This window comes from Melopsittacus undulatus, chromosome 21, assembly GCF_012275295.1.
Source record: "Melopsittacus undulatus isolate bMelUnd1 chromosome 21, bMelUnd1.mat.Z, whole genome shotgun sequence".
Classification (NCBI taxonomy): Eukaryota; Metazoa; Chordata; class Aves; order Psittaciformes; family Psittaculidae; genus Melopsittacus; species Melopsittacus undulatus.
The window spans coordinates 1,041,642-1,170,827 of NC_047547.1; the positions used below are offsets into that span (position 1 = coordinate 1,041,642).

General features: G+C 51.0%; 7 protein-coding genes across 10 annotated transcripts; 3 read left to right on the top strand and 4 right to left on the bottom strand.

The window, feature by feature from the left end:
- Nucleotides 1-2,419: 2,419 nt before the first annotated feature.
- Nucleotides 2,420-27,951, top strand: LIMA1 (LIM domain and actin binding 1). 3 transcript variants are annotated; one of them, XM_034071447.1, is made up of 11 exons: nt 2,420-2,484; nt 5,369-5,504; nt 8,041-8,086; nt 10,049-10,489; nt 15,569-15,677; nt 17,163-17,323; nt 19,926-20,033; nt 22,081-22,132; nt 22,409-22,524; nt 25,205-25,338; nt 25,712-27,951. In XM_034071447.1, the coding sequence occupies exons 2-11, from the start codon at nt 5,386-5,388 to the stop codon at nt 26,718-26,720; spliced, it is 2,295 nt and encodes a 764-aa protein (XP_033927338.1). In that variant the 5' UTR covers nt 2,420-2,484; nt 5,369-5,385; the 3' UTR covers nt 26,721-27,951. The 3 variants fall into 3 exon arrangements, with proteins under 3 accessions (XP_033927338.1, XP_033927340.1, XP_033927339.1); XM_034071448.1 differs by having other exon boundaries at nt 2,449-2,463; XM_034071449.1 differs by lacking the exon at nt 19,926-20,033.
- Nucleotides 27,952-30,363: 2,412 nt separating this feature from the next.
- Nucleotides 30,364-47,217, top strand: CERS5 (ceramide synthase 5). The gene is made up of 10 exons (XM_034071613.1): nt 30,364-30,618; nt 36,379-36,484; nt 38,515-38,645; nt 39,793-39,850; nt 40,452-40,502; nt 41,204-41,296; nt 42,024-42,152; nt 42,439-42,545; nt 44,311-44,467; nt 45,518-47,217. The coding sequence occupies exons 1-10, from the start codon at nt 30,428-30,430 to the stop codon at nt 45,656-45,658; spliced, it is 1,164 nt and encodes a 387-aa protein (XP_033927504.1). The 5' UTR covers nt 30,364-30,427; the 3' UTR covers nt 45,659-47,217.
- Nucleotides 47,218-49,083: 1,866 nt separating this feature from the next.
- Nucleotides 49,084-49,582, bottom strand: COX14 (cytochrome c oxidase assembly factor COX14). The gene is made up of 2 exons (XM_005141814.3): nt 49,486-49,582; nt 49,084-49,398 (listed from the first exon to the last, which is right to left on the bottom strand). The coding sequence occupies exon 2, from the start codon at nt 49,388-49,390 to the stop codon at nt 49,232-49,234; it is 159 nt and encodes a 52-aa protein (XP_005141871.1). The 5' UTR covers nt 49,391-49,398; nt 49,486-49,582; the 3' UTR covers nt 49,084-49,231.
- A 1,425-nt stretch (nt 49,583-51,007) lies between these two features.
- On the bottom strand, nt 51,008-55,852 carry GPD1 (glycerol-3-phosphate dehydrogenase 1). The gene is made up of 8 exons (XM_034071407.1): nt 55,811-55,852; nt 55,543-55,720; nt 54,908-55,048; nt 54,444-54,582; nt 53,428-53,540; nt 52,879-53,112; nt 52,601-52,707; nt 51,008-52,344 (listed from the first exon to the last, which is right to left on the bottom strand). Exons 1-8 carry the CDS (start codon nt 55,849-55,851, stop codon nt 52,248-52,250), a joined length of 1,050 nt encoding a protein of 349 aa, XP_033927298.1. The 5' UTR covers nt 55,852; the 3' UTR covers nt 51,008-52,247.
- Nucleotides 55,853-56,787: 935 nt separating this feature from the next.
- SMARCD1 (SWI/SNF related BAF chromatin remodeling complex subunit D1) lies at nt 56,788-64,384 on the bottom strand. Its single transcript, XM_034071406.1, has 13 exons — nt 64,217-64,384; nt 63,906-64,093; nt 62,509-62,551; nt 62,291-62,413; nt 61,880-62,002; nt 61,299-61,415; nt 60,875-60,976; nt 60,633-60,794; nt 60,432-60,529; nt 59,430-59,565; nt 59,077-59,199; nt 58,738-58,839; nt 56,788-58,508 (listed from the first exon to the last, which is right to left on the bottom strand). The coding sequence occupies exons 1-13, from the start codon at nt 64,382-64,384 to the stop codon at nt 58,455-58,457; spliced, it is 1,539 nt and encodes a 512-aa protein (XP_033927297.1). The 3' UTR covers nt 56,788-58,454.
- Nucleotides 64,385-69,474: 5,090 nt separating this feature from the next.
- On the bottom strand, nt 69,475-87,058 carry ASIC1 (acid sensing ion channel subunit 1). 2 transcript variants are annotated; one of them, XM_034071404.1, is made up of 12 exons: nt 86,622-87,058; nt 85,808-86,202; nt 84,737-84,932; nt 72,666-72,816; nt 72,154-72,281; nt 71,800-71,950; nt 71,652-71,708; nt 71,418-71,571; nt 71,243-71,334; nt 70,970-71,049; nt 70,740-70,844; nt 69,475-70,551 (listed from the first exon to the last, which is right to left on the bottom strand). In XM_034071404.1, exons 2-12 carry the CDS (start codon nt 86,170-86,172, stop codon nt 70,447-70,449), a joined length of 1,584 nt encoding a protein of 527 aa, XP_033927295.1. In that variant the 5' UTR covers nt 86,173-86,202; nt 86,622-87,058; the 3' UTR covers nt 69,475-70,446. The 2 variants fall into 2 exon arrangements, with proteins under 2 accessions (XP_033927295.1, XP_033927296.1); XM_034071405.1 differs by lacking the exons at nt 84,737-84,932; nt 85,808-86,202; nt 86,622-87,058 and adding an exon at nt 73,569-74,228.
- A 13,699-nt stretch (nt 87,059-100,757) lies between these two features.
- Nucleotides 100,758-109,728, top strand: RACGAP1 (Rac GTPase activating protein 1). The gene is made up of 17 exons (XM_034071636.1): nt 100,758-100,805; nt 102,012-102,106; nt 102,929-103,131; nt 103,457-103,593; nt 103,819-103,888; nt 104,109-104,162; nt 104,887-104,964; nt 105,099-105,216; nt 105,361-105,491; nt 106,127-106,291; nt 106,630-106,725; nt 106,963-107,161; nt 107,513-107,618; nt 107,788-107,920; nt 108,601-108,736; nt 108,990-109,098; nt 109,394-109,728. The coding sequence occupies exons 2-17, from the start codon at nt 102,016-102,018 to the stop codon at nt 109,467-109,469; spliced, it is 1,902 nt and encodes a 633-aa protein (XP_033927527.1). The 5' UTR covers nt 100,758-100,805; nt 102,012-102,015; the 3' UTR covers nt 109,470-109,728.
- Nucleotides 109,729-129,186: the final 19,458 nt, after the last annotated feature.

A 129,186-nucleotide genomic window follows, 5' to 3' on the forward strand; every position in this document is an offset into this window, starting at 1 on the left:
TGAGGTGAGGCCAAAGCCCTCGGTTTGCTCTGACAGAAATGACCCAGTGCAGTTCTGGTGTTACATGCTCAGGAAGAATGTGATGGAGTTACACGGGGTCCAGAGGAGGGAAGGGAAGAGCTGCCTTAATAAGGAGCAACCAAGGAGGCTGGGACACTCAATTCAGAGAGAAGGAGGTTTACAAAGTCATGAAGGAGGTAGAACAAGTGAATGCAGACTTGATACTGGTGGGATTCTGCTAGAGAAGAACAAGGAGGCACACTCTGAAACAATGAGGTCAGTTTAAAACAGGAAGTAGTTTTTGACACAAGTCTGGAACCTCACAGGAGACTGAAGACAGTATCAACAAGTTTTAAAGGAATTACCTAAATTCACAAGCAACAGGTTCATAAACAGCTGCTAAAGCAGCACCCTCCCTACTATATCCAGAATGCTGGAGACAGGAATGGACAGCCACAAATACATGGCTCACATGCTTGCCCAAAGAGCATCTCTTTTTGCCACCTCTGCATCCAGGAGACAGGGCTGTGGCCCAGGAGGATCTACATCCTAAATGAAAGCCTGAAAACCTTACACACAATGAAGGAAGGCAGCATGACACCTCCTAACCACAGCTCTCATCTGCCTCTCAGCCCATCCTCACTGTGCTGTGCAATGCCTCATGTTACAGCCTGGCCTCATTTAGACACTAATCCTGCAGGCACATCCTTTTGCCACCCAGATGCTGCTGGGACAGGAAGCTGCACATGTGGCCCAAGCACAGGGGCTGAGGTTTTAGACTCTCATGAATCCAGTTTGGCTTTTTCTTTATGTCATTATTCATCCCTGGTTTTGATTAGCAACCTGTGAGCTGCAGTCATGTACAGTAGTGAGATGCTTCATTTTATCTTTGCTAGGTGGGTAATTAAACTTACAGCACTACTGTGGTGTAACTTTGTACTCCCAACACTTCAAAAGAACCACTCCATCATGTGTAACCCTTCAAATGATCACTTCTGTAAGGAGGTATTCATAGAGGAGGATGATTTCTCACTCTATTTAAGGTTTTCCCCTCTAACCCTTAGCCAAACCAGATCACTACAGCGTGTGGATGGATGAGCCTGCACATTGGTACAGTGGGAATGACATGCTAAAAGTACCTAAGCATCAGCAGCTGGTGTCATTTGGGATGCACAGTGGTGCTCCCATCCCCAGGAATAGCAGAAACCCAGCCCAGAGGGGTGCTGTGTTGCCCTGTGCTGTGCCACCAACCCCATTCGGACGTGTCAGGCAGTCGAGGGTGCCTCAAACAGCAACAGATACCTCTGTGCAGGCAACTGAATCAAGCCCGAAGTGCCCTGCTCACATCATCTAGATAAACAGGCAATTTCCTGTACAAGTCATGCCCTTAATGACAGCACATGTAGGTTTACCTGACCTGCTGTCACATCTGCTCCACCAGGACATGCCTCTGTCCCAGCAGCACACACACTCGATGCCAGCTCAACTCCAAAGCCTGTAACTTACACAGGGAACGCATCTTTTGGGCCATCATTCAGGGTTTTTTACTGGAAGGCCTTAATTTGACATCAGTGCTGCAACAGCCATAAAATGGATTCATTTTAACCACTCACTTCCCATCTCACTGCTCCGGGGATCCGGTGGAGGCTCCACAGGCACAGAGTGAGGATGCTGGGATGGCTCAAAGCAGACGGGAGCTGTGGGTGTGAAAAAGGCCACGTTAAACTCGTGTCCTCATTAACAGCAGCAGCTGGGGCTGGGTGAGTGGAAGGTCCTTTCCAACCCAAACTACTGCATGAGTCCATGACTGTCTGCAGTTACTTTAACTCAGGAGTTCAGTACCTCACACATTATGAGGAATAACACGGAATGCACAAGCTAAAGCTATTCCTGAGAGCACATTGCTCACATAACCCCCTCGAGAGCACTCCATACTAGCGAAGGCACAGGAGCTTCCCGGTACCTCAGGAATGCTGCTTATCTCCTTGGGCTGCGGAAAACCCTCCCTTCTCCTTGTACAACAACAAACGGAGCCCACGGGGGCTCCTTGCCCTCAGCCCCTTCTCACAACCTAACACCTTCTGACTCACACAGTGTGGGGCCGCCTGTGTAACCGGTGCCAGGCCGCGGGACCCTTCACCCCCAGCGGGCCCATGGAGGCCCCGACCCACCCGTGAGGTGCTCAGCGCTGGGCACACGGGCAGCGGTCAGAGGGGGGACCCGGGACACACGAACACCCCCCGGTTCTTCCATAGCGGAGCAGCCCCGAGCGCAGCCACCTCAGCTCTGCCACCACAGAGCCTGGAAGACCCCAGGCAACACCGCCGTGAAGGCGCAGTACGCATGCGCTGGGGAAGCCCCCCGCCAGGGGCGGGGCTGTGGGCGGGGCTGTGGGCGGGGCTTCCGCGGGTGCCCGGCGCCGCCGCCGGCTCGGAGGTGCATTCGCCGGCTCAGCCGTGACAGGTGCGGGCGGGCCCGGTGCAGGTGCGTGGAGCGGGATGGGACCGATGTGGTGGGATGGGGGGGTCGTTACCGGCCTCGGAGCCGGTACCGGGGCTCCGTTGGCCGGGCCGGGCCGTGCTCAGAGCCCGGTGCTGCCCCGCCGGGATGAGGTGTTCGGGGGGTGCGGCCGGGAGGGGAGCGCAGCGCTCGGCCAGGCCTTTTCCTTCGTGTCCTGCTCCTCCTGGCACCTCATGGGGTGCCCGTGCCCCGCGCAGGGGCGAGTGTTGCTCAGCTTTCCGTTCGGGGCCTTCCCGGGTTTGTTCTCCCGTTAAAACGCTCGGTTACGGTTATTGGAGGTTGATTTGGTGCTTTCCAATCACACCTCGCTCAGCTCTGGGTCCTGCTCCACCTCCTGCGGGCTCTGCGCTGCATCCGCACCATCGGTGTGTGTGCAGTGCACAGGATCCTCACCATCCCGTTTAAACTTTAACACATACCATAAAGGGCTGCTTCCTGGAATGACTTTTTTATTAAGCAGGAGCAGCAAAGAAGGTGAGGAGATGGTTGAAGAGCTCTGGATGTATGGGAATGTGCTGGGAATGTGGTGTTAAAGGTGTGGAGCACAAGTTTTGGGGCATCCCAGAGATCTGGTTTCTGTCTCTTGCAGTGATTGAGATCCCAGATACTCTGCTTCACTTGGCCTCTGAATGGCCTCGCAGCAGGTACTGCCTTTAGAAAGAGATTGTTGCCAAACTAGGCCTCCTTGTTTTAAGGTACCTGAGGCTTTCATGGGGAAAATAGCAGGAAAACGGGATGAAACATGGCAGGGGAGAAGCAGCATCTGTGGGAGCAGCACAGGCTGCAGTGGAGTGGATGCTTGGGCATCACTACTTGGGCTTCTGTTCTGAACAGTTAAACTGGGCTTTGCTTTCTCATGACAGGCAGCTTAAACTGCAGAGTGTGGCTTCAGGTGAGCTCCCTGTGGCTCAAGGTTAACCATAAACCAAAGGTTAAACTGTGGCTTTACCTGGCTGCCTCGGAATTCATCCTTTTTAACATGGACATGGTTCTGTACGAAGAGCTGTAAGTTCTGTGTGTAATCCCTGCAGATGTATGCTGTGGCTTTATTAAAGCCATAAGCTAAATGTTTGCTACTGGGCATCAACATCCTGTAATCACAGAAATGCTCCTTTATTTGCATGTATAATATGCCTTTTGCAAAGGGAGAAAATGGACCACTCCTCTTATATTAGATCCTTTTCCTTTGTGGGTTGTGATTTGTGCTGTCGGTAACTACTTTCAGCCAGTCAAGTGGAGGGTGACCTGCTCTTAGTCCAGTCTGGACAGGAGAGGTGATGTGAAATGGTTGGAGAAAGCAGGAATTCCAGCAAGTAGCTCTGCAGTCTGAGTGTCTTCGGCCAGCTGGAAGGGGCCATGTGAGTGTTTCAGAGGCTGCTGTGAGCTGGAAGCTGGAAATGTACCATGGAGAAGTCATCTTCAGGGTGTTTCAACTGTTCTTGCTTGCTGTGATAGTTCCATCTGTACATCTAAAAGCAGCCTCTAAATGACTGTCTTGATTAACCCATGTACTGCCATGGGGTGTCAGTCTCTTCACTGCATCAGGTGCATTCAGGGATGCTGGAGAAGTCCCATCCTTCCTGCCCTTATCGGCCAAGACAGCAGCATGTTCATCTGCAGCCTGTTTTCTCTCCGTGCAGCAGCAGGGAGCAGCACTTGAGGAGGGTTCCTCTGGCTGGAGCACGGGCTGGGCACCTCGCAGGCCCGGAGCTCCCATCTCTGCACTGGAATTCCCTGAGACTCCCAGCATACACCGCCAGTTCTTCTGGGCAGAGGCACTACAGGATCCCAAGTCTTGCATGCCTACAAGGATTCCAGAAGTGTGGCATTTCCTACCTTCGATTCACTGTTCTATCAAAGTTGGCTTAAGATGCTTCCCTTTAGGACGTGACTCGTGCTCAGGCAGCCCTGTACTCACACCCCCAGAGTTCTAATGGTGCAAATCAAGTAAAGAATTTGACGGCAAATAGGAGAAGGAGCTCAGCCTGCCTTGTGTTAGCTTTGTAGGATGAGGCAAGGCACTTGCTGCAGGCATTGTGTGACATGAGGGCAGGGATAAAAGAAAAGAGGAAAAAAGGAAAGGCGTTGGCCCACAGCTTTATTTTTGTCTTATCAGCAAACTCTAAATTAATCTCCCCTCCTTTCCTCCTCCACAAAAGAAAACCAAGTGTGCAAAGAAAGAAAATCTGATACAGTCTTGTTGCCTTCTGTGCTGAAAAGCTGAACAAAATCTCTTGCCATTTACAGCAGGACAAGGCAGTGAAAGCTATTGCTTTAGGTAAGTGATAGCCACTGCAACAGGAGGCTTACAGCTGCCTCCATGAACAGGAGACTTGTTTCAGCTCACAGAGGAAGCGGCTGCTGCCTTCAGAATGAGCACCACAAGAGTGAATGAGAAATGTCTGTGTAGGAATTACATCCTCTTAGGTTTCATAACTCCAGCCTTTTCTTACATAAATGCCAGCACATTTGGTTCAGAAACCAGACAAGAGAGGGCACATTAGGGCTTCGTGGAGCCTGTGTGTATGTGTGGGGAACCTAGAGTTCACATCCACATCCTCCTCAGCCACAGTTTGCTTCCCACTCCTGGCTTGTGGCTTCTCTCTCACCCCTTTTGTTGTGGCTGGTGTTTTTATCAAGGGCCTCATCTTAATGTTGTCTGAAGAGGAAATGATAGTTTTAATCTGATGTCTTCTTTCTAAGTCCATTGCCAGATAAAGTCCTGAAATGATTAGGGCTTAGTACATCGGGAGCACCTGAATGGTGGCTTGGTATGGAATCACTTGATTAAACTACTCTTGTGCTCACATAATTCCTGTTGCTGACACTGTGCTCTCCTCCTGCGCAGGTATTTGTGGTGCTAAGATGGAGCCTTCCCCGTTTAATAGAAGACAATGGACTTCACAGTCCTTGAAAATCACTGCAAAAGAGCTTTCTCTCGTCAACAGGAACAAGTCGTCAGCTCTCATGGAGAGGTTCTCCAAGTAAGTGCTGTGAGGCTGCTGACCACAAGCTGTGTGTGCAGGTTGACAGCTGGTACCTTGAGCAATGCTTCACTGGCAGTTGCTGTGCTTCTTTAATATGGGTCTGTAAGGCATTTCAGCTCTGGTTTAATGTGTGCTGGGTGAAGGTTTCTCCAGTTGCTGATGTTCTGTTGTTTCAGTGGTCAGAATAGCTTCTTTCTGTTCTCAGAAAATCAGATATAATGTTCTCTGTTGAGCTACAAATGGCAGTTTGGTTTTGAGGGCAGAGTGTGGGAATGTAGGTGGCTATTGCCATTAGGGCTTTACTTCAGCAGAAACAATCTTGAACTGCTAAAGCCATAAAGTACGTAGGTTTCTCTGTTACCATGGCATTTCATGCCTGGTACCCCATGAAGTAGCAGTAATACATTACTGGTTAATCTGAGACCAGTTAGAAACTGGTGGTGACAAAATGAAACCCTCTAGTAAGAGTTCCATCAGACTGTGTCACAGTAGCTGTGTTCTTCACATGCCCCCTTCCCTTTTCTCTGAGAGATGGATGATGGGTTACAGTCAAATCACAATCATTTTATACACTGAGAAAGCTGAGAGGTAGTGGCCTATAGGAAAAGCTTTTAATTCCTTAAGGAATTATATAGACTACAGCTTGGATTTTCAATGGGATTTGGGCAACCAAGTCCTTGGTTATTGCATTAATAGTGTAGCAAGGTTTTGGAGTGTTTAAATGTTGAGGGTGGGAGAAACTTTCTGGAGTCTGTTAGATGGATAATTGGCAACCTGGACTTCACACAAACACAGCTCTTTAAGTTACTTTAAGTACTGTGTCCTGGGCAGAAGCTGCTTGCTTTGACTGCTCTCGTTAAGGTGATTTATTCACTCACTGAAGCTTGATTACAGAACCTGGTCATCTTGCTGCATGTGGCTAATCCTTTGCAAAGGGCTTACTGGAAGTAATCCAAACTGCTGTTCCCTGATCAAGTAGGGTCCCTCTACATAAGCAGCATCAGTTCCTTGGAAAAACACAGTCCTGCTTATGGGCTTTGCCAACACTGACACTCACAGTGAGGAGCATAATTTTTCTAAATTGCTTTTACCTAAATATTTGTACACGAAACCATTTTTTTTGTTCCATAAAGTGTTTAGATTATTGGTTTTGTCAGGTCAGAGACATGCAAGTTGCAGCAGCAGAGACTTGAGCAGTGTGCTATGGTGGGGGAACTTACAGTGTGTGCTGTCTGGGTCTCTTCAGTCCTTGTTTGTTCTCCAGTATGGTACTTAACTTTCATTCCCATGGCCCTCTGTGGCTGTTTCCAGTAGTGAGCTATCTTCCTCCAGAATCCTCCTTTCTCAGCATGCTTCATTCAATATTGGGAACCTTTGGGGTACAGAGACATAGGTTAATATGTTTGCATTGATTAAAGAGGGGCAGCTACACTCCTTTCAGTCTGTACAATGAATGCAGCTTGGTGGAGCAGGAGTGAGGGTGCAGTTTGTCTACTCTCTAGGGTAACAAGAGGAGGAACCTACATGAGAGTATGCTATTTACAGCAGGAAAAAATCAAATGTGATAAAGGAAAACTTGTAATAGAGCAGGTTATCTGCACATGAGATTGTTTCTCTTGGAAGGAACTATGATACACATAAGTTATGGGTTTGACCGCAGCCATTATGTGAAGGCTGAAGCTGGTGGCTGTAATATTAGTGCCTTGTTTACTGCATGTAACACAGTCACAGTTGTATCAAAAGTAGAATTCCACAGATAAGAAAGGTAAAAACACCATTTGCCCCAGCAGCTGTTGGGTGACATTTCTTCCCTTCAGAAGGCAAAGCTCTGCTTACAAATGGCAAAATGTGTCACATCTGACTAATCTGTGCATCTCAAAAGCAGAGTGGGCTCACCCTGTGCAGTGCAGGGGCTGTGGGTGTGCTACTGCCCAGTGAAGTGGTATGCAGATTGCTGGGAGTTTCCTTTAGCTTCTTAAAGGACTTTGATTCATGATCCAGGGTGGCTTATCTTCAGAGGGCTGTGATTACTGGTTCCACTGCTGGGATGGTTCAGCTGCTCTTGAAGCAACTGCTGAACTGGTACAGTTTACAACCCAGCATAGTAGAATGAACTGGCACTTCTGTAGATGTCCTGCTTATGCCAAGCTGTGATTTGTCGCAGTTCAGCAGCTGCTGGATCAATAGCTGAGTTATTCCTGCACAGCAGACAGCTGCCTGGTGGAAACAATACAGCTATTCCAAGGTAAACTGTCTCGATTTGAGATTCAGAGTGCTTAGGGAATGAAAACAATAGTCATGTGTGTTATTATGGTAAACTGAATGACTTAAAAATGTCTGATCACTTTGCATTGCTCTGGTGCTGTTTGCTGCTATTTTTCAAGTCTCTGGTTTAATTTGATAAGTCCAGGAAGTGCAGGGAATCCTTGGGGGGGAGGGGGGAACCCAATCTCAGCTGTCTTAAAGAGCATTCAGTATTCTGATTGAAAAACTGTTGTGTTGGGTTTGTCTCTCTCTTTCTTCTATCTCAAAGGTATCAGAAGGCAGCTGAAGAAGCCACTGCTGAGAAAAAAAGAAGTGTAAGTACTTGCTTCCTGGGCAATAAGCCAGAGCCTGCAGTAAGAATCTACCCTAATGCTGCTGTGACAGTTGATTTTTGGAATATCAAAGTTGCTGCCATATGTCCTACAGAAAACTTGGTTTAGACATAGTGTTTGCTTTGACTCATTCCCCCTACCCATTCCCAATGTGAATGAAAGGAAAGCAAATGAAGTTCCTTGCCCCAAGCAATCTGTTGAGTCACCAATTCGCTCCTCAGCAAAAGGCAAAATGAGTTAACCACAACACATGAATATCCACCTCTTTGTTCTTAGCTGTAGGCAGTGGGGTGGTACCTCTTCCTTTCTTAACTAGATTTATAAGTCTGCTTACAAGAAGCCACCAGCCTCTCTTAAATGTAACGTGTGTGCATCTTTAATAGCTGTAGCATCCCTTAAGGGGGATCTTCTCTGAGGAGCCTTATGGGGTTCAGACCCCTGGATGAGGGAGAGCATCCTTTTTGGCTGTGTTACAGTGTCACATTTCATTGCACTTACTGTTCTGGGGTCAGAGGACCTTGGCTGAAGTACCAGGCACTAAGATTGATGGTCTTTGTTCACACACATCCTCAGGTTCATTTCTGTTTAAATCTTTTCATGATACATGGGTAAGTCTGTGGTAGAGCATGCTGCCTTCATCTCTTTAATGCTTGGGAGTCACGCTTTTGTCTATGCAGGATATAGGTGTGATAAATAGAGCATCCCAGAAATTATTCTCTGGTCTTAAATTTTCATTGCTTGTGATCAGGGAATAGGCAAGTTCCAAGCAAGAACAAGTGTGCTGGGTCCAGAGCTGCTCCTGTGAAACCTGCTGTGCCATTTTCAGTCCTTCTGCTACATTACATTTGCATTATAACTTTAGTCCTTTCTTTCCAATGCAGTCAGCACAAGCTGATTGTTTTTGGAAGAGTATGTGGATTCAAGTTAATTTGCAAAGCAGTGTTCAAAATGTGACCAGAAGAGTAATAGGGTGAGAGATTTAAATCCTAATATAGCTGCTAATCCTGTTTAATTCCTGTAAGCCGAGCAAACCTGTTCCATTTGCAGTGAGTCTGAGACATAGTGGTCTCCATAAGGGAGAGACAGCAAAAATGCAATGATGATATTGATGTGAATGAATCAAACATAGGCTCTGTTACTCAGGGGAGATGTAACTACTTGTAAGTACAACCAGTTTGAGAAGCACTTGAATGTGAGGGTTAACTGCTGCCCCATCTAATTCCCAGTGGTAAGGCAGCACTTGCAAGCTTGTGTGTGTGTTTCCTGGCAAGAGCTTTCAATGTGTTGAGTGAAATAGAAGAAAAAAAGCCAGTAAATGGTCTGGTATTTATAAATGGGAGCCAAAAGGTGTTTGTTGTCAGTGTTTAGCTTGAGCCTTACACTGGGTGGCATGAAATACTGCTGGTGGATCTCTTGTAACTCAAACACTGCTGTTAACTGGTAGTAGAAATACATAGCTCCAAAAGTGGTGGTTTCTGAAAGCTAATCCTAAGCTTTTTGGAAGGTCTGCACTGATTGCTGTCTTCTGAAGCAGCTGGAAGACATTGCAGCATTTGGCACACTACCCACCCCTCATATGGCTGCTTGTGCTATTGTTTGCTCCTTCTAGGACCCGAGACCCTTGGGTGGTGTTGGGTCCCTTTCCTTCATGTGTGGATTGAAGCCTTTTGTGTCATTTAACTCATCAGGGCCTGACTCCCTTTTCCCTTATAAGGCCATCCTGTTTGCTCACTTCCTGCTTTAGCTCCTGACTTTTCTCCCCCCCTCCTTCCTTTCCTATCCTGGATGCTTTCTCCATGTGGCACAGTTGTAACTATTCACAGCTGTCTGAAAAAGCAGAGAGCTGAGCTCAGTGCTGAGCCTTCAGCTTCCTTTCACATAGAAAGGAAGTGCTTTAATGCTTCACCAGGCATAAAACTGGAATTAACTTCTTGTTCTTCGTAGAACACAGAAAATCTTCCCCCTCATTTTAAAAGGGGGAATCTGAGTGTGCTAAAGAAGAAGTGGGAGAATCCAGTGCTGGGAACGGAGTCTCAGACGGAAAGGCTACGAAGCAGCTGTGCTGTGCACAAGGTTACAAACCCCGGGCTTGGATTCGGGAGCAGCCCCATTTCTTCCCCAGAGGAAGAGCAGAGCCTGGGTGCTGGTGCTCCATCCGCTGAGCGCATCCCTGGCCAGCTCCAGTGGTCTGGTGGTGACAGCAGGAAGCCCAAAAGCCACTCAGCAGAGAGTGGCAGGATGGAAAACTGCCTGAGAGAGCCCAGAGAGGTGGAGAAGCCGGATGCCAGCGAAAACACGGACTCGTCGGGGAAGATCGAGAAGTACAGCGTCCCTCTGACCAAACTCAAGATGATGTTTGAGAAGGGTGAAGCCACCCAGCCCAAGGTAAGGATCTGTCCCCTGCAATCATGAGAGAAGCTAAAGCTCTGCTGCCTCCTGGGCATCAGGAAAAGTCCCTGGAGGGAGTGGTTCTTATCTGTTGACTCTGCAAATAATTGTACTCATTGTTTTAGTTGAAACTTAACGTTGTGGGTGTTAATAACTTACTTCAGCTGCACGGATCCCGGCGGAGCGCTTGGAGTTGGGGCTGTTGGGGATTGCTCAGTGGAGATGCGAATTTGCTTGTGAAAGGGGTGCAATTTAAGAGAGAAAAGTATGGAATTCATGAAGTGTGAGGTTTTTAAGCAAGTTGGGTTTGTTTGTATGGTGTCTGAGCATTAAGATGAGCTATGTGAGTGTGTATGGTGTAAAACAATGTATGTGTTAAAAGAAGTAACTGAAGTGAGCTCAACAACCTCGGGTGGTTGCAGTGGAGGTGGAGGTACTGCCAGAGTTGAGGGGCTTTTATGTATGTATCAGTGAGTGGCACAGAGGCACATGCAGAGAGATGTATGTGCTGTGAAATGCTCCCATCTTTTCCTTGCTGTTCTCTCATCTTTCTATCTTAAATGTTTCTTATGGGGGGGGAGAGGGAGGAATCAGCAGAGATAGGCAGACAGGCTCCTGCCTTCACTAGTTTTGACTTGCAAATGCACAGGGCTTGCATTTTTCCTACAACTGCTCATGAAATGTGATCCTGCATGTGGACTGCAGACTCTGTGTCCCCGGGGAGAATTGCTTAACTAGAAAATGAGTTGCATATGCGAGTGACTTGCAACATAGTCCTGAGGCCTTGATGCTCGTGGATTTTCCAGTTTTCTCATAGTTTCCTTTACTTCTGGCCTTTGTTTGACTGCGGGTGGTTTTCTTGCACTATTGAGCAAACCAAGCGATTTTGGTGCAAAAGTTGTTTAAATATGCACCAATTCAGGGCTTTGGAGGAGCATCTCAGTGTTCAAGTGAGGTTTGGGTCTGTATGGAGGAATTTCACAACTTGGATTTTTGTAGGCTTTTGTCATTGTGTGAGAGCTGCCTATACTGTCACGTCCACTGAAGGGGTGGGCTGTGGAGGATGAGCTGATAGCGCTGCTCTCAACTCTTCCTGTAGGATTACTCAGTCAGGATTCCACAGGAAAAGTACCGGTTTGCAGATGGGCTTCAAGTAACTTTAGCTTAGCCTGGGGAATAAATTGTTTCGGAGCTCTGGAAGTGATATTTCTGTCAAGTTTAGTAATTCCAAGATCGTTGAAAACAGCCTGAGCCCAGTCAATACTGTACAGGAGGTATGAAACTCTTCAGGTTAGGATCAAAGTACGTTCCTATTCCAAGTACATCTGGTTACTTTTTAGTTTTCGAAGAGAAAAGGCACAAAGTGCTCTGAAGTTTGATTGTATGGGGGAGAGAGGGGGTGTCTTTGCAATTAGAAAGCACTATTGTGAGATTCCTGGTTCTGGGAACTTATCTGAGGCCTGGAGGATGATGTCATGCAGTCCCATACAATAAAGATACTGAAGCACTATGGGGACACAGCTCTTTTTCACTAAGGTAGGAAGCAACTATGGCAGTGGTGTAAATTTGCCTAACTGCAAGCTCTGCCATTGCCTCTTCCATTTACGCTTTTTGCCTGAACTCTGTGAATTGCTAAAGCTCTGGTTTAAGTGCATTCAAGACCTCAGAGAATCATTTAGATTCGAAAAGACCTTTATGAACATCAAGTCCAACTGTAAATTCAGCTGGGATGGCGATTTTCCATGGCATTTATGTAAGTCTTAAGGTAAAAGTGCTGTCAGAGCTTTGCTGATAAAACATCTGTAGAAGCCAAATAGCAAAATGGCTGTAACTTCATGGCAGCTTTTAAAGATAAAACAACTTTCCTGGTTGCTGGGCAAGCCTGTGGCAAGAATCCAGATTAGAGCCTGGATTTCCTGACTCAGACACCCACTCTAAACAAACCTATTCTCATTTCCAGGGTTTGCTTATGCAAAACTTTCTAGTTTCTTCATTTATTCATTCAGATCTTGCTCCATCTTCTGCAACTTAGATAAAAGGCAGATCTTTTTTATTGCATCTTCTTGGAGAAAGCTGCTGTAACCATGCTAGAGGCAGGCATATCAGTCTGGATTGATTCAGCACTAAGCAAAGCCTGAACATCAGCCCTTTTATCAACTACAAAGGATTCTTCCTGTGATAGCAAAAGAGTACACAAGGAAGAGCAGAAAGAAAGAAAGAGCAAAGTAGATCTGCAGTATTCCTTACAAAGCTGTCTCCAAGTTGGTTTGTGTTTTTCCCTTAAGGCAGAAAACTGTCTCCTGTAACAAACCTCATGTACAGGGTCACATTTGATACACTTGGCATATAATGAAATAGGTGTAACTTGAGTTGGTCTTTTGCCCAACAGCTCTTTGTGCCCCACGGAAAATGCTTTTAACTCTGTTTTAGGTACCTCTGCACTCACCTCTTTTGTCATAGAACCTTGGGGCTTTCCACACAGGAGGAATGCAAGTAGCAATCTTTTTGCAAGTGGCAGAAGCTGTGGCATGGGAATTGTGGCCCAGCCAGCCTGTGGAGGGAACAGAGTGCCATAGGCATAAGGCTGGAAGTCAGGGATTCCTTCATGCAAAAGGTGTTCCCTTCCATGAGCCAGAATCACCCTAATGACTTCAGTTGGTTAGTCTATTGATTGTAATGGGGAAAGACCCTCATCTTCCCTTTGTTAAGCCATGATTATTATCATTATTATTCTGTTTTTTCCCCGTACAACATAAAACTGCCAATATAAAATCCATATAACGTTGACTTTATATATATATATAGGTTTTAGAATGAAGACCTATACAGAAATATCTCTGAACTCTAAAGCGTTTGTATTTTGGTGGTTTGAGTTTCTCCTCTCAAGACCTAATTGTGTTATACTTACCTACAGAGAAGTTCTTCAGGTGAAATTGTTACCTGCAGATGTCTGAGGTGGCAAAGAAGACAGGAGGAGAGGAGCTGGCAGGACTGGGACACTTGGAGTACTCATTAACTCAGTCTGTTTTAGCTGGTCATGAGATGGCTGCCTCTGAGACTTGACCTTTTCCTGCTGCAGTGGAGTCCACAGTGAGGTGGTGTGATGGGGAGAAGCTCTTTGCTCCCAGGTCAGGACTCAGCAACCTTCAGGAACATCCTGCAGAGTCAAGCAGAGGAAAGTGTGATGGGTATTGAATCCTTTACTGCTGATAAAAATACAGAGGTTTTGGTTGTCCTCTCAACATGAGGGCATCATGTTGCTGGAGAAAGACTACAGGGAGAATAAATAGAGGTGTGATTCTGAAATAGAATGAGAAGAGGTTTCCTGAACAAGTTACCTGTTTCATTTCTTTTTCTCTTGGAGAGTGCTGATGGTTTCCTTCAGTGAGGTTGGAAGCCCAAATGCTGGATGTAAATTACTTAAGACCTTTGTTTCCTGGGAGTGAGAGCTTCCCTATGCACTCTGCTACCAGTTAAACTTTGTGTGTTAATATTGTAAACTTGGGCTTTGCTCTGTAGCTTTGTCACTCCTGCTGTGTGCCAGAAAACATGTGTGGTGCCATATGATGAAAACACAAACCCCAAAGCCAGGGCAGTGTAAACCAGGGGTTTCAGGTGGGCTTTTGTCTTCTGCATCTTCAAAGGATCATGTATTCTGCCTGCAAGGATGATCTTTGGATACTAGTCAAGAGTTAGACCCTTTGAATGAGGAAATTGAATTTTAAGAGCTTCAGAGTTGTGGGTTCAAGGTGACATTAAAGCTGCCATAAGCTGAATAAGAATCACCTAGTTTATCCAGAATGAGGAATCTGCAAGTCCTTGCAAGTGTGCAGACACTCCCCAGCTGAACCTATCGACACTCGATGGAAGGAAAAGACTTGTCATAGCTGAGCTCTTTGCCAGCAAGAGAAGTTACCAAAGCCTTAAAACCACAAAAATAGAAAATATTTCCCATGCTAATGGAAAAAGAGGGGTTCCAGCTGCATTTTGCTCTCCTGGTGAGGTTGCTGCTCTGTGTGCCAAAGCAGCCTGATTTGTCACAGTGATTATCTTACACTGCAGTTCTGTGAAAAAAGAACTGGAATTTCCTTCACTTTGGTGACCAGCAAATAAGAAACTTGTTGGAAGCCAGGGATGGGGGGGAATGTGTGGTTGGAGCATCTTGCCAAACCTGCCTCTTTCCTTACATTAGCCTCAGTCTTCATTTCCAACCAGCTCTGTGATTTAACTCTTCCTAGGGAGGGAATGGTATTTTATAGATTGACTTTCAGGTGTGAACACTTCCTACCTTGATGCAATTGAATTAAACTCTGCACTGCATGAGCATTTCTCAGAGGTGCTGGCATCTCTTCTCACAATTCCTTTCATTGAGCATCAGATTTTGGGGGGCTGGACTCAACAAATGAGTATCATTGTGACTGAGCCAGCCAGAGCATCTGTGTGGCAGTGCTGCAAAGCACCCTGCCCAGCACTGCAGCTTGCCAGAGAGTGCTTATCCTGGATATCTGAGAATATTTATCTCTGGCTCTCTCTTGCTAAAGCTTCAGCCTTATCAGACCTAATTAGGGAATTATTTGGTACCCAATGCATAAGCTGTTCAAATCAAAACAACTTCAGATAACTTTCATTACAATAGTATTTATTCTTCTTTCTATTGCTGAATATCAGTGCAGATTATTAATAGCTCATTCCTTTCATCTGTTTTCTGGTTTTAAGTATTCATAAAATGACCTTGAACATAAGCTTCAAACGAAACTGTATGAAATGTAGGAATAGAGGCTGGAGTTTCATATTTGCAGTGATAAATGCCTAAAAATCTGATTTTTGTGATTCTGGGACTCTCCAACAAAGACAACTGCTCAAAGGGCATGTGCTGACCTCTTCAGGAGGGGGTTTTCCAGGTGGGAGAGGGTCAGGTATTCTGTGACCAAACTTGATAGTGGGTAAATAAGATGTCCCTTGCTCTACTTGTTTCTGCCTGCAAAGCAGATTTGCTACTGACACCTGTGCAGCTTAAAGGCTTATAGGGGACAGTGTTTGTGCAGGCAGCTGATGGGTGGCTCTTGTCTCTCACAGGTCCCCAGAGAACAAAGGAAGACAGCAGTTGGGAGAAGGATCTCTGAAAACAGCCTCTCTTCAGAGGACTTTGATGTTGGCCAAGGAGAGAAGAGCCTCAGCACATCAGGTCAGTAAACCTCCTGCCTGTGGTTTGTGCTTTAGTTCAGGAAATAACCAACACAGTGGAAATAACTTTTGCCTGTCAGAAATGCATCTTCCGAAGTACATCTTCCATCTGTAAAGTCCATGTGAGTGTTGCATTTGATTAATGTCTTGAATTTTAAACCCTTATACCCTTAAGCATGGGAAGCCAAGGCACTGGAGATAAGCTCTTCCCTGTGAGGGTGATGGGACACTGGCACAGGCTGCCCGGAGAAGCTGCCCCATTCCTGGTAGTGTTCAAATCCAGGTTGGATGGGGCTTGGAGCAACCTGGGGTAGTGGAAAGTGTCCCTGCCCATGGCTGGGGGGTTGGGACTAGATGATCTTATGGTCCTTTCCAACCCAAACCATTCTATAAGTTAAGGAATGAAACCCATTTTCCCCTGTGTCTTAATCCTAGAACTACTTTTAATAGTCAAACTAATGCAGGAAGCAGTGAACAGACACAACATGCTTTCTTCCTTCTTGCTTTAATTCTCATCCTCATACTTGTCCAGCCTTATGCCTTGAGCAGAATTATGTTTGGGGACTCTTTTCTAACAAAGCATTTACAATGTTCTGTGCTTTCAGCCTATGGCCAATGCAACTTACTACTTAGTGAAGCACATTGTGTTCTTATTTGAGCAACTCTGGAGAGAATGGCAAGAACTGCTTATATTAGTTTATTGTTCCCAAGAGGGACCTTAATGATTCATGCAACCTTTTAGTCCACTAACTAGTGAAAGGTCTTTCTTTAATCATTCTTTATTGAATTAAATTACTTCTGAAGACCTGGCCATTACACAGGGAAGTTACATAGCTGAGCAGGCACAGGAGCTGGCTTTTTAACCCTCTTTGGCTAACATCTGGCAGCAGAAATGAAAGATGAATGGCAAGTATGGGGCACAGCTCTGGGAGTCAGGAGATCTGTACCTCTGCAAAGCCTTAGGCTCCTCTGGAGATAAAATGAGATGCTCCAAATGATCCTGTGAGACTAAACTGAATTATTTCATAATGTGTTTGTTCTTGATATCCTCATCTGTAACATGTCATGTGCTAAATGATTCTCATGGAGAAGGTGGCAATGGCAGGGGAGACTTCCTTCCTTGCTTCCCAAAAGACTTTGACAACTATTCCACTGTAGGAATAATGCATACTTCCATTTAGCCGCTCTAGCAGCTGCTTGGATTTGATAGTAACAGTAAACCAATCTTCAGCATTAAAACTGTTTGCTTTCATTACTTCTGAGACCACTGGCTGCTACATCTGGTGAATATGCTCCTTCTGAAACCAGCTGCATTAACTATGAGGCTTGGAGCAGAAATCTTGGACTGAAGCATTTCCATGCTCTTCAGATGTGGAATTTCTGTGGTCCTGGGAGTGGTGAAGGGCTGGGGTTTGTAAATCCTTCTGTAGACAGATCTGTTGGTGTTCCTCAAAGTTCCCCTTTATTCACATGCTGCTTTTTGCAGGGCATCTTGTAGATTCTAGTCCAGCGCTGAGCCCAGAGAAGGCAGAGACCAAGAAAAGCCTGGAGATGCCTCGCTTAACAGAGACTTCCATAAAGGATAGGCTGGCAAAGTACCAGGCAGCTGTGTCCAAGCAGGGCACATCCACGGGCATCATCACCACGGTAAGTCTGTTCTTTGGCTTAAAGTAGTGAATTTATGTCCCAGCCTGAGACTGGAAAGAAGATCTTATGGATACCAGGCTTTCTGAAGATGATGCTGTCTTTTGAAACTAACTTTGTGCCCACAGGAGTCATGTCTAATGAAGAGCTGCAGCTAGCTATATACTGCAGGAAGAAATAAGTATTTGCATCTTCCTGGAATACCCTTGAAAGTTTTCCAAGGATTTAATTCCTGACACCCTGACTGAGGTCCTTCTGGGACACAGAATCATAGAATGACAGACTGGTTTGGGCTGGGAAGGACCTTAAGCTCCTCCAGTTCCAGCCCCCTGACATGGGCAGGGGCACTCCCACTGGAGCAGCTGCTCCAAGCCTCCTCCAGCCTGGCCTTGAGCACTGCCAGGGATGGGGCAGCCACAGCTTCTCTGGGCACCCTGTGCCAGTGCCTCAGCACCCTCCCAGGGAAGAACTTCCTCCTTATACCTAACCTGAACATCCCCTGTTTCAGTTTAAACCCATTACCCCTTGTTCTATAGCTGGCATTCTTTTTCTTTGTGCATTTCTCTAGCTCTCTGCATGTTTGTTTTAAAACCAGCTCAGTTCTGTATTGTACATCAGCTATAGGCTAGGGGAAACTGAGGCACAATAAGATGAAGTGACTTTCAGTGTCATACAGTGCATGGAACCTGCATCTCTTGGCCTGCAGCTTTGGGATCTCCAGCCAGTTTTCCTCCCTTCTGCTTTTCACCTCCCTTTAGGTCTTCCCACCCATTATCTGAGTCCAGTTAGACTCTTGTGAATGAACCTGTGCCCGTTTTGCAGCTATTTGGTGAGGAAATGAGCAGTTAATGAATCATGGTGAAGTGTTTGCAGCTGAAGGGATGGCAAGAACCTAAGTTTTGTTAAAAAGTGCTTTAATACACTGCTGGAACTGCCTGATATTTTGTCTAATGATGGGAACTTTTATTGCTAAAGTATTGTTTTTATTAAGCAGAGTAATAGATTTTAAAAAGAGGATTGGCCTTTAAAAGTTAGGAAACTTGCCTTGGAAATGAAAGCTGAAAAGAATGGTTCTAAGCTTTGGAGGAATGTGTGTTTCCTGGGTATCTTTTTAGAGAGGCAAAAGCTGAAATGATTTCTGAATTTCATATGCACTGTGGGCCTAATTCTGCAACCCCTGGGAGGAAAGTTGAGTAAACTTCACTGTGTGAATGGAAAGGGATTGCAGCCAGTGCAGCAAATGTGATTAACTGCTGATTGCAGCATCCTGTTTCTCACCTGGATCCAGTTTGTTAGATTGCCCTTTCCAGTTTGTGACTCAGATTGGTGGTTGATCCACTAAATGAGGGCCTCCAGGCAAGAGATTTACCATCGATGTCTCTTGATGCAGATCCCCAGCGATCTCAGCTGGGGAGTGCGGCTTCGGCCTGATGCTTGTAGGATGTCCCATTTGGCAGAATCTCTTTTGATTCTGGCCTGGCACATCGACAAGGGCAGCACATAAAATGGAGCAAATAACGGTTTCTGAGGCCAGTGTTTGCAGTACCTCTGTGTTCCAGTAGCAGCCGTTAACTCTTGGATGTTCCCCTTCCCTGCTGACAAAGCAACCAGGGCTCTTTTGATATGGTAGTGTGGTATTTGTACTTCCCTTCTCTTCAAATGTGTCGCATCTGTGCTACAAAGGAAAGCTGTAATCTCTTGGGAACAGCTATTTTGAGGGCATTGTGGTGTAATTAGGCCTGCATTAAAACTGATAGACACTTACAGTTGGTTAGAGTAAGGGTGAGAAGCGATCTTTCCCATGCACTGCAAATGGTAAAGGAAGGGGGGGGGGGAGGAGTAAAGATGATGGACAGCACATTTAGAGATCAGATATTAAAATTCAGTCCCAAACCTATTAGACATGGTTGGGTTTGTGCAGACTTGTTTACAAAATCCAGTAGGATGCTGGTGCTGGCATTTGGCTGTTTCTCTTTCATGTCACAGAGAAGATGCCTTGTGAAAGGCACGAGGCTTTCTGCAGTTATCTCATCTCCTGGGGCAATGAAAGAACCAAGAGGTTTCACTGGAGTTAATTTTTCTAAAGTGTGAAAGATGCTTTTGTGCAAATCTGAAGCAAGTCAGTTTGTTAAGAGCACAAATCTCTGTAAATAACAGCATTAGGGTTTTGACAAGTATTGAAGCAAGGGTAGGGTTTGCTTTCATCTCCTACAGTTTGCAGTCGCACAGTGCTTGAGTTAGAGCTTGTCTTGACGTACTTGTAATTTGAAATGAAAAGTTGCCATTTCTGGCTGAAAAGGAAGATGTGGATGGAGCAGGGGAAATGAGAGTTGGGTTTTAAACAGCAAGCCAGAAGAAAAAAGGGGTTGTTGAGAAAAATGCTGACATTCCTTCCGCAGAGTATAGTAAAATTCTACAGCCCAATCTTTTCTCTTCATTAGAATGTATCACTGACCGAGAATGTATGGCTTTTGCTGCCCTTGCCTTTTAAATATCACTGTATATACTAGGGAAACAGCTGAAAAAAAGATGTTAAGAAACCCAGAAAGTAAATACTGTCCTAGGGGAAAAGAACCTGTCAACTTTTAAGTGCTTTATCCTATAGAATGAGATTCAAGCCAGTGAAAGTGAACTCAAGAATTACAAATCTGAGCAGAAGGAGAATATGCCACCAAGTCTTGAGGACTCCATTTCCTATCAGGATGGGGAGAAGGTAAGATGCTCATGCTGTGAAGGTCAAGGGCTTCCCTTTCAGTGGAAGTGGTTGTAGAAGCACAGCTGATGTACTTGTTCCACAAGCCATGTAGGAATGGAATGTGAGCAACTGGTACAGAGTGTGTGCATGCTGCACAATTCCTGGTTTAAGTTATGTTTTTAGACTGTGAATTGGAAGCAAGAAAGTCTCCGTGGAAGACTTGAAGCAGTTGTAGGGAATACCTAGACATGAATGCTCAGGTTTCTTGGAGGGTTCCCCTGTCTCAGTCATGGCATGTCTGTAGTGTGGCAGAATCCTTCAGTGTCATGGTTATGTATTTCCTGGTAGCTTCAGAAGCTGACAAGGGCTGAAACCTCTGATGGTTTTGTGGGGTTTTTTGTGTTCTGTTTGGTTTTACTCTGCCACTGATTTTTGATGCTTATAGTGAAGCTACCCTAAACATTTGTGTCTCGTGTTCCCTAACTGTAGAAAGGGGATTCACAGCTCTGGAGTTGGTTTGTTTATGGGGTTTGGTGTTGGGTTTTTTGTTCGAACTACACTAGGTAAAAAGAGCAGCTTTGTGTGACACAAGTAAAAGGAGTTTGTCACTGTTTCTTCTGCACTTAGTGCCTAAGTTTTGATTAAGGTAACAGAATGCCAGTTTGGGTTTGTTCCTGGGTTTGAGCTTCAGCTGGAAGTTGAGACAAAATTACCCTGCGAATGTGAGACAATAAAGCTCAAGCTCAGGCTTGTGTGGACTAAACTGGGGACAGCAGAGGGGATAAAAGTAGCTGAATAATAATTGGGGTACTGTGTATTCCAGCCACTGGGAACACGTGGCAGCCTAATGCCGGGAGGGCTTTTAGAGCTTTCCAGCCTGCCTTGGGCAGGGGGCCAGGTTGTTGCTCTCAGCTGTTCCTCACTGACAGCTGAACAGCTTTGGGTTCTGCTGCTTTCTGCTCAAAGGTGAGTTAAAGAACATTGGTTAAATCAGAATTCCCCCATTTTTTGAATGGAAGAGTTGAATAAAACCTCTTGTGTTCAGCTAGATTTGGGAAGTGACTTGTTGAGGTGTCCAGGTGCAATAAGGAACCTGAACAGGACATTGTTTGAGAGCCAGGCTTGTCCTTTTGAAATGACATTATGGACTTTGGAAATAAGCCTAATGAAAACTATTAGTACTAAATGTCAGGAACTGACAGAAAGGAAACAAAAGGAACTTGCTAACCTTCTCTGTCATTTTTCACACTGAATCTGGGATTTAGTAGCCAGACATGTGTGACTCTTAACAGCCACAGAACACGCTGGTGCACTTCCCATATGCTAGTGTTAGTTATTCCTTCACTAAATCAAAATATGTTAATATATGTAACTCACTTCCTCATGAATTTGCAGGCTTCAGCTGCTTGCAGTGGACCTTTCAATCACTAAAATGAATTAGTGATGATTTGCAGTTAATCTTGTTACAGTGCTTTAGTTTCTCAGTGTAGCTACTTACAACTGTTTGATTTAATAGTGCCAAGTTTAATAAAGAAATACACATCAAGAGCTTTATCTGTAATGTGTTTAGTAGCTGAAACTGGTTTTTATATCCAGCTCTACACAGGGTAGGTCCAGGCATGTTTGTCCCAACGTTGCCAAATGTTGGAGGGAGCCTTGAGCTTTCCAGTAAATATATACTACTTGGGGATTTCTAAGTAAGAAAACCTGGCAGGTACATCATCAAAATCCACAAGGATTTCTGAAGACTGATAAAGATGTACAAGCTACAGGTGTTTGGGGAAAAAAATAGGAGTTTGTGTGTGTGTGAACACTGTGGCAAATGATCTTAATATTGTAAGAGCTGTAAAATTATGAGGGTATCTACTAAAGGACTACCATTCTTGCAGTCAGCTGGACTCCGCCTTGTGCCTGCCAAAACAAAGAGGGGCTTCGTGTACACTTCAGTATGGCCAGTCTCTTTCTGTTTCAGTGCTTACAGTGTCAAACTGCCTGTTTTACTCAGCTCCTGATTATTCAGGCTTGAGAAGGTCCAAGGTGCTCATTGTCTAATGTTCTCTTGCAGGTAGGTGAGAACAATTTGTCTTTCCACGCCGGTCTCCTAGAGGATGGCAATGGTAAGCACTTAGTTCAGTGCCCACAGTGAGCACTTTGCAGGGATGAAGAACAGTTCATGGAGGTTCACCCCCATGTATTAGTTTCCTTTTCATATCAACTTTCCTGGTAACTCAGAAAAGTAGAACTATCATGGTATCTAGATCCAAAGGTTTAATGGCAGATGAATGTTCAAGGAAAAATGTGCTGGCTCTTAGCTGGCTGGGTCTTATGAACATAAACTTTCCCTGGTTTTAAAGCTATTGTAATTGCCTTTTCTTCCTTCTCTATTCCCTTAGTTGGACAAAACTTGGAGAGGGAGACAGACATTCAGAAGCCTGTCAGCACAAAGCAGCAGAACTTTGGTTCTAAACCAGGTGGCCAGACAGATGCATCTCTGCCAAAAGCAGTGAAGGTAAAGCAGCTGTTTAGTCTCTAACATTGGTGACTGTTAAAACCAACTGACTTCTCTATTTAATATTGAAAAGCCTTAATGCAACTGATGTGGTCACAAAGGATCTGGCAGTAACTGTATCACTATTTGATCTGTGTTCATTAGGGAACTTTAATTCAGGATGGAAGAGCATCTCAAAACTCAGTTCTTCTTCAAAGACTCAGTTTGAGTTGCTGTTAGAGCTGTGTGTGCCTGTGACAGAGGCAGTCTCTTCCTCTTCACTGTGGGGAAAAGGGATTTGAGCTGGAGCTCTTGGAAAGTCAGTGCTCCCAGAGAGTGGCACTGAGGTCCTGATACTGAGTTTCAGAGCCTTTAGTAGGCCGGGACTTGGCTTTCCACCCTGCTCTTCCAGCTGTTCCCAAGGTAACTGCAGTTGGTGGTAACTTTATATTAAGGGCCCTGTGGTGACTGACTCCACAAAGATTGAGTTTGACATTCTGAGTAACAAGTCTTGAATGTTCCATTGTCTTTAGTGGGAGCTACAAAGCATAAAGCAGATGGAGAACTTCTTGGGTAGGAATGTATTTGCTAATCGTTTCAGACACAAATGGCAGTGCTGAAGGTTTTGTTCCCACTGTACTTTCTCATCACGTGTGATGTCTGGAGTTAGGATGCCTGTTCCCTGGGCTGCTACAGACTTCCTGGCTCACTCCTGAGGAAACAACTGTGCTTTTGTTGTTTTCCCCATCTTTGAGAGGAACAGCACTGATCTCATGAAAACCAGTGAGATGTGGCTGCCCAGTGTTAGTGTTCTGGAGTATAAATGTCAGTATGTGAAATGAGAGCTGCCTGTAACATTTTAATCTCAGACTCTTACAGCATGCAACCTGTGGGTTTTGGTCCTCTGTGCTGTCTCTTTACATTATTAGAATCATTTTAGCTCTCTACTTTGTTACTGCTTTACATGCTGCACTGCCTAGATAGAAACCCAGATGCTGTTTATTCATGTAAGGTTCCTATTTGTCTCTTCCAGCTTCTGTTTCCTGTTCTTGGTTCCTAACCTCTACTCCTGCCTTCTGCTTCCCTCCTAATGTGAGCTCAACTCTCAGCTTTCTCTCAAGCTTTTTATATTTACTGGGCCTCACCTTCCTCCTGTAGCTCCTATCTGTAGTATGCCTGGAAAGGAGTTGCTTTCTCTTCACACCCCAAAACGCCTCTCCACCAGACATAGGGCTCATTGTTATACAAGTAAGTTCCTCCTCTTAGACGGGGATGTGCATTGCAGAAGCACATGCCAGCACTGTCAAGTCATGTATTTTGTTGGTCAAGATGCCATCATAATTACAACTTTAATCTACTGTAAGCTCAAGCAATGCTTTTAAAGAAATGAAATACCTATTAAACTGGAATTAAATGGGCAGCAAACTGTATGGCTGTGACAAACTGACTTTGGCTGGCTCTGTCTTCAGCAACCTGTCCCTCAGACTGTAACTTTTATTGCCTAACCATTGTTTCCAGCCTGTTATAAATAAATTGCTCAGATTATGTCTTCCTGTGACCTTCCTGTTTTTCTTTAGCCATCATATTTTTCCTTAAAGCTTTTTAGTATGTTTGTAGCAGGTAATTCTTTCTCAGTCAAAGAAAAGTTCCAGCAGCAGTGTGTCCGTGCAGACCCATGGTATGGAGCCAGGCATTCTCTTGCCTTGCTGCTAGTTGTAATCAACACACAGCCTGAAATTGTCAATTTTTCAACTGTTATTTATTTTTCCTTTAAAGTCTCTTCCCTATCAGCAAGCCTTAATAGATTCCAAGCAGTGAATGGCATCAAGTGACCTTTTTTCATGGACAATCTACTTGTTTCCTTGATGCTGCCAGAAACAGAATCTGAAGTCGTTGCCATGCAGCACAGCAGCAACACTTGACTCCTTAGTGTTACAGTTCACCCTTGCACTAAACCCCCAGGAAGCTCTCTTAGTGAGCACATGAACAGTTTTAGCTGTTTAACCTCAAAGCCCTCCTCACTTTAAGTCTTGAGCAAGTTTGAGGGCTGCGTGTCCTGAAACCTGAGTAGTTTCTTTGTGATAGAACTGGAATTGTGGACAAATGGAGTCAGAAGTGTTTCCTGCTGCCTGTATCTGCACTGAGACAATTTGCTTCTCTTTAAGAGAGGAGAACATTGAGCTAAAGTGGGTGATTTCTAACTGTGAGCAGCCTGCTCCATTCCTCTTCCCTCCCACCCTCTACCTTTTATTTTGAGGGTATTTCAGCTCTTTTTCTGCACTTTTTTTTTCCTCATTTTGGTAAGTCTTGTACTGACTGTATCTACCTCAATGTTTCTTTGTCATTTTCCTGTCAAGAAAAATGGAGGTTGCAGAACTCGATTAGACAGCTTTTTGGGAACTAGCTCAGTCAAGAGAACTGAATTCTGGTAGCTTCATTGTTCCTTCTCAACCACTTGGGATGCTTCAGCTGTGGAATTCACTGGGGTGAAATCTTGGCTCAGTGTCAAGCCACAGCAATCCTATGGGCCTGTCATTGCCTCTTCCTACTCCTTGCCCACCAGAGCCCACTCTACCATAATTAGCACTGAGTTGCAGAAAGGGAATAGCTGCAATGTTTCTGAGAGCTCTGGAAGCTGTGCATGAAGCCAAGTCTCCAGCAGCTGATTCATTTCCCAGTTAACTTTCTGTTCTTCCTGTAGAAGTTTCAGTTGCCAATGAAGGAAACGTGTGTTGGGTGTCAGAAGACCGTGTACCCCATGGAAAGGCTCTTTGCCAACCAGCAGGTGTTTCACACGAGCTGCTTCCGCTGTTCCTATTGCAACAGTAAACTCAGGTAAACACACTGCTCCGCATGGGAAGTGCAGCTTTCCTCTGCTAAAGCTTAGCTGAGCTGAAGGCAGCCATAATCCAGTGAATTGGAGAGGAGTGTAGGAGTGTTAATACACTCCTGGTTCTGACAGTGGCTTTTGCACTTGATGAAGTCTATTTTTAAGCTCTTAATGGAATTTTAAGTGGGGAAATGTCCAACTTTGTAAAGAACTCCTGACACTTGAAAAGAAGGTCATGCAAACTCATGAAGGGTGGTAAGGCTGTCTTTTCTAAACATGTTGGAGGACTGAAATTGAATCTCTTTGGTAACATAACTAAAATATACAATTATCTGAGGCTCAGAATGTTAACATTTGACTTTGTATTTTCCTGAACAGTCTTGGGACATATGCGTCTCTGCGTGGGAATATTTACTGCAAGCCTCACTTCAATCAGCTCTTCAAGTCTAAAGGCAACTATGATGAAGGCTTTGGACACAAGCAGCATAAAGAATTATGGGCAGGCAAAACTGAATGTGAAGAATCCCTGGAGAAAACTGTCCATGTTGTAAATGCAACAGAAAGTCCACAAAGCCCTGGAGTAGAGGATGCTCCAATTGCAAAAGTAGGAGTTCTTGCAGCAAGTATGGAAGCAAAAGCTTCAGCTTTGCCTGAAAGAGAAGAGAGACCAGCAGAAACTAAAAAGCTCAGGATTGCCTGGCCGCCTCCATCTGACCAAAGCAGTCAAGGAAGTGCCTTAGATGAGGGCATCAAAGTACTCAAACCCAAGTGGCCCCCAGAGGAAGAGAGTTCCAAGCCAGATGTGCTGGAGGAGGTAGATCTGGATCTCAAGAAGTTAAGAAGGTCTTCCTCACTGAAGGAGAGAAGTCGTCCCTTTACAGTTGCAGCCTCATTTAGAACAGTATCTGTTAAAGGCCATAAACCAGAGAATTCATCATCTCCTCCCAAGGCAGAGAGAGACATGTTGAAAAGAAGTGAGGAATTGGAGAGAGAGGTTGTGGTAGACAACAAGCAAAAGGAAAAGAAGGTTGAGAATAGGAAGATCCAGAGTGCAGAAGAAAAAAATGAGGAAGAACAGGAATTGTCTGGTATCAAAAGAGTAGAGCATAACTTTGTAGAAAATGGCCAGGTGAATGCAGAGACAGATGAGGAAGAACACGGTATGGAAGAGCAGGACATTCCAAATGAAGAATTCCTTGAACCAAATTCTCCTAAACATTCCAGCTTAGCCAATGTCATGACTGCTAAGGAATCCTCTCCTAACCAGAATCGCAAATCCCAAGATGTTGGGTTCTGGGAGGGTGAAGATGTGGAAGATCTATCAGTGGAAGAACAGATCAAAAGGAATCGTTACTATGAAGATGATGATGATGATGATGATGAATAAATTGGCCTTTACTAGAAATCTTACTGCAAGGTGCTGGGCCTTTTTAAATGGGTGGTTTTAGCTTTAACAAAGAGCTGTCCTCCAAGAAAGCAATGCTGTACTGCACATCGACATCAAGGGAATTCTGTGTGCAAAGTATCTCAAATATCTAGGAAAATACTCTGGAAGCCTGCAAAGAGTATATTTAGGTGCATGGAAGCAAGTATCCAGCTGTGGGATAGCTTCAACAGGTAATCTGTGTCCACAGCGTGGGAACAGAGTTGTTCTGTACGCCCACTGTCTTACCCCTTTTGAGCTTCACTACGTATTTCATTAACAATTTATGGAATTTCACTGTGCTCACAGTGCTGTTGTGAAACAGGCTTTCTATAATACACTACTTCTACCACTACAAATGCTACTGCAGTGCTTAGGGACCAATTTCAAAGGGACTTTCTGGCCTGCTTTAAAAATGGTAACTTAATGCACTTTAAATACAGTTAAAGGGCACAACTGAGCTGTTTTTTTGACAATTAAAACATTTCTGTGCTTAGTATCAATCAACTAAACCATCTCCAACTGAGTGCAATGTGATTTTTCATTCTCAAAACTGCCTTTGAACAATTGAAGACTCCTCCTTCTCCTTGTTTTTCTCTGTGCAACTGGAATGGTGTGCCCATTGCTGGAACACATGTATTTTAGTGCTTATCCAGAAGCTGTGCTGACTGACAGATCTCTTTGAGGACAACTCAACCCTTTTGCAGTAGCCTGCAGGGCATTACTTTTGCATTTCATGTGCATTTGAAGTGGGGTTTTTGTTTTTGTGCTCTTTGTTGGTTTTTTTTTTTACTTGGAGTTCATCATCATTCATTTTAAACTGCAGATAATATTTTAAGGCCTTTTGGCAACTTTGAAATCCTACTTGTATCAAGCTGCCATAAATCTTTTCATTACAGCTGTGAAATTATGCTGCATTGGGAAAATCTCTGGAATAAACCCATCTGAACAGTGCAACTTTGATTGCTGGCATTGAAGCTTAGTACATTTTTAAACTTGACTTCATTTATTTTAAAAATAATGAAATCTTGAACAGTGGAAGGAGGATGCCCTTTTATATTAGCTTATATTTGTACTGTATTCTCCTGAGATTTAGCTCCTCACTACACTCGAGGTGTAAAATATTCTGCTTTCTTAACAGTCCTGCTAACTACAAAACCTTCAATAAAGTTTGGTCATTTCCATGAACATTTAAGCCTGAAGACTGGATTCATACTCGATTCACTTAGAGCTGGCATTTAAAAAACCCATGGGAGAAGCTGGGTGAAATCCCGGTGTTGTAACTGGAAGCTGGAGACCAGGCAGTGGTTTTTGTGGTGCCACTAGGTGACACTGTGTGTTCGCTTTTTGCCTGTTCGCAGCCAAACGGGCAGACCGTGTTCTCATATGCAGCAGCCTGGGGAAGAGGGATTAGAACAGGATGGGCAAAAGAAATAAGGTGCATGTATTTTACACTTCCACTTCTGGGTTTAGGTGGTTCTCTGACATGGTAGCTGAGGACAACTGAGAGGTTTTTTCTTCTTCCTTCCTATAAGCTGTTTTGTATTGCAGTCATCTTCACTTAAGCTTGAGGTAGGTTTGGCTGGGAGAGACAGAGACTAAGACCTAGAAGTGTCCTGCAGCAGCATGAGAAAACGGATGTGTGTATGACATCTACATAGGGGAAGGAGGGAGAGAGAAGGGAGAAGCAGCCTGCTATCTAGCTGGACCACAGCAGCAATTTTACATCATAAAGTGTACAACAGACCGCTATTTTCCCTTTCTTCTTAAGGGAGAAGACAGACTTGATTTGTACAGATGGAGGTATTGCAAAACTGAGAAAGCTGCTGTGCAAGCATATGCTGCTTTCTGTAATCTTTTATCTCTTCCTAACAAAATGCATTTGGTATCAGGTTTCTTCCAATTACTAAGCAATAGGAGATCTTTCTGGCTGGATATTGTGCTAAGTGTATTTGAAAAGGAAGGGAAGAATATTTATGGGCTTGGATTTATTGGATATGTTCCTAAGAAACTACTTGTTTCTTAGGAAACGCAATTGAATTTTACAATGCATCCCCAGCTGCATAATGCTAAAGCAACACTGGCTGTCATTACCAGAGACTTTAATGGTGTAAATCATTAGTCCTGGTTAAATCTGATGCAGCTGCGAGTCTGAGATACAAGGACCTGTGCTCATCACTCACTGGCTGAACATGGTCCAGGAGAAATTAGCACAAGTGGTACTTTTAAATAAAGTCCTTGATTAAAGAAAAGTGAATCATGAAGGAGCCTGTCCCCAAATCTATTAGTTATCATAGTATTTGAGTGCTTAATGGGCCATTTAATTTGCTCTCAACTGGACTGATGCCAGAAGAGCTATTATATGAAGGATGGATCATTTGCTATAGTGCACAAGGAAGTTGATGCTGGCCACCTTTATGGAGCTTGACAGCCTAATTGAAAAGCTTGCCCAATTGTTACTCAATAACCCTCATCGCAAGACTGGCAAGCTAAACCACAGTGTTTTGAACGCTATAAGGATTATCCTAAACTTTGCCAGCCAGCATGCCTCTTGTGCTTAAATTTGGTTAAACCACACTGCTATTGTAAAGCTAATCCTTGCTGGCTTACCATTCACTCTTCCCATGAGAAACTGCACTGTCCTGCTGGCAGCACTGGGAGCTTCCAGAGCTGGTTTGAGTCCGCCTGAGGCATCGGAGGTGCGGGAGGTGATTTATCTGTGCTCGGCGCCTGCCTCAGCCGGGGCCTCCCCTCGGGGTTTAGGCCGCATTAAGCCCCGTCTTGAGGGCTGGTTTCAGTCCGAACAACTCGTGTCTGGCCGCAGGAACCCCTCTCCAGGGGTTCGGAAGCGCTTTTCGAGCCGCTTTAACGCGGCCTCCCCTCAGTGAGCACTGAGGCAGCACCGGGAGCGCGCACACAGCCCCGGGGTCCCCTCAGCACTGAGGCAGCACCGGGAGCGCGCACACAACCCCGGGGTCCTCTCAGTGAGCACCGAGGCAGCGCCGGGAGCGCGCACACAACCCCGGGGTCCCCTCAGCACTGAGGCAGCGCCGGGAGCGCGCACACAACCCCGGGGTCCTCTCAGTGAGCACTGAGGCAGCGCCGGGAGCGCGCACACGACCCCGGGGTCCCCTCAGCACAGAGGCAGCACCGGGAGCGCGCACACAACCCCGGGGTCCTCTCAGCACAGAGGCAGCACCGGGAGCGCGCACACAACCCCGGGGTCCCCTCAGTGAGCACTGAGGCAGCGCCGGGAGCGCGCACACAACCCCGGGGTCCCCTCAGTGAGCACCGAGGCAGCGCCGGGAGCGCGCACACAACCCCGGGGTCCCCTCAGTGAGCACCGAGGCAGCACCGGGAGCGCGCACACAACCCCGGGGTCCTCTCAGCGAGCACCGAGGCAGCACCGGGAGCGCGCACACAACCCCGGGGTCCCCTCAGCACTGAGGCAGCGCCGGGAGCGCGCACACGCCCCCACCGTCCCCCCACCGCGCCTGCTCTGGACTAACGGTCCACCGCGGGGGGCGTGGCCGGGTGAAGCCGCTCCCGCCCTGCGCATGCGCGCTGTCCGCAGGGACGGCCGGGGCGGGGCCTGCGGGTAGCCCCGCCCCTCTGTGGGCTGCGGTGGCCGCCTCAGCTGCGGCCGCCGGGAGGGAGGCAGGCGGCGGAAGATGGCGGCGGCCGCGCTGCGGGCCTGGTTCTGGAACGAACGGTTCTGGCTGCCGCACAACGTGACGTGGGCGGACCTGGCCGGGGAGCCGGGCCCGCCGGGCAGCGGGCTGCAGTACCCGCGGGCGGGACACGTCCTCTCCGCCTTCCCGCTGGCGCTCGGCATCTTCGCGGTGCGGTTGCTCTTCGAGAGGTGAGCCGGGGACCGCGTCCGGTGCGGGATACCGCGGGGCTCGGAGGTGGCCGGGGCGCTGCTCGCTCCCGGCTCGGGGCCGAGCCCGCCCGGGTCTCTTAGCAACGGGCGGCGGAGCGGCCGTGGGTCGGCCCCGTGGCGAGCGGGGCCCTGCTCGCCCCTCAGGCAGCGCGGAGGCCGTGGTGGGGTCTCCGGACGTGGGGTCTCTCTGTATGGATATTGTGTAAGGCAGGAAAACCTGTCCCGACAGCCGCTGTCGCGACAGACGGAGCCCGCCAGGCTCCTCGCTTCCTTGGCTTTGCATCCTTCGAGGCTCCCCCAGTGCTCGGGGTACCTTATGCTGAGGTAGTGCAAGGAAAATCTCTGGAATTCACTTTTCTTCCTTCTCCTGGGGGAGCGAACCAGCGGCTGCTGCTCTGCTGCTCGTTGCTTTTGTTGTATCCTTGGGAGTTCCTGGATGAGGAAATAGGACTTGTTCCCATGGCCTAGTATATTATTAAACAGTCTGTGGATCCCCTGCATCTCGGGCATGATGGAGGTGTAGCACATCAGTATGTCGGCCCATAAACAGGTGTAGTTCCCTATCGTGTTTGAGTATCCATAAACATGGTATTAACTCTTCCCTGGGGCAGAGGTTTATCCTCCCTGCGATGTGTATCTCTCCCAGCCACACACAGGGCAGACTCTGTGGGTTGCAGAGATGCTAATTAGTGAAGCAGCTTATTGAGGGGAACCGTTAGGTGAAGCAGACCAAGCCACCTTGTTCAGGCACTTCATTAAAGATTGATTTCTACGTTGAAAGCACTGAAGTACATGAAATCAAAGTGTCCTCAACAGCAAAAGGACCTGGAGCTGTTGGAACAAGTCCAGATGAGGCCACGAGGATGCTCAGGGGCTGGAGCAGCTCCTGTATGGAGCCAGGCTGGGAACACTGGGGCTGTTCAGCCTGGAGCAGAGAAGCTGCATGGAGACCTCAGAGCAGCTTCCAGTGTCTGAAGGGGGCTATAGGGATGCTGGGGATGGACTCTTCATTAGGAACTGCAGTGACAGGACAAGGGGTAACGGGTTCAAAGTGAAACAGGGGAGGTTTAGATTGGATCTAAGGAGGAAGTTCTTTCCTGTGAGGGTGCTGAGGCACTGGAATGGGTTGCCCAGGGAGGTAGTGAATGCTCCATCCCTGGCAGTGTTCAAGGCCAGGTTGGACAGAGCCTTGGGTGCCCTGGTTTAGTGTGAGGTGTCCCTGCCCATGGCAGGGGATTGGAACTGGATGAGCTTCAGGTCCTTTCCAACCCTAACTATTCTATGATTCTCTTTCAAAGCATGAAAAGGATTGCTGGGCTAAAGTGAGTAGGAATTGGGTTGGTTTGGGTTTGTGGGGTTTCTATAAGAAGTGTGAATTGTCTTGAGCTCTCAGAAGTTAGATGAGCAGAGGAGAGTGTTGTGCAGTAGAAAGGTAGGTGAACTGTAAGGAAAACGAAGCAGGTCAGCAGAGCAAGAGGGAAATGTGAGAGGCCTGTTTTTCTCCCTCCATCTTATCTTTCTGTCCTCCAAAAACCACCCAAACAACTTCAGAAAACCACTGGCAGCCCAAACCAATGCAGAGGCTCCAGGCACACGTGTGGCAGTGCCAAAATCTCATCTCGGCTTGGTGTGCTACTGCTGGTCTTGGCCAAATGTTCGTGCTTGTCAGCAGACAAGGAGAGGAAGTTGTGAGACAGAATGATACCCCTGAAAGGGATAGAGTAGGAAGGCCTCCTCACTTCCTAAGCTCTGCTTAGTTCAGGTGTCTTAAACTGGGGAGGATGTGCAGAAGATTCTCCTTTCTCTAGGTCTGAGGTGTTAGGAGAGATCCAGTGCATCCTACCACACCTAGTAACACGGTCCTCCTGGGAGCAGTTAATTTATCCTGATGATCCTCCTTTGTGAAATGTGTTAATTTAGGGATGAGTCAAAATGACAAAGGAAGTTCTCTACTACCCAGTAAAACCTGGAGACCATGGCCCGGTTCCTGCCAGGGTTGTTCCTTTGTCTCAGCTCTCTGCTCTGGTGTCTCCACAGTGGTACCCTGAAGTGAGAGCAGCAGCTAGGCCAGTTTTTAGTATATTCAGTTTAAAAGACAGTATTCTCTAAGAAATGCTTCTCTCTTTCCTCCTGCTGCTCTGAACATGTTAGTTCAAATTGATCTTAATGAAATCCTGTTGTGCATCTATCCCGATTGAGGCTTTCAGCGTGATTGTGTCAAATGTTTTCCTGGACACACATTTGACAGTGGGACTTGATGACTCAGAACTTGAATTCTGTACTTGTGCAGCTCTTTTGTTTTAGCTTCACTTCTTTCTTTCTCCTTTTGCTGTAGATCTTCAGTGGGAGGAAGTCGGTGCTTTTGTGACGCTGACACTTGTGACACTGACACCTATTTCTCTTAGTGAATGCTCCTATGAAGTAACTTGTACATCATGATGTTGGTAAAATATTAATTAGGCTGACTCTCTGTGGGCAGTATATGGCTATAAGAGATGAGGCAAGACTTGTAGAGGAAGGTAAAGTCCTGACTTAGTGGTAGGGGGATGGATTTCTGTGCAGGCAAGATAAAGAAGAGCTTCTCACTGGTTCCTTTTTTCATTTGCTTTTTCATGCTTTTACTCATGGTTATTTCTCCTGATGCATCTTGTTCCACTGCAAGCACAGCCCCCCCCCCCCCAAACAATTCCCAGGTATCTGTACAAACCTGGAGCCTGGTATTGATCTGATGTGTTTGTAATGACACTGGAATGCCCATCAGTAACAGATATACGTGTTACTTGACAGGTCTGAGGAAGGATCTGCAGTCTGTGCTCAAGCTGGGGGGGGGGGAAGGTGATTTTTAGATGTTACTTCATTAGTACTGCTTGGAAAATTAGGGGCAGTTGTGGAATGAGGTGGTTTAGTCTTAGCACAGTGAAGCTGAGAGATTATGGCCAGATGAACTCTTACTTTAAGCACATACTTTATAAAACTTACTATTTCACAGATTGTTCTTCCTTTTCAGAGCTGTAACAGGGAGTTGAATGCTCCCTAATGAAGGGTTCTGCCCTTGGGTTTGTGAAGTACAACATGCCTGAGATGCATTCCTTATGAGTACTTGAAAAGTGTTGGTTTCTTTCAAACTCAGTCTGTCTTAATAACTAGCATGAAAAAGATGGCTTGGTAGGAGCAACATAAGCCAGTGAGCAGGTACCTGTTCAGAGAAGTGTAATGTGAGTGTATAAGTGATGATGATTCCTTGCAGGGAAGGTGTGGCACTGCCACATAGATTGACCTTGGGTATAGTTGCTGCAGTTACAATTTTAGTGGAATCATAAAGTCATTTAGATTAAAAGGGACCTCTGGAGGTCACCTTGTTCAGTCCTCTCCTCAAAGCAAGGCCGGTGTTAGTCAAGGCAGGTTGCTCCTGGTCTTGTGCTCTTCAGGTTTGACTATCCTCCAGAATGGAAGTCCTTTGGTTTGGTGCTTTAACTGTTCTTGCTATGCACATCTGCAAGCCCATTCTGCAGCCAAACATACAAGATGCCACAGAGGTTTTGAGTGTGATTTTTCCTTAATGGACACCTAAAGGAACTGGCATGTAATTGTGATGCTTTTCTGACTGACAACAGGATTCACTTCATATTACACAGGCAGGGTAGTAACTGGTCAAAGCAATTGGATGGTGGCTGTTCAGGGGACTCCCGAGTGTGAGCCATGCCCAGTCCAGGTGAAAGCACCTTGTGTGGCATTTGCAGTTCCATTGCATGAAGCCTTTGCTTGTGGACTTGGAGAAGCTACACTGTGGCGTTTAGACTTCCTTAAAAGTAGTGAAATCCAGTGCTGCCATCCTTTTTCCTTCCTGTTTCTGGGACTGAGGCTACCTCCCTTTGCTTCCATTGTTGTGACTTCTCCCTTTGCTTGTGTTGATGTCTGGCTGCTGCTGTGTACAACAGTTCGCAGGGGTGGTTTTGGTTTGCTCTTTGGTCACCCATATGCTTCACTGAGTAATGTGAGTCCTTGGCTGTATCTGTAGCATGTGGCTTACTCTTGATTCATGTATTTTTTCCCTTAAACCTGCTAGTGAAGGAAGCTTCTACTCAGGAAGAGTTTAATGCTAAATTTTGAGGTTTTGGTGGTTCCCCCAGTCTTTGATCCCCAAACTGAATTATTCCTTCATTATTTTTCCTGAGGAGATGCTGTTTCTTCTTCCCTTGATGCTTCAGGTTTTGAATTCTAGGATAGTGCCAAAACTTTGTCTGGATCTCTATGAGCTTTCTTAACCATCCTTTCTCTTCTTTGCTTGTTCTTAAAACTCTCCTGAGTAAGGTTCTCTTTTATGTGAGGAAACTGTCCCAAACTGAGCATCTTCAGGCCAGTCTTGGGGTTTGTTAAAGAGCTGTGTCACAGTGAATGAAGTAAAAATACTTGGCATCCTGCAATAGCACATGTGTACTTCATTGTTGTTGTGGTATATCCTGTAGGAAAGAAGAGTATAAAGATATCTGCTTTTATGGGGTCTAGCCAAATGTTTCATAACATCAGAGCATGATTTCTGACTGGTGGTCCAGGTTATAGAGGAAGCAGTGAGCCTTCTGAGCCAAGCTAAAAGGAAATTACTCTTTCCTTTTTGTTTTATATAGATATATGGGGGCTTTTTTAAAGCTATGACTGTTGAAATGAACAGGACATAGGGAGAAACGGGGCAGGAGAGTGTCTGTTAGCACTGGGGCCGCAGTGGCTGTTACTTGTTCAGTGCTTTCTGAGAGCAGGGGGTGTTCCTTTAGGATTAGTCATGAGCTGCTTGTAATTTCTCAAGGGGGAAAACCCCACAACCTGTGTCTGTTCTTGGCTGTTTGTTACCCAAGTACCAACAATGTACTCCCAGGAATGACTGCTGTTGGAACACGTAGTTGTGATCCCCCTAAATTTGAGAATCATAGAATCATTTAATCTCTCTTAAACACAAGGAGAAATGGTGGCAAATGTAATGGTTGGGAACAGCAGCGTTTTCCATGTGTTCAGGTAACACATTCCTTAGAATCCTGTGCCCCTTCTGACACAAGGTATAGCAAATACTGCCAGGGTTTTGATGTATGTATCAATTCTAGTTGCAAACCCCAGGCTTGTTTTTAGAGTCTGTGCTATAAAATTCAGAGAGTGTTAGATCAGCTTTTGGAGTACGTGGTGCACACAGGACTGAGATCTTGGGTCTTTCAGGCTGACTCTTTAGGTCTTCCTCACTCTTCCAAAGGAAACAACCACTTTATTTTTCCCAAAGGAAAAACAAAAGCAAAACCAACCAAAAACCTGGGTCTTTCAGGAGCTGTGCCACTTGGAACTTCCCTTTTCCTCTGAGCTGTGTTGACTCCAAGGCACGTTCTAGAAATAAGGCATTTTGTTCCTGGTGCTACAAGGCTCCAGCATTTATGTTTGCTGAGGATGCCTATTAGTGATCTATTCTTATATCTCTGAGTAACGAGAATCACCCTAGGGAACACATTTTGGTCCTTGCAAGCCAAGGACATTAAGGTTTAATTCTCCTTTTGGATGTGTGTACTGTCTGCAGTTACCATTTGGACTAATGAAAGGTCATACTTCACCTCCACAGTTTCTTTAAGCAAAGTGAGTGGAGCTTTTCAAAAGCTTTTAGGATGGGTTTTGCAGTGGGTCACAAGTCAGGGTCCCTGTGACTGAGGCAGAGGATGGAAATGGATGCCTGGGTTTAATCTAGCTCTTTCTTTGGAACTCTTTCAGGTTTATTGCCAAGCCATGTGCCATAAACCTTGGCATTCAAGACAGTGGACCTCACAGAGCCCAGCCCAATGCAATTTTAGAGAAAGTGTTTACATCCATCACTAAGGTGAGTCATGCTTCAAATTGTGCTAGAAATGGGGCCCTGTAAATAAGGGAGGGGGGGAAGCTTTTTGCTTCCACTTTTCTAATGAGAGAGAAATGCATTTCACACTGTGCATGCACAATGAGGCTGCTCTTCCTTATTTTACTTTGCCTTTAGCATGTCCTTGGAGCTACATAAATCTCTTTCTAGCTGACCTCTGCTTTTGTGCACAGAAGAATATCTTTTGAATATAGAAATGTTCTCCTTTTTAGAAAGCTGTGAGGCTCCTTCCTTTGGTTCATGTTTTTTGGCCAAATGGTAATTTCTGTAACAAGTGGTAATTCTCAGTTTCACAAAAAATTTCCCAATATCTTTCACTTTCTGTTAGAAAAGTGCAACTCCCTCCCTCGAGATCTGCTCATTTGCTGGTTTTATTGGCCACTTTTGTGAATGCTTGCCTCTTATTTTTTGCCATCTACTATGGAATTGGACAATAGCTGTCACAGTGGAAGGCAGTTATGGAAAGTGTTCAGTCAATGGGAATGTGCTGTGATAAAGGGTAGGACATTTAATGTTGACAGTAGGTGTTTCTTTTGATTGTTTCGTGGCCTTTTGCTTAAGCTGACAGTGCTCCTTCACTTCAGAATTCCACAGTTCCACACTTCTGTACTCTGTTGAATGCTGACAGCAAAATCCATGCAGGCCGCATAAGAGATTTTCATTAAAGATAGTGAAATGGAAGGGGTTATGTTCTGATTTGGGGATGCTAAACTTCCTCCTGAGTGGAGTAGATAAAGTGAATGGAAGGAAAATTCTATGGAAACCTTTCTGAAACTCACCTCATTGAAGTTTTGAGGTGTTTGGGTTGATGTGTGAACTGAAAAGTCCCTATGATCTGATGCCTTTTGGGGGGAGGACTTTTTCTGTCCTTGAATGTTTAGAGAACCCATGAGGACACACACTGCAGAATTTATCTGGCTTAATGAAAACAGACCCGTGTTTGACTGTACCAGTATACACAATCAGAATGTAGGGTAGCATTGATGCAGGGGAAAGGTTCCATTGCTGCTCTGAAACTGGAGCTCTGTAAATTCTCTTCTGAGGGAGGTTCAGTTGCATTGTGGAAGTGTCAGGTAGCCCAAACTGTTAAAACCAAGTGAAGTGCAGAGAGATCTGGTTGTGATGGAATTACAGGAAAGTCATGGTCTCAGTACTGAAAATCCAGTGATTTTGCTCTCCAGTTGAACAGTCTGGTGACTGTTGCATCAGCATTCTGCATACTTTTTGGATTTGTGTGTAATGCAAGTAGTCAAATGTGTTTATCATCTTTCAGTTGTAAGAGCTCCCTGGCAGAGCTTGTTAAAAGGACACTGGTCTGACATTAACATGGCTTATCTCACCACTGGCCCGGTTCAGAGGTAGTTATCAGGTTTTGTTCACTTTATCTCTTATAAATCCATTTATGTCATTATTCAAACCACTAAACTGCCAGTAGTTTCCAGCCAGAGAACACTGATACATCTTTTTTTTACTGTACAGATATTTCAGTATTCAGATTTAATTTTATTTGTGAACTTTGATAGTGGAAATAACATCATCTCTATGATGTGCCTTTGGAATATAGAAAAAACTAGTGTGCTAGACCAGCTCTTCCTTTGTGTATCCCTAAACTTGCAGTGAGTAGCAACCCTTAAATGTAGTCCTGAGTTCTGAACTGTTTGAATTGATAGGCAGGTTTTAACAGGTAGGACAGGACATTTTAGAAGCTCCTCCCCCCAAATGAGGAAGCAGAACAATTGCATTCTTTGTTGTGATGTGCTGTCAGATGATGAACTATTAAACCAAAAGCATTCTGAATAATTAAGTAATTAGTGGCTTATGGAGGTTAAACTTGAATGAACATATGTGGCAACTGGTTCTTACTTCTAGTCCATACTAGTGCTTCTTACTGTGTGTGTTCTATGTGTTTCGTTTCTGTCATAGCACAGAGGGGATCTTGGGCTGAAAGGAGATTAAGAAGTAGGAGAAATGACGCTTGTTCCATTTTCCTTCAGTCTCCAGATGGAAGGAGGTTAGAAGGCCTGTCAAAGCAGCTGGACTGGGATGTTCGGAAGATCCAGCGCTGGTTTCGTCACCGGAGGAACCAAGACAAACCCACCACCCTCACGAAATTTTGTGAGAGCATGTATGTTTGTGCAGAGGCCAAGATGTGGCTTCAGCGTAAAGCTCCAGCCGTATGTTCTCTTTTCTCACTGGAACCGTGGTCAGCCGCTCTCTTTAACTGGGGTTGGCTGCTGGAAGATAAATTCTTGTATAAGCAAATGAAAGAAGTTAGGAGGGCTTTTTAGGATTCGGTACTCTCAAATGCTTTGTGTATGTGCACGAGGGACCAGAACACATATACAGGAGTTACTCCTGTCAATGGTGAGCAGCTTTAGATAGTGGGAACAGGTTGCCCAAAGAAGTGGTAAATGCTCCATTCGTGGGAGTGTTCAAGGCCAGGTTGGATGGGGCTTGGAGCCACCTGCTCTAGTGGAAGGTGTCCCTGCCCATGCAGGAGGGTTGGAACTGGATGAACTTAAGGTCCTTTCCACCCCAAACCATTCTGTGATTCTATGATGAGCCCCTTAATACACTGTAGTGCACATGTGTGCATGCGTGCACAGCTTGAGGAATTACACTGGAAATAAACCTGCTGTCTGCACAGTTTTGTTGTAGACCAGTGTTTGCTCCCAGACAGAATGACCTTATGGCTTCCCCAAGGATGTATATACTTTTATAGAGACACTTCTTGGATTCCTGTTCTTTTCATTTCAGTTCATTCTTTTGTTCTGTGTTTCTTTCTGAATGCTTGCTGTGACCTCTGTTAGTGTAGTAGCATCTGAATATTTTTTTCCTGACTTATTTCTTCTGTGCTGGTTTCTTTCCTTTCCAGTAACTTCCTTCATATTAATTCTTCCCCCAGTATGGTTTTGTCTGCTTAAAGCCACAAGGTAAGAGGGACAAATACGTGTATTAGGATACCTTCTGGATAATAATGACTTACCTTGTTGTTATCTTGTTATTGCATATGAAAGATATGAATGATGCATGTTCACTCTGAGCTTTATTTCAAGCTTGGCTGTTGATACAAACTCATGCGGTGTGAAAGCTCTTAAATAGGTTTATCCTTACATGAAGTGTTGACAAATGGAGCATTACCATTTGGTGGGTAAAAGCTTTTCAGATGTCAGAAGTGGGGGTGTTTTTTCACAATTGTTCCAGTTTTTGTTCTAAATGTTAACCAGGAGCTAGTTCCATTTCATAAATGTGATTTTTGCTTCTTTTTCCAGGTGGAGATTTACATTTTATTTATGTATATTTTTTTATGGAATCAGATTTCTCTGGACGGTGAGTTGCTCTCTCATCCCCCCATTGTTGTCTTGTGTGACATGCAGCTGGTCTATGCCTGCCCTGCTGAAGTTGAGGGGTTTTACTACCTGGGTGTCATCATTTGTCACTTCTGTGCTTGTACCTAGCTTTAAACAAGGGGGAATTAGTGGTGATTGTCATCGTTCTGTCATCATTTGAGATCTGGGGTTTCTGTTTAAGGACCTTATTTACAGGAAAGCTTCTATACAGCTCTGTCATTATGGAAATGTTGACAAAATGTCCTGCTACCCCAATATGGGATAGAACTAGGTAGGTATTTTTGCTATGGAGAGCTGCTTTTGTATTTCCTCATCTCCCTCCTGAAGGGAAACAGTTTCATCATTTTGGGTCTTTATTGTTATTAGAGCTGTATGCTTATTCTTTGAATTTCCACTGCAGTTTAACTTGCCTTTGACTGCAGAAAGAGTATTTTACATCCCTAGGGTGTTCTGGAATAAATCTAAGCCTGAATGGTAAAATCAAGATTAAAATTCAGTGAAACGATACTGCAGTGGTCAGCTGCCATGGATAATAAGACAGAAAAGCCCAGTAGAGTAGTAATGTATCTTTCTCCCTTTAGGCACCCTGGTTTTGGGACACACGACAGTGCTGGTACAACTACCCTTTCCAGGTAGGAGAGAAACACTGAGTAGATCCCAAATTGCTGCACAATCACAGGGTTTTTTTCTTTAATGATGGAATTGAAGCTCCACTAAAAGCAGATTAAAACTCAGTAGGTTGAAGTGCTGCTCCTTATTCTGTGGGGTGGAGGCTGCAATCTAGTCAGCTTTCTAGTGAGTGAATGGCCATCCCTTTGAAAGGTGCAGAGATGGCATTTACTTGTTATGTCTTCAGATCCTGGTTAGCTTTGTCAACAGCAGTGTTTCCTCAGCTACAACTGACTCAGTTCAGATTCGGTTTATGTTTCCCTGGTGCTGAGATAATTAAAAGTGGAAGAATAAAAGGCATTAAAATTACACTGGTAACTTACGTACAGTGTTGTTTTCATGATGCAGCAAATATGATTGTGTAGAGGTCAGCGAGTCTGTTTCAGTGCTCTGTTTGCCTAATCCAGGAAGCTGGAGTATGAGTGGTAAATATTGACAAGGGAATCTTGCTCCATTTGAGCAAAGCTCAAACACACAAGTATCTTGGTGTGACTAAGCCTAGAGTAAGCGTGCTTAAGTTGGTTTTCACCGACCCTTAATTCTGGATCTTTTAAGTTATGCCTCAGCATTCTGAAGGAACAGAGTGGGATGGGAAGGAAAAAGTCAATTTTAATGTAAATTTTGAAGTACTTTTTCTTCTAACTGTGCTATCTTTGTTTTCCAGCCTCTAACATCCAGGCTTTATTACTACTATATCTTGGAGCTGGCCTTCTATTGGTCTCTCATGTTTTCTCAGTTTACAGACATTAAACGGAAGGTGAGATTAAGCAGAATTGCACTAACCTCTTTGCTAAGTAGGCAGGACTAACAAAAGAGTAAAGTTAAAGCACAGTAGCAGCTGTATTTTCTTCTTTATTTACATCTTTGGGTACCCTCCCTCCTTCTGTAATCACTAGCCAGGCCTGGGAAAAAGGGAGGAGCAAGGCTGCTATGCAACCTGGTATAGCCTTGAGAGTCCCTTTCACCTTCCAGGGGAAAGAACAGAATCCCTCAGGAGTTCCCAATCAAAAGTTACCAGATCATTGCAGAAAGATAGATTTAATTGGAAGGCTGGCAAGAAAGCATGAAAATGAGATGCTCGAAGCATACCTTGTTGAGCTGGGCGAGGAAATGGCAAACACTAAAGCAGTAATAAATGTGTGTAGTAGAATGGTGACTGGTTGTGATTGCTGGAATCAAATTGACTGTGAAGCCAAAAATAAGGGCTGTATGTTGTCCTGTCACTCTTTTCAGTGGGGTCTGCAGGCATTTTTATCCTTGTGCCTGTGCCTGCAAAGTTCTGGCTTCAAAGGAGCACACATACTGTGAGAGTCCTTTCTGGAACCTTTAGAGATGATGATTGATATTGAGTGATGAGCTGTGTTGTGTATCGAGTGGAGTGAGTCTGACCTAAAGTAATCCTCTGACCCCAGTTAGTTTTGTGGCTCTGTTCCAAACATTTGTATTTGTTTGTCAGCCCAACTCATTTTTTCTTCCCTTTCCAGGACTTCCTGATCATGTTTGTCCATCATTTGGCCACAATTGGACTTATTACATTCTCTTATATGAATAACATGGTGCGGGTTGGAACTCTGGTGCTGTGTCTCCATGATGCATCAGATTTCCTTTTAGAGGTGAGTTGCCTTTCGGCTCTTTGCATACCTGATGCCAGCGTGCTCTCAGGGGAGTAAGCTGACTTTGCCATTCTTGATAAGCTGCATTAAATATGGCATAAAACTTGTGCTGCTGATCCTGCCTTGTCAGCTTTACCTCCTAACTGTTTTAGTGCTGAGAATAATCCCTAAATATTCCAAACCCCTGACAAATGGGATAGCTTGAAGGACTTTGAAGCTCTACAGCCTGGTAATTACATGCCTTGTACAAAGGGAATCATATTCTCCTGTTTCTTGTGTCTTTTAGGCTGCAAAGCTAGCCAATTATGCCAAGTACCAACGTCTGTGTGATGCTTTCTTCATGCTCTTTGGTGTCGTGTTCATTGTTACACGGTTGGGCATTTATCCTTTCTGGTAAGCATGTGGAGCTGGAAGGTCTTGTTTGTTCTTCCAGTCCTTCAAGCACAGCCTTTGTATTTAGACTTGTTGCAAACATTCTGCCTGTCCCTTAAGGCAGCCTGAAGGTGCAGACAACCCAGGTACTGTTTGGAGCAGTATGTTCAGCTTAGGAGTGTGAAGAAGCCTCTCAACTGAGGGAGTGTGAAAACCAGCTAGAATCCTAATCATAGAATGGTTTGGGTTGAAAAGCTTAAAATCATCCAGTTCCAACCCCTCTGCCATGAGCAGGGACACCTCACACTAAACCAGGTCACCCAGGACTCCGATTCTTACAACACTCCTGTCCTATCCTTGTGCCATGACTGTGCAGAACCTGAAATAGGTCTTAGGTTTCTTGGGAGGTAAAACCCTGGCTAAATGGCTTAGGACAAATCATCCTGTAATGAGATGCCCTTTCATCACGCTGGGTTAGGCTTGGTGAGGTGGTTCTGCTGCTGAGTTCTTACTCATTTCTTGATTCTGTTGAAAGAGTGTGGTGAAAAATTGGTTATACCTGATTATTACTCAGTTTCTTTCAGGTTTACTGCATATACTTCTTTCCTAGGCACTGGGCAGCTTGCATTCCCATTCTTTTTGGGTGCCTTGATGGTAGGCAGAAACAATACACTTTGGTATCAGGGTTGCAATAAAAGCTCTTGCTTGTTTTCCAGTAAGTGCACCAAAGGAGTCAGGATAAGGAGGAGCTTTAATGCTTCCATCTTCATAAGCTCCCTCCAGTGACAGATGAGATATTGCCATTGTTTTTATAGCTGTTGTCTGTCATGAGGTGATGCTTTTGCATCATGCTATTGCTCAGCAGTCCTGTAAATCTTTAATGTATTTTCCACTGGCTGCAATGTAATCCCTCAGCTTTGCAGAGGAACCTGTCAGGGTTGCAGCAGTGCTGCAGACCCTATGCTATTCCACTTCAGGATATTCCCTTCCCTGATTAGTAGTACAAAACTTTGACAGTTCTCTGGAATTGCATTTAAGTCATCCATAAACTGGCTACGAGTTAGAAGCTTCAATAGCAGCATTTTGGGGACGTGGGTTCTTCTCTGCAAGGTTTGTTTTTCTTGTGAGATGTTAAAAGCAATGTGAAATGAATGACATCTTTAGAGGTTTCTCCATACCCCTCTACTTCATAAAATCCAAAGTGTTTAAGTTGCTTAAGTACTGGCAGTAACTCCCAGCTACAAGAAGAGCACAACAGTCATGAAAGAAAGCACAAAGCTGTGGCCATAAAGCAGTTTCTAGTTCTCCAGCTTGGCAGGAGAAACCTATAAATGTCTGAGGGAAGAGAACAGCACACAGGGAGGGAGGGAGGCCTACTGGGAGCTAAATTCCTTCCTGATCTTTAAATATGGGTGAAGACTGCCTAGGTATGAATGTGTTAACAGCTGTTTTGATGACCAGTGCAGCTTGACATCACTTCCTGTAAGGTTATTATAAATGCTGATGCTTTGGAGAAGGAAATTGGCAGCAGGTCTGGATGTGTGACCAGACTGCAGAACACTCACATCTCCCGTGGTTGTTGCTCAGTTCAACTGTTTCTAATTAGCTTTAGTCTGTCTCCTAACTCTGGCAAGAGACAAGCTGCATCACTGCACTGACAGGAGCAAAAGCAAAGCAACAGATGCTTAAATGAGCTACAAACTGGTGTGCATCTGGTCAGGCATCTTTATGTAGAGCCGTATTCCCAGCACAGCCCATGTGTAATGCGTTTCTGGATCTCTTTTAGGATTTTGAATACAACCCTATTTGAAAGCTGGGAGTTGATTGGTCCATACCCTTCGTGGTGGCTCTTCAATGGGCTCTTGGTGACCTTGCAGGTCCTGCATGTCATCTGGTCTTATCTCATCGTTCGCACTGCCTACAAGGCCCTCATGCGGGGAAAGGTAAGATTGCTGGCCACTGGCTTGGGACCTCTTTCCCTCTTAAAGCAGTCATGAGGAGCTGGGCCTTTCAGTGAGGGCTGGTGCTGGTTCTAGAGGGGCTTGCATCAGGAATGCTTGGTAGAGCAGCAGGGTTTTACCTTGGGTGCTCTGCAGACTTGAATTGCCAGGTGTATACCAAGAGGATGTGTTCCTCTGTTCTGGTTGTGCAGGGAAACAACACCATTTTCTAGCATGTTCAGATGTTGTAATGATGGTGAAGTTTTAAAGGTGATCGTGCTCTTTGTTTGAACAACCATACAGGATGCTTTCCAACTTCAGCTGGTTCTTGGGATATAATGGGAGTTCTGCATCTTCCCCTTCTTAGCCAGAACCTGCCTTAGTGCTGTCAGGGCAGGCATTGAGCTGCAGCATGCAGAGGAGAAAGGGTTATCAGAAATGCTGTGGTTTGTTGGTTGCCAGTGGGCTGATGTGGTGCAGTCTGGCTCCAGTCCTGAGTATTCCAATTCTAAGTTGGTTTGGGAGTTTTAGGGAGAGGGAGGGTGAAATGACAGCAGCTGGTTCACAACACACATTGCCCCAGGAGTGAACAATGCTGACTTTCAGCAGCAACCTCAGTTGCCAGGCAAAAAGGTGACTTCTGCTGAAGTAACATGAAAAGGAGCAAGCCAGACTGGAAACTAATTTCATACCCAGCCTAAACATCAAGAGAAGCCACTTCCTTTGCAGCTACTAGAGAGCAACAGCCAATCTCCTAGCACAAATGCTTTTGCTTTTAGTTTAATCAGATCCTTGGTAGTTTGATCTGAGTTTCTCTGATGACTCTGCTTGGTTTCACTTCTTAGCTCCCCCTACACAAGGAATGTAAGCTTGAAAAATATATGGTAGTTGGGGCAGTATATACATAATCTGAGGCAGTATATAAATCTTTGTATCTGCTCCCCATAGCTGCTACTGCAAATGTCTTATTTTCTGCCTGTTTCTGTAGCCTGAGGTCTACATCTGTTTTCCTTCCTTGGTTCTCTCCTGTCCAGGTGACCTAGCCAGTGAAAGGACTCTAAGCTCTGTCTTCTTCATTCTTTCCTCCTTTTCTCTGTGCCAGATTGGAGCTGGACAGTTTCATCCTTTGCATGTAAGTGTGATCTGTGCTTCTGGTTGTTTGCTGAAATGCACCTGTGGCTGTTTCCAGGCTAAGACAAAAGCAAAGACGTGGTCCTGGGGCTTTAAATGGCTGGTACCTTCCCTTAAAATGCTTCTCTCCCTGGCTGATACAGTGCTGGTGCTCACAGTTATGCTAAAATGCAGCTTTTTCCAAAGGTCAAAGCAGTGTTCTGGGGTTTGTTCTTATCTGCCTTCAGCAGGTTGCATGACCTTCACCTTTCTGCTTTTCTGACGCCCACAGAGACTCTGGTACCTGTCTTGTGAACACTGAGCTGAGTGGAAGGGCACAGGAGAAATGCTTTTTGCTAAAAGGAGTAAAGCAGGCACTTGTCCCCCAAATAATGGGGAAGGTTTCCAGGGATTTCAGCTTCCTTCCAGTGACCCTTTGAACTTCCAGCCTAGCAGGAGAACAGGGAAGGATAGCCGAAGTTCTGGCAAGGGGCAGAAGCCAGGACATCCAACAGGGCTGTCAGAACCAATCCTGGAGATCATTGACTTACCTGGCTTTCCTCCAGATCTTTCCTTGAGTTCAAAAACTTCCTGGCTGCTGCTGTTCAAAAGCCCTAGCCCTGATTTAGGGCAGAGCAGAGTGAAACCCTTGGAAAGGACTGAGTGCTTCAGTATTAAGTAAATGAGGGCTATTAGCTGCAAAAGTGTGAAGAACTTGCCTTGGGGTATGCAAAGCACAGGCTGCTCACTGCTGAGCACTGGTGAGTTTATGGCCCTGGCTCCCTGCCACCAACCAAAGTGCTTGTTTGCAGTTAGGGCCGGGCTTATGATCTCTTCCTTCTCCTTCTGGTGTGTTGGCTCCGTGCTGGTGCAGTGCCCTCCTGCGGCATCCGCAGCGGCTGACACCGGAGCGTGCCTGGGTCTGCTTCCGAAGGTTCAGAACCCCACATGAAAGGCAATTCAGCTGGCTTTGAGGTCAAGTTTTTAACTGAAGGCATAACTCTGCAAAGCTGCTCTAGATCTCAGGGCTGAGATGCTCCTTTTGTTTCTGAGAGGCTGTTTGGTGGAAGGGAGAGTTGTCTTTCTTTGGACAGTGGGCTACAGAACAGGCTTCTGCTTGTAAATGAGTTCTGTATGAACCACAAGCTGTGAGAATGGGAGGCACTTTGTGCAAACAGTGATGTGATAAATACAGCTGGTTAATTTTTAAAGTCTCCAAGGCACTCCCTCTAGGACAGAATGTTCTCTCTCAAACTGTTCTATAGATCCATGGGCTTTGGGCATCACAGAACTCGTTATGCTGCGAGGAGTGATTCAAAGCAAGTGTGTTGGTTGGAAAAGTGGCCTTTAGCCCATCTAGAATGACCAAGAACAGACAAATAGTGTCCTCTGTTCTGGAAAGTGCTTCCACAGATGTAGAGTATTTGGAATATGGGAATCCTGTTTCCAAGTTGTCCCTTTCTGTGTGTGTGTCTTGCGTTCTGTATGTGATTCCCTCTTGTGAGCTTGAAGTGATTCAGGATCAAATGTTCAGTGTAACTGAAGCTGGTTCCTCACATGGATGCAAGCCTCTAACTACTGTTTCCTGTGAATTTTTCAACCTCCCTTTCCCCCTGTGCTGCTGCCCAATTCCCTTTTGAAATGCTCAGGTATCCAAAGATGACCGCAGTGATGTGGAGAGCAGCTCTGAAGAGGAGGAGGTGACTTCCAACAGCACAAAAGGAGTTTTCAGCACTTCAAGTAATGGCTCCAACTGCATTAATGGCCATGTGGCTGGTGGGCAGTGGACAGAAGATGAGTAAGGCTGTGGGTTGGCCTAGAGCAAACACGAACTTGTCTTTAAATACTTAGATGTGTTGAGCTCCACATTCCCAAGTGATCTTTAATCAAGATACCCCTTCCCCAGAAACCTCCAGCAAATCTGAAATGGGCACAATCCAGACCAGTCAGAGGCTTTGCACAACCAAAAGGATAAAGCCAATGGCTTAGGGCAAAAATGAACCTGCAGATTTCACCTCAAGCCATTTTGTACTTAAATCCCATCGATATCTGCAGAGGTGTCTTTGTGACAAACTGGTTTTTACTAGGATCAACTCAAGGTGGAATGAGTTTGGACTCGGCTGGCTGCTGACCACAGGGGTCTGCTGCCATTCCAGTGACGGTTTGCTCCAGCACAGGCTCTGCATTATCTCCCTGATGCACTCCAGAAGCCACTTCAGAGCATGGAGAACGCGGGGTCCTGTGGTTCAATGTCCAAGCTACCCTGACTGGGGCTTGGGTACATTCATTCTCAGCCCTGCTGTGAGCACTCTGGACTCCAGCCCAGCTTTGAACTGGACCAAGCTACACCAGAAACGTTCTAACTTGCCATCAGGGTGCTCTGTGTGAAGGTTGTCCCTGAGCTCCCTGTTGTCATGAGGGACCAGGCCAGCGTTTGCTGCCTACTTTGGTGCTGCAAGCCCCTCTGAAGTCTTGACTACAGCCTTCAGAGATGGGGAGGGGGGTTGTTCATTGCCTCTGAGACAACTATCACAATACATGCCTTTTAAATTCATGTCTTTTCTGTTGCAACTGGTGGTTTTGAAGACTTTCCTAGACCTACTGGACACGGTTGGCTAAGCTGGGACTTGAGGCTGGACCAGTACTGGTGGGCTGCGTTTCCCCCAATAAGATGGTTTGGACCAGCTTGGCTGTATTCTTGAGACAGAAGTCAATGTTGCTGCTCTGGTTTTGCAACTGTTGTGGAGGAATCCCTGGGCTGGAAAGGCAGCTTTGCTTTTTGGTCTTTGTTGTTTTTTTACTTAATGGTACTTGGGGGCAATGGAAGACGTGTGTCAGTCATGAGCAGAAGTTTGGAAACTTCTTGAGTTGTTACCATTTTATACCATTGTTTACTCTTATCTCTGATTAAAAGATGCTTCAGAAACGTCACTGCTGTGAGACCTAAAATCAAGGACGGGGTTTGTCCTTTAGCTGGGATGCTGAGCAGCTGTGCTGCTGCCTGAGCCTGGGAAGCAGCGTTTTAAGACTCACAGGTACCTGGTTTAAGGTGTCACTGTACTATTTTGAGTACGTAGCACTGTTTTGGGGTGTCACAATCCCATTTTGGGCACACAGAGCACTGTTTTGGGGTGTCACCACACGATTTTAGGCACACAGAGCACCATTTTGGGGTGTTGCCACCCCGTTTTGGGCACACACATCACTGTTTTGGGGTGTCACCATGCCATTTTGGGTACATAGCACTGTTTTGGGGTGTCACCACCCCGTTTTAGGCACACACAGCACCATTTTGGGGTGTCACCATGCCGTTTTGGGTACATAGCACTGTTTTGGGGTGTCACAACCCCGTTTTAGGCACACACAGCACCATTTTGGGGTGTCACCATGCCGTTTTGGGTACATAGCACTGTTTTGGGGTGTCACCACCCCGTTTTGGGCACACACAGCACCATTTTGGGGTGTCACCACCCCGCTTTGGGCACAGAGCACACGGCACCACCCTTGGCTGTTTTCAGTGTATTTTATTACACATATCTAGAACGGGTTTTACTGCGCTCCGCCTCTCTCCGCCAGCCGGGCAGGCCCTCGCCTGGGACGGGGGGGGGGGGGGGTGGTTCATTGCTTGCCCCCCCCAGCCGGTAAACGCTGCCCCCCTCAGCTCTCGGGGCCGGCCGCTGCCTGCCGCTCCCGCCGCCGCTCCATCAGCCGGTAGGCACGGACGCTGCACAGGTACCCGGCGTACACCGTCAGCAGCATCATGGACCCGGAGAAGGCCTTGTAGCCGAAGTCCGCCAGCTGCTTGCCGGACACCATGGCCGCTCCTGCAGCGCAACGTGAGGCTCAGCGGCGCCGGGAGCGCGCCCCCGCCCGCCGGGAGCGCGCCCGGTACCCGCTCCCCAGGCCCGTACCTGTGCCCTCCGGCTCCGGTCCCACCGCGCTGCGCTTCCGCCCTCCGCCTGTCACGTGGGGCCGGCGCCGCCGCGCTGCCTGCTGGGATGTGTAGTCCGTCGGGAGTCGCAGCGCCCCCTTCCGGCCGGAGGCGGAGCTGGTTTACCTCAGGCGCCCGGCTCGGGTCATGGCGGCCGCGGCCGATGGATCCCCCGTCGGCCGGTTCTCCTCAGCGTTACCCTTGTGCATGAGGCACCCACGGGCACCCTCCCAGCGCCCCAGGAACGCGGCTGTGTCCTCGCTGCGCTGCTCCGGGGGCTCTGTGGAGCACTGCGGCTGCAGGAGCCAGGCCTCCCCCCGCTCCCTCATCCCGTCCCCGCAGCGGCCTGGATGTGCTGAGCCTGCAGAACATAACCCCAAATGGCAAAGGGAAGGCTTTTTATAGCTGCTGGAGTCCAGCTCCAGTGCAAGGCGAACAGCAAGGGCCTGGCTTAGTGGCCATGGGCCCTTCAGCAGACACTGAGGAGCTGCAGGGCACCAGTGCTAAAGGAGCCCACAGCAGGAGGGAGGCACAAAGCACTTCCACAGCAGAGGAGCCATGAGGTAAATGCAGGTCCCAGCCCCATTTCCAGGCCAGCTGCAGCTCCAGGCAGGTGCTGGCAAGAGGTTACAGAGCCAAGGTGAGGGACTGCAATGCCCTGAAGGAGGAGAGCTCCGAGCCTCACATCCAAACACTTGAAGTGGGATGCCTGAAGCCCCTGAAGGCAAAGGGAAGGAGGAGTTGTGCCAGCCCTGCAGGCCCGTGCTGGGCTTCATTTATCCTCCTTCCAACCTCAACAAAGCTCCTGGTGAGGGGAAGCTGATGCTGGCTGCGTCCTGCAGGATAGCTCCGTTTTCATTAAAGGTCGTAGGGTACCCAGTGGGGAAGTGTGTCTAATAATAAAGACACAGAAACGACTGCAATGCCAGCAGATTGAATTCCCCTCGCAAGAGGCTGAGCAGAGGGCAGGCAGCCCTGGAAAGGTCACTCAGTATGAGATGCATTTCAAAGAAAGACAGGGACAAGGCTGGGAAAAGCACTTGGGAAGAGATGAATAAAGCAACGTGTTCCAAGGAGCCAGGACATCAGAGGAGGGGTGGCCTGGGGTACATGGGGCACAGCAGGGCCTTGGCGCAGCTCCTGCAGGCCCCAGGTAGAAGAGCTTGGGCTCTGTACCCAGTTCCACCATTGCAGCCTCAATCCTCTTCACTCCTACAGGCAACACTGCTGAGAAAAGGCAAGTGGGACACTGTGTTGTGGTGTGACTGAGCAAGGACCTGCAGGGGCATTCTTGCTGTTTCTGGGCCAGCACACAAGGGTGCAGAGCCAGGAGGAAACCAACTGTGCCCTTCTCTGCACTCTCAGCAAGTCCAGCAGGCACCAACCCAAAGGCAAGGATGCACCGGAGCCACAGAGCAAAGAGCGCGTCTCCCATCGCCTCTCCAGGTTTATTATTGCTTTAAACATTCCTAAGGTACAGGGCTAGGCAGAGAGCCAGCAGCTCTAGGACCTGCAATAGGGGGGGAGAGCAAGCCCTGGGACAGCTCCAGCCTGCAGGATCACTGAACTGGCCACGCTGGCCTGAGCAGACAGGAGCAGCTTCAGAGGACTGGGAAGCACGTGGCGCCCGGCTGGACATGGGGCAAGTGTCAGAGGTACAGCATGAGGCATGAGACCTCTGTCCTCGCCTGTGATGCTGGAGGTCTCCTCGCACCTCTTTGTGGATCACATATCCTTTGCTGCCCCATGTGCCAGTGCACTTTCCAGCACCCTCACACTGGGGGCAGCAGGGAAAGGAAGCGTGGAACCTGCTTTCTCAGCTCCAGAAAGCCACATATAGAAGCAAAGACTGGGCTAAGGCACAGAGGGGAGCAAGCCAGAGAGAATGCAAAAAGCTGCTGTGGCTCATCCATCTAAAGGCAACGTGACCCAACTGCTCTGTCAGGTCCACAGGCAAGGGTTGCACTTGGCACTTGTTACAGCTGCTCACAAAGACTTTGGGGCAGTTGGTCCCTGCATTGCCAAAGCCAAGAGAACAAAACAGGGAGGGAGAAAGGCTGTCCAGGGATGGGCATGGGATCAGCACAGGCAAATCTGTGACAACAGAGGAGGTTTGAGTGCAAGAGCCAATTAACAAGTGCCCTCACACACAAAGCATTGGCCAGAGCAGCTGGGGGTGGCTGGGGCAGCAGCACATGGCAACGTGGCAAAGAATGCTGGGTTCTGTGCTGGGCTGCTTAGAAAGAAGAGTGATTCTCAGCCCCTCACCAGTCCTTCATTCACCCTGGTGGAGCCTGGCAGGGAACTGTGTCCTCTGCATGAGACAGTTAAGCCAAAGGCAAAGAGCAGGGAGAAGGAGAGAGCTGGTGTCATGCAGAGTGGCTCCATGGGGCTAATAGCAAAGCTTGTCCTCCACACAGTGCCTCCTTAAGATGACCTGGCAGCGTCCCTCTGAGAACTGAGTTCATCACGGCAGGAGAAAGTGGAAGGAGGAAGATGCTCAGCCCTGCTCAGGGCAGAGCCCAGACAGCAGCAGAAGCGAAATGAGCCCTTAGAAGTGAAAGGGAGATCAACAGGTACCTCTGTGCAGATGCCAGGCTCAGGCTGGCAGTGTCCAAGGCTGAGAAAGGGACCCTCTGCCCTTCCAGCACCCTGCAAAGGCTTCCAGGAGGCCTGGACTCCTTACAAAGCTGCAGCTCTCTGCTCATCTTGGCAGGATGAGGTCTTGTAGGCAGAGCCCCCTTACTTGTGCTCAGGGTGGTTCTGAAGGCACTTGATGACATCAGTAACGGGTTTGCCCTCATAGCAGATCTGATACACCGCTGTGAAGAGGGGGAACCTGTGGGCAGATGACCAGAGTCACCCCTTGCCCTGTCACCACAGCTGGCAGGGTCAAAGCACCTCCTGCAGTGACACACAGGACCACTGGGCAGGAGCAGACAGGACAGTGTCTTGCTGCCTCATCCAACAGGCCAGTCCTGGCCAGCTGGTTTGATGTGGGCAATGCAGAGACTGACCTGAAGAGCAGGGACACTAAGGCTGAGGTTCCCCTTCTGCCCCCCAAAAGAGCAGACAGGGGAGATGGCATCACTCACTTCTCTACTGCATTCTTGCTTTTCAGGATGCGATGGAGCTCAGCAGACGTCTGGGGACCCTGCAGCTTCTGCCCATTCAACATCTCCTTCTCCAACTGCTCAAGAGACTGAAACAACCCAACAAGTGAGGGAACTGGACCCTGCAACCCCATCTGCCACCCCACATCCCTTCCCTGGAGCCAGGCTGTGGCACTGGGCGAGTGAAGGCAGGAGGTACCATGGTGCTAACTGGGTTTACCTCAGCATGGGGATGCAGGTACCAGGCTTGCTCCTCTTACCTTCCCAGTCTTGGCAAAAGCCTCGGCCACCTTTCGGTTGCGGCCACCGTAGCAGGTAGTGATGAGATCAGCAACCCCACAGCTCTGCAGGAATGTGGAGGAGGTGACAGGGCCCTTGCAGAAGAGTTTGGCAAAGCCAATCATCTCCATCAGCCCCAGACGGATCACGGCAGCCTTCGTGTTGTCTCCATAGCCGAGCCCATCACAGAACCCTGCTCCTACAGCCACAACGTTCTGGAAAACAGCAGCATTATGGAAGGATCTGGTCCCAGTGGAGCTCAGGGCTTTGCTGTGTCCATGAGCTGCCAGTGTGATCCCAAGCACAGGCTCCTGCCTGCTCCTGGTGATTCAGTGATCATCATCCCTCCAAGCAGCTGAACAGAACACATCCAAAGGGCCTTTGACCCAAAGGTCTCAGTGAGCCACAGTGCAGTACCCAAAGGGATTCATTCCACTGTCAGCCTCTTCCCCAGAGCTGCCTGCAGGGCCATAGGGAGTAACAGGCTCCGCTAACCAAGACCTGCAAAGCCCAATGAGCAGCTCACCCACCTTGAGGGCCCCACAGATCTCCACAGTGTCAGCTTCCTGCACCACTGTCACCCGGAAATTTGGTGTCTGCATCAGCTCCTTCAGTATCTGCCCATGCTGCAGGTCCTTGCAGCCTGATGAGACAACAGGGGAAGGAGGAAGATGATGGGGGAAGGCCCTAAGGTAGGACTGTGCTGTTCTGCCCAGTGGAGTGTTCCTGAAGCAAAAGCCCTTGCAGCTAGTGGAGCGAGAGGAACCTATTGCCCAACTGATGGGCATTGCTAAACATTTGCAGGTCCAGATTGTGGGGCAGATAAGCAAGGTTCAGCCTTGGAATTCCCAGAACACAGGGACAGTCCCTACTGCTGTGTCAAGAAATTACATGTCCAGTAAAGGAAAGGCATCTTCAAAGGCTGCAGATTTGGTTTGGAGACTGTTCTCCCTGTTCCTGCAGTGCAAGAGCATCTCTGTGCTCGGAGTGGTAACATGCTCTGTTGCTACCTCTCCAGTCTCTGCCCCCTCCTGCACAGCATGTTTGCTTTTGTTTCAAATACAGACACTTTGAATCCTGGAACTTCTAACCCAACAGCAAACTGGCCTGTTGGTTTTGGCTGCTGTGCCTGATCCACAAACAGTGTGGAGGATGTTAGGAACAGCCACAAGATGAGCTCTCAAGCAGCCCTGCCTGGCAACAACACTGGATCCAGGTGAGCATCCCTTGAAGCGCAAGGAAATGAAGGTAGGAACTCTGTTTCTAAAGGGTGTCCACTCCTTTGGTTTGTGCCAGGCACGCTGCCTGATGCTGAGTCTGTGCTGGCAGGAGCTTTGAGACACACAACTCTGGTTTTAATGAAGCAAGCAATCACATTGTAAACCCTGTGAATGAGCTCATCCGGCTCCTATGGAGCATCGCTGCCTCTACTGGGGTCAGCTCACCAGAGGCAGCAGCGGTTTGAGCTGCACCAGCCTCAACCCTTTGCCTCTTCCCACTCCTCTGGAGTGAAGGCTGCTGCGGAGGGGGGTTCTTGGCTCCTTACCGATGGTTGTTTCACAGAACTTCTCTTCTGCCACTTCATTTGCAATATTGGCCCCCATGAGGACACTCATCTCTATTCCCAGTTTCTCATGGATAATGTCTGAGATCAGCCTCAGCCCATCTGGGCCTTCATCCACCCCCTGGGAGACAACCAGGGACGGAGATGAGGACCTGCCCCCATCCCATCATTCCCTGTGCTGCAATGCTCTTGCTCAGCCCCACAGCCCCCCCAGTGCTCAGCTGCACCCCACTCCTCACAATGCTTGATATCCCCCACATGCCCTCACTCTTCTCCACCAATGCACCTCCACATCCCCACCTCCCACATTCCCCCATAACCCCAGAGCCCAGTTTCTCCCTCAGAATCCTAGGATTCCTTTGCCACTCCTCCGAGCCCAGCTGCTCTCAGTTAAACCCCTTTAGCCCAGCACCCCAGTGGCCTGCCTGGGCTCCCCCTGCTCACACCTTGATGAGTGACATCCCAACAGCATCTTTCTTCACATGGCCCTTGAGCTGGTCACAGACTTTGCCAATAAACTGGTGGGGCACCACAAAGAGGAGGATGTCAGCCCCAGCACAGGCTTTCAGCAGGTCTGGCTCTGCTACCTGAAGAGAGGAGGGCTGTTGTAAGGGACTTGTGCCTGTAGTTGTATGTCCTGAATCCAAAGGGAGCAGGGGCTTGAGAGTAACTCATGGGGGCTTCCCTGTGAGGGAAGGAAGGGCACAAGTCACTGCCCTGATGTCCCCTTCCAGGGCTGGCAGAGCAGTGGGGCAGAGCTGGTCCCACAAGAGTGCCGAGGGGCCGATTGTCTTGGCATGGGGCAGCATGTGTTGCTGCAAATGGCCTCAAGCCCAGGCTGGAGGATACCGGAGCAGGGGCAAAGGTGGGCAGCAGGAGTAGCCAGGGCTGCAGCTCGTCCAAGCACAGATCAAGGTCACTGGGAACGCGTTAACTGAGTCTGTGCAGCCCATGGCATCCCCTGCCTTCACCGCACAGTGCCCAGGGCTCTGCCAGGGCTGTTCATTACCTCTCACCTCAGCCTGGCTGCCAGCACCGGCCCTGGCGCTCGCTGGGGAGCCCACCAAGGTGCCACACTCACCACGTTGGGGGGCAGCTTGTGCCCTGGCAGGTACTTGACGTTCTCGTGCTCTGTGTTGATGATGTCCGTGAGCCGCCGGCCCCCCACCTCCTCCTGCAGCACCCACATGTTCACCTGCTTCTCGAAGGTGCTCAGCCGCGCCGCGTTGCTGCCGGCGATCTTGGCGATGGCCGAGCCCCTGCAGGGGCAGAGCAGAGCCGGGGGCAGTGGGCACGGGGACAGCTCGCACCGGGGACGCCGTGCCCAGTGCCCCGCACCAGTTGCTCACCAGTTGCCAGAGCCCACGATGCAGACCCTTTTGCCACCCATGGTGCCGGGAGCTGGGGCACTGCGCAGAGCGGAGCCGCCGTTGCTATTTCAAGGCCGGCAGCGGGGACGGCCCCGTCCCTCCTCTGGCTCCGCCTCACCCCGGGGAACCGGGCACCAGAGCCCCGGGGCGGCCGCAGCGGTGCTCGGTAACGCGGGGCTGCACCGCAGGTGCACGTTGCTTCCCTGGAGCAAAGGGGAAAGGGCTGATCCCAAATCTGTGCTGAGCTGCGAGGCGGAGCTGCCAAATCTCCCCTTTCCTGTAAGAAAGTGTTTTATTCTCCCTGTCTTCCAAAGTCCCATTCCCCCCCCCCGAAGTAAGGACAAACCACGGGGCTGCAGAGCCAGGCCACAGCTCCCTCCTCTCACTGCCTGAAGCAGCAGCACCAACAGCCTGACCTCAGGCAAACCGCTCTTTCTTCTGTAGAGCATCTCTTGACACTCCAACAAGGGCTCGGAGGTTTTCTGCACAGCATTATCACATTGCTGTTTATGAACAAGGGCTGAGCAGAGGAATTCCCTTTTCCACAGTTTTAAACCTTAGTATGGAAACTTTAATACAGGTTCCTCAAAATGCCACCTGATGCCCACAGGCCATGTAACAGGCTGCCACGTTCTGCAAGGCAGCAGAGGGTGGAAACGGGGCCGAGTGGATTTTATCAGCAGGTTGGTGGCTGCATTTCCAGTTTCACTCAAGTGACTTTGCTTGTTTACCACCAAAGCAGCTTGCAAAGGCTCAACAGACTCTGCAAGCCAAGAGATCCCTACACCAAAGGCGCTCTATAAAAGGCCAAAGTATGAAGAACCTTTCTGCTCCAGTCTCTTAACCCAGTTGGCTTTAAGAGAAGTAGAGATAATCCTGTCCCTCTGTCCCTCCCCAGGCAAGCAAATGAAGCATCATCCCCCAAGCTGAGAGGAAGGGTGCTGGCAGCACAGGAGGAGGAGGACAGCTTCCTTCACAGGAGGCTTTTATTAAAACTGGGTGACGTCTACAAGGATACAGTACAAAAAAAATTTGGTCCATGGAAAAAAACCCCATAATAGTCAGTTAAGAAAATCAGTTACTCTGCAACAGCTACATTTGCCTACACAGGACTCAGCATCCTTCACATGTGATTCCCCTGAGGAGTCAGTGGGCTGCTTCATCAGCACCAAGACCTTCACCCCAGTACCACAGAGGAGCCATTGCCTAAGGGGGCAGAGGAGAAGGGAAGTCGAGAGTCTATTACTCACAGACATGTATAACACAGACACAAGGAGTAGGGCCACCCAAATTCATAGCAACCTTCCCAACCACACCAAAGGTGGATGGGGGGAGGGGGGGTCATCAGTAATGTGACTTTGCAGCTATTCCAAGAGAATCCAACCAACTTTCAAGTCCATTTGCATTACAGTTCTGAGCAGAAATACCAAGCTCCAGGGCAAGAGAAGGCATTCTCTTCCACCTCACCACTAGTAATTCATTCCATGAAGAGGCATCTGGGCTGCTACTCCCCAGAGTAGAGAAAAATCTACTTGTACATTCCTGAAACCATGCTGGGCCTTATGGCAGCCCCAGAAGCTACAACTCGACTAAAACCCATAGGAGCTTCAGCATGGAAACACACCTGTTAACTCTTACACACTTGGAGATACATCCATTCCCAAGGACTGTCCTGTTCCACTCTCAGACCCACATGAAGGAGCATCTGGTCCCCACAGCAAGTGACACAGGATAACTGTCCCAAAGGAGTAAGCCTACAACACTGTGTCCCTGCACAATTCCACCAGGCAGTTGCTGCATCCCCTCTCCCTGCTACAGGGAGAAGCAGCAGCCAGATGGTTTGATGCAACAGCAAGTGGAGGTCTTTTGAAGTGCAGAGAGGTCTCACCACTCCAGTGCTCCCACATCCCTGCAATAAGCCAACACCTCCTGCCCTGTGATCCCAGCCCAGGAGAGTCTGTCAAAGAACACAAAAGGAACAGGGCAGGAAAAAAGGGGCAGGGGAAGAAGCGATTCTCTACAGAGTCCAGGAACTCCCTCAAGGAGGAGAGTGACCTATGAGGCAGCCCAGTGCAGCAGCACCCTCCACACGAGGGAGTGAGGGCAGGGAGGTATGTCAGCTCATGGCATCCTGCCCACTACATCTCCTGGTAGCTTGCTAGAACACGAGGCAGGGAAGAGACTAGCCAAAGAACTCCCCTTTTACAGCAGCTCCAGGCTTCCCAGAGCCAGGTCCCGTGTGCCACAACTAGATGCTAGTTGGGGGAAGAACAGGTTGTGGTTTCTGAACTCGAGAAAGGCTCCAAGTCAGCAGTTGCAACTGGCTATGGGGCACACTGCAGGCAGTGCAGAGTGAAGGGGAGGCTCTCGGAAGCCTTGGGACTGGGCAAGGCAACAGTCAGGAAGAAAACCAGGTAGAAATGTGTGTTCACTGGAGCCCATCTGCTTGCCACAGCCCAGCAGATTGCAGGGGTCCTGGAGCTGCCCCAAGAGGGACAATGCCAGGATGAATAATGAGGCGGCCTCGCTGCCGGAGTGGGATTATGTGAGCTTTAACAGCGTACTCTGCAGCTCTGGCTCCACAAAGAGCTGGGATGCCTTCTGGTGGGGAGGAGCAGAGCATCTATGTGTTCCGGATTCCCAGGGCCTGCTCCAATTCCTGCCGTCTCTGTTGTACCTGCAAGAGAAGCCAGAAGGGAGCATTAATGTACGCGGATGGTGCAGCACTACAGCATCCCAGTAACACAGGGCCCAGCTGGAAATGGGGCAAGCTCAAACTGGGAGCAAGACGCATCAGCAGTGTCTACAAGTGGAGCCACTCTCCACGAGTAGCATCTGCCCCCAAGTCGTGACAGGTACTCAGAACCACTGAGTACAGAGGAGGACCCCTGCTTGGGGACACTCACCTTGGAGTAGAAGTATCTGCACACAGCTTCCTGAGCCCACGGCTGGAAGTAGAACTCAGCTCTGCGCTCCTCTTCTGGATTCCCAACAACATCAGTCATTGTCTGGAGAGCACAAAGGATGAAACAGTTCAGGGAGTGCAAAAGCTCTGGCTGAGCAAACCCACAGCCCTCCCTTTTCCTCAAAGGCATTCCAGTAGAGTCAGGTCAGGTTCTTCCACTTGACTCCAATTCTAGTCTTGCTTTCTGAGCAGGAAATTGCCTCTCTCTCTCAGTGGGAGCTGGTTATAATGAGGGAAGAGTGTGACTGGATCCACCTTCCACACAAGTCAAAGCTTTTACCTTTAAATCCCGGCACTGCGACTGGAGCCAGTCGTTGATGAAGCCCTGAGGATCTCGGGCAAAGCTCAGCATGAACTCCCGCTGGGTCTTCAGCTGGTTAATTGTCTCTATTGTTTCATGAATCTGAAGGAGATAAGCACAGAACTAAACTGCTGAATAGGGGAAAAAGTCAGACTGAAACATCAAGAGATGGCATCTCATGAAGGCAAATCCTTAGACTCCCTGGTTGACTTACACCTGTCCAAAAGGGTTTTTCAGCTCCCTGAACAACTGTCCTGTGCAGGGCTCACCTGCTCCAGAGACACATTCCCACTCAGCAAGGAGAGGGGCAGACCTGAAGGAGCTCTCCCTACCTTGTTATCCAGAGCAGCAATTTCCTGTTGACTGGCTGTGGATAGCAGAAAGGAATTCATCTGAGTTTTCAAGGTATCGTCCACCTCCACATCAATGTCATAGCAAGCTGTTTTCTTCTGGTCATTTGGGTCAACACTAGGGGCAGCCACAAGAAAGAAGCTAAAATAAGTGAGTAGCTTAAGAAAGCACCAAATCGTAGCTCCTGTAGGATGATGCAGCAGATGGATTGCAGGCAGGGACAAGCCACGTTAGTGTTAAGAGCTGAAGCTAACACCAAGCAGCAAAGCTCCACTGATGTCTTTGCAACACAAGGACCAAGGGATTGCTCCAAGCAGATTTCTATCTACAGAAGTGGAACGCAAAGGACAGCATGAACGTGGGAGTGCCTTGTGGAACAGAGGGACGTGGTAAACCAAAGAGGCGGCTGTTCTCGTACAAAGAAACAATGACAGGCAACAAGAGAACTGCTGCTGAAAACCAGAACATAGCACATCGCCTTCCTGTGCCAGCCCCATCCATCCCCTCCTCAACTCCTTCTAGAAATATAAAGAAAGAAATGAAGACAGGCTGAGAAAGTTGGGGCTGTTCAGCTTGGAGAAGAGAAGCTGCATGGAGACCTCAGAGCAGCCTTCAAATATCTGAAGGGGGGCTACAGGGATGCTGCAGAGGGACCTTCAACAGGGACTGGAGCAATAGGACAAGGGGTGATGGGTATAAACAGAAACGGGAAGTTCAGGTTGGACCTAGGGCAGAAGCTCTTCCCTGTGAGGGTGCTGAGGTGCTGGCACAGGGTGCCCAGAGAAGCTGTGGCTGCCCCATCCCTGGCAGTGTTCAAGGCCAGGCTGGACAGAGCCTTGGGTAACATGGTCTAGTGTGAGGCATCCCTGCCTATGGCAGAGGGGTTGGAACTGGATGATCTTAAGGTCCTTTCCCACCCAAACCATTCCATGATTCTAGGAATATGAACAGAAATATGAGATCAAGCAGAGCAGGGACCTCACCTGATCACATGGTTGATGATGATCGGCTCTGGGGGCATAAGCAATGCATGAAGCCTTTGTGGGATTTCCGAGAACTTCATCCGCTGGGATTCAAATATCTGTGACAGAAACACAGGGCTAAGGGACGGGGGCTCAGTGCCAGTGATCACTGGCTGCTGACAAAGCAAAGCTCACACAGTCGCTTATTCCAGCCCCAGTTACCTGCTGGAGGTACTTGTCACAGATGACATATTCCCTCTCATGGGGGTCCTGCAGCTTGTGGGTCTTGATGTACTGCCACAATGCCTGGATGATCACTGGCCGGGTCTGGGTGTGAATCCCCAAGAGACGAGCCAGGCGAGGATCCAGTTTGAACTGGGGAGGCTGAAACACAAAGCACAGCAAGGTGAGATGAACCCAGACAGAGTTGGCTGTGCCCAGCCCTGTTACTCCCAGCACCTTACCTGGTAATCCAGCATCAGGAGGACGGTACAGCGCACATTTACATCTCCCGGCCTCTTCACCTGGAAGCCATCTGTCTCCTGAGTTGTAGCAGTCCTGTGCCACTGCAACAGGAAGGGGCATTAAAAGCATGCCCACACTTGGTTCCCTTTGCTCCCGCTGCTTGACACCCAATGAGCTTGCCAGTACATCCCACCCACCTGGAGCTCACCATCCCCATGTACAGCTCGAAACAGGAGTTAACACATTTGTTCAGACCCCAGCAAGTCAGAGGAAAAGTTAAGATGAGAATTCAAGAGCTCCTGGCTCCCAGCCACTTGTTCAAGCCTGAAGTGTCCCCACCTCTTGAGTTACAAGAGATATACAAACCCTGTGTGCTGAAACACCAACCCATTTGTAGAGGTAACACAGCGAAAAGAAGCTCACCTCTACTAGGTGATTGTCAGGGCCATACAGGTCTTTATCAAGTTCAATGACCAGAGATTTAAAGAAGGATGAGAACTTTCTTTTCTGCTTGGTGGCATCATATTTGGACAAAGCAGACTGCAAGCAACACAGGAAGGAAAAGCATTAGGACAGCAAGTCTCAGCACTCAAGCACAGCCACCGTGCATGACAGCGTTCCTTTAAGTTCTGAACACCTAAATTCACCAACGTGTGCTTGAAAATCAAGTTCCAAGTCAGAAAGTGAAAGACTGGAGTTAAAGATGAGCTTGCAGGAATTAAATCACTCAGCAATTACATACAATTGCCCCCATTCTCAGAGCCAGGGTACACCAGTGCCACTGATCTGCTCTCACCAGTCATTCTTAGAGCTATAACAACTTTGTATAACTCATGTCCTTGGACCCATCGGTCTCCAAGTTGGGCTCTCGGTCTCGTCACCATCAGACTCCTTGGAAAACAGAGATGAAGGAGGATATCAAGCCCCTAGCTCTGCTCTCAGACACTATGAAACTGCTTTCATTGCCAATTCCAGAACCACACAGTTGGGTATTTCACACTTACATCCTCCAGCAGCCGCCCTTCCACCCGGAGCTCCCAGGAGGCAACTGTTCCTTCACCATCCTCTGCGTCTGACTTGGCTGGATTGAAGGTATTGGAGATAAAAATACGCAGCTTTCGTTTTTGCTAAAGGGAAGAACATTGGCACAGTGTTCATTCTGAAATAGAGGGTTATCTTGCTTTTATTCTCCTAAAATAAACTTGATGGGTTTAGCTGCCTTATATTCCCCCTCTCCTGGGGCAGACAACAATGGAAGAGGCATTTCTGGTCCCATTCCTATATCTGGAGAATTAAGATTCCTAATACCCCAGGCTTACAGGGACATAACAGCTTCAGTGCCCTCCTGCTGTCTTAAGTGAAGCAAGAGCCTCCAAACCTTGCTTCTGGTAACCACAAACACTTCCCTCCCCTACCTTAATGGGTCTCTTCAAAGCCTCCTGGATATCCAAGCGCTTCCTCATGATGGTCTGGTCCAGTTTCCTTTCAAAGGCCAGAAGGTCCATGTAGGCCTGAGACTCGGGGACAAGCTCACGAATCTACAGCCAAGCAAGAACGCAAATCCCGGTCAGGTCCCTGTCCCTCTCCAGCCATCCCCACACCACCACAGGCTGCAGCCACAGGTGCCACTCACCCTCTGAGGTAGAATTTTATCAGCCATCTTCTTCTTTTTAGCGCTGTTAAGGAAGAAGATGCAGAGGCATTAAATGAGCAAGCACTTTCTGCAGGTTAAGTGTAGCATTCACAAAGGGAGCCACACGACGGCTCCTTCTCTGGTTGCTGCTGGGGCTTTAGCAGTGCTCTCATCTGTCCCAGCCTCAGGGTTTCATTTGCAGGGACATTCAGGATTACACATCAAGCTTTTGATTCCCCTGCCGCAGTGGGACTGATTCCCTGACACTTCACATCCCACACGAGAGCTGAGCGCAGAGCTCCAGTGAGCACGAACACAATGACCTCAATCCATTCCTGATGGACTTTGCTAGGAGATGCATGTGAAATCAAGGCACGAATCATTGAGGCCTCACGTTGTACTGCTAAAAACACCACAGAAACCTGCTCCTGCCTTGCAGCTGCACGTTATTCCTTCATGCTGGAAGCCACCCACTCCCAGAGGAGCTCACAAGGGAGCTGATGGCTTCTGAGCCCTCAAGAACCAGCCATGAAAGCCCGAGCACAGCACAAAGGTCAAACACCCAGACACAACCCAACAGAGCAGCTTTGTGCTGCTCACCCCATGCCAGTGACTGATGCTTCCCCCTGCCCATACCCGAATCAGTCCCTGCTTTGCGCTTCTGGGGGTGCCCGTCTGCACCCCAAACCTGGCCTGTCCCAGTGGGGGCTTTGGGGAGGGAGGCAACACATCTGTAACCCTGCTTAGGGATGCACCGGGATACCCGCACTGCCTGGGGATACCCCCATTGCCTGGCGATGCACTGGGATGTCCCTGCTGCCCAGGGATGCACTGGAATGCCATGGGATATACCAGGATACCCGCGCTGCACAGGGATGCACTGGAATGCCCCAGGATGAGCCAGGATACCCATTGCTCGGGAATGCCCCATTGCCTGGCGATGCACTGGGATGCCACTGCTGCCCAGGGATGCACTGGAGATGCCCCGGGATGCACCAGGATACCCGAGCTGGGCAGGCATACCCAGGGATGCATGAGGATGTACCAGGATACCCGAGCTGTGCAGGCATACCCAGGGATGCACGAGGATGCACCAGGATACCCGAGCTGTGCAGGGATGCACTGGAGATGCCCCGGGATGCACCAGGATACCCGAGGATGCCCCAGGATACCCGCACTGCCCAGGGATGCCCTGGGATGCACCAGGATACCCGAGCTGCGCAGGGATGCACCGGAATGCCCCGGGATGCACCAGGATACCCGAGGATGCCCCAGGATACCCGCACTGCCCAGGGATGCCCAGGGATGCCCCAGGATACCCGCACTGCCCAGGGATGCCCCAGGATACCCCAGGATACCCGCACTGCCCCGGGATGCCCGGGGATACCGGCCCTTACTTGTGGTTGCGGTTGGGCACGGCCTGCGGCTGCACCTGCTGGAGCTGCTGCGGCGCGGGCCTCTTGCGGGCCTGGTCCAGGCTGGCCTGCGCCATCCCGGGCCGCACGGCCGGGCTCCCCCCGTAGCCGGGCGGCCCCATGGAGGGGCCCTGCGGGGCCAAGCGGCTGCCCGGTAACATCCCGGGGCGCTGCGGAGAGAAGAGAACCGCTCCAGTGCCCACCGGGAGCCACCGGTCCAGGCCCCGGCCCCGGAGCCTCCGCTCCCACCCGCCCCGCCCCGCGCGTCCCCGCCGGCCCCTCCCCCGCCTCACCGGGTAGGCGGCTCCCGGCAGCGGCGAGCGGTACAGGCCCTGTCCCGGAGCCGGGCCCATGCGCACCGGCCCGCCCGGGGTGCCCGGGCCCAGCGCACCGGCCCCGGCAGCGGCCCCACCGCCGCCGCCGCTGGGAGTCACCGACTGGAAGCCCGCCCGCGCCGCCATCTTCTCCAGCACAAAGGGGAGCGGGCCGGAACCGGACGTTGGCCATAGAGAGAGGGAGAGGGGGCGGGGCTAGAGCGGCGCAGCCTGCGGCTGGCGCCCTCTGCTGGCTGGAGGCCGCGCTAGGAGGCGGGGGGCAAGGTCAATGATGGGGTGCGGGGTCCGTGATGGTTGTTCTTGGGGTACAGGGTCTGTGATGGTTGTTCTTGGGGTGCAGGGTCCGTGATGGTTGTTCTTGGGGTGCAGCATCCGGGATGGTTGTTCTTGGGGTACAGGGTCCGTGATGGTTGTTCTTGGGGTGCAGCATCCGGGATGGTTGTTTTTGGGGTGCAGGACCTGTGATGGTTGTTCTTGGGGTGCAGCATCCGTGATGGTTGTTCTTGGGGTACAGGGTCCGTGATGGTTGTTCTTGGGGTGCAGGATCTGTGATGGTTGTTCTTGGGGTGCAGGACCTGTGATGGTTGTTCTTGGGGTGCAGGATCTGTGATGGTTGTTCTTGGGGTGCAGCATCCGTGATGGTTGTTCTTGGGGTGCAGGATCTGTGATGGTTGTTCCTGGGGTACAGGGTCCCTGAGGGTTATTCTTGGGGTGCAGGGTCCTGAGAGCAATGCTTATAGGGAGCCTGAGAGGGATGCAAAGGCCATGTTGGGGGAGGGAGGGGGGGTACGAGTGGGGTGGGAGATGCAGCGGCTGTGCCAGGGGCTCCCATTTCCATGCAAAGCAGAAGGTGGATTCATCTCCTTGAATCCCGAGGCTGGCAGCCATCGAGCTGCCTTCACGTGTGCTCAGGGACTCATCCACCTCCCTCAGCTGACACCGCACTCGTTTTGATCTCTCCTGTCCCAATTTAGCCTGGCTGATTTCCACTGCAGCCATAGGAGTTACTGCATGGGAGCTGAGGAGGGTTGGGGTGTCAGTCCCACACTTGCCAGGCCATAACTGCAGCACTCAGTGCTATAAATACATGCCTATTGCAGGAGATGCTGGTCCTGAAGCCTCCCTTGCTCTGGGATGCGCTCACCATGTCCTTAGCGTCTTAAGAAGTAACCTTAGGGGGGCATAAAAGGACTGAATGGAGTCAGGTTTGGGCTGAGCACCCAGAAAAGGTTTTGGGCTCCCTTGACAGCAACTTGGTTTGCATGCTGTTCAAATTAAAGGCCACTTTCTGCAAGTATTAACATTAAGTTCCCTATTCCCCGGAGCACTTAACCCTCGTGTTTGCTCAGAGAGAAAAGGGACACAAACCCTGCCAGCGGGCATCTGTGTATGGGAAGCCATGCGAGCGCTCACCCCACAGGTGTCAAGCAGTTCATGATGCTCATGGGTCATTTCCAACGTGTCCTGCACAGGGCATAGGCATTGGTGAGGGAGCAAAGCGGGGACGTGTTGGCACCTTTCCTGCCTTCTATCCTTGGTGGAAAAGATGAAGCTTTGAGCACAGCCATTAACTGTTGTCTCAGCATCCGTGTGTCTGCAGTTAATTTAATGCCACCTCCGACAGGCTCTGGCGCCCGGCGGCCTGATGAAATATTCATGGCGAGGAAAAGCACTGGAACTTATCTGCCCTGTATTGTTCAGCTGCAACTTTGAGACTTCGAGCCTGGCCGGAGCCTTTCGGGCAGGCTGCGGAGCTGCTGGGCTCTGCTGGGAGGGACACACGGGCTGAGAGGGGGAGCAAGCAGGAGCTCACCTGGCAGGTGGAGAGAGGGAAGTGGGATTCAGCTGCTGAGCTGGGCAGACCCCACATTGCATGAGCTGAGCTGGGGGAGACGCCAGCCCTCAGCCCCTTCTGCCCGTCCCCTTCATGCCCTGCTTCCAACTGTGATTTGTGAGAGGCACAAGCAGGAACCAAGCCGGCTTCCTTCGCTCAGTGTCTCCTTACCCTTGTCCTTTCTCCTGCCCTGAGGCTTTGCTTGGTTCCCTTGTCCCAGTCAAAACGCTTCCTCGTGCGCCTTCATTTCCCTGCTCCCGCTGGTGCAAGGCAGCTCCTCTGAAACCTCCTTCCCCAACCAGTAAAGCTCTGGCTCCAGGCAGCCGAGCAGCATCCAGGGCTGTGTAATTATATCTCAGTGCCGGTTTCTGCTGGCAGCTTTAGCAGTGAGCAAGTGGGAACCAGGAATTATTGCCAGGGAGGAGAAGAGGTGATGCTATCTCTGCCACGGTTATGTGCATGTTGCATGATTAATCCTGGCTCTGAAGGGTTTCAGCAGCCACACAATCCACGAGATAAACACAGTAGTGTGCAAAAAAGGTGCTTCACAGGCTTTAGTGTGAAGAGAAGGCTCAGGGGGGACCTTATCGCTCTGTCCAAGTGCCTGACAGGAGGATGGAGCCAGGAGGGGCTCTGCTCCCAAGGGATGGGACAAGAGGAACCGGCCTCAAGCTGCACCAGGGCAGGTTTAGATGGAGCTGAGGAACAATTCCTGCCCCAGAGGGTGCTCAGGCATTGGAACAGGCTGCCCAGGGCAGGGCTGGCATCACCATCCCTGCAAGTGTTCACACACCGTGTAACCCTCAGTGCCATGGGGTAGTGGTGGCCTTGGCAGTGCTGGGAATGGTTGGACTGGATGAGCTTAAAGCCCTTTTCCAACCTGGTTGGTTCTGTGGTTCTGTGCTCTCAGGCCTGAGTGTGTCCCAGCCCCTCCATGGATCATCAGAGCTGCTTCCTGTGAAATGTAATTAACTCCTTGTCTTGTGCCCAGCGTGAGCCTCCCACCACCGAGTGACAGACGCGGATGCACACACACTGCCTGCACCACACACCTTGCAGAGTGCCAGCCCTGCGCAGCCTACACCTGATGCTCCCATGGAAGCATGGAATGGTTTGAGTCGGAAAGGAGCTTAAAGCTCATCCAGCTCCAACCCCTGCCATGGGCAGGGACCCCTTCCACTGGAGCAGCTGCTCCAAGCCCCTGTGTCCAACCTGGCCTTGAGCACTGCCAGGGATGGGGCAGCCACAGCTTCTCTGGGCACCCTGTGCCAGCGCCTTAGCACCCTAACCCACATAGGGCTGTGCCTGTGCAACGCGAGGGGGTGATGGATGGATGGGGTGACCTCTCCCAGCACTGCCCAATAGGTTAATGGGGAGCTGAGGAAGAGATTACAGCTTGCAGAGACAGGGTCACTGCCTGCCCCGTGCAACAGGAGCTGCTGTGAGCACTGCTGCACAGGGAGCAGGCATCTGGCTCTGGCTGCTCACAGTGCCTGCCTGCAATTACTTGAGCTTCATTAACTCCCTTCTGGCCTTTGCTATATTATCTTGCTCCTATTCAAAGCCCACCCTATGGCCTTTGCAGCACTGGCTCTGGCAGAGAAGGAGCAGAATAGGAGGAAAACTGTTCCAGTTTAAATGCAAACCACCCGGCTGCCATTTCCAGGAGCAGCAGGGCCATGGCTGGAGCCAAGGGACCAGGGGGGAGTCTGGCATTTCACTGTTCCCTGCCCACTGCCCACTCACTATTACTCAGTCTCCATGGGGTCCCAAGGGCTTTTTTGGATGCCCAGTGCTGGAGCTGGCACATTGCTTTGTTGCTGGGAATTTTTAGGGGGAAAAGTGCATTTACCTATAGCTTGTGCTGTGATGGCCATAAACTCGGTTTGGTTAAAACCAGGTGATATTCCAGCTAGTGACTCATTCCTGCTGGATCTCAGGTGCCTGTTCCAAAGCACAGGAGTGTCAAAGCTGTCAGACATGAGCTGCTCTGTGTGTGTGTGTTAACTCCTCCTGCAGTCAAGGGGAAAAGCCAGTTCCCACCTTCCAGTCCTCAGTGTCCCTTAGGATGTGTTCACGCTGTGGCATGGGACTGGGTAGTGATGCTGGAGCTCACTGAGGTTCCCAGGGCTGTCACCACATTAGCACAGCCCTTGGCAAAGGGAACCTTTAATGTGATGCTGTTCAGCATCAGCTCTGATGTTGCTTGTGTTCATGTGTGCATTTAAGGAAGGCTGGACCAAAGCTTTATCCTCCCCCTTCTTTTGGTGATGGTGCTGGGATTCCAGTGCTTCAGGAGCATCCTGGGATGATGCCATCCCCATTTGCCTCCTTAGGGAGCATTTCCAGCAGCTCAGCAAGAGAGAAAGGCTCAGTGTTCATGAGTTATATCATTCTTTATATCATCGTTAAGAGTAGCAGGTATTGATGTACAATGCATCTGTCATCTTATTGTGCTTCCTATGAAAATGTGTGTACATAGTACAGATACCAGAGAGAATTCAACACTTTATACACTTGAAGGCATTCAGAGATCAGTAACAGAAAAGAAAATGGCACAAGACCAAGGCCTAAATGCTACTAGATGGATATCTACACTGATATGATGCATATATAGAGATATATATATATATGTACACATATATATATAGTCATATATATTCTATATAAGAAATATAAAATGCAGATGATAGAATAGAAACAAACAAAAAACCTGGATGCTTCAACAAGTGAGCGTCAAGGTCAAATCCCAGCCCCATCTTTAAAAGCTTTAATGGGAAAGAGAAAGGAAGGAAATAAATAAATGAAATGCAATGAAACATTAGGAAAAATCCATAAGAAAATTTATGGATGTGGCCAACCCATCATCTTTGGGCGATCGCTGGATACAAAGGACTGACCCCCAGTTCCTAATTTTGGTCAGGAAGCAAATAATAATTAATAATTAATAATAATAATATTCCTAATGACATCAATAACAAACCCAAAACTGCAGTTTGGAAATAATACTTACTAAAAAGACTTATTGCAAAAGCTCTTAAAGATAAGTAGCACTTCAGCCCTGGCAGGGCTCTTGCCTGGTGTGTGGGGCCTGGGGGCTGGCAGGGGCTGGGGGAGGCCAATTTCCACTGGCCCGACAGGGGGATGAAGATGCACTTGTGGAGCTGGGGAGCAGAGGCAGAGCCCAGCCTGGGGCAGGTCCCTGCATGCCAGGGCAAGGGCAGTGACAGGAGGAGCAGCAGTGGCCCCAGGGCAGCGAGCTCAGGGATGCCCCGATGATGCCCAGGGCTGGCGGTGCCTGGGGGCAGCTGCTGCTGGGGGGGGGGGGGGTTCAGTGGGGTCCCGTGGACCAGAGCACCCTGTGCCATGGGGTGTCCCTCAACCTGGGAACCCCTTTGGTGGTGGGGCTCCAACGCATGGCTAAAGTGGTGCCAAAGGAGCATCCGTTGTGGTACCCCTGGCTGAGCCGGGTCAGTGGCTGCAGCTGAAATGGGGTTCAGTTTTCCTGCTGCCTTTCTGCCCCAAGGATGGCTGTTTTGGGGGCCGCACGGGGTAGCCCCAGGTTCCCCAGGGAAAGGAGGGACTGTGGGGCAGGGCTGGTGCTGGCCAGGCTGTATGGAACCCAGGGGAGACAGGCAGGGAGACTACACCATCATGAGCGTCTGGGCAGCGGGGTCTTCAGTGCCAAAGTGGCACCCCATGGCCGTGTCCCCTGTGGTGCTTGTGTCCAGCCAGCAAGCTGGGTGGCTGAGCACCGCCGTCCCTGGGGCAGGATGCCGAGGAAGACGTTTTGGAGAGGTGGAGGTGCCCCATCTTCATGCACATGGAGTGGCTGGGAGCGCCCAGGCAAGGGCTGACTGCGGGGCACTGCGATCCCAGTGCACAGCATGGCATGGGGGTCCCAGCAAGCACCGGCCGAGGCGTTGGAGCAGGATGAGCATGGAGGCGATGGGCGGACGGACAGACAGGGCTGTGGATGGAGACTGCGGCCAAACGGCTGCTTCTTCTTGGCTTCTGGGTTCTAGTTAAAAAGGCCGAGGGGAGCCGAGGGGAGGGACCGGTCCAGGCCCGTGCCCCAGCCCCCTGTGCGTGTCACTGCCCGCACCATGAGGGTGGCCGGGCTGGAGCATCCTCGAGTCTCTGAAGGAGCGGGGCAGGCACGGAGCAGCTGCCACAGGGGCTGCATGACCCGACCCGGCTGCCTGCCCCCAAATCCGAGGCTGTCGCTCTCGTCCGTGTCCCACCGTGCCGAGGAGCAAGGTCCCCTTAGATGTGTCTCTCTGCTGGCGCTCGCAGGGAGGAGGGCAGCTCTCCGGAGGGCTTTGGTAGCTCAGGTTGTACATCCAGACGTCGGTTAGCAGGTGAAGTCCTCAAAGGTGCCCCGGGCCGGGTGATGAGGTAGGATGTTGGCTGCGTACGTCATGCCTGCCGGGTGGCCCCGTATGCTTTCACAGGGGTTCTGCAGGGCAGAGGATGGGTGAAACACTGGGGGGATTGGTTGCACCCAGCTCCATGCAGAGACCAAGTCCTGTTCTCCCCCCCTCCCCAGCATCACTGCCTGGTGCCTGTGTGTTCCCTAAAGCAGTAGCACCCCCTGACACACCCGGGGCAGCCTCTGAGGGGACCAGCATCTCCCATGGCACTTACATGGCGTTTCACATCGTCCATGCTCAGCGCGACACCCTTGTCCGTGTTGCTCCTCTTGTGGTTCTTGCGGCACTTGCCCCGCCGGCACAGCCGATGCTTTATCACCTGTGAGAACCACATCTCAGTACCATGGGGGCTCATGGGTGGCTCTTCCCCATGTCCCACATGAGTAGTTCAGTGCTTCACAATAGCCTTGCCCCCCTGGTAGCTGTAGGATGGCAGAGACCCACCTCATAGGCGTAGTCGAACAGCTCCAGTACTGTGAGGATACTGGCCCCAATGAACAGCCCCATCTGCCCTCCAATGTCACCTGCAGAGGAGAGGGAAGCCATCAGGGTGGGGTGAATCCAGTGCCTGGTGGCAGAGGGAGCAGAGAAGGGGCAGAACTCATCACTGCTGTGGCCATGGCAGTGGGTGCCCCTCTCTGCATCCATGCTGTCAGCACATCCTTGGGAACAGGGCTGTGATGCTGCAGGGCCCCCCGCACAGCCACCAACACTCACCCAGCAAACCAGCCACCTCGTATGCTTTCTTCTGCTCAATAGTCTCATAGTTCAGGGCTTCAAAGAAGATATCCAGCACCAGGATGTTCTCCCTGTGCAGGACATAAGATAAGGCTGAGATGTGGGATGGAGGGACAAAAGATGCCGCCCCGTCACTGTGGACACAGCACATTACCCGATGTACTGCTCCGACTTGTTGTACTTCTTGGCCAGGTACTTGGCAGAGGCTTTGCTGGGGATCTTCACCATGGAGAGCTCTTTGCCATAGCGGGTCACATTGCAGGGCATCTCACAGACACAGTACTCATTATCCTTCTCCACCAGGAAATCTGGGCAGGGACACAGGGAGATGGGGAGATGGAGAAACCCAACACACACAGCTCGGTCCCGCAGGGCCACGCAGCCTCACCTAAGGCCGGATCCGCGCACTCCTTGTACTGCTCTGGGGTGCAGTAAGGGGCATCGCCTGGAGGAGAGAGAAAGCAGGTGTTCCTGGTGGGCCCATGGCAGTGGGATGAGGCCGGTGGGGTCCGGGCCCTGCCGTGCCCAGGGCTCACCTGGCATGTGCACCATGCGGCAGTTGCAGTTCTCCACCAGGTAACGTGTCTCGCAGTCGATGCGGCAGGCGGTGATGCTGTAGGTGTCATAGAACTCCGAGTCGCCTGCCACAGCCTTGCAGTCGCCCCAGGGAGGGGGCAGGTAGATGAGCTGGGATGGGGCAGAAGCCAGGAGTGAGGAGAGAAGCCCAGCGGCCCCCAGGATGGAGCCCTACAGCAGACAGCCTTGCTGTAGGGGCCCCTCTGACATAGGGGCAGGCAACAGGGCCAGAGGGAGCAGGCTCAGTGCCCCACAGCAGGTCTAGCTCACAGTGCAGGGCTAAGGGGAGCATCCCAGACCCCCCCAGTCCCTACCCGCTGCTCCTGGCAGGACACGAAGGTCTGGAAGCCGGGAGCCACCCCGAAGCCCAGCTGGTCAATCAGTGGGGGCTCATCCTGGCTGTGGATCTGCACCTTGATCCCAGCTTCAAATGAGGTCTCATCTGTGGCAGAGAGAAGTAGGGTAAGCATGGTGCTGGACCCCACTCTGCAGGCCTGTGCTGCATGTCCTTCCATCCATCCATCCACTCATCCATCCACCCATCCATGCCTTTGCTACACTATGTCCTTGTCCCCTCTGCCTCTGACCCTCCTGCTCCAGCACCCAGGATTGCCTCTATTTATAAACAAGCGATGGCTGCTTGTCTAAACTGAGGGGGAGTTGCCATGGCAAAGAGCAAAGATAAGGAGGAAAAAGGGAAGAAAAGGACCCAAAGTGATGAGAAATGGAAGGAGGGAAGAGGAAGGAGACTGAGGGACATGAAGGAGCTGGGAAGCATCCCGGGAGCTGCTGGTGACCGAGCAGACCTGCTGGGGCAGTGGGTTACCTGTTTCCCCCCACACCGGCAGGTACTCGTCCTGCTGAATGTCCAGCATGATCTCCAGGCCATTGCCAGTGCCCCCCTTCATGGTGATGAGCCGGGGCTTCCCGTCCTGCCCCGCGTTGAAGGTGTAGCACTTCCCATAGCGGGTGAAGACCTGCAGGAGAGGATACAGGGCTGAGGCTGGGGCCCCTCTGCCAGCATCAAACTGCTGCCAACACCACAGCGTGGAGCCAGGAGGGTATTGCCAGCCCCAAATCACAGTCATCCCCAGCCTGGGGTATGATCCGGCTCAGGCTCCTGCTCTATGGGGTGTCTCTCACCATTGGAATGGGCCTGATGGAGGAGATGTTCCCCACCATGGCCCAGACTCAGAGGAGACATTTACAGAGTTAACACACCTCGACCCCACATACCCCATGGCAGCCCCAGATCCCTGAGACGGCGGCACTGAGCCCTACTCCTGCACCAGCATCTCCTCCAAGCCCTCCTCCATCCCTGCAGAGGACAGGGCTGGATGGGATCCCCATCCCTCCTGTCCCTCCTCGACCATTCCAGCTGACACCTCCAGCATGTCTCCATAGAATCACAGAACAGTTAGGGTTGGAAAGGACCTTGAGATCATCTTAAGATCCATGCCACAGAGTTGCTGCCAGCCCAGGCAAGGGGCATGTGAGGCCAATGGCCTGCAGACCCCATGGTGATGCCAGGACAGAGATGCCAGACAAACACAAGCCTGGCACTGCTCTCCATGTCCCAGTCTCTGCAGCCAGTGCTATCCCCAGCTCCAATGAGACAGGACAGGAGCGTGTTGCTGAGCTGGCGATGACAGTGTCACCCGCAGTGCCTGATCCCACATGGTGCCGGCCGGAGCTGCTCCCTGCTCCCAGCCACCCTGGGGCTACTCACCACGGCGAAGTCACTGGGGCCACACTGCTCGCCCCGGTAGCTGCAGCTCAGCAGCATGTCCTCCAGCTGGTGGCAAGTGCGGTTAAAGAACACATACAGATTGAGGGGCTCGTCCTCATCCTCAGGGCCAGGCTGGGCTGGGCTGAAGCCCAGCTCCATCCCGGGCTCGTAGTCAATGAGGGGGCCCAGGTAGAGCAGGTCCTCGTGGCTGAGCTGCGAGACCCGCACGCGGTTGATGTTGCAGAAGGTGATGGCAGGGAAGGTCATCTCGGGGCTGTCCTCCTCGCTGAGCAGCGTGACATGGTGGTACTCCAGGTAGTAGGCAATGCGGTCGGCCACCTGGTAGAGGAAGACGGAGAGGGAGAGGAGGAAGGCGAGTGCCCAGAGTGCCTGCCGAGCACCCAGGCTGCCCTCCACAAAGATGTGGCTCAGCCCGTGCAGCGTGCAGCTGCTGGCAAAGGCCACAAAGTCCGTGGCTGCCCCTGCATCCTCCTCCTCCTCTTCATCCTCCTCCTGCCCATACAGGAACTCATCTGCTCCGTTATCTCCTGTCCCGGTGGCTGCAGCATCTCTTGGTCCTTCCTCGCTGGAGAAGGAGATGGTGCAGAATATCTGGAGAGGCATGGCCCAGCGTGGGGGTCCTGGCTCCGGTGTGGGGGTCCTGGTCCCTGCCCTGCCACAGCCCAGGGCTCTTCAACAGTGGGTCTGTTCCTCGGGGTGTGGGGGAGAGGGGCTGGGGGAGAGCAGGGAAGGAGGAAGGGGCAAGTTCAGAGAAGAGAAACGGAGAAGAGAAAAGGAGCGAGAGGTGCGTGAGGGAGAGGAGCAGAAGGATGCTCAGAGGGGACAGAGAGAGGAGGATATATCAGGAGCAGCGAGGAGGAGAGGAGGAGCAAGGGGCGGTTCTGCAGGCTCCCCAGGGCCCCTGGGACAACCGGCTGCTGCTGGCAGGATGGAGCAGAGACCTTGCCGGCTCCACAAGCACCGATGCTTTGGGAGCTCCTGGTGCTGCCTGCCGGGCCCTGAGGTGCTGCTGGATCCGGTGAACACGGGTGAGCATGGGTGTACACGGGTACCAGTAGTGCTGCATCCCCACACTGCATCCTCCATCCTCACTGCAGGGCAGCACGGCCCTGGCAGCCCGACCAGCAGTGCCAGCCAAGGTCTCCCTGTCGGGTGCCAGCCTGTTTCCAAAGGCACCATATGCCAGCCTCCAGGCTCTTCATCAGGGCAGCTGGAGCCAGAGGTTTACCCAAAATGCCTGTGACATTGTCGTGCTGCAGCACCCATCTGGGTGGTACCAGCGAGGGCAGGAGGATGCTGTGGTGTCCCCAGGCTGTCACAGTGCTCATCCCATCCCTATAGGCTGATCTCCACGTGCCATAGGGCAGCAGCATAAGCATGGGAGCATCCGGCAAAGGCAATGTCCCGAGCGGTGTGAAGTCCTCCAGTCCAGGGCTGTTTTGGGCAGGATTTGGGCACTGCCATGGTCCAGGTGATGATTCCTCCTGCAGAGCCCAGCCAGAGCGTGGTCACCTCATGCTTCAGATCCCCATGGTGCCCAGGGAGCCACCGCTGTTCCTGGGGAATGGTGTCCAGGCCTCATGGTGCTGGGGTCCAGGAGGGCAGCCCTGGTGATGGTGGAGGGATGGAGCCGGCAGCTGGGCACAGAGGCATCTCCTCACTGCAGCCCTGCAGCAGCACAGCCCCTGCCTGTGGTTTTGCCTTTCTCCTGCACTCAGCACTTCTAAAAGCATCCGATGTGACCACAGCGCAATCTCCAGCCCCTTCCCAGCACTGCAGCCGCCATCACCGGCCCAAGGGGAAGGGAAGCATCTAAATACAGCAGCACTTTGATGCACAAGAGCTGGACTGGAGGTTTTGGTGGGTGTCTGGGTGCTCATTGCATGCCCCAGCCCACCAGTTCGGCTGCTGGGCCTCCTTCCCCACACGCACTGTGGGGTCCGCAGTGCGTGAGCACATCCTGGCTTAGGGATGTGGGCACCACTAAACTGGGTGCCCAAATGCAACCAGGAAACTTGCACAGGTCTGATCTGATACCAGAGCAAACTCATCTGCCCTTCCCAAGCAAGTGACACCAGTGCAATGGGAAGGGCATGCACTGGGAATCCCTGCCAGGGCAGGCTCAGCCGAGATGATGACTGATGATGTGACAACGGGTTGAACTTTGAGGAGCCATCCTGGGGCTCCCCAGGCTCAATATATCCAATATTGTGTAAGAGGGACACTGGCAGTGGCCACGAAGCTGTGGACACTGTTGGCACCTGGGAGAAGGGGTGGGTGACCTTGGGAATGAGTGCCAGAGCCACAGGATGAGATTTCATAAAGCCAAGAGCAAGGTTGTGCCTGAGCTGGAAACTCACCCTGGGAAATGGGAGCAAGGAGGCGGATTGGGTGGGAGCCACCATGCTATGAGGACCAGGTCACATCCCAGCCCTTTGCCTTTGCTGGAGACAAGCTGCAGCTGCATCCTGGGCTGGGCTGGGCTATAAAGGCATCAGGGCTTCACCTGGGATGTGGCTTGAGGATGCTGGATTGGTTAAGCCCTATGGAGGCAAGCTGTGCTGACTGCATGCTGCTAGAGGATGCTTTGAGCAGGTAGGAGCTGGATGAGCTCGGGGTGGGATTTCTGGTGCTCCCTGGCTCTGGGGCAGGCAGCTTCTGTGCAATGCCTGTAGGAGGGAGAGGAGAATAAGGAAGGAAAATGACAGAGAAGCCTGAAGGGGCTTGGTTAGCCCTGGTAGGGCACAGTGGGTCAGTCCCTGATGGTGTGAGCGAGAGGCTGATCTGATCCCCATGGCATGGAGAGGTTTAATGTGTCTTCTTGGGAGCAATTGCAGCAGGGGGAGGGATCTGCTGTAATGAGAACACTCCATCCTCAGCTGGGGCCATTAACTTGCCTTGCTTGGCTTAAACAACTTGTGGAAGGTGCCAGGAATGGTTCCCTGCAGCCGAGAGGTGCAGTGAGGATGAGCACGGCCCTGGCTCCGGTTACCACCTCCTGTCCCAGAGCTGACACTTGAGCTGGGGTGAAGGTGACCGGGGACGGTCACAGCCACGAGCATGGTGGCACCAGCACTCAGTAGAATGCATCCTGCCCCCACATCTGGGGACAAACCATGGCCACATCCCCATGTGCAGCCAGCGGGTGTCACCCTGCTCTGTGCCAGCTGGGGAGGTGCTGGATGCGTCCTTGGGCTCATTCCAGCTCTTCCCTTGCCAGGAGTTATTTTTACCTTCTCTCAGGTAAAGCTTTGTCGGGGGAAAGGGATGGGGGATGCTATAATTAACCGTGACATCAGCCCCCGTGGCGGCGCACGGCAGGGATGCTGCTGCCACACCCCGGCCCACCGCTGGGGACCAGGGATGCTCAACGCAGCGAGGGATGCGGGATGATGGAGCTTGGCTTTCCCTGGCTCCGGAACAGCCTCTGGCCGCTGTCCTGGGGCTGTTGGGCCCCACTTTGCTGCTCCTCATGGGTACGGGAAAAGGAGGTTTCCCGGAGTAGGGGAACACGGAGGCGGCGGGAGGGAAGCGGGAGGGGGATTTGACGGCAGCAACAGCACATTTCACAGCCTGTCACGCTTTAATGGCAGAGGAGATCAAAGCCGGGATGGAGTTATTCATAGAGATAAACCAATCCCCGAGGAGGCGAGGAGAAAACAACATTGCAAGCTCTGTTATCCCAGGCCTGCAAGCGGCAGCCCAGCCCTGGGGAGGCTGTTGCAGAGAGTACCTCTGAAGCTGGACCCTTTTGGGTTTGTAATGGGGCATTGCCAAGGGCTGGCTGAGCTGGGGCTGAGCTCCCTGCATCACCCCAGAGGCCGGAGCTGGGCGGTGAGATGGGGTGAAAGCAGCCAAGAGCTGGATTTGGGGATGGGTATTTGATGGAGCAGATGGGCCCCCTGCAGCTGGGCTGTCCTGCTCCCACAATGCAGCCACGTGTATTGCATTGAAGGGGAGGAAAATCGGGTTTGCAATGTACCTTTGGCCCAGGAATGTGCTTTGCAGCTCCCAGAGCTGCCAAGGTGGTGGTGGTGGTGGCATCCACAGTGCCTCCATCAGTGCTCCGGGCAGGATGAGCAGCTTCAGGGTAGCTCTTTGGCTGCAGATCCCCTCCCTGACCCTGCTGAGAGGCAGAGTGAGGGCAGCCAAGCAAGGTGGGATTGCCTGGGCAGTGGGGATCTCGGCTGGGACTAATCCTGCCACCCTTTATCAGATACTGCCACCTTGCCTCCACTTGCTCAGCCAGCCAAGCCGGGCGCAGCTTGTGTTATCCAGGCCTTTATCCCTCAGATTAGACGCTTCACAGTGGATTAGCATGTCACATTCTAATGCAGAAAAATTGACGATTAAAAAGGAGTTTTTCCTCTGTATTATTCCCCACCTCCGCCTCCTCTCCACCCCATCCCTGCAGGCCCAGGCAGCCCATGGGGACTGGGGATGCTGCGGCGCTGGGTGATGCAGCAGCCCTGTCCCTGGCTCACAAAGGGGATGGGACACTAAAGGTCCCTTTCTGGGACCGTGCAGGGCTGCCATGCTCCAGACCAAAGGCTTTTGATGGCAGAGCTCCCTTGGACCATCCAGCCCCAGCATCTACAGCACAGGGCTTTAATAAAAAGCACATTATGGTGAGTAATGTGCTAAGTGGACTTCATTACGGACCTGGGGCCTCCCTGGCTGCGGTTGTTCCATATGATTTCATATCAGATGAGCCTTATCTCCTCTCCAAACGCTTCCATTTAAACTCCATTAATCTTTCAGAGCTTCTCTGGGCCAGTGCTGCTGAGCGCTTCCCTGCTGGGTGCTGGTGCCACTGCCCCAGTGGCCTGGGGTCTCTGTGGGGCTCGGATGGGATCCCCATAGCTCTGAGGGCAGCCAAGCGTGTACCTGCAGCCGGGTCCTCTCCATGCATCCACTGTGACGCCTCCCAAAGCCACCTTATCCTTGGATCCACTTATCCAGGGATCTATTTACGCTCTTATAACTGAAACCATTTGTGATGCCGAGAGCTTTCCAGGTGATTTACCCATTGGTGATGTCCCTTTATGCCACGGAGGGGTCACTGGCCCTGTGCTGGCTCCTGCTTTAACGGGATACAGAAGATGCTGCTGAGGTGCCGCTAATTCCCATGCGGCAGGGATTACTGTGTGGACGCTTATCCCGACGCCTTTCCATGTTTCCTGCCGATCAGGAATTACCCATAAGCAGGTGGCAATTTCTTCCGACATCCTTCACAATTGCTCAGGCAGTTCATGCAAGAAGATTCAAGCTGATGCTTTTATTGGTGGTGGAGGGGGGGAAGTTGTATCCCTGTCTGCTTTCCGTGCTGTGCTCGCTCGCGCCGGCTCGGCACACATCACGGTTTTCAAATCTAATCTAATCCAAGCAGGGGAACTGCAGAGCCTCAATGGGTCTCCCTGTCCCTTTACTTGGCTGTGAAGTAGCAGGGAAAGCCAAATCAGGAGGCTTAAAATCAATTGATAAAGCAGAGGGTGAGTGGGAAGCCTCTGCTCCAGCACCGTGCTGTGCCCATCGCTGTCCTCAGGGTTAAGAGCGTGGTTGCAAATGCACCAAAGCCTTCACACAGGGGCAAAGAGGGATAAAAGGGCATGTCCAGGTGTCGGGGCCTGTGTAAATAAATAGGAGGCCGAGATGGTGAGGAGCTCCTTGAAGGGAGGAATTGCAGGGATGTCTGCTGCTTGGAGAGGCCTGGCTCCGGCCAAGCTCTCCGCAGGCATCTAGAGAAAGGGAGATCAATTAAAGCTGAGGCAAAAGGCTGTGAGTTCATTTCCTGGATCTCCCTATGGACATCTCTGCCTCAGGCTCAGGGAACCTGCCTCAGCTTCTCCCCATTCAGACTGGGATGGGAGAGGGAGAAACGGCACCAGGAGCTTTCCTGGGCAGATGCTTTGAGGTAGCCACAGTTGGCAAAGGCTCCGGGGCTGCTCACCTGAGGCTCAGATACCGACCAAAGGGAGAGGGAGGGGAAGGGTCTGGAGAAATCCTATGGGCCAGGGCTGCATTTCCAGCTTGCAGTTCCCTTAGGGGCTGGCATCCGTGGGGCACGCATCCTTGCCTCTGTTGTGGCTAGCACTTGAAAGCCTCTTCATCTCTTCCAGCAGCCACAGATGCTATTAAAGCTTATTAATAATAATTAATAATTCATTTTTAATGATACTTTATGTGCAAAAGCATCTCAAGAGGAGCATCAATGGCCTGAGGTGCATCTGAGCTGCTCTGAGCCCTTGGCATGAGCCCTCTGGAAGCACACAGCGCTGTGCACCGTGGCTCTGAGCACGGCTCTGTGTGCTGCTGGTGCTGGACATCACCCCTGGGCAGCGCCAGGCAATAAGTGACCCGTGGCTGGGTCTGATCCTGCTCCTTCCTGTCCTCCTCTCTCCTAACCGCCTGCTGGGATGGGTGGGATTGGTGCTGTTCAGTGCTTAGAGCTTGGAGGTGCTAAATGATTTCCCTGCTCTGTTGCAGAGCTGCTAATGAAGCAGTTGTGAGGCACAGACACGCGTCGGCCTCCCACCATGCTGTGCCCAGCACCGATGTCCTCAGCCTGCTTGTTCCTGACCCTCTTCTGCACCAGCACAGCCAGGATCGTGGTGGGTTCAATAGCATCACTGCCGAGCACCAAACACACCGAGGTCACACCAGGGCATCGCTGTCCTGCTGCAGAATGAGTGCATATGGCAACTGGCTTCCAACAGGAGCTGCTGTCTCCACGTTAATATGGGGGGAGCAAAGCCCCACAAGCAGCTGAGGGGATCCCAAATCCTCACACCGGTGTCTGGGAAAGGCTGCAGGAAGCTGTGGAGCAGCATTCACCGGTGTCCCTGCTCCGTGCCCGAGGGCTGCACTGCTCACGCCTGCTCTCTGCATGATTTGCTTCTAGGCAAATACAGCGATACTGGAAAACCTCTGCACTGTCAATGAGCCCCTGGAGTCCGGATGCTCCCGACCCAGTGCTTCCCAGGAAAGCCAAGTCACCACCGCTAAACAGCCTTGATCCCGTGCGCGGCTGCTCCTCTGCTCCATCACCTCCCATTCCTTTGCACCAGGCAACCGGAGTCCCACTGGGATTGCTTCGTTCAGCTGGAAAATGATGCAACCTCTGGGGTCAAACGCTGCTGCTGTTGGACAGCAAAGAGGCCCATGTGGAGGGAGAGCCCGGCTGGGAGCTCGCACATGATGCAGGTGGGAATGATGCTGCTGGGTCCCGGGGGGAGCTACCAGGATGCTGAGGTGAATCGCTGCTCGGAAAGAACGGATACATGCGAGCAATTTCAAATGCTTATAAATGATTTAGGAGCTCGTGTGCTGCTTTAAGAAGTGATTTACATAAATCACTTGAATGTCTTACAGAATTTGTACACGTGCTGGCTCTGGCGGGCACCGTGCTGGGAGCTGCTGGGCTCAGCGTGCACTGGGTACCACAGGAGGATGATGCTGGCTGGGGCCAGTGGCCATCCCTGCTGCCTGCATGTGCTTCCCGGGTTGGTTGTCCAGAGCCAGATGAGCCCATGTGGGGTTTGTATTAACTGTCAAAAGCTGCAGGAAACATGTGGGTATCGGTGATTCCTGTGCTGGGCTCTCCAGCTGTGTTGGAGATGCTTTTCACTCCAGCTCTATGATTATCCACTAACGCTGCGCTGCAGGAGAGCTCTGCTCACTGTGGGGCTCCTGGGCTTGTGACTGCTGCAGCTCCACGCAGGGCCATGGGGTGCTAGGAGCTGGACCCTGGGTCCCCTGGTGGGTGCTGAGCTGTGGGGCCTGTGGGGCTGAGGGTTGAGGTGGAGCAGGGAGAGAGCAGCATCCCCTGGTTGAATACCCGGAGCGTGCAGTGGCTGCTGTGAGGAGGCTGTGGGCTGAGCAGGGAGCTCGGGGGGTGCAGAGAGGCTCTGGAGCTGCAGATGGGGTTTAGCAGGGTATGGAGGGCACTGTGGGGTTCAGAGGGGCACAGCAGGAGCTGATAGCATCCAGTGGGGTCCAGAAGGTTGCGATGGGGTGATGTGAGGTACAGCAAGATGCTGCTGGATGTCTTCTCTGTCACAGTAGCTCCTGCATTGCTCTGGAAATGAGGAGGATGGTTGGGAGTTGCTGGAAGTGCTCCAGACCTTTCCTGTTCCCTCCCTTGCTTCTCCCTCTGTCCACTCGGTATTTCAGGGCAGAGGATGCAGAATTCAATGCAAAAGGCAGCGGCATGATCTCCATGTCAAACTCAATTCTCCCTAGTGCCAGCTCAGCCTTGGAGCCTCATGGAAATGGTCCAGAGGTCTTAATCCTCTGCAGCTTCTGGAGGAAGTCCCATGCACTCTGCCCCAGGGCTCCCAGCTCCATGCCAGGCTCAGCCCTGAAGCAGGATGGTGGCAAGGAGCTGGGGATGTGGCTCTCGCCCCGGGTCAGGCTCATGGAGTGTGAGAAGGGAAAGCTGTAAGTGCTCATTGCACCGTGCCAGGCTCCTTGCATGATCCTTGGCTGCACTGACCCCCCCCCCCAAAAGGGTCTTCATGAGCATGGGGCATCATCCCAAGTTCTAATGCTGGTTTTACATGGGGCAGCCCCAGTTCCTGTCCCATGGGCATGGAGAGGGAGCTCAGCCTCTGTTTTCTCTTTATTCCTTGTGATGCAAAGGCAATTAAGGGGGTTTAGAACCCAGAGAGGACTGCTGGGCCTTTCTCTTGCTGGGCGAGGAGCAGAGCCATAGGGAATGAGGATGGAGGGAGAGAAAACACAAGCTGGGAGCCGGCAGGGCTGCGAATTCCCGCAGAGGAGCGAGGGCTCCAGCTTATAAATAATGAAGCAGTGAGTGTGAACCATTGATCTCTGCTGCTAATGGGCACATCAGGGAGCACGGCCCTGAAATGGGGGCAACAGCGAGGGCAATTCCCCCTTCCGTGCAACGGGAACCAGGCAGCCACCCCCTGCCTGCTGCACGTGTGGCCCTGTGAACGCAGCGCTCTGGGCACAGCCCTGGGGATGGTGACATCCTCAGCCCGTGTCCCTTATGGTTGTGCCCTGAGAAGGGTCAGGACTTGCCCCTCAGCCTTGTGTTTGCCCCTCTGGGGACAGTTGCTTCCCCCTGGGACTTCTTAGAGGGTTCAATGCCCTGTGTAGGATGAGTTCAAGCCTGGTCAGCTCCATCTCTGTCCCTGGAGCATCCCTGCATCCTGCACATAGCTGCTGCTGCCGTGCACCATCCAGGGTAGGTGGGGATGGAGGGAGATGAGCAATGCCAGGGACCTCCTGATGTGGCCTGGTGACGATGCAGGATGAAAGAGGAGGTGGGAAAAGCCCATATAATCCCAGGATGGGCTTTCCCACGGCATCCTGTGCGCTGAGGGATCCTGTCCTGGCTGCACGGTGACACCGTGCACTGGGGCCAAGGGGCTGAGACCCCACATCTGCCCCATTGGGATGCTCCAGGACGGGTGCGATCCCAGGGGCAGCGCGGGGGGATGGACACGGACCCCGGTTCCCCTCATTCCCATTCGCCGCAGCTCCCCCCAGCCCTCCCCTGTGCCGGGGACGGGTAACGCGGCAGGCGCGGAGGGTCGGGGCCGCGCCGCTCCCCCCATCGCCTCCCGTGCCGGTCGGCATCAGCATGCAGGCAGCATCCCCCTCCGGCCCCTCGCCTCTGCCAATGGCAACAGCGGCAAAGGGCTCAGGACCAACGGGCATCCCTGTGGGCGTGCAGGCGGCTCCCCCCGGCCCGGGGGGGGTGGGAAGCCCCAGAATCCCCCCCTTAGCAAGGCCCGTTCTGAACGCGGCACCTCCTCTCTATCAATGGGAGGAGAGAGGTGACACTGGCTGTAAAAACACCCCCTCAGGGCATGTCACAAGCCTGGACAGTGCCAAGGGCTTCCCGAGGTGAACACAGCCCCTGCATGAGGTGGTGGGATCCCCATTCTTGGGTCCAAGGCAGGAGGAGGGAGCAGCAAAACAGCATCAGGCATCAAACCAACCCCTCTGAAAGCTTCTGTGAACCCCAGGACCCCCGTGCAGGGATGGGGCAAAGGTTTCTTGAAGAGCAAAGTGGGACGTGACACAGGCAGGACCCTGCACACAGGCAGCACCATCCCCAGCCCTGCCCGTGCGAGGCTATGAGGGGAGTCCAAAGAGCACCAGAGATGTAGCACAGAGCCAGCTTTTTCTAATCAAATCCATTAAATCATCCCAACCTCCTTGCAAGGAATAATCCAGGCAGGAATAACAACCCAGCTGTGAGTCTAGTTTGCTTTAGCTGCTTGGAGGGGATGCGGGAAGCAGGGTGCATGGACCCTGGCAGGGAGCTGGGATGAGGGGTCCCTGAGGATGCTTTGGTGGCTGCACAAGTGCTGGAGAGGATCCAGCCCCCTCCGGGCTGCAACTTGCCTCCATTTAACAAATAAAGCGCCTGATGGTTGACAACAAGCATCGCTCTGTGTAAAGAGCCTCTCAGAGGAATTGAATGCAGATGATTAAAATCACCCAAATTGGGCTGGGACCAGGGCAGCAGCTCTGCGGACGCTCAGCCAGTGCCTTGGGATGCTCAGTGGCTTCATCCTCCCTTGGACATCCCTATGCTGGGGACAAGGATGGGGACCCAGACCGGTGCAGAGCTCCATGCTGGAGCCAGCTCGGGAAGAGCCACCCTGGCTGCCCAATGTCTCAGGCAGCACCCGAATAGCCAGCACTGTTTAATTCCCAGCTGGATGGGGGAGAGGCAGCCGCAGGGGGATAATAAAGGCTTTATTGTGCACTGCATCCGTGCACAAGCACAAGACACAACCGTGGTGGGGCACAACACTGTGTGTGCCACCAGGACCTGCTTTCCCTAAGGGATCGCAGGGCTCCATCAGGTCCCCACCGGCCATCACCGCGGCTCTCCCAGCAATGCCACTGGTGTCTCCTCAGCACACGGCAGTTTCCAGCACCAGGTTTCCAGCCCTGCATGCACAGCCCTGCTTTGCAGAGCCCAAGTGGTCTTGGGGAGCTTTGCCCATGCAGGAGCATCCCATGCAGCCACACTGAGGAGCACCCGGACCTCAAACCCCAGCAACACCCTCCGGCATCGGATGCTGCCTGTCCCTTCCAAGCTGAAAGGAGCAGCTCCAGGCACAGGAAACACAGCGCTGGGCCGGGGCCATGGGGGCACTCACCACTTTGAAGTCTTCCGGGGTGCATTGCTCCCCACGGAAGAAGCAGGACAGCAGCATCTCGCGGATGTCGTGACCAGCCCGGTCATAAAACTCCAGCATGTTGAAGGGTTTGGGCTTGAAGTTCCGGAAGTTTGCCTTGTCCTGCAGGATTTCCAGCTGCTTCTCGTCGGCGCTCTGGGTATCCGGGATCTCATATCTTGGGGGAAAGAGCAGGCAGAAGCTCAGGCCTGAGGGCAGTGCCTGCCTCCACTGGCAAAAGCCATTGACTTCCATCCTGACCCCACTATGGGCTCAGCAAAGTCCCGGCCACTTCGCATGTGGCATTTGCAACAGCACAAGGAGCTGGTCCCACAGCACCAGCCCTGATTGAGGCCAGCCCAGCCCCTTCCTTGGTGGCATCGTGGCTGCAGGTGGTCGCTTTGCTGGGACATGGGTTGAGTGTGATGGGTCTCAGCCCCTGCTCCCACAGGTGCAACCCCCTCCCTGGGGCAGCGGTGAAGCCCCTTGGCAAACAGGAGCCTTGCTGCCTGCCCTATGCTCATAGGAGTGGATTGGCATCACCAAGAAGCCTCTACAGCCATGGGGATGGGCTGGAGACAGTGGATATGGGGCTTCACTGTGAATGTTGCTACCATGGCCCAAGGAATGGCAACAACCTGGTCCTGGGGCATGGGTGATGTTCTGCAGCTTCACCTGCTGGTACCCCCAGCCTTGCCACATGTGTCAGGTGTGCAGGACATGGTGTTGGAGCCATGCATGCTGGATCTGCCCCACAGGCATCCCAGAGTGGCCTTGCTGCATGTCCACACACGCATGGGAAGGATGAGTGCCAGATCCATCCAGGGAAGCCCAGCCTGGGAGCCATGTACCCAGGAGTAGAAGCAGGACCTGGCGGCTCTGGTGTTGCTGCATCCAGCTACAGAGCTGAACTAACCCAGGATCTGCTTCCTGATGGAGACTAAGGAGATGCTGCCCGTGCCAGCCATGGTGAGGGGCTGCTGTGGTGGCTGGGGCCTTGCCCTGGCAGGCGGAGATGATGCCTGGAGCCACCTCAGAAGCACCAGCACCCACCTGTTATTGAGCAGGGCGAGCAGCTCGCCGGCGTGGTACAGGTCGTTCTTGGTCACCCGGCTGAAGCGGAACTCATTGAGGTTGCAGAAGGTGACGGCAGGGAAGGTGAGCCTGGTGGCAGCCACCTCGTCCAGCTTGGTGACGTGGGGGTACAGGAAGTAGTACTGGATGCGGTTGGTGCAGACCAGGGTGAGCAGTGCCAGCGAGCCCAGGAAACACAGAGCCCAGACCACGCGCTTCAGAGACAGCCGCTCGTAGGAGAAGATGTGCGAGAGCCCGTGCAGGGTGGAGCTGCTGGCGAAGGCCTGGATGCTCACGGGCTGCCCGCTGTCCACCTCCTCCTCGTCCACCTTCAGGTCCATCATGGTCTGCGCTGGCACCTCGGGGTGGCCACTCTGTGGAGAAGGGAGCCTGTGGGTGCTCGGTGCCATGGTGGCCTTGTGGGTGCTGCCGCTGCCTGGCCCATGGCATCCCCATGCAGGGAGATGCTGGAGATGCACCCAGGTCATGGGGCAGATGCTTTGCTGTGCCCTGATTTCCCCACAAGCCTATATATATATATATACACACACATATATGTCTGCATATATATGTATGTATATTTGGGTGCAGCCTCCTGCATCTCCTCCCCTCCCACCTCCTCTCTGCCCTCCCCATCCCATGGCAGGACTGGGCTGCCATGCCCCCCCAGCACCCTTCTGTATCCATCCCTCCCTTCCCACCTCCCCCCCCCCTCCTCTTCCCAGTCCCCCTCTGCCTTCCCCAAATGGCACCGGCGCATCCACAAATAGCTGAAGGAATCGAGGCTGCAAACCTGGGAGCGGAGCCGGCGGCCGCGGCCAGCGCTGGGCTCCTGCTGCTGTGCGCCGGTGGCTGCCGCTGCGTCGTGGGTACCGGGGCTGGGACGAGGCTCCCTCCACCTCTTGCCGCTGGGTTGGGGAGACGGGAGCGGGCGAACCGGAAAAGAAGGAGGGGAATAAAAATAGCCTCGGTGGTACCTTGGTGCAAGCGTGGGAGCGGGGATGCGCCGGGGCCTCGCTCAGCGCCGGGCGGGGGGACCGGAGGCGACCATCGGCGGAGAGGAGGCAGCTGCCGGGTGTGAGGAGGAAAGAGGAGGAGAAGGAAGGCGAGCGAGAGGCTGCTTCCCTGCCAAACACATGGATACCTCCCCCTGTGGCTATCTGGGAGCGGGTGCTTTCTTCAGATGCATAATCCGCATGAAGTCATTGTCTGTGCGCTGGTGGGGCCGGAGGCCGGGGTGCCGCAGGCCGGTGGGCAGCGAGGAGGAGGAGGAGGAGGAGAAGGAGGAGGAGGGAGAGGCGGAGGAGCTCCAGCGATTGCAGGCTGCTGGCAGGGGCTGTTGGTGCTGCTGCCGTGTGCATGTGGGTAATGTGTGTGTGCGTGTGCGTGCGTGTGCGCTCCCATCCCCCAGAGCCTTCCAGGGATGCTCCAGACCCTCGCTCCGCCGGAGCCCCCCCAGACCCTCCCCGTACACCCCTGACCCTGCTCTCCCCTGCCACGGCCTCCACCACCCCCGTGGGCTTCACCCATGGGTGGCCCCGGTGGGCACTCACTCACCCTCGGGCTGGTCCTTCCAGCCCTTTTCTGCTTGGGGTGGTGATGGGTGCCTTGAGCCTCTGCCCCGGGCTCAGCCCTGCTCTCTGCCTGCATGGTCCCCAGCACGATGCTTGCCCCCATGGGTCCATGCCCAGCCGGAGGTCTGCCTTGCACAGGACGTGCTGCCCCTTTCCCAGCCATTCACCTTCTGCCACTGACAGTCATCAGAAAGGTGCTGCTGTCCCCAGGGTCCTCCTGCTACCTGAGGCAGGAGGATCTGGGTGCTGGGGGCTCTGCTCCTCCTCAGGGCCATGGTTGAGGGCTGCACAGGCTGTGCCACTGCATCTCCAACCCTGCTTCATCTCCTTCTGCTCCCCAGAGAGCCCGGGGGTGCCTTCATCCATCACCCAGCATCCATCACCCAGCATCCCATCCCAAACCTGGGCCCAGCAGCAGCGCAGGGAGCAGAGGCTGCAGCAGGCTCCTGCCCATTGCTCCCAGTGAGGTGACTGCAGCGAAATGGAGACTGTTCCAATATCCCTTACAAAGGGGCAGGCAGAGCCCAGGGCTGTCCCAACAAGCTGTGTCCCTGCCCAAAGGAGCATTCCCAGTGCGTTATCCCTGCCTGGACCATGGCTAATGGGAGCATGGCCAATTGGGTTCAACAAGGTCAGGTGTGCATCCCTGTCCCCAAATCCCGTGTCTTGGACACCCTTGCTTTGGTCCTTTTCTGGAGCATCCTCCCTCAAACTGGGTCCTTGCCTGAGCAGGAACCTGAGGTTTTGCAGTGGGACCTGCTTGGGGATGGAGATGGGGCCAATGCCTCCCCCTGCTTGCTACTGGGCACAGGGATGACCCTGCCAGAGCTTGGAAACGTGGCTGCAAGGCCCAGGAGAGCAGCACGAGTGCATCCATTGGCACCAGCTCTGCCTTTCCCTTCCCTGCTCCGCTCTGCAGCGAGTCGGCATTGCTCCTTGCCTGGATGACAGCCGCCTGCTCATAGCTGTCTCTCCATTAGGGCTCCTGCTAGAAACCCGGAGAGGGATGTGCTGCTTGGATAAGGGAGAAGGACATTTCAAAAGGGGCTGTTTCTGCCTTTCCCTCCTGGGTTTTTTCCCCTTCCAGATGAGAGGCCATTCTCTGCAGTGGTTTTATTGACAGTGCATCCCCGGGATGGACAGGGTTCCAGGCCGGAGCGGATGCGCATGCAGACGTACTGGTGAGCCACTGCACCAGGAACCCCAGCACAGAGCCTCTGCCCATCCTGGCTGGAAAGCACCTTTCCTGGGGGGCTGTTGGGACCCCTGAACACCCCCGGACCCTTTCCTGCAGGCGAGCAGTCAGAGGGAACTTGGTTGCCGTTGGCCCCGGGCCAGGAAGGATGCAGCTGCATCCTTGGAGTCGAGTGGAGCGTGGGGAGCGCCAGCATTTCCGTGTTATTTTTCGGGGGAGCCACGTGAGGGTTGTGTTAATTCCTGCTGGGAGAGGCAGCGGAACCGGCTGCGGGGTGGCTGAGGAGCTCACAATTAGACCCAGGTGATAACGGAGAACAGCAAGGCACCAGGCTTAAAGGTAGCTGGGATCTGAGTGATGGGCAGCGGGGTGTGAAGAGGAGGAGGAGGAGGAGGAGGAAGCTGCGGTGGCTGCATCCCTCCTGTGCAAAATGGGTGCTCAGCCCCAGCATGGATTGGGGATGCAGTAGCTGGGGCTCCCTGCAGGCCTGGCCACAGATCTAATTAGTAGGAAGAAAGTAATTAAGGGAAGGTGCTGCAGCGCTGAGGCTCCCAGCACAGGCTCCGGCAGACAGGCAGGCACTGGCACGTCTCGGGAGCACCTCTGGAGCTTGGGCCAAGGGATAACTCGAGCCTGGGGCTATTTCCTCCCTTTCCAAGCAGGGTTTGTCTCTCCTCCACCATACACACCTCCTAGAGAAACACACTTCCATCCTGCTTCCTGGAAGAGCAGCCCCATGGGTTTGTAGGGATGGGTACCAGGCACTTTTCCATGCTCTTTTTGGGTTATGTCCTGCTATGACTCACTCTCAGGTAGCCTTGACTTGCAAATTGCTTCTTTACCTGCACCCATTGCCCCACTGCTGTGAAAGAGGCAGCTTAATTCATAAAGGGCCATTTAGGGACTGTGGGCACTGGAAGTGCTGGGCACTGCTGCTTCCCTTTCCCTTCCAGGGCAGTGAGAGCCCCGGCCCTGCAATCTCCAGGGCTGCATTTTGTAGGTAAGAGATTAAATGGAAAGGCCACCAACATGGCATGGCATAAAGGTGGGTCTGGCCTCACAGCCCCATTCTGTTCTAGGGGTGAAGGGGGTAAATTCATGCCCCCCTCAAAGCTGGGCTGAGTGACATGTAAAATAGCTTCCCAGCCAGTCTCTGCTAATGGGTTGCAAATTGCTTCCATCAGCTCCGGTGTTACAGATTGCTCATCTGAAATTGCTTCCAGGAGCCCATTTTGGGGCCAAACACTTCCAAGCTTGGGAAAATAACCATCAGGAGCAACAGTAAACTGTGTTCAGATGAGACACTGTGGGGCCTGTGTGAGGACAGTGCCTTCCTCGCTGGTGGGGTGGCTCCAGCATTAGGGGCTGTTGCATCTGTGTGGGACTTAGAATCATGGAATTATTTAGGTTGGAAAAGACCTTTTAAGTCCACCCGTTCCCCCTGCACTGCCAAGGCCACCACTGAACCATGTCACAAAGCACCACATCTCCATGGGTGTTTGACACCTCCGGGGATGGTGACTCAACCACTGCCCTGGGCAGCCTCTTCCAGGGCTTGACAGTGAAGAGCTCGTTCCTAATCTCCAGTCTAAACCTTCCCCTCGCTGCCCTTGTCCTGCTGGCCACACCACTTCTGATACAAGCCAGGATGGTCTTGGCCACCTGGGTACGCAGCTGGATCACCTTCAGCTGGCTCTTGACCAGCACCCCCAGGTCCTTGTCCATGAGCAGCTTTCCAGCCACTCCTCCCCAAGCCTGTAGTGTTGGCATGGGATTGATGTGACCCAAGTGCCATGGGAACCTCACTATTGGCCCCATCCATCGATCCAGCCCATGCAGATCCCTCTGTAGAGCCTCCTACCCTCAAGCAGATCGCTGCTCCTGCCCCATCTGGTGTCATCTGCAAACTTAGTGAGGATGCCCTTGATCCAGATAAAGACATTAAACAGAACTGGCCCCAGTTCTGAGCCATGGGGAACATCACCACCAACTGCATTTAACTCCATTCAGCACCACTCTTTGGCCTTGGCCACCCAGCCAGTTTTTTGACCCATTGAAGACCCATCCAAGCCAGTTTCTCCAGAAGAATGCTGTGGGGAACAGTGCCAAAGGCTTTACTAAAGTTCAGGTAGACATCATACACAGCCTTCCTCTTCCTGCCTTCCAGCTCAGGGGGCTGGGTACCCTGAGACCAACTGGTCTTGTTGTTAAAGACAGCCAAAGAAGGCTTCTCCCAACCCAGTTGGTTGTCTCCATCACTTTGGGCTGCTGCTCAAGGCATTGCTTTGCTCTAGCTCTGAACCAACAGCAGCTCCATTGCTCCACATAGTCCTGGTAGAGGTCCAGGGCTTCCTAATTCATGAGCACATCAGTAATTATCGGCTGGAAAGCAAAGCCCCAGCATCTTGGTGGGACTAAATGAGGCCATTAGCAGAGCTGCTTCTTGCCATTGCTGGCTCTGGCTGGCCTGGTGCCCGTTGCCATCCCGGGCTGGCAAGCAAGAGGCAGAGATAACCCTTGCATTGCATCTTTTGGTATCTATTTGATCTGTCCTTTTCCACTATGTCTGACCATTTCTGAGACCTTTCCAAAGGAAACCACCACATCTGAACCCTGAGAAGCAAGAAGCCAGCGCAGGCAGCGTGGTGATACCATGGCAGTTTGAAATCAAGCACATCCCCACTGCCCAAGTGATGTGAAGGATCTAGAGCTGCAGCACCCAGAGCGTAACCAGTGGGTTTATCCTGTTTGAAATGAGCAGCTTGCCTCCTCCCTGCTCCAAGCTGCTGGGTCACTCATCCCCGTGCAGACTGTCTCCAGCTGATGGCTGCTGTCTTGTGCTGTGCCCGCTTGGCTCTCCCGACGTATGGAGCAGCCAGTCCATTAAACACTGAGTCATCCTCAGTGGCCTTTCACTCTGCAAGGGGCAGCAGTTTGGATAATGAAAGGTCTCTGTGGCCAAAGCCAGCCCCTGTGGAGAGCAGGGCTGGGGAAGGTGAGGACACCCATCAGCCCGGTCCATGGGTGCCGGGGCAGAGAGGTGGCTCCTCTCATCCTCTTGCATTTTGGGGTGGGTTTCACCCTTTCCTGGGTTAAAACAAGGCTTCCCTAATCAGGTGAGTGCAGTGATGCTCTGTGCTGTTTATGCCTGGATTAACTATGTCCTGATGGGCTCTCCCATGGGTGGATGTGCTGTCCAGAGGCCTTGGCTTATTAAAAGGACAAGCTGTTCAGGGAGCTGGTAATAAAGCCATGAAAGCTTTTATGAACCAGAGTTGAAGGCACTGATATCGCTGTGCTCTGCGTGGGTGAGAAATGAGACAAGAGTTCCTCCATGCTGATGGGGATTTTTTTTTTCCTCCCCCCTATTCATCTCTCTCAACAATTATCTTTTATTTTGATACCTTTCTATTTAAACCTTCGGAACCATGCTCGGGATAAAAAGGAGCCTGAATTGCTTAACAACCAGGCACCTTGTCGCGCGGATGCAGAGGACCTGGAGATGCTGAGAGTGATGGAGAACACTGCTCAGGCTCTCCTGGGGTTTCAGAGGAGGAATCATCCCCAAGGGCCGGGACACAAACTCCCTGGAGCCCATCTCCTGCGGGAAGCAGCGACACCTCCTTGCCAGCAGCCTCAGGAGGAGCCCTAGCTCAGTGTCTGTGTTGCGCCTGGCTCTGAATAGCTGGGGCTTCCTCCTCATCACCCTCAGTGCCTGGTGCCCCTCACCTGCTTTGGGGCTGTTGTGTTTTCCGCAGTCCCTTCAGGGCTCTCTCCACTCTTTTGTCATCCCGGAAACCTTGTGATTGATCAGCTGCAGCTTTCCAGAGTTGTGAATGGCACGTTGCAAACCGAAGGCGGATGGAAACCCTGCAGAAAGTCACTGAGCTGAGCGTGCGGCTTCATTGACTCCAGCAATTAGCAGGAGGCAACGCAAAGCCACTGGCTGCTGCTCAACAACTGTCCTGAACCGCGTTCCCCAGGCACCAGCTCCCTCTTGGCTTGCTCCTGCCACCCTTGCTTGTTCTACCCTGTGTCCAGAAGAAGCCTCTCCTTTGGGATACCCACAGCTCGCTGCAGCCCCAGGCCGCCAGTGGGTACCAGCCTTGCGTGTGTGCACATGGAGGTGAGATGCTGGGATGTGCTACATGGGATGCAGGGCAACAGGATCCTCTAGCTCTTCACTGGGTGCAAATCCAGCCTTTCCCCCAGTGCTTCCTGCTCATCCACTACCATTTCCCTCCCTCCACTACTCTGGCTTTGCTGGTGGCTGCTTGTCCCCGTGTCCTTGTCACTGCCATAGGGCCTGTTAGATCCCATTTTCTTTTATTCCCTCTGACACTGGTTGTGGTCACAACAAACCTCATCTCATTAAGGAAACGCTGAGGATAGCGGGAAGGGGAAATGGATCTCCCCATCTGGTAAGTGCCAGCTCGAGCCGGCAGCACACGCTTGCTGCGGCCCCAAGCGCTGCAGGGCCGTGATGGAGCAGGCAGCTCATGTGTCTTGGGTGTGCAAACATGCTCCTGGAGCGATGGTGCAGGAGCTGAAGGGTTAACAGTGCCGGCCTGCAAACCTCCTCCAAACAGCACCGATGGGAGCAGCAGCATCTCCTAAAGCTGGCAAACAAATTCAAGCAACGCTGCAACTGATGCGCTTCTTTGCAGCAAAGAGGAGGAAAAGCACCACTCAAAGGCTGAGCAGACAAAGGCAGCGCAGATGGGTGCTGAGGGACCCGGCCAGCGCCACGTGCTCTGTGCTGCTTTGCTCCCAGCTAAGCTGAGATTTGCTGCTCCAGCTCCGTGACAGAGGCTGGAATAGGCTGGGAGGTAGGGGGGAAACTACCTGGGAAGGGCTGTAGCTGGGAGTTACTCTGCTCCTGCTACCCCTTAGTGCTTGTATCCCATTTCTCCAGGGGGAATTGTGTTGTGTGGGGAAGGGATACAGCACTGGAAGCTCCAGGCATATAGATCAGTGCATCTCCTTCCCAGCAGCCGCCTGGCAAACAGCAGCCCAGCAGCTCCAAAAGTGAGGTCCCACTTGGCTTCTTGTGCTGTCGTTTGCCTTGAAGAGACATTAAACAGAGAAGTGAATCCCCTAAAACACCCTAGTGAAGCTGGTGGCTGCGGTGGCTACTGTGGAACTGGGTCTGGGGCCACTGGGTGCCTGTGGGAGGAGGCTGATGGGCACGATTTGGGGTGTGGTGAAAGGGCTTGGTGGAGTTGGGCAGCCTGGACCTGTAGCCATTGCCAGAGGGCTACTGCCATGGCCTTGTCATTGCCCCCTCTCACAGAATGACACGGCTCTCTCATGCTAAATGCCAGCCTCCCTTGGCAGCCGAGCCCATGAAGGAGCAGATGGAGCCCATCTTGAACGTGCAATCTCAGCAGAAGCAAAGCCAATAAAGCGAGTTAATTACCAGCATGTTATGGGAGAGCTGGGGATTCCCATGGGATTGTGGAGACGAGGCAGCTCCGGAGGGGATGGGATCCAGCCATCCCTGGGGACCACTCACTGCAAACACCCTCAGCACACTGGGGGCTCTGCAGAGAGCAAGGTCACATCCATCCCTTCCCGTGGGGTTTTCCTGCCTGTGTCTCACGAGGGACATTCACAGGGTGGCTGCAAAGGGCCAGGCAGGGGTTGCTCTCCACTGGGCAGCTGTGGCTGTGACTGTGGTTGATGGGAGGGCAGAGCATCCTTTGCCCTTGTTTCACTGCTGGGCAAAATGAGGAGAGGAAGTGGAGCAGCTCCTAAACCCCTCTGGTTTGAAAGTGAATTTATCTGGGCTCAAAAGACCCCTGGCCCCTTTACCATGCTTTGCCATGCGATGCTTACCAGTGATGCAAGGGGCTTCTCCCGTTGAAATGCCTGCCTGGAGGCAGCGTGTGCAGCTCTGACAGTGGAGGATGCGGATGTGCTGTTCGCCCTCTGTGGTGCTCCTGCTCCACTCCCCATCAGCTGAGCAAACAACGTTTGGGCCTTTTAAATCCACAGTTGCCAACTCGGTTGCCCTGGGCTGGCTCGCAGCTCCCGTCCGCCCTCCCTTTGCCTGGGAGATAAGGATGGCAGTGGCTTTAATTCCTCACTGTATGCATTGACTGCCAATTCTCCTGCCCGTTCACCCTTGATAAATATTGCACAGAGTTTTGGCAGCCACCGTGCTGGAGATAAAGGTCCAGTCCCTCCAGATCTCCTTCCTCTGGGCCTTTTGTCTGCTTATATGTCCAATTTGTTTAACAACCCACCTGCTGCAAGAGCCTCTCTTCCCATCTCTGCTCCTGCTTCCCATTACTGCCTCTGAGCGAGCTCCCTCCTCGCCATGCCCAGCCTTGGCGGGGAATCAAGGACTAAGAAAAGGCTCTGTCACTTCCAGGCCTTGAATTGTCATTGATTCGGGATCGATAGCAGAGCCTGCCTTGGCTCAGTGCTCCCTGGGGCCTGGCAGGATCCTTTTTCCTTGCATCACGTGGGTGCTGAGGTGCTGCTGTGTCCCCACGAGCAGAACCTAATTGGGGATATGGGGACAATCCTGTGCAGCAAACCTGCATCAGTGGGCTTAGCCTTGCTGCAAATCCTCTTTCCAGCCCTGCAGCCAGGCTGGATGAGCACAGTGTGGGGTCCAAGAGAAGGGCTGGTGTTTGGGAGGCATCAATGGCAGTTGTGCTGCAGAGCACTTCCCCACCACATCTGGGCTTGCTGGAAGTGGCTCCCCCAGCTCAGAAACCCTCCAGGAGCTGGAAGCTGCTGCCTGATGGTGCACGATGGTCCTATGGAGAGCACAACGCTGATGGGAGCTGCTCAGCCATGGGATGGGGAGCAATCATGGCAAGCACAAGGATGCCCAGTGCTGATGGTCTCCCCAGGAGCGTGAAGCAGCAGATGTGAGCACTGCTCCTGACTGAGCCTCACATATCAGGGCTGCTGTAGGCAAGAGGATAGGAAGAGGCTATTGATTGGGGTGCAGAGGGAGGCACAGAAGGTCTCAAGCAACCTTATTTCTGAGTATAGATCTGGTTGGCAGCATCTGGTAGAGCTGATATCCCCCCTTCGCATCCTCTCCTGCAGCATCCTGAGCGTTATCTCTCTTATGAGAAGATCAAATTCAGAAGGAGATGAGTGATGCTCAGATCTGGAAGTGCCTGAGTTCAAACGTGGCACATAGGTCTGTTATTTGTGCTGTCCTGCTGGAAGAGCAGCTGTCCTGGGCAGCTTCAGATGCTATTTAGCTTACAGGGCTCTGGATTCCCCAGTCTGGGGGATGGCTCTAACAACACGGTTTGATCCCTATCACTTCTAAAGCCATAAGAAATGTCATCTGAAGTGCAACAAATAACGTTCTGATTATCCGCTGGATCCTAATGCTACTCCCTGGAGATAACAAGCTGCAATTTTCCCCCTGGGCCACACAATAATCGCCCCAGTTACTCCCAAGCACTGGTTATTAAACTCACAGCTCTGCTTTCATTTACAAAGCACAAATAATTAAGCAGGTGTCTGTGTTCGTTCTTTGGCTGGGAGTGACCAGGTTTAGTTCTGCTTTGTGCTGGGAATGAAGCTCTTGGTGGCTATGGAAAACCTCTATGGCTTTTCTATTCTGTGTGGCACAGTTCTGTCAAGAAGCTGCCGGATGATGGACCAAATAAAATGCATTTGGTGTCTGGTCGTGCTGGGGTTGGTATCCCAAAGGATGTAACCTCTATCCAACTATAACATCAGAGGGAGTTAGGGAGATAGTGGGGTTAGGGAAGCTGCAATGTGAGCAGCATACAAAATCACACCCTGGGCCTTGCAGAAGGTGATGTGCTGGTTTGGTTTAGCTGGATTGCTGTCGGGTGTTACTGGGCTGTGTCCAGGACACTGGTGGCAGTGTTGTACCCTGGAGCAGTCAGGGGACAACGTCCTCTTACCTATGTCCCAAGGCAAACCTGCACAGAGTTATGCTGCAGCTGAGATTTCATCGAATCATGGAATCAAGGCTGGAAAAGACCTTGAAAACCATCAAGTCCAACCATTAGATTTGCACATTGCTCCTGTGTGTCTGGATGCGTGCTTGCTCCCCACACACGAGTGTGCTTCTGCACCTACACACGCACCCACCACGCTCGAGCTCACTTGGACAAGGAGGCTCCCAGGTTCTGTAGAAGAGGAGCGATGAAAGCAGCGAGGATGACCAGGATGGAGGGAGATGCTGGTGAATTATGCATGACACAGGGAGGAGAGCTGTTATCTGCATGGACAAAGGCCTGTGCCAGGCAGCCCCGCTCTCGCTGTACCTGTCCCTTCCTTTCGCCAGCGCTTTATCTCCGCTCCCAGCTTGTAATTCAGCCCAAATATCAGAGGAAGCTGGAAGATTAATTTTCTCTCTTTGCATGGCAAAGGAGAGGGGCCACGCTCTCCCTCCAGACTCCCAGCTGCTTAATCCGCCGCCGAGGCCTGCCGAAGGAAAAGGCAAACATTTATCAGTGTTGGCAAGTTACTGGTGCGGGGAGGGATGCTCGGATGCGGTGCTTGCGCTGAGCCAGGCCCCCCACAAGCAATGGGCTCTCGCAGCAGGGCTCGGTGTGCTTGGTGTGTGTGCATTGGGGGGGGCACTAAGGGAAGCAAAACCTTGCCCCCTCCGCAGTGTTAGAGCCCAGAGGGATGTGTGGGGCTTTGGGAGAGCTGGACTCATGCCCTGCCATGACCTGTGTGTCCTTGCAGCGTGGGAGCGTTCACAGCTCCAATATTTAAGAGATGACAAGTGTATTAATGTAAAAAAACCTAGATAAAGATCCCTTGAGTTTAAAGCAGGAAACATCATCTCAGCTCCTATTTCCCAGCCCTCTCCCTTAGCTTACTCCCTAGCTTAAATGAAATCATAAATATCGGCCCACAAAGGTCCTTTGTCACTGCACGCAGCTCCCGGCGACAAGAGGTCATTCATTAAAAGCCAGATGAAGGCAATAGAGACTCCCATTGTTTTTTAATGAGTTCAGGAGAAGGCCGTGGCTCCTCTGCTGACATTAATGCACCGTTTCGCTGCGAGGAGCAGAGACGATGGACTGCATGTCACTGCAGACAGGTTGGGCTGATCCCATCTTCACCCCGGCACAGGCAGGAGCCCACAGCTGAACCTGGTTCATCATGCAGAGGGATGGTGCAAACACGGCTCCTTTGGCCCCTTCCTTGCAGATCTCTGCTCTGACAGGAGGATGGAGCCAGGAGGGGCTCTGCTCCCAAGGAACAAGGGATGGGACAAGAGGAACCGGCCACAAGCTGCACCAGGGCAGGTTTAGATGGAGCTGAGGAACAATTCCTGCCCCACAGGGTGCTCAGGCATTGGAACAGGCTGCCCAGGGCAGGGCTGGCATCACCATCCCTGCAAGTGTTCACACACCGTGTAACCCTCAGTGCCATGGGTACCAGTGATGGCCTTGGCAGTGCTGGGGAATGGTGATGATCTCAACGTGATGATCTCAAGTCTTTTCCAGCCTGCTTGATCCTATGATTCTGTGATGCACGGAGCAATATTCCTCAGGGATGAGCAGGACTGAGGCCCTGCAGCTCCCACCCAGCACATGAGCGTGATGCCATCTGCCGGCCTGTGGCTTGGCCCAGCTGCCAGGAATCAGAAGTTCATTCCCAAAATGTCCAGCTAAACCCATGCTGCCCTCTCTGCTCGTGCTATGGAATCAGTCCTTTGGGAAACCCATGCAGTAGGAATGGGCATCAAGAGAAATGCACCCAAGAGCATCTTTTCTTCCCCTGGAGAAAGGTTGCTGCCTTGAAGTTTCTCGTTCTGCTTCCTTTTCCCCTTTCTTTTCTGCCTTTTTGGAATGCTTTTTGGTTCAGGAAGACCATCATCCTCTAACTGCTTTCAGATTAAAAGGAACTGAGTAAAGGTTTCCCCTGAGCACAAAGCTGCACAAAGGGGTTTGCCATTCTGGACTTCATTCAGCAGGAGCTGGGCATAGACATCAGTGTTTGGGAAGCTCCATTGGTGGATGAGGCTGGGAGGGAAAGGTTTGGCTACTGCAGGGCTACTCCATGTAGCCCTGGGGCAGATTTCTTTGCATTCTGCCCCAACCAATGAGGCCTTGGGCCACCATTGGCATCCTCATAGGCAACAATCCCAGTCACATCGTGGGCTCTTATCTCCAGTGGCTGGAGGAGGCGAATGGGCTAAAGCCCAAAGAGGGGGAGAGAGCAGGAGGGGCTGGAGGAGGCTTTCTGCTGCCTGAAAACTGTGAAGTGCTTCCGCCAGTAATCGCCGGAATCATCAAATTAGCATAAATCCTATTAACGGTTTCCCAGATGAGACATTTCAAGGCTTCTCCCCCCTCTCCCTGCCACAAACAAAAGAGAATATAATTGCTTTGCAATAAAGCAGCTCCTGGAGAGGCTACTCAATCCTTCTGCCTTCTCTTGTCCCTTGAAATAAAGCTAAACCGTGACGATACGCAAGGTGCTTTTGACCTCCCTGCTCTCCTCATGCATCAGGCAGGGAAGGCTGCAAAGCGTTTAGGGCCTGGGCCCAAGCACGTGGGGTGTGATGTAGGACATGGCCCGTTTGCTGTGTCCACATCAGACCAGCAGGGAAAGGGGGGGTTCTGAGATGCTTTTTTGGGCTCCTCCGGTCCTGATGCCCTTGGAGCATCGTGTTTCAGAGGGGGATTTGGTACTATGATCATTGAATACGTATGGAAGAAATCCCATTTGCTTAGCAGAGGAACCCGGTACCTAATGCTGTACCTCAGTACAGGCACCATGGGGGCAATAATCTGCAATCATGTGCCTTTTTCATCAGCATGGGATTGCAGGTGACCGTGTAAGAGACGAGAATTTGCTCACGAGCAAAAACCTCCTGAACCCTTCAAATGGCACCAAACCAATCCTGCCTATAAACACATCTGCCAACAGAGACATCTTAGCTGGGAGGATTTAACCCCAGGCAGGAGCTGCAGGAAGCCCCCAGGGCTGGCGCTGGAACAGTTGAACCCCTCAGAACTGGGGTGCAAGGGGGGTTGCTGTGGGATGCGCACGCACAAGAGGCTCTCAGCAGAGCCAAGTGTCGCTGTCAGCCTCCACTTGGGGCAAATGGGGCTTTTGGATGCTCTTGTGGTCGAGGCTCGAGGTCGGGTCCTTCCTCTTGCTCTGCCGTTGACCCCAAGGATGAGCTCTGCGGGGCCTCAGCTCCCCTATAAAACATAGATAATCCTGATTATCTTCCCAAGGAAGCCTGGTTGATGTTTACTCTTCGGAAGGCCTCGAGGCTTTTCCCGATCTATTATGAATTAATTATTATTAATTAAGTTAAAGCAGGCTTTATAACCTCCATAAAGCAGCTCTGACAAAGCAGCTGGGTGCTGCAGAGCAATCTGCTTTCCAAGCTCCCTTTCCCACTCTGCAAGTGGAAGTGTTTAGTTCCGCTTTCTAACGGCTAATATCCAATTCCTCACTGTTTTGGTTCAGAGTTACAAGATTCGGTCGCATTTGTAGTTTATGATTCTGTGATTTCGCCTCTAAGTATTGCTGTTTATGGCTTTGCGCGTTGAATGTCTGCGGCTGGCTCGGAATGGGGTTTTGCCTTTGGCACACAGGGAGGGATCAACAGTTTTTACTCAAATCGATGTTTTAAAGGCAAAAACGCGTTGAGGCATCATACATCTCAAGGATAACACCTAAGAAACAGCCTCCCGGTGAAGTACTGGTGCTCTGAACCAGCCACGGGCTGCATCAGCCCCGGTGCTCTGCAGAGCCACTGTGTGAGGTCCATCCATGCCCATGTGCCTCAAAGTCACACCTGGATCCTACCTCAGAACAGCTTTTTCTCCCCAAAACAGCCTCTCTGGTGCCAATGGCGGCGCTTGGGCCTGCAGAGAAGCCGCAGCCCTTGGTTCCGAGGGGGCTTAGGCCCTGGCGGCTCTGTTGCTAAGCAACGTGGGGTGGAGGCAGCTGCCAACACTAAAGATGGCGCTGGGCGGCTTCACCCTCTCCTCCTCCCGCGCCGCCCGCCCGCCTTCGCGCCGGGTGTGGAGCAGACAGGCCCCGCCCTCAGTAGACATGGCGCCGGCTTGGCTTCAGCCTTCCAATGAGCACAACCAATGAGAGGCTCGCGTGGGTGGGGAGCGCGCTGGGATTGGCTGGCTGCGGGGATTCAAACCCAAGTGCGGGGCGGTTGGGCACGGCCGTTGGAGCTGGAGCTTGCGCCGGGCCCGCGGCCCAGGTGAGTGCGGGAGAGCGGCGGGGGGACTCCGGCACCGGGTTGGTCCCACCCGTCCCTAGGCCTCGGGACCCGGTCCCCGGTCCTCACCCAGGCCTCGGGTCCTCACCGGAGCCTCCCGGGCGGGCCGGGCCCGGGGGCCGCTGCCTCAGCTGCCGGCTCTGCGTGCGGTCGCTGGGGTTATACCGTGTTCCTGCGCCTCCCCCGGCCTCTGCCGTTGAGCTGGGCTCTAGGGACTGCGGTGATGGTGGTGGTGATGGTGGTGGTGATGGTGGTGGTGATGGTGGTGGTGATGGTGGTGGTGGTGGTGGTGGTGATGGTGGTGGTGGTAATGAAGGCACCGAGCTAGAAGTGCCATTGGCAGGGACGGGAGCCGGCTGCGAGGAGCAGAGCAGGGCCCTGCAGCACGGAGCTTATCCAGCCATTGTCACCTGGACACCCCCGAGGCACCTCCGTGTCTGTGCCTGCCGGTTGGGTATGGGGAGCTTCCCATTGCGGCTCCTGTAGCTGAAGTGGGCTCCCTCCTGGTACCTGTGTCTGCTGCTGGGGGTAACGGATTAGTCCAGGCTGCCCTGGGTGCCCCAGCGAGTTATTGCATTAGCAAAGTAATTTCGGTGTTGCTGAGTTGGAGACTTTCCTCTTCATTGCTTCTGTTTATGCTATTGTTGCTAATGGTTGAGGGAAATGTGCTGACTGTCTGAATGTGAGCAGCTATTTGTGGTAGGAGCTGTAATTTCAAATGCTGCTATATTTAAAACTGTATCAAAATCCCTGAGAATGCTGCTCCTATTTTTATCTTACTCTGAAAACTTGCACATTTTTAGTGGCCTATATAGTACAAAGTTATTTGCAGGCAGGGCATGAGCTGCGTTCTGCAGCCTTCCAGAAGGAGAGTGATTTGGGATCCCTCAGCTTGCCTTGGCTTCTGAACCTCTGTAGTGTTCTGGAGAGTGTTTGAAGCAATAAGGTGAGGAGATCTACTGCCTCTGTGGCTCTGCCATCCATAAAGTAGAGAGGGGTGAGGGTCTTCAATCCCAACAGGAGACTTTGGCTGCATCTGCCTCCATCAAATAACTCAGCTTCTAAAACGTGCCTGAAAAACGAACTAATTCTAAAGCTGCTTCTCTTTTCTTTGGGCTGGTGCCATATTTGCTGCTTGGAGGTGGGAAGAAAGGGCTGGGCTGTTTGTTAAGCTCTGGTTTCTTGCAGGAAGATGGAGATGGAGACTGTGGTGCTGAACTTGCGGACTCTGTGCAACCAGTTTGAGCGCCAGGCTGAAGTTTTGAGTGAGGGAAATGAATACAGTAAGTCCTGCTGCTGAAAGGGAGTCGTGCAAACAGGCATCATTTGCTGCTGCTGAAGAATCAGTTGATGGGTGATGTTATGGGTAATGAGACTGCTACAGGCAGTGAGATTTGAGGACATTTGCATTGTTAAGGAACAGGAAGTTGCACGCTGAGCTTGTGGCAGGGCCACGTTGTAGGATCATAGACTGGTTTGGGTGGGAAGGGACCTTCAGATTGTTCAGCTCCAACCCCGGCCCTGGGCAGGGACACCTTCCACTGGAGCAGCTGCTCCAAGCCCCTGTGTCCAACCTGGCCTTGAGCACTGCCAGGGATGGGGCAGCCACAGCTTCCATGGGCACCCAGTGCCAGAGCCTCAGCACCCTCACAGGGAAGGACTTCCTTATATCTAACCTGAACTTCCCCTGTTTCAATTTAAACCCGTAATCCCTTGTCCCATTGCTCCAGTCCCTGATGCAGGTCCCTCTCCAGCATCCCTATAGCCCCCTTCAGACACTGGAAGCTGCTCTGAGGTCTCCATGCAGCTCCTCCAGGCTGAACAGCCCCAGCTTTCTTAGGCTGGCATTCAAGCCAGCTGGCTTCAACCACCCAAGGTCTCATGTCCTGGCTTTTCTGGTTGATGCTAACATGAAGGAGTTTAGTTTGAAAAACTGCAGAATCTCATGAACATCTCTGGTGTAGGTCGGTTTGCCACAAGGCTGGCTGCTCCTCTCTTCAGCTGGGAGCAGGTTGTGTTACTAGATATCTGCTGTCAGTGAATAGGGCTGCTGCTGCATCTCCTGCTTGCCTGCGTAGCTGAAAATACCTGTGTTTTCTCTCCAGAGTTCATTCAGTTAGCAAAGAACTTTGAAGAGTATAGGAGAAAATGGCAGGAAACAGAGCATGAGCTCGTCAGGTACAAAGACCTCCTCATGAAAACTGAAGCTGAACGTAGTGCTTTGGATGTGAAGCTGAAACATGCTCGTAACCAAGTGGATGTGGAGATCAAACGGAGGCAAAAAGCTGAAACGGACTGTGAAAAGCTGGTGAGTAATCCCTTTGTTACCAGTTAGCTTTCTAGAGTGTTGGAGACAAGGTGATAGAACCACATTGATCTATGAAAAACAAGGGCTGGCACTCAGCATTACTGGTTTTATTCCTCCCTGAGAAAAAGGTTGTCTTCTGTTTTGGTCTGCGAAAAGGTGACCTGCTGCTGTTACCTGTTGGAGCAGGGGCTTTGCAGCCAGTAGCAGTCTATTGACACAAGCTCTGAGGGCATACATGTGGCATCTCAAACACTTCAGATGGGTTCTTCCAGTAATTAAACACAGTTCATCCCGTGGCAGCTTCTGATATGATCTACCTTTACAGGAGCGGCAAATACAACTGATTCGAGAGCTGCTCATGTGTGATGCCTCTGGCAGTATTCAGCTCAGTGAAGAGCAGAAGTCTGCCCTCGCCTTCCTTAACAAGCAGCAGGTTTCTACTGGGGGTTCAGGCAACAAAAGGTAGGCAGAAGAGCATTTTGTCTGAGCAAGTATCGAATGCTGAATATCCAGGCAGCAGTGTACCTCTGTGGCATACTGCACCCTATCAGTAGGGTTTTACTTCTATTCCAGTTTGACATACAGCTCCTCTGAGTCAGTAGCATTGTTCTGGAACCAGGGCTGACTGAAAGCCAAACTCATACAAGTTTGTACTAATTTTCTTTGTATTATTATTATTATTTTTAGGCTGTCTACAATAGATGAATCTGGCTCGTTTCTGTCAGATATCAGCTTTGACAAGACTGATGAGTCACTGGTAATGTAACTCCAAGCTCTAAAGTCTTCCTCCACTGTAAACCCTGGGGGGGGGGTGGGTTAATCTCTGGAGACCCCTTGTGTTTAAATTACTGTGGTGTTAAACTGGTAGAGCTGGTTTGCATTGCTCTGATGTGCTATTGGCCAAAACATAATGAAGTCCTGGCCAGAGGCTGTAGTGTATTTACACTGAGCTAACCAGTGCTGTGTATTTCCCCCAGGACTGGGATTCCTCTGTGGTGAAAGCTGTCAGACTGAAAAGGAGAGAGAAGCGGGTATGTTCAATTCTTCCCCTTCAGATAGATTCCATTGTTAGCCTTAGCTGGCACAATGGCACCATCTGTCATCTCACAGCCACCTATAATGATGTCTGAGCTGCTAATCACAGTCAAACTTCAGATGGATGTGCTGCTACTATAATTCAGAACTGTGCTGTGGATTTAGGTTGAAAGTTAATTGTGATGTTTGTCTACTGGAAACAACTGGAGTTCTGCATATCTGTTCTGTTATGGCCTAGGGTTTGTAAGAAAGCACTGGAAGACTATTAACAGCTTCCAGATTGGGGGAAACCACGTAGTAAGTTAATAGTTTTCTATTTTGTAAAGGAGCTTGTGCTTGTTCTGGTCTGCTGTTAGTATGCAGTATGCGCAGGTGGGAAAAGGCAGCCTGAAATCATCACTAGCAGGGTTGGGAACAGTCTGGGACTCGCTTAGTTGCCCTTTTTTTGTGTGTATGGTTTGGGGTTTGGTTTTCTTCTCCTCCTTTTTCTGAATTGGAATACAAAGCTGGATAGGAGAATTGCTAGAAAGATAATATATTGAGGCCTTTTCATACTTCATGGCAACCTTGAAGTTGCCATGAAGAGCAGGTACTGTGGCAGAACCTAACACTTCTGTGGCATGTGCAGATGGTTGGTTAGTCTTTCTAGTTAAACTGGGCTAATATAACACTGTGTTAAGAACAGAACTTCATAGTCAAAAGCATACTGTATCCTTTCAGCGGTCTTCCAGGCAGTTCACTGAAGGCCCACCATGTCCTCAGAAGAAAACCAGATCAATTGGCTCCACAGTGGACCAGGTATGCGGCTCCCTGTTGGGTTTGTGTGCACTTCCACTAAATATATGCTACAATACCTGTTTCTAGGGCCAACAAACTAGAACATCCCATGTCCTGTCAGTATTGTACCACTAACGACGTATTTTTCATTACAGGGAAATGAATCCATAGTAGCAAAGACAACTCTCATGGTCCCCAGTGATGGTGGCCCAATTGAAGCTATTTCTACTATCCAGACTGTGCCTTATAATGTCAGAACTCAGAGAAAGAGTGGTAGGTATCATGTCTCCATTTGTCCAAAGTCCTGAAGCAGCTGCTTAATAGGCCTCCTAGAACCTAGGTAGCTGCTTCTGGCTTATGATGCCCATTTGCTTTTAAAGCAAAGGGGGATAGGGTGTCAACACTCTTGTCTTTCAGGTCCTCTGCAGCCTTGGAGCAGTGAGTCAAGCATAGGCAGTAAGCAGCTGGAATCCAAACCAGAGACTGATGGCTCTGGCACCCCGCAGCACAATGGAGGAGTGAGGCTGCATGACTTTGTTTCGAAGACGGTAGGTCCACAGGCAGGAAGAACTTGGAAAAGTACCTTCTTCCACTGTGAAATGGGTGTGATCTCAAGTCCTTGTTTAGAGGCTACCCAAGTCAATATTGACTGTATCAGTTACCTGCGTTGGATTTGGGAATATGTTATCCTATATGGTTATGCAGTCTAAGTCAGAGAAACATAGAATTATAGAATGGTTTGTGTTGGAAGGGAGCTTAAAGCTCATCCAGTTCCAATCCCCTGCCATGGGCAGGAAACCTTCCACTAGAGCAGGTTGCTCCAAGCCCCATCCAACCTGGCTCTGAACACTGCCATGGATAGGGCAGCCACAGCTTTCATGGGCACCCTGTGCCAGCGCCTCAGTGCTCTCACTGGGAAGAGCTTCTTCCTTGTCTCCAAGCTGAAGTTCCCCTGTTTCAGTTTGAGCTCATCACCCCTTGTCCTATCGCTACATTCCCTGTCAGAGTCCCTTTTCAGCATCCCTGCAGCCCCATTCAGATGCTGGAAGCTGCTCTGGGGTCTCCACACAGCTTCTCCAGGCTGAACAGCCTGAACTTCCTTAGCCTGTCTTCACATGGGAAAGTCCTGCTGAGTGACTACATTGCACTAATCTCTTCCCATCTGTATGTTCTGAATCATTAGGTTATCAAGCCAGAATCATGTGTTCCCTGTGGAAAGAGAGTGAAATTTGGAAAGATCTCTCTGAAGTGCAGGGACTGCCGTGTGGTCGCTCACCCAGAGTGTCGGGACCGCTGTCCTCTTCCCTGCATCCCCACCTTGACAGGCACTCCTGTTAGAATCGGAGAGGTGAGTGCTGGGTGAGCTGCCAACACAAACGGGCTTATATTTGGTTAGAGGAATGTGCTCAGGATCTAACAAATCTGCTTCCTACAGAAGAGCTCCTGTTGCTTAGAGGTGCATGGTCTACATTAGCAAGATCATTTGTGTTGGAAGCAGGGTAGTGCTTCCAACTGGTAGGGATGCTGTGTTAGGAGGGTGTGGAGTTGGGAATATGGCAGCTCTGGCTAGGCAATCCTGCAGCGTTGTGCTGATGGATGTACTTTAGATCCTGCTATGAATCCCTAGAAAGTATTTTCCATGTCTGAAGACTTGAGTATTCCTTTATTTTTCTTTTTGCCTTTCAGGGGACCTTGATGGACTTTGTCCCTTCTACTCCTCCAATGATCCCTTCCATCATAGTGCACTGTGTTAATGAGATCGAGCAGCGAGGACTGCAAGAGGTAAAAAGAAAATGAGGTGTGAAAAAGTGCTAATGAAATGGGTTGTGGTGTTAGGGAGACGAATGAACCCAAGCATCTCTTACTCATGGTGGGCATAGTGCTGGTCAGTGGGTGACTGTGGGTGAGCAACAGTGGCTGTGCAGAATGCTCAGGTGTGGAGAGCAAGTGGGAGCAGAAGGATGTCAGTTTTATATGTGCACTTGATACTCTGCCTCTAAGCAATGCTTTCTCTTACAGACAGGCCTGTACCGGGTATCTGGCTGTGACAAGACAGTGAGGGAACTGAAAGAGAAGTTTCTTAGAGCAAAAAATGTTCCTTTGCTCAGCAAAGTGGATGACATCCATGCTATCTGTGGCCTTCTCAAGGACTTTCTGCGCAGCCTGAAGGAACCCCTTCTGACATTCCGGTTAAACAAGACTTTTATGGAAGCTGCAGGTAAGGAAGCTGCTAAATGACATCTCCAAATCTTTCCCTAGGCTTGAGGGTCATAGGTTTAGCTGTTGTGCCCACTGGGAGACCCCAGGGCTCTCTGGAGCCCTCATGCTTGCAGCTGTGTTGATGACATGCCATGTGCTTGGAAGGTATCTTTTCTGCTGTACTTCTCTGGAAGAGGAAGGGAACAAGTGGTACTACTTGGGCAGGATACCAAATTACTGCAGTGGCAGTAAATGTAGAGCTTCTGATTTCCTTGTTTCTCAGGCTAGCTATTGCTGTGAGGGGAATATTGTAGCTGTGCCTCTGGGACCACCTTCTGAGGTCTAAACACTTTGGGTTTTTTCCCCCTAGAAATCTCAGATGAGGACAACAGCATTGCTGCTATGTACCAAGCAGTTGGTGAGCTTCCTCAAGCCAATAGGGACACCCTGGCTTTCCTCATGATCCACCTGCAGAGGTATGTCCACATGGACGGGTAGTTCTGAAAGGGGGATGTTGCCATTGTGAGCATAAAGTCTTTATGCTGGAAAACAATGCTTATTCAGAGGCTGCAGTGGGTGTGGGATGGGGGAGCTGTATTACAAGTGAAGGGGAGAAGCTACATCTTCTTATTGTTTTTAATATAGGGTGGCTCAGAGCCCTGAGACTAAAATGGACATCGCCAATTTGGCCAAAGTCTTTGGCCCCACAATAGTTGCCCATGCTGTACCTGATCCTGACCCTATGATGCTCCTGCAGGACACTAAGCGACAGCCTAAGGTGAGTGAGCAGAAGGACCTGTTTGAGGTGAATGCATCCCCTTTAGATTCAGATGAATTGCTGGAGGGAGCTGAGGTGATGCTGGTCTAGTGTCAGTGTGTCAAAGCTGTGTAATTGTCCGTGACATCATCCCCTTGTACTTGGCACTGGTGAGGCTGCACCAGTTCTGGATCTCTTGCTACAAGAGAGACGTGGAGGTGCTTGATGGGATCCAGAGAAGAGCAGTGGAGCTGAGGAAGGGCCTGGAGCACAGATGTGATGAGGAATAGCTGGGTGGGGGGGAAATTTAGTCTGGAGAAGAGAAAGCTCAGGTGGACCTTACTGTGCTCTACAAGTGCCTGACAGGAGGATGTAGTGAGGTGGGGGGGCCAGTCTCTGCTCCCAAGGAACAAGGGATGGGACAAGAGGAAACAGCCTCAAGCTGCACCAGGGGAGGTTTAGATGGAGCTGAGGAACAATTTGCTTCCCAACGGGTGCTCAGGCATTGGAACAGGCTGCCCAGGGCAGGGCTGCAGGCACCATCCCTGCAAGTGTTCACACACTGTGTAGCTGAGGCCCTCAGTGCCATGGGTTAGTGGTTGACTTGGCAGTGCTGGAAATGGTTGGACTTGATCTTGAAGGACTTTTCCAACCTGGTTGCTTCTGTGATTCCATGATTCTACTCACGGGTCTCTCTGTAGGTAGTGGAGCGACTTCTGCTGCTGCCTATGGATTACTGGAGCCAGATGATGATGGTGGAGCAAGAAAACATTGACCCAGCACATATAATTGAGAATGTCAATGCCTACTCCACACCACAGACACCAGATGTTAAAGGTAACCCCCAAGTTCTGCTTTACTGGCTGTGCAACTGCTGTTGTAAAAATAATGCCCCTCAGTCAGAGCTGCTTGAGACTCTGAAGCATTCCTGCATGCTTCATGGAGGAAGAGGGAAGAAAAACGTGCCAGGAAAACACTAGCAGTGTCTAGTGTTTTTGGCAGATGCTAGGGAATGTCTGATGTTCCTTGCATGGCAATGAACACTTCAGCTGTCCCCATGTTGCTCACTTCACTACCTCTTTTTTGGCAGTGAGCATACTTGGGCCCCTCACTACTCCAGAGCACCAGCTCTCCAAAACTCCATCATCCAGCTCCCTGTCCCAGAGGGTCCGCTCTACCTTCAGCAAGACCACCCCTAAGTAAGTGCCAGTGGGCTGTTAGGAGATGTTGGGTTTATTGCAAGTACTAAAAATAGACTCTTTGGAACCTGTTCTGGGAGCAGCCTGGATTTACTAAGTCAACTTTCCCTTCATGAGTGCTGTAGTAGCAGTGCAAGCTGCATGATGGTTTAACTGGTGGCCTCTTATGGGAGGGAGAGCAATGCTTTGTAGGGGAGATGGGTACAAGTTGGGTGAAAGACCCCTGGGAAGGGAATGTGTTAGACCTCTGTATCCCAAATGCAAACCTGATATTTTTCCACTTCTCTTGACCTAGATTTGGGAGCAAAGGCAAGTCAACAACCCAGCTTGGGCATCAGGGTAACTTCTTTGCTTCTCCTATGCTGAAGTGAAGTGGATCTGGGAGGTAGTATTGTCCTAGTGTTTGCACACCAGTATGCACGAGTACAAGAAACACAAGTTCTCTCCATGGCCATTGGCAGCTTACATAATAAGATCTCTTTCCATTTAGCTTCCAGCTTAACTGAGACTTTTAATGGGATTTTATTGTGCAATGTATTTTTATTATCTAACGCTGTGCTGAATTTAGTATTGGTGAAGAAAGTAATATCAGGATTTGTTCAAAGTATTAATAAAAAAATGCTAGAGGAACTCACTGACACTTTTCAGTAGCATCCAGTCTCGTTACCCCTATGGAGTGGAACAGTCATATCAGGATTGTGAGCTTGTTGGGTTTTGCTGTTTGGTTTTTAAAGCTCAATTTTGGTTTTTAAAGCTGCTCTTCACACAGCAGTGATGCTGATTTGTTGGAATCCAGTCTTTCCAGCAGCACACAGGTCTAATTCGTGGCTTGGGCTGTGGTCATGCAGCCTTTAATCCTGAGGATGGCACTGTTGCCTTTGTCTGATGAGCAAAGGATGCTCTGTTTAACGGCCAGAGGGGTTGTGACTTTAGTAAAGAAATGTTTCCTGGTACTGCATTTATAAGGTAAAAACTGTCTGTAGATGCCAACCCCAAAGATTCCAGGGTAGCTTAAATGAATGACTAGTGCTGCTCATGCTGGTGAGGGGATTGAGGGGAGGTTAAGAGCATCCTTGCTTTTGAGAGTCCCTACTTTCCCAAACTGGGATATGTGGCCTGGCTCAGTGCTGTGTGGAAAGATTTATGGAACACATACAGAACCTTATAAAGAGACTGTTTTTATTGAGCTCTGGAAAACTGTCATGATTTGTGCAGTTAAGTAAATAATGATCTGTGTGACCTGTGGTTCTATACTGTGGTTAATGCTTGTTACTTGGGCTATAGAGTTTTACCAGTGCAAGAAAGCAAAGCTCCTGTTTTTATGTTCAGGCAGAGGCAAGCACACACACGTTTCAAAGGATTCATGCCAATATAATCACAACTATATGTTCCTTAAACAGCAGCTAGCCCTTGCTACATTTGTATTTAAAGAAGTAGGACAGGCCAGGGACTATCTGTTTGCCCTCTATGCAGGTGCTTCACCTCCCCAAGCCCACCCCCATCTGTTAATGACCTTATGGATGAAGCCAACTTATTTGTTGCAAATGAGATTTCTGATAGGGGAGAGTGAGAAGTGCCTTCCATTAAGTGGTACCTGGTTCTGATCTACAGCAACTCCAAGAGGGTGATGCAGGTCTACCTGCAAAGTGCTGTGCTTTGCAGAGCTCTGTTCTGACCTTCCAACTGGTATAGGTATGCCTGCAGCCCCAAGAGTGCTGCCTGGTTTTGGTGGGGTGTGCACTTGATTTCAACAGCCAGCTTCTGTGGGACATGGCTAATAACAATGTGGCCTGCTATACTCAAAAGCCAGGTGAAATGGCATTGGAGGGCATCCACCTTTTCCTTCAGGTCTTCCTTGCTGCAGAAAGGAAGAGTTAGGAACAGGCAGCATGTGGTGTCCTGTGGTACCCACAAAGGAGCTCCTAGCTGTAACTGAAGCAGAAATGAGGGAGAGGTGGAGGATGGGGCTCTCCCTACTCAAGCTACCCAAAATCCTGTAAAGCTTTGTTCCAATCAACCCATTTTCAGGGAGCCATCTGGGAGGCTTCCTGGCTTCTTGCTCTCCAAAGGGGACTTACCAGTGCCTGAAGCCAGGGCTGCTGCTCTTACCCAATGCAAAGGCTTTCAAGATGGACTTCAAGAAACAGGAAGAGCAGAGCCAGCTAAAACCACACCATGAAAACTTCTCTGTTCCCCATGAGAAAGAAATAGGGGCTGTGCCTTCATGTGAGTGATGCATCAAGAGGTGGTTCAGCAGGGAAAGTCCAACACAGAGCCACGTCTTTTAGTTGTGAGAATGATAGAGTACTAGCACAGCTTGTCCAGGAGATGATGGAGTCTCCATCCTTGGAGGTATTCAAAAGCTGTTTACATGTGGCTGTGGGCAACCTCCTCTTAGGTGGCCCTGACCAACAGAGGCTTGGTCAAGGTGTAACCTCCAGAGGTCCCTTCCAACCTTAACCATCCTGTTGTTCTGAACAGGGATGCAGAGCGTAGTCAACCCAAAGCCATTCTCTCTGGAGCTGCTCCAAGAATGGAAGCTGTGCACTTGCCTCATGCTTGCTGTGGATGGAGCAGCACCCTTAGGGAGTGATGGCTTGGGCTGGATCTCTTCCACGCTGCAGCAAATGCACAGGGTAACACTGTGTGTAACTTACCCTTAAAAGAGAGCATTTATTTCTGGGCAGAGTCTGATGAAGCCTTTTGACTTGGAAGAAACAAAACTGAAAGGAAAAACTTCAACCAGAAAATGAAGTATCCTGATTTCCCTGTCTAGAAGCTACTCCCTCCCCAAAATGGGCCTAGGATCTGGATAAAGGAGGATGAAGACCCATTCAGAGCAGCAGGATCTGAACTCACCCCTGGAGCCCTTCTTCCCATTGCAACTGGCTTTGTTAGCATTAAAGCTTTTAAGTAACAGGGTTAAGGTGTTAGAAGATTCTGGGTGACCAAGTGTAAACATGGCATTGCCATCGTTGTTGAAAGGCTCTGCCAATGACCTTGGTACTGGGCTTGTTGGGCTGGTTTTGTCTGGAGCTGTCCCAGCCTGCCTGGCACTTTGCAGTAGGTTGTTTGGCTGTAACTCCCTAGCAACAAGGTTCTCCTTCCCCACTCGAGTTTGAGGTATTGAATTGGCAGGGGTTTGTGTAACAGGTACAATGGCTGGGCCTGGGATCAAGCCCATATGCTTGCTGGAGCAGGTTGTGCTGAGGGAAGGTCAGTGTTGGAGTGTGAGCAGCTTGTCAGTGAACCATTGCTGATCATTGATGAGCATGGTTTGGTAAGTGACAGGAACCAGGCTTAGAGGTAACATAAACCAACCCAGGTAAAACCCTGGATGCACAGAGCACACACAGTGTATCTTCTGTAACATGGAATTGCAGCTTTATGAAGGAAGATTCAAGTATAGAGACCAGTAGAAAATCCATCAAAAACCAATCAACTAGCCCCAAGTAGACAGTAAATGAAGAAACCATCAGGCCTATAACCATATTCTTCCTAGCAAAGAAGAAATGAAACCCATCAACATCACTTTCCCCCCCTGAGGATATGGATGAGTCACTGCAGCAAAGGAAGGAGGGTGAGTTTGCCATTAAAGGACTGGGATAGGTACTTTTGTCTGGTGTGTTTGTTGGTTTTCATTACTGACAACCTTTAATAGAAATAGGATAATTTGGATGTTAGCTCTGCTGGAAGAGGTTGAGCAGTAAAGATTATAGAATCACATAATACTTAAGGGTGGAAAGGACCTTCAGATAATCTAATTCCAACCTCCCTCTCCATGGGTAGGGATGTCTTGTACTGAACCATGTTGCCCAAGGCTCTGTCCAGCCTGGCCTTGAGCACTGCCAGGGATGGGGCAGCCACAGCTTCTCTGGGCACCCTGTGCCAGCGCCTCAGCACCCTCACAGGGAACAGCTTCTGCCTTATCTCTGACCTGAACTCCCCCTGTTTCAGTCTGAACCCATCACCCCTTGTCCCATCGCTCCAGTCCCTGCTGCAGGTCCCTCTCCATCCTTGTAGCCCCCTTCAGACACTGAAAGCTGCTCTGAGGTCTCCAAACAGCTTCTCTCCTCCAGCCCCAATGTTTTTAGACTGTCTCCATATGGGAGCTGCTCCAGGCCCTGCTCATCCTTGTGGTCTCATCCAACAGCTCCATGTCCTTACGTTGAGAACATCAGAATTGCACACAGTGCTGCAAGTGGGGTCTTGCGAGAGTAACTTGATCAGACTGAGGCATGAATTAAACCATGAATGAGTTCTTGAATCCTCATGTAAGCATCTTCATTCTGCAGGCTTTGGCTTGCCCGAGCTGCTTCTCCATTGCCTGGTGTGGTCAGGATGGGGCTGTGTGTGTTGGATAGCAGACAGACAGACAGACAGATGCTTTCACTCCTTGAGGTAGGGGCTGAGCTGGGCTATGGGCAGTGCTGGCAGAAGGGAGGAGGAATCCAGAGCACAAATCCCTCAGGCCTCTGCAATGCTTTTTGGCTCTTTCTCCTGCTAATATTAGGACTGGTTTGAGGAAGATTCTGGTTTTATGGAATCGCTATTAATATCATACAAAGCCTGGATGGAAATCAAAAATAACAGCGAATGAGAACACTCCTGATGCCACAGCCAAAGGGGAAGTGCAGGCAAGGCTTGGTGTTGGGAGAGAGAAATGGGGGGAAGGAGAAGCAAAAGAGCTGCAATAAGAGGCAAAGAAGTAAAATGCTTTGGAAAGAGCTCAAACCCACTGCTTGGCCCCAAACCAGTTCTGTTACAGCAAATAGCACTGATTGATTGAATTCTCTGAGCTGATTGAAAGGAAATCCTGGTTTATTGGCCCGGATGTTTCCGAGTTGGGAAAAGCACCCATCTGTCAGCAAGTTCCTCTGCTCCCTATTGAGGAATGAGAGGGCTTGCACCAGCCTGGTGCTCTAACCCCAAATGTGCCTTGGAAACAAAGCTGCTTTTCCACTTCTCAGGTCGGTTCCATTCCCCCCAGCTGTTGGCTGCTGTTACTGGGTGAGCCTACGAGCCCTGGTTTTCATCTTCCTGTGTAATAGCTGTTGTACTCGGGGTAATCTAGGAGCAGAGATGGGGTTTGCAGCAACAAATGAGACCAAATGAACTGAGGAGGAAATGCAGCCAGGCCAGCAGGCTCTGAGTCCTTTATCAAGCAGGAAAAGGAAGAAGTCCAGGCTCTTAACCTGATTCTCCTTGCACAGGATGGAGGGGCTCTGAAGCCCTGAAGGGCTCTGCAATACGGAGAAAGCCTGAAACTGGGCTAGGACATTCCAAGGAGCTTCAGCTGGGCAGCAAAGGCCAGAACTAAAAATAGCTACTAAAACCAGCAGGATTTCCCTGGCAAAGTCTGAGTCTTGGCTCAAGATTTGTCTTGTTAAATGCATCCAAGCTCTTTGCTGGCACTGAAGTCCAGACAAGGCCTCTGAGTCAAAAGACAGGTAACTAAAAGGTGGTTTCTGTTTCCCTGGCACCTTTTCAGATCATATTGGTTCTACTGTTCCAGGCTGTGCTACCTGTGGTTCTGCTTGTGGATGTGCACAGCTCCTCCAGGGAAAGAAGGTGGCAGAAGGAGAGTGTTCCCAGTGTATCCATACTTGCACAGAGGTGTTGGGTCATAGAATCATGGAATGGGTTGGGTTGGAAAGGACCTTAAAGCTCCTCCAGCTCCAACCCCTGCCCTGGGCAGGGACCCCTTCCACTGGAGCAGCTGCTCCAAGCCCCTGTGTCCAACCTGGCCTTGAGCACTGCCAGGGATGGGGCAGCCACAGCTTCTCTGGGCACCCTGTGCCAGCGCCTCAGCACCCTCACAGGGAAGAGCTTCTGCCTTATCTCCAACCTGAACTTCCCCTCTTTCAGTCTGAACCCATCACCCCTTGTCCTGTCACTAAGAGTATGAACCCCAGCCTGCAGGCTCCATCTCCTCAGGAGCTGGAGGATTGCACTGGACCAAAGCAGGTAACGTTTCTCCTAGACAAGCACTTACATGCTTCAAAGATGCCTCTTTCCTCCTGCGGTTCTACCATAAGGCAACTGCTTCTAACAGAGCTTTAGCGATGTGCACCAGCAGATGGCAGAGGGTTTCCACGCAAGACACGAGGCAGGATGCGTGCATGGCCATGCTCGGGCCAGGCTCTGACCAGCAGCCACCCTTCCCCATGGCTTAGCTTTTATTCATCCTTATTGGGATGCCAAGAGTTCTATTTGGAAATATGGTGTTTTCCTTCGGTAAACAGGGAGGGAAAACAGGGAGCATCAGCAGCCTATGGAGTCACATCTGAGTCTCCATCACAACTGAGTCACAAAGGGCCCAAAGAAATGGCCAGGCAGCAAGTTTCAAATGGAAAAGGCAGGTTTTTTCCCCCATATAACATATCCCGAGAGGCTGAGCTCACCTTTGTGTCAAACAGCTTCTGCCTTGCCAAAAATGCTTGACCTCCTTGTTTGCAAAGGCTTCGAATCATAGAATCAGCCAGGTTGGAAAAGACCTTTAAGGTCATCGAGTCCAACCATTAAGTGAATGTACAGCAGCAAACAGCCTCTCTGTGCCTGCCCTGACTCTTACACCCACCTGAATTACCTGGTACTGCAAATGAGATCTATTGCACTGCTGCGGATAAAGGTGGTGTGAACGTTCTGCTTTAGTGATACAGGAGCATCACACGATGTGACAACCAGAGCCTGGCTTTGCTGCCATGGGATGATGCAGGGAGCTCTATCTGGGGATGGCAGTGAACACCTCCTCCAGATACCCCTGTTCTCCCCAACCCAGACAGGGGCTGCTTATGAAACTGTGTCTTCTATAACCTGCAGCAGGAGCTGAGCAGCTTCTCAAGCACATGCAGAGGATGGAGCAGAAGAGCTGTTGAGCCTTTCAGCATCTCCAGCTGAACCACCTTCCCAACACATCCATCGTGCCTCAATGAGTCTACCTCCTCAAATAGGAGCACTTGACTGTTTATAGCCTGGTGAGCCAACGAGGTCACTGCCAAGGCTTGATCAACAGAAGAGTAGCTCTAGGGCAATGAAAACAGATGATAGCAAAGGGTTCAGTTAACTGACCTCAAAAACACAGCCCTCGCTGGCTGTTGGCTACGTGACCACCTCACCATCTCACACGTACAAAGGGTATGTCTGCAACGGGCTGGAAGACACCCTGATACCAACGAACATCCCTGGCTCCTCAGGGAGGGCTCCTTATCTCCAAGAGCAAAGCCTTCCCTTCTATCAGCACTTGGAGAGACACTCAACTGTCTTCCAACTGCTCTGATGTGGTGATAAGCTCAGCGCCTTTGCTGCTCAGCCAGGCTGGGAAGCTCCAGCACACCAGGGCCTGAGCTAGGGCAGCAAAGCCCCTGCTGTGAGCACGCAGAGGAGCTGGGATGCAGAGAGCTATGAACTGTCCATTTTGAGCCAGCTTGTGCCCCACAAGGGGCTGTAGCCTTTGGGCCTATGACAGGTTAGTGCAGAGCTGCCTCGTGAGCACAGGGAGTATAAGGTGCAAGTGGCTCTTATTTATGCTGCATGTAGTACCTGCTGCTTAACTCTGCAGCCTTCTCTATTGTGCTTGCTGAAGGAGGCAGCAAAGAACCCTGACTGGCAAAAAGGCTGGGGCTGAATCCCAGTTCTAGACCATAGGAAAGGGTAAAAGAGGATCTGTGGAGCTTGCAGGGATGTTAACTAGGGAAAACCAGAGCATGAGAGAAAATCAGATCCTCTGATTCCAGCAGCCAACTGCTGCTCCAGGGCACACGGTGCCATTATCGTGGCATAGGAGTACTAAGAAGCTGTGGTCTTAAGATTCTGATAAGATTGCAGCAGTAATATGCTCTGAGCCAAACTCTCAGAGAGCAATAGGAAAAGAAGAGGAGCTGGAGTGATGACAACACAGCATAATGTGTAGAAAGACAGAAGAGGCAGTGGATGATTCAGACAACATGGTCATTAAAGTAATACAGATATTGAAGGATGAATCTGTTTCCTGCACAGCTTGGGATAACCCAGATCATGGTACACTTGGACCAGTCAACAGCAGCTGGGAGAGCAGGGAAGATCTTCCCCAGTGGAACGTTTAGGTGCTTTGCATGGGTTTAAAGAGTAGTAAGAAGAGAAGAAACCTCAATGCTATGAGTTAAAACCCAAGCTAGAAAGGCATAGATGTTCATTATAGACTTGAGGGCACCTGGGCAAGAGGTGGAGAGAATAAAACCATATAGAGCCCTCTAGAAGGAGGAACCAAACTCCAACACTGCTCCCTCATTGTGGCTCTTCCCCATCAGCTTTCAGGAAGCAAAGTGACGGAGGTGGAAGTTTTGCTTCTGCTTCATTCTCTTGCTCTCCTCCAGGACCTGTCTCAGCCAACATCTGCCGCTGGTGTGTGCTGAAGATGTAGTGCTCCGTACATCTGCTGCTACCAGCCCACGAGCTGCTTTAGTGGCTTCAAATAGATGCTGAATTCAATGTGGTACCCACGCTGTTTGTAGCATCTTCATAGCCCACACGAGGGAACACAACCCGGTACAACCATGGGGGACACTGGCTTTGTATCCACTGCCCATTGCTTGGCCAAAGTCATGAGGCACCTGAGTAGCCCACAGAGCCTTGCTCTCCCTATGGGTCTCTTCCTTGGTCAGTTCAGTACCTGCAGCCCTGACAAGGCTGTCAGAGCTTTCCAAGTGGTTTATTTTTGGCACCAAGAGCCTGCTTCGTGCCCTGAGCTGCACTTCAGGTGCTATAAAGACACTTGAAAAGATAGACCTCAAGTGAGCTCTTAAACGTGCCCAGGCTTTCGAGTGGTTCAGTGCAGTCCTTGTGATCCTATTTCGATTGATGGGCTTGGAGCTGACATTTCAGGTTCATGATGCTGCTCCTCCCGTGGGTACTTCTCAAGTCCTTCAACCCCTTCACTCCAAAGCTCTGAAGTCCAATATCTCACTCTACAGGCTCTGAATGAGTCCCATGGATGAGCCCAGCAGAGACTTTGCCCCCACAGTCGCTGATCCCAGACACCATTCCCAAAGAGCTCCCAGCAGCTCCTGTGTGCAGGCAGGAGGCTCCATCCGGAGCTGGAACACAGCAGCCAAGCAGGGTTTCCTTTGAGCTGCAGATAAGCAGATTCTGCTGATAGAGAGGCCCTGCTCAAACAGAGCCCAGGCTTCCAGCTCCAGGGCCAAAGGGGAAGGAAGTATTTAATGTTGTGAACATAGGACAGAGAGAGAAAAACAACGCTTCAAGATGCATCACCCTTAAATACACGCCCTGAGCTGTTAACCCACTACTGCCAGGGTGAGCATCCCCAAAGAGAGCTCTGAACCCATTGCTGCCAAGGGTGAGCATCCCCAAAGAGACCTCTGAACCCACTGCTGCCAAGGGTGAGCATCCCCAGAGTGGGCTCTGAACCCACTGCTGCCAAGTGAGCATCCCCAAAGTGGGCTCTGAACCCATTGCTGCCAAGGGTGAGCATCCCCAAAGAGAGCTCTGAACCCACTGCTGCCAAGGGTGAGCATCCCCAAAGAGAGCTCTGAACCCACTGCTGCCAAGGGTGAGCATCCTCAGATCTCAGGACAAGAGAGAGCTAGAGGTTTTCTCTGCCTGTGCAGTGTTTTGTGAGGACTCCTCAGGGATCAGCAGCAAGGAGATGCCTCATTCTGCAGAAAACCTGGATCAGGATTGGAGACACCACTCATGGACTTGTGTGCATTGGAAAACCAAGTTGTGGTTGGGAACAACGGGCACATTACAGAAGATCCCTGCAAACCCCATCTGCAGCCTCTTCAGGGGCCGCTGCAGAGCCCAGCTTGCTGGGTGCTGGGCTGTGACACACATCAGGGCTCGCACAGCATCACAGCTCTGCTCAGCCCCAGCAGAATCATCCACCTGCAGAGAGCAAACAGCAGCAGCAGTTCACACTGTGCCAAAAAGATCAAGTGGGATAACAAAGCCATGGGCAAAGCCAGCAGAAGCTGGAGCAGGATCTCAGGTAGACCGGTTTGTGGGGGGGAATCCTGGGAATGTCAGGGCACAGGAACAGCAAAAGGAGAACTCCTGGAAAAGCAAAAGGAAGCATTTCCTAATGTCAGGTAGATCCACCTGCAATGCAGTGGCAAGCACGAACAAAGAGCAGAGGAGGCAGAAGTCACACCACGCTCGCAGAGAGGATAAATGCAGGGATTAGAGTCAGCAGAGGGAAAGCTTAGGATTCGAGGGACATGAAAACCCCTCATCCCCAGGCCGGATGAGCTGATGACCTGGCAGAACATCCAATCACAGACTGTGTCCAATGGTACCCAGCTGATGGAAGCAAGAAGAGGATCACGCCCTGCTATTCAAAGACCTTGAGCCCCAAGGTCATCCTGTATCCTGGTCGTTACTGGTGCTCAGGCATCTCAGGCATGGAGATGGTGGAGTCACCATCCCTGGAAGTGCTTGCACACCGTGGAGACGAGACCCTCATTGCCGTGGGTTAGTGGTGGCTTTGGAACCATTGGACTGGATGAGCGTAAAGGTCTTTTCTATAGTCAATGATGCTATGATTGTATGATCCTCATCCCCGCAGCCCAGGGAGAGCTGGTGCAGAGGATGTCCACAGCTCCAGCCAATTGTCTGCCATTGGTGAAGCCTTTTGCTTGCATCACGATGGGTTTTCTGTGCAGGTCTTTGCTCAAGGTTAACAAATGAGGGTGGAGCGGGCTCAGCCCTCATAGGGAGCCATCAGCTGCCTCTGCCAAGCCATTCCTCTTGCTTGGAAAGGCTCATCGCTTCCAGCTCTTGGGAATGAGTCACAAACAAGGTCCCCATAGGAAAGGAGAACTATGGATTCCTAACCTTGACCGCTCTGGGGAGGAAAGGTTTATTTGTCCAGCTTGCTTTATAAATAACCCTGAAGGCAGCAGCTTTGTTTTCATGCTCTTGGGCTGGATGTGTGCAGGAACCTCAGCACAGGGCCTTGGAGACCAGGCCCTGGACAGGCCTTTGAATGCAAAACACCCCAAGAGGACAAGAGCAAGGAGCAGGTTCTGTGGTTCCATGGCATGGGAATGCTCTGAGGACCTTCCTGCTCCTCTGCCTCTTGGATCTTGCCAAAGTACATCCTCCATCCGTGCTGTGTTTTGCAGCACTGTGGAGGGAAGCATCAGCAGCATCCCCTGTGCTATTGCTGGTTGCATCCAGAGTGAGGAAAAGGGTTAAAACCAATGTGGAGAATGGGAAGAGCTGAGGTCAAAGAGCAGAATGTTCATGGAAGGATTCATAAAGGGACCTGTGGAGTCACCACGAAGGTAAAGCCAAGAGAAACCGAAACCCTGAGGGGAAACTTAACCCCATGTGGGCAAGGTTAACCCTTGCACTGTGAGTCAGGGACAGTCTTCCAGCAGTCTGGAATGAGGAATCACTGATGTTAAGCTGGGAAGAGTACTCATAGTTTGCTCCTAGCCTGAAGAGATGCCTGGCTTCCCATAGCAGCCAAGAGGATGCTCCTGGGGTCAGGCATCCCCTCTGTTCCTTGTACAGGTGGTACAGGGGCAGACAATAGCATTAATGAAGCTGGATTAACCACATTCAGTCTCTTTTTAGACCTCTCCATCTCAGTGTTTTCCTCCCTTTTGCAGGCCAGGAACAGCTCCAGCTTTTCCTTTTATCCGAGTATGCTGGAAAGGGGCAAATGCTCTTTCCTACCAAGCAGTAAGGCTGAGAAACCACAGGATGCTACAGGGATGGGACAGACACCACTGAGGCACTTGAGCCCAGCATCCTTTGCCAGGAGATTTTCCAGAGCCTGACGGTGGTCGGCATTGGAATGCTGCAATCTTTCCTCATGGGATAAGCATTGGACACTCTGCACAGTACATGGAAACAGAGAAAGTGGGGGGTGAACAGAAACCCTGTACTCAGCACTTCAGGGATGTTTTGCCTGTTTCTCCCATTGCAAGCAGCAGAATAGCAAGGACTCCAATGAGCCTTTCAAAGTAGATGCTTCCCTTCCCCAACCCACTCTTCCTTCAGCCCTTATCTGCCCTTACCTGTCTCCACTGGGTCGCTTTAAAAGTCCCAGACACTTCCTTCCTTTGTTTGTCTTGGCCACAAAGGGAAATGTCTTGTGTGTCAAAGTGTAGTGCAAATTCCTGTCCAAGCTCTTTAGTACCTCTGGCCCCAGTAAATCAAACCTCTTCTCCTCAGCAGGGAACTTGCACACTCCATCAGCTGCTCTCCCCCCGTTTTCCCTCTCCTGCCTGCACACAGGCTTGGGATGGAAGCAGCAAAACACCGAGGGGTTAAACCCCCATAGGCTGCTGCACAGTGGGGCTGGGAATAGGTTTCCAAGGCTTCCAAACAGAGCCCCAGTTTCTCCAGGTCTGTAGCCCTGTCCCGGCTCTCCTTAGGCCTGAAGGGGATGATGCTGGTGGGAAATGAGCCCTGAAGAAGTGGTGAATAGCACAAACAGGAGCTGGGAATGGTCAGATTTCAAGCTGGGAATGACCAGAGCGAGGGCTCCTCAGGGAGCATCGGATCCATCAGGACCTCATGGGGAGCTCTCCCCAGAGCCTTCCCCTTCTATCCTTCTCTTTCCTTCTGTTGCGTCCACGTTCCTGTTACCACCCAGGTTTTAACCAATATTCATCCATCCCATTGGGTGCATGTGCTCATGTGGAAGAGCTCAGAGGAAGCTGGGAAAAACCCACTTCTGAAGCAGGCACACCAGGGAGAGAAGCTTTAACAGCCCTGTAAGTACATGGCACAGGACTTGAGAAACATCCCATTACTAAACCAGCCAATGACCCTACAGGCACAAAGCTTCCCCTGTGGGTGATGAAGATGCTCGGAAGAGTCCCCTGCTCCCAGCTGCACAATAGGAGTTAGTCATTTTTAGAGCAGGAATTTGTGATGGGCTTGGCACAATGGTTTGGTTGCTGGTACAAGAAAGCTTGAGAAGCATCATTCACTCTGATGGGATATAGCACTCATCTTAAAACTGGCACAATGGAGCCAAGGGCAAAGCTGCGTGTGAAGGGGGTAACTGTAAGGAATTCCTGGCAGCTCTTCTGCCTGGATTAGCTTCTCTGGGTTGTTTTCCCATGAACTGCTCAGTGTGAGCATGTTAAGGATGGAGGGAGCAGATTGAAGAGCACAGAACTGCCTTTGCTTGGGGGACTTCTTGAGTGTTCTGCTCACCCTTTCCTCCTTAGGAAAAACATCTGGATTTGAGACTCTTAAGGAGACTCGAAGCAGGACACTGGGGTCCTGGCTGGGGATGTGGGCAGGAGGCACAGCCTTAACCAGGGCAAGTTCAGGTTGGAGATAAGGAAGCTGTTCCCTGTGAGGGTGCTGAGGCGCTGGCACAGGGTGCCCAGAGAAGCTGTGGCTGCCCCATCCCTGGCAGTGCTCAAGGCCAGGTTGGACACAGGGGCTTGGAGCAGCTGCTCTATGGAAGGGGTCCCTGCCCGTGGCAGGGGTTGGAGCTGGAGGAGCTTTAAGCTCCTTTCCAAACCATTCTATGAGCTCTTGCTGGACCCAGGGCCCATTGGAGGGAGATGATGGTTTCTTTCATCCCAGACAAGTGAAAACGTGGCAATCCCGGGACGTTCTACAGATACAGGTCCCCATTCTCACCCCACACCTTCGCCTGCCTTCACTGACAAGCAGAAGGGACCTCTCCATGGGGGGAGCAGCTCAGCAGCCCCAGGTGCAGACCACGAGCATCAGGTGGAGATGAAGGCCCCGGAGGCCTTAGCCACAAACCTACCCCACAGGCAGCGCTTCGGTTGGGAGCTCCTTCCTTTGCAGATGAGCACCTTGATGTCGGCTCCCCCCTCGTCTCCTCCTCACCATACCAGCCCTGTGTGGTCACACCTGCCTGCGGGTGCCTGGGGCCGGCAGCTGCCATAACCACAGCTCCATGGAAGCCACCTCTGCCTGCTCAGCAAGGGCAGCAAGGGCTGGAGAACATAGGAATGGGCCCAGGAGCATCCCCCAGGCACCACCTGCAGGGGAGGGAAAGGAATCAGGAAGACTTGGGAGCTTCATCAGGGGCTTGGTGATGGGACGAGGGGTGATGGGTGCAAACTGAAGCAGGGGGAGTTCAGGTTGGAGATAAGGAGGAAGCTCTTCCCTGTGAGGGTGCTGAGGCGCTGGAATGGGTTGAATGGAGAAGCTGTGGCTGCCCCATCCCTGGCAGTGCTCCAGGCCAGGTTGGGTGAGGTTTGAGCATCATAGTCTAGGGTGAAGCATCCCTGCCCATTGCAGGAGGTTGGAACTGGATGATCTTCACGTCCTCTCCAACCCAAACCATTCCATGTTGCTATGATACTTTGCATGGAAACACATGCATCTGGGTTTATCCGGCCAGCTGATACACTGACATCTGCACCTGAAATAGGGGGTGAGCTGAGCACTTGCATTCCCCTCCCTGAGCTTTGCCATAGGAGAAACGTTAAACTGAAGCTCCATCTGCAACCACCAGAGCAGCAGCTCAGGTGCTGGAGCTGCCGTTAGAGCCAGGGGAAAAGAGGGATGAAGAGCAAGAGGTGAGTGGCCAGCAATGAGCCCCTCCATGCCAGCAGCACATGAGCACTAGGTCATCCTCCCTTGGAAAGGGAAGCTCTTTCCACCCCTGTGATGCCCTTACCACCTCCGACCTCCTCTAGGTCCATCTAGGAGGGATGCCACCTTGTGCCCCCAGCTAAGGGGGTTCAGGCCCTCAGGGCAATACGTTATCACAGGAGGCAGGGATGCCTATGTGTGCATTGATGCTGAGGATGTGCCCAGGGAAATGTCACTCAGATGAAGCTGGTTTGCAGTGAGATGCACTTGACAGTGGCAACATCTGCGCAGGGATGGTCTAAAGGGGAAAAGGATCCTCTCTGATTTAATAGCTTAATATTAAAGAGTACAACCCCAAGGAAATGTGCACCCAGCAAAAGCCAGGCAGGTTTTCCCCCTGATGCTGGCACTGGCTGGAGAGTAAGATCTATCCAAACCAAATGCACCTACAGCTCCAGCCCTGAGAAGCAACATCCCTGTGCCTGACACTGACGGTTCCAGCCCTGCATGGGGTTCTGAGCATATCCTTAATCAGTCCGGGTGTTTCAGGCTGATGCAGAGGCCAAAGGGAAGCTTTTGTGCACTGGCTGCTGAGGCAGCATCATCTCACCTGGTGTGCACCCTCTCTGGCAGCTCCAAAATGGATCCCGGTGAGGAACAGCAGCATCTCATGCTGATCTATGCCGAGAGGCTCATGGGGGTGCAGGAACAGGACAATGCATCAGCAAAGCATTTCCATGGTTTTCCACCTCTATTTTTCCACCCTGGTCTTCCCCTTCTCTCCCTTAGCACCTGGGATGTGGATGCTCAGGGTTAGTCACCTCCAGTGTTCTGAGCCTGTCATTCTCAGGGGTGCCCAGAATCAATCCTGCAGCTCCTTCACCTGCCTGTTCTTGACGTTTAATCTCTGTGTAGTGCTTGGGATGCATCTCAAAGGCACAGCAGAAGATCCTTGATGGCAACATGGGAGCAAACAGCCATCTCTGGGGGTCTTGTTGCTGTGTCCAGCCTGGAGCTGCTCCTACAACTGCCCTGGAGCCAAAGGGCTGCACTGGGCACTGGTGGGGTGATGGAGTAGGAAAGGGTCTGTGATATCCCTCCATTTCCTGCAGATTTGGAAATCAGGCCTCCCCCTCTAGCATCTCATCCCTCCCCTCCACAGCTGCTTCTCATTCCCAGCCAGGATATTCCTGCTTTGCTGGAGAGCTTTGCCTTTCTTCCTATGTTGTTTTGGGGAAGGAGGGGGCTGTGCTCCACAGCTGCACAAAATTCATCCCTGCTCCCATCACTATAAATAGCATCAGACAGGCCACATGGAGCAGGGTTGGGGTTAATGGTTATGGAATGGGGCTCAGCTGTCTCTGAGCTGTGATTTACTGGGAGCCAGGCCAGGCAAGTTCCTCCTCACACCCTTGCTGTGGAGTTGTCCACAAGGGAACAGCCTTTTCCAGAGGGGGAAAGTGAGTTGGAATGCCTGTTTCCTAGCTGAAGCTCCAGGTGGGAAACAGTTCAAGTGGGTCTGCTGTTGGATGGGGTCCCCAAGGAGGTGCTGGTGTGATGTGGAGGGGCTCCATGTGTGCTGCTGGGACACCTTCTCCATCCTTAGGAGCTTGGAGCCAGGATGGGTGAGTTTAACCTGGCCCTTGCTCTTCACTGGGGTTGTGGTTGATGGAAATGCTCCGTGGGGAATGCAGTTGTTGGAGCTGTAAGTGCATCCCAATGGGAATGTCTGCTCTGGGTTAGAGAGGGGAAGGTCTTTCAGCCTGTGTCCCCTGCCCCCTTCATGTCAAGTGTCTAAAACGTTCTTGCTGTTGGAGAATGTGCCACATGGACAGAGCCTGGGTGCAGCTCTCCTTTAGGTGTCCTTACTGGGAGCACTTGGGTGCTGTGGAGGGCCCCCAAACCCCCTTGTGATTCATATCTATTCCCTGCATATCAGTGCCAGTAGTGATGGGAAGAGCCCGCACTGTAGCTGGGGCTCAAACCACTTCTCATACACCCTGCTCCTCAGCAGCTCTGAGTGCCTTTAGCCTTGCAGACATAACTCTTCTCCTCCTGAAGACATAAACCTGCTCCTTTCCTGCCTTCTATGGAGAGAGGCAGCTCCTTGCCCTGCCTCACACATCACTGCCTGCACGCTGCTGCTCCTCCAGCCTTTAAGCCCCTGTTTAGGCCTGCTTAGTGTCTAAGGGTGGTTGTGATGTTACAGCATCTGCCAGCAAACACTGCCCTGGAGCTGCTCACACAACCCCTGAGGGCAACGGGGCATGGCCAGGCCATGGCTGTGCCCCCAGATCTCCCACTGATGGGGACACTGGGGCTTCTTTACTGGACTGCTGTACCAGCATCAGGGCAATGGCAGGGATAGGAAGGCTTGCATTGAAGGAGAGCTTTGCCCTGTCCCTGGCAGTGCTCAAGGCCAGGTTGGATGGGGCTTGGAGCAGCTGCTCCAGTGGAAGGTATCCCTGCCCATGAAGCCTGCAAAGCTGTTTCATTCCCAAAGAACCGCTGTGCAGCTGGTCAGCTTGAGGAGGGCTTGCACAGCATCCTCTGGAGGGATCCCAGAACATCATTCCCACACGGAATGAGCTTCCTCCGTGTCTATCCTTACATTCCTCTGTGTCTCCAGTTCCTCCTTTCCATGTACAGCCCTGAATGCAGCCGGATGGATGGCAGATAAGTGCTTGTGGGCTACGTGAAGGTTTCCCTTTGAGGGAGCTGTGCTCATAGCGAGGGATTTGGGGAGCCCACTGGAATGTGAGGTTTGGCTTTTGTCATGATAAAGCCTTCAAGAAGCGCTCTTGGGAAACACCAGCACAGATGGAAGTGCTGGGGCTTAGCATGTGTGGAACTTCAGAGGAGCTGGGCACAGGCTTCCCTGCAGAACATGGCTCATGGAGTGGTTCCTGGAAGCCCTTTGCCCCCAGGTCTCTGTGTTCCCACCTCAAAGTCCATTGGATGCCACTTCCCAAGTCCCACAGCATGACCCCATCACTCCCATCTGCAGGAAGAGGGTGTCTGTGTGCTCACACCCCTATAGAAGCACACACACCATGCGAGCCTACCCCAGAAGCCTCTATTACCTCCTGCTCTTGCCCATGCAGAGCTGCGTTCAGAGCTTGCCTTTGCCTTCCAGGGCCTCATACAGAGACAGAACTTCCCTTGTGTGGCCATCCCAAACCCTTCACACCCCTCCCACCATGAACCCCTTCAGGAGCCTCCTTAGGGCCACCACCATCACCCCTTGCAGTGCTCCAGTTGCACCCAACACCTTTAGGGCTCTCCGGTAGCACAGGAGCTTCCTCTGCCTTGGAAACACAAAGGCTTTAATCTTTCACCCTCTTTGCTCCTCCTGGGAGGCTTTGGTGGGTCTTAATGAGGCAGGATTGCCTCACTTCCTTAGGGATGGAAACGTGTCTTTGTTAAACAAGGCAGGAGCTCTTATCTCTCAGCAGCTCTGCTTTTGGCACTGAGTGCGGTGTCCTTAACACCTCACATGCAGATGATGCAAACAGCCAGCTAGGTAAAGGTTTGTCACTCACAAAGCCCTGGTTTCATGGGTTACAGACAGAGACCCTGGCTGGGGACACTGGATCGTCGCCCGACTCTCTCCTAAGCACATCTTTACCATGGACACCCCCTTTCACCTCCCATCTTTCCCCAGGAGCTCTATTTGTCCTTTCCTCCCCCTTTAAGGTATTGGATTCTGTGGGAGCAGAGTGAGATAAATCCCAAGATCATTTCTTTACCTGTGGGCATCTGCCCCAGGAGCTGATGTGCAATCGGGGGGTTGAAAGCAGCCCTCAACCACAGCTCTCTGCAGGTTTCTTCCTTATCTCCAGCCTGAACTTCCCCTGTTCCAGTCTGAACCCATCACCCCTTGTCCCATCGCTCCAGTCCCTGATGAAGGCCCTGCTCCAGCATCCTTGTGACAGCAAAGCTTTTCCATCTGAGAAGCCTCCATCAGTTTGTAGTGTCAGGAATTCACATTTACCTGCGAGAGCAGGACACAGCCCTGCTCCTTCCACTGACATTGCTCCTATTGGCATTAAAGGGCAGCCTGTGCCTGGGCTGGAAACAGCCAGGTCAGTTGTGGTTCTCCAACCCATCCCTCTCAGGAGGGTTTGTGTGCTCTCTGCACAAAGCAGGGTGGAGCCCATCCCTTTGCATGGCCCCTGGGAGGATGCTCCTGGCTGCTAGAGATCTTCCTTCACTCACACAGAGGCAAGACCTGAAGCCAGGAGTCCTAGGTTAGGCCTATGCTGTTATGGAAAGGGATGGTTGGGGTGGCAGAGGGTGAGGCAGGAAGGGCCCTGCTGTCTTCTTCCCCTAGAGACAAAGTCCACCCGAAAGGTGAAGGCAACAAGCTTTGGAAAGGGTTTGGGGCTGGGAATCCCATGTGGAAGGAGCCACCTCCTGGAAAGAGTAAGGCTTGCAAGCACTGAAGGAGGACAATCTCCTTTCGTTCTTGCCCTTATCCTCATGAGCCCTTCCTGACGTGGGTTGTGCTCCCATCACAACGGCGAGATGCTCAAAAGCTCAGAGCTGCAGCCCTATTATGCTGTGGCCATAATTCCTCTTCAGGTCTATTGCATCTGCATCCCTCAGCATGCAGGAGCCCCACTGCCCTTTTGCACAGCCACCAGTGGCTTCTCCTAGGAGAGGATACAGGAGCGAAGGGTGAGATGTGGCCAAGATCCACAAGGATTGGGTGGGAGAGCAGTGAGAATGGAGCCAACACAAGAAAATATCACCCTAGAGACCTTCTCTTGAGTGGCCAAAGAAGCCATAACTCCCATGACTTTCTAAGTGTCAAACCCTGGTGATAAGTAGTTATATTAAATTATATATATAATATATTCTATATGCAATATAGAATATATATATAATATATATTCTAATATATATATATTAGAGTTCAGTACTTTTGAACCCTTTACCTGGTATTACAGCAGTTTAAAACCTTGGATTGCAGCTGGTTTAACTCTTCTGAACAAGGTCAAACTGAAACCCTCAGGCTGGACTTCTTTTTGCTGATGGCAGCTGAGTTCTTGTTTGGAATCTGAGCTTTTCCCTAGATGAATCCTTGAATTGAAGGATGGGAGCTCCTCACATGGGAGTGGGAACTGGGAGAGCTGACTTGCAGTAGGCTGTTGAAGGACCTTAACCCATTCAGTGCATCAAAACCCAACAGCCTCTCAACCTGTCATTCAGGTGTGTGTTCAGTGACACTGGGAAATAGTGGATTTGACTCGATTGGGAAGGGATAAAACACACAACACTACTCAATGGTCGGGACTTGCAGCTAGGAGCAGTCAATGAGGAGAAGGATGCTGGTTTTGGTGGTGACTTGGCACCATTTGAGAGATGTTCCTTGTTACACTGTGAAATTGAGGAAAGCATTGAGAAGTTTGATGTGTGCAAACCCGGAGTGGAAAACACTGTAGACATTGGGCCTGGCAAGTGGTTATTTGGGATGAAAGCTCCTATCCTGGGACAAGCATAAGGACTGAAACTGCTTTCCTGACCCCTAAATCCCAAAGC

What these genes read in the sequence shown, in the direction of transcription:
- ASIC1 (XM_034071405.1), bottom strand. Translation starts at nt 74,192, where the DNA reads ATGCCTCTCCAGATATTCTGCACCATCTCCTTCTCCAGCGAGGAAGGA. An exon ending in GCCGGTGTGGGGGGAAACAG is followed by an intron (nt 72,282 to 72,665) that starts GTAACCCACTGC and finishes TCTCTGCCACAG; the next exon opens with ATGAGACCTCATTTGAAGCT. An exon ending in TGTCCTGCCAGGAGCAGCGG is followed by an intron (nt 71,951 to 72,153) that starts GTAGGGACTGGG and finishes GCCCCATCCCAG; the next exon opens with CTCATCTACCTGCCCCCTCC.
- SMARCD1 (XM_034071406.1), bottom strand. Translation starts at nt 64,384, where the DNA reads ATGGCGGCGCGGGCGGGCTTCCAGTCGGTGACTCCCAGCGGCGGCGGC. An exon ending in TTGCTGCTCTGGATAACAAG is followed by an intron (nt 59,200 to 59,429) that starts GTAGGGAGAGCT and finishes TATCTCCTTCAG; the next exon opens with ATTCATGAAACAATAGAGAC. An exon ending in CGCAGTGCCGGGATTTAAAG is followed by an intron (nt 58,840 to 59,076) that starts GTAAAAGCTTTG and finishes TGTGCTCTCCAG; the next exon opens with ACAATGACTGATGTTGTTGG.
- RACGAP1 (XM_034071636.1), top strand. Translation starts at nt 102,016, where the DNA reads ATGGAGATGGAGACTGTGGTGCTGAACTTGCGGACTCTGTGCAACCAG. An exon ending in AAACGGACTGTGAAAAGCTG is followed by an intron (nt 103,132 to 103,456) that starts GTGAGTAATCCC and finishes CTACCTTTACAG; the next exon opens with GAGCGGCAAATACAACTGAT. An exon ending in AGCAGCGAGGACTGCAAGAG is followed by an intron (nt 106,726 to 106,962) that starts GTAAAAAGAAAA and finishes TTTCTCTTACAG; the next exon opens with ACAGGCCTGTACCGGGTATC.
- COX14 (XM_005141814.3), bottom strand. Translation starts at nt 49,390, where the DNA reads ATGGTGTCCGGCAAGCAGCTGGCGGACTTCGGCTACAAGGCCTTCTCC.
- CERS5 (XM_034071613.1), top strand. Translation starts at nt 30,428, where the DNA reads ATGGCGGCGGCCGCGCTGCGGGCCTGGTTCTGGAACGAACGGTTCTGG. An exon ending in GTGCGGTTGCTCTTCGAGAG is followed by an intron (nt 30,619 to 36,378) that starts GTGAGCCGGGGA and finishes GAACTCTTTCAG; the next exon opens with GTTTATTGCCAAGCCATGTG. An exon ending in ACGAAATTTTGTGAGAGCAT is followed by an intron (nt 38,646 to 39,792) that starts GTATGTTTGTGC and finishes TTCTTTTTCCAG; the next exon opens with GTGGAGATTTACATTTTATT.
- LIMA1 (XM_034071447.1), top strand. Translation starts at nt 5,386, where the DNA reads ATGGAGCCTTCCCCGTTTAATAGAAGACAATGGACTTCACAGTCCTTG. An exon ending in GAAGAGCCTCAGCACATCAG is followed by an intron (nt 15,678 to 17,162) that starts GTCAGTAAACCT and finishes TGCTTTTTGCAG; the next exon opens with GGCATCTTGTAGATTCTAGT. An exon ending in CTCTGCCAAAAGCAGTGAAG is followed by an intron (nt 22,525 to 25,204) that starts GTAAAGCAGCTG and finishes TTCTTCCTGTAG; the next exon opens with AAGTTTCAGTTGCCAATGAA.
- GPD1 (XM_034071407.1), bottom strand. Translation starts at nt 55,851, where the DNA reads ATGGGTGGCAAAAGGGTCTGCATCGTGGGCTCTGGCAACTG. An exon ending in ACAAGCTGCCCCCCAACGTG is followed by an intron (nt 55,049 to 55,542) that starts GTGAGTGTGGCA and finishes TCCTCTCTTCAG; the next exon opens with GTAGCAGAGCCAGACCTGCT. An exon ending in GTTCTGTGAAACAACCATCG is followed by an intron (nt 53,541 to 54,443) that starts GTAAGGAGCCAA and finishes TTGTCTCATCAG; the next exon opens with GCTGCAAGGACCTGCAGCAT.